General features: G+C 42.5%; 3 protein-coding genes across 4 annotated transcripts; all 3 read right to left on the bottom strand.

The window, feature by feature from the left end:
* Positions 1-13,132: 13,132 nt before the first annotated feature.
* Positions 13,133-14,754, bottom strand: LOC139383338 (uncharacterized). The gene has a single exon (XM_071127842.1). The coding sequence runs from the start codon at positions 14,732-14,734 to the stop codon at positions 13,133-13,135; it is 1,602 nt and encodes a 533-aa protein (XP_070983943.1). The 5' UTR covers positions 14,735-14,754.
* Positions 14,755-43,147: 28,393 nt separating this feature from the next.
* On the bottom strand, positions 43,148-70,437 carry LOC139383571 (1-phosphatidylinositol 4,5-bisphosphate phosphodiesterase beta-2-like). The gene is made up of 34 exons (XM_071128153.1): positions 69,856-70,437; positions 68,866-68,969; positions 65,384-65,495; positions 65,008-65,085; positions 63,856-63,924; positions 62,901-63,041; positions 62,288-62,367; positions 62,150-62,203; positions 61,816-61,891; positions 61,562-61,662; positions 61,198-61,364; positions 60,844-60,990; positions 60,398-60,555; positions 59,571-59,653; positions 59,298-59,382; positions 56,760-56,954; positions 56,502-56,600; positions 56,320-56,416; positions 56,024-56,108; positions 55,800-55,924; positions 55,318-55,469; positions 54,654-54,818; positions 54,453-54,552; positions 54,065-54,169; positions 53,797-53,858; positions 53,514-53,601; positions 52,900-53,388; positions 51,404-51,587; positions 50,296-50,437; positions 48,686-48,750; positions 46,801-46,860; positions 45,360-45,417; positions 44,365-44,448; positions 43,148-43,318 (listed from the first exon to the last, which is right to left on the bottom strand). Exons 1-34 carry the CDS (start codon positions 70,435-70,437, stop codon positions 43,148-43,150), a joined length of 4,563 nt encoding a protein of 1,520 aa, XP_070984254.1.
* Positions 70,438-83,987: 13,550 nt separating this feature from the next.
* On the bottom strand, positions 83,988-109,060 carry LOC139384096 (coiled-coil domain-containing protein 9B-like). 2 transcript variants are annotated; one of them, XM_071128741.1, is made up of 15 exons: positions 108,763-109,060; positions 104,317-104,421; positions 103,901-104,005; positions 103,049-103,204; positions 102,671-102,841; positions 98,903-98,974; positions 94,320-94,504; positions 91,151-91,200; positions 90,987-91,037; positions 90,763-90,859; positions 90,059-90,092; positions 88,868-89,381; positions 88,685-88,767; positions 88,265-88,285; positions 83,988-84,802 (listed from the first exon to the last, which is right to left on the bottom strand). In XM_071128741.1, the coding sequence occupies exons 1-15, from the start codon at positions 108,772-108,774 to the stop codon at positions 84,752-84,754; spliced, it is 1,707 nt and encodes a 568-aa protein (XP_070984842.1). In that variant the 5' UTR covers positions 108,775-109,060; the 3' UTR covers positions 83,988-84,751. The 2 variants fall into 2 exon arrangements, with proteins under 2 accessions (XP_070984842.1, XP_070984843.1); XM_071128742.1 differs by lacking the exon at positions 83,988-84,802 and having other exon boundaries at positions 88,091-88,285; positions 108,763-109,017.
* Between the last annotated feature and the right edge of the window lie 4,463 nt (positions 109,061-113,523).

Genomic DNA, 113,523 nt, shown 5'->3' with positions numbered 1-113,523 from the left:
CTAATAAAACTGACTATCCTACCGATCCTCAACTTCGGCAATGTCATCTACAAAATAGCTTCCAATACTCTAGTCAGCAAACTGGATGCAGTTTATCACAGTGCCATCCGTTTTGTTACTAAAGCACCTTATACCACCCACCACTGCGACCTGTATGCTTTAGTCGGCTGGTCCTCGCTACATATTCGTCGCCAGACCCACTGGCTCCAGGTCATCTACAAGTCCATGCTAGGTAAAGCTCCGCCTTATCTCAGTTCACTGGTCACGATGGCAACACCCACCCGTAGCACGCGCTCCAGCAGTTGTATCTCACTGATCATCCCGAAAGCCAACACCTCATTTGGCCGCCTTGCCTTCCAGTAACCTCTGCTGCCTGTGACTGGAACGAATTGCAAAAATCGCTGAAGTTGGAGACTTTTATCTTCCTCACCAACTTTAAACATCTGCTATCTGAGCAGCTAACCGATCGCTGCAGCTGTACATAGTCTATCGGTAAATAGCCCACCCAATTTACCTACCTCATCCCCATAGTGTTTTTATTTATTTACTTTTCTGCTCTTTTGCACACCGGTATCTCTACCTGCACATGACCATTTGATCATTTCACTCCAGTGTTAATCTGCTAAATTGTAATTATCTGCCTACCTCCTCATGTCTTTTGCACACAATGTGTATATATAGACTCTTTTTTTATTTTACTACTGTGTTATTGACTTGTTTATTGTTTACTCCATGTGTAACTCTGTGTTGTTGTCTGTTCACACTGCTATGTTTTATCTTGGCCAGGTCGCAGTTGTAAATGAGAACTTCTCAACTAGCCTACCTGGTTAAATAAAGGTGAAATAAAAATATATAAAAAATAAATAAAAAAATGTGTACATGACATAAACAAACTTGAACTTTTTTTCTCCACCTTACTGTCACTGACTGCTGATAGCTACTTTGAGGAAAATGCACTTACTATGACTGATATGTGGTTGTCCCAGCTAGCGATTTTAAGATGAATGCGCTAACTGTAAGTCACTCTGGATAAGAGCGTTTACTAAATTACTAAAATGTCAATGTAAAATGCCAGGGGGAGGGCAGCCAGAAAGAAAGGGGAAAAGATGGCCAGCTTTGTGGTTAAATTGTAGGTGAATATATGTATATATTTTTAAATACATAGGCCCTTAACTTGGAACTATCCATCCCGGATCTGGGAGAATTGTCATCAACTACAATAATTAGCATAGCGCAACGGTAAAAAAAAATTACTAGAAAATATTAATATTCATGAAATCACAAGTGAAATATAGTGAAACACAGCTTAGCCTTTTGTTAATCACCCTGTCGTCTCAGATTTTGAAATTATGCTTTACAGCCAAAGCAAGACAAGCATTTGTGTAAGTTTATCGATAGCCTAGCATAGCATTATGTCCAGCTAGCAGCAGGAAGCTTGGTCACGAAAATCAGAAAAGCAATCAAATTAACTGTTTACCTTTTTCACTGACGAGACTCCCAGTTAGACAGCAAATGTTCCTTTTGTTCCATAAAGATTATTTTTATACCCCAAATACCTCCTTTTGTTGGTCACCTTATGTTGAGAAATCCGGTCACGACAACGCCTAAACAAAATTCAAAATTATGTCCATAATATCGACAGAAACATGGCAAACATTTTTAATAATCAATCCTCAAAGTGTTTTTCAAATATCTATTCGATAATATATCAACCGGGACAATTGGCTTTTCAGTAGGAGCGAGAGGAAAAATGACTACCTCTGTCTTTTATGCAAGAATCACTCTGAGAGCCCTCTGCCCGTCCACTTACGCAATGTAGTCGTTTACGCTCATTCTTCAAAATAAAGGCCTGAAACTACGTCTAAAGGCTGTAGACACATTAGGGAAGCCACAGAAAAAGGAATCTGGTTGATATCCCTTTCAATGGGCAATAGGGATGCATAGAAAGACAGGGGTTTCAAAATAAGAGTCACTTCCTGATTGGATTTTTCTCAGGATTTCACCTGCAAGTCAGTTCTGTTATACTCAGACAATTTTTTTACAGTTTTGGAAACTTTAGAGTGTTTTCCATCCTAAGCTGTCATATGCATATTCTAGCATATGGTCCTGAGAAATAGGCGGTTTACTTTGGGAACGTTATTTTTCCAAAAATAGTTTCAAGAGGTTCAATTGTGTCCTCAAATGTTGTCATCTAAAAATCTCACATTAGCTGGTAGAACTGATGAGGTCGTATATCTTATTCGTTTCTACAGTTTTTTTCTTTTTTGATTATGTATTTTGTATAAGGTCAAACGGTTTGGTGGGGATATAGCTATAATTAAAACATGGAGAAAAATCTGTCGTGACTGTCATTGCGCAATGCCTTACATCACATGCTCACATGCACTAGACTAGATCAAGTGCCATCTAGATTGACCTAAAATTGTTCTTCAGCTGGCCCCATAGAAGAACCCTTTGAAGAAATATTTTTGGTTCCAGATAGAGCCCTTTTGGTTCCAAGTAGAACCCTTTCCACAGAGGGTTCTACCTGGAACCAAAGGGTTATCCTATGGGAGAGCGTAGATCCAACATGACATGATAAAATTGACATAGCCCGATGAGTGAATAAAATTGCCGCCAGTAAGAATTTAATTGAACTGTGAAGCCTACACCACGTCTATCCTGTACAAATGATAATAACATGTTATTATATTGATTTGTGCAAGTGTTAGAGGGTTATGTTGCCACGTTATTGTTAAGCCTATGGATTTTTGGTTTTAGTTTTGTCTTGCCTTCACCTACTCAACATGGCATCTTATTGGCTGGTTTGCGTGGCTTACTTACGAGGGAGGATGTTTCAGTTAGCACTGTACGTCAAAAGTGATTTTTATACTCCCAAGAGATGGTTTGAACGTACAATTTTGTAAATATTATTAGAACATCATACACAAGATGCAGTTTTTTTGTGCATAGTTGTTGTCGAGAATTCCAGCTAAAGCTAGCTAGCAACTTGCTGTGTCTGTTTCATGACATTCATATTGTAATGAAACAAGCAGGGAGCATGCCTCGAACCCTTGACCTTCTAGCCCGAAGTCCAACGCGCTATCGACTGTGCCCCAAAAGCATGCTCAAGCGACATCCGCGCGTACAAACCCAGGGTCCTTGCAGTATATTTTGTACAGTGCGTGAGTGCAGAGTTGATAGTGAGCCGTGCATTGCATGACGGGCAATTGTGTGCTGTTTCTATCAAGTACATTGTTAATATTATATTTTATATAGTAATTATTGTATTATTTTGGTAGCTACGTTGCCCAGTGAACAAGCACCAAACCAGCATGCGTGAGTATTGCATGGCGTGAAATTCTGTGTTGTTTCTATCAGAATAAATCTCCATGACTGGTGCTAAAAGCTGTAGTTCATAACGATGATTGATTGTACACAACGCAAGAAGAGTACTGTTACACAGGCACGATAGCCACTACAATGAAGGACATATTATAATGACTATGCATATGCATTGCGTGCAGAACTTGATGAAGTGACAATGAGTGACGATGAATATCGTCAGTTAAATAGGTCCATCATGAATTATATGTGTGAGACACTACCAGCAGCATATATGCGCCCTTGTCCCTGCAGAGGATAGCTATATTTGGAAATAACTCTTGCACTTCCTGCGGAAGAAAGAATATGACCAAAGGCAACATGCCATAATCAAATATTAATTGTAATGTTAATTTTGTCTGCCTTCACAGCAGAGGGCACACTGATAATGGCATTTACTTCAGGCATTGAAAAACAGGCATTGAAAAACAGGCATTGAATTTTATTTTTATTTTTTATAAATAAATACAGTAGGGGGAGAGGTAGTTGTTTGGGCTAAATTATAGATGGGCTATGTACAGGTGCAGTAATCTGTGAGCTGCTCTGACAGATGGTGCTTAAAGCTAGTGAGGGAGATGAGTGTTTCCAATTTCAGAGATTTTTGTAGTTCGTTCCAGACATTGCAGCAGAGAACTGGAAGGAGAGGCGGCCAAAGGAAGAATTGGTTTTGGGGGTGACCAGAGAGACATACCTGCTGGAGCGTGTGCCACAGGTGGATGCTGCTATGGTTACCAGCGAGCTGAGATAAGGAGGGACTTTACCTAGCAGTGTCTTGTAGATGACCTGGAGCCAGTGGGTTTGGCAACGAGTATGAAGCAAGGGCCAGCCAATGAGAGCATACAGGTCGCAGTGGTGGGTAGTATATGGGGCTTTGGTGACATCGCCGAAGTCGAGGATCGGTAGGATGGTCAGTTTTACAAGGGTATGTTTGGCAGCATGAGTGAAGGATGCTTTGTTGCGAAATAGGAAGCCAATTCCAGATTTAACTTTGGATTGGAGATGTTTGATGTGAGTCTGGAAGGAGAGTTTACAGTCTAACCAGACACCTAGGTATTTGTAGTTGTCCACATATTCTAAGCCAGAGTAGTGATGTTGGACGGGCGGGCAGGTGCAGGCAGCGATCGGTTGAAGAGCATAAATTTAGTTTTACTTGTATTTAAGAGCAATTGGAGGCCACGGAAGGAGAGTTGTATGGCATTGAAGCTTGTCTGGGGGGTTGTTAACACAGTGTCCAAAGAATGACCAGAAGTATACTGAATGGCGTCGTCTGCGTAGAGACTCACCAGCAGCAAGAGCGACATCATTGATGTATACAGAGAAGAGAGTCGGTCCAAGAATTGAACCCTGTGGCACCCCCATAGAGACTGCCAGAGGTCCAGACAACAGGCCCTCCGATTTGACACACTGAACTCTATCAGAGAAGTAGTTGGTGAACCAGGAAAGGTAGTCATTTGAGAAACCAAGGCTATCGAGTCTGCCGATGTGGTGATTGACAGAGTCGAAAGCCTTGGCCAGGTCAATTAATACGGCTGCACAGTATTGTTTCTTATCGATGGCGGTTAAGATATCTTTTAGGACCTTGAGCGTGGCTGAGGTGCACCCATGACCAGCTCTGAAACCAGATTGCATAGCGGAGAATGTATGGTGGGATTCGAAATGGTCGGTAATCTGTTTGTTGACTTGGCTTTCGAAGACCTTAGAAAGGCAGGGTAGGATAGATATAGGTCTGTAGCAGTTTGGGTCAAGAATGTCCCCCCTTTTGAAGAGGGGGAGGACCGCAGCTGCTTTCCAATCTTTGGTAATCTCAGACGACACGAAAGAGAGGTTGAACAGGCTAGTAATAGGGGTTGCAGCAATTTTGGCAGATAAGATTTAGAAAGAAAGGGTCCAGATTGTGTAGCCCGGCTGATTTGTAGAGGTCCAGATTTTGCAGCTCTTTCAGAATATCAGTTTACTGGATTTGGGAGAAGGAGAAATGGGGAAGGCTTGAGCGAGTTGCTGTGGGGGGTGCAGTGCTGTTGACCGGGGTAGGGGTAGCCAGGAGGAAAGCATGGCCATCCGTAGAAAAAGGATTATTGAAATTCTCAATTATAGTGGATTTATCGGTGGTGACAGTGTTTCCTATCCTCAGTGCAGTGGGCAGCTGGGAGGAGGTGTTCTTATTCTCCATGCACTTTACAGTGTCCCAGAACTTTTTTGAGTTTGTGTTGCAGGAAGCAAATTTCTGCTTGAAAAAGCTAGCCTTGGCTTTTCTAACTGCCTGTGTATATTGGTTTCTAGCGTCCCTGAAAAGTTGCATATCACGGGGGCTGTTCGATGCTAATGTAGAACGCCATAGGATGTTTTTGTGTTGGTTAAGGGCAGTCAGTTCTGAAGAGAACCAAGGGCTATATCTGTTCCTGGTTCTAAATTTCTTAAATGGGGCATGCTTATTTAAGATGGTGAGGAAGGCATTTTTTTTAAATAACCAGGCATCCTCTACTGACGGGATGAGATCAATATCCTTCCAGGATACCCCGGCCAGGTCGATTAGAAAGGCCTGCTCGCTGAAGTGTTTCAGGGAGCGTTTAACAGTGATGAGTGGAGGTCGTTTGACCGCTGACCCATTACGGATGCAGGCAATGAGGCAGTGATCACTGAGATCTTGGTTGGAAACAGCAGAGGTGTATTTAGAGGGCAAGTTGGTTAGGATGATATCTATGAGGGTGCCCGTGTTTAAGGCTTTGGGGTGGTACCTGGTAGGTTCATTCATAATTTGTGTGAGATTGAGGGCATCAAGCTTAGATTGTAGGATGGCTGGGGTGCTAAGCATGTTCCAGTTTAGGTCACCTAGCAGCACGAGCTCTGAAGATAGATGGGGGGCAATCAGTTCACATATGGTGTCCAGAGCACAGCTGGGGGCAGAGGGTGGTCTATAGCAGGCGGCAACATTGAGAGACTTGTTTTTAGAGAGGTGGATTTTTAAAAGTAGAAGTTCAAATTGTTTGGGTACAGACCTGGATAGTAGGATAGAACTCTGCAGGCTATATTTGCAGTAGATTGTAACACTGCCCCCTTTGGCCGTTCTATCTTGTCTGAAAATGTTGTAGTTAGGGATGGAGATTTCAGAATTTTTGGTGGTCTTCCTATGCCAGAATTCAGACACGACTAGAACATCCGGGTTGGCAGAGTGTGCTAAAGCAGTGAATAAAACAAACTTAGGGAGGAAGCTTTTAATGTTAACATGCATGAAACCAAGGCTATTACGGTTACAGAAGTCATCAAAAGAGAGCGTCTGGGGAATAGGAGTGGAGCTAAGCACTGCAGGGCCTGGATTCACCTCTACATCACCAGAGGAACAGAGGAGGAGTAGGATAAGGGTATGGCTAAAAGCTATGAGACTTGGCCGTCTAGAACGTCCGAAACAGAGAGTAAAACGAGGTTTCTGGGGGCGATAAAATAGCTTCAAGGTATAATGTACAGACAAAGGTATGGTAGGATGTGAATACAGTGGAGGTAAACCTAGTTATTGAGTGATGATGAGAGAGATATTGTCTCTAGAAACATCATTGAAACCAGGTGATGTCATCCCATGTGTGGGTGGTGGAACTGAAAGGTTGGATAAGGTATAATGAGCAGGGCTAGAGGCTCAACAGTGAAATAAGCCAATAAACACTAACCAGAACAGCAATGGACAAGGCATATTGACATTAAGGAGAGGCATGCTTAGTCAAGTGATCATAAGGGTCCAGTGAGCAGTGAGGTTGATTGGGCTAACGGCGATTCATACAGCTATCCGGGCCATCCGTAGCAAGCTAGCATAGGATGGAGGTCTGTTTTTAGCCCCCTCGTGCGTTTCCGTCTGTAGATTAGTGGGGTTCAGTGTGGTAGAGGGGATCAATCCAATTGGCAAAATAGATAGATAGATAAATAGATAGTTATAGTGACCCAAGAAAAATTGTCCGATAGACCTATTCAGATATCAGCCGATAAGACAGCTAACGATTAGCAGGCCGCAGATGGGCGTTCAGGTAACGTCGCGACAGAGGGGCCAGTTGGATAACTCCTTCGGGCAGATAACGTTGGTAGTCCAGTCGTGAAGGCCCGGTGGGTCTCCGCATCGGCAGTTGAACCGGGTCCGGATAGGTGATTGCAGCCCAGGAGTGGCTGATTGAACTCTTCAACTGGCTAGCTCCGGAATAATTTATGTTTGCTCCGGGATCGACGTAATCCAATAGTCACACGGATAGCAGATAGCTAGCTGCGAGATCCAGGTGTAAATGTCCAGAGCTTGCGGTTGAAATCCGGGGATATGGAGAGAAAAATAGGTCCGGTATATTCTGGTCTGAGTCGCGTTGTACAAAACTGGCGATAGCTTTTCGAGCTAAAGGATAGCTGATGATCACAAACCGTGGTTAGCTGAATACTAACGTTAGCCAGTAAACTGGCTAGCTTCTGGTTAGCTTCTGGTTAGCTTGTGGCTAGCTTCTGGTTAGCTTCTGGCTAGCTTCTATTGTGGATTTCAGATTTGAGGTAAATAATACTTTTTTAAATTGGTGAGGCAGGTTGGAGGAGAGTGTTTTGAAGTTGAGTTTTTGGAAAAGAAAATATATAAAAGATATGCGAAGAAAGATAAATATATATATACACGGGACACGACAAGATGAGGACAAAGGACGTCTGACTGCTATGCCATCTTGGTATATAAGTGTACGGGAAGCACATGTATTCATCAGTTTTAATAAAGTTCTGAGTAATAATCTATTGTGATTATTTCACCAGCTAAACATTACATTCATGATTGTGAATGAGAATCCCGGATGGAAATAAATGTCATATGGTTGAGTGTTCCCCATGAATAGCCTCGAGAGACAATACGTTTTTTTTAAAGAGCATTTACGATAAATCCGACCAGATCTGATGTCTGAAATATATGATATTATATATCAATGTGGAATGATGGCTAACCACAAATCATAGAAATGTAATTTATCAACCTCTGTTCTCCTGGGAATAACATGGAGCAAAACATTGCGGCAGATGCTAAATGCTACTACAAACTCTGCGATGTAAAGGACACGCTGTAGCCTGAGTTCAGAGGTTTTAAGACAGCTGGATAGCCGACAGCACCGGGTCTTGGTCACCGCAACAGCGAGAGGGGCCAGGTGGTGGCGGTGAAGGTGGCCGCGGCGCGGCAAAGGGAGTGGAGGAAGGACCAGCCTGGTTGGGCAAACCCATAGGCTAGCGTCTTGAAAAATGGGCCTGTAAAAACAGCCAGCTCATCTCATTTCCAAGACTCCAACTTTATTTTGGTTTTCCTATTGGAATAAGGTCACGCAAATCATCATAAGTTTATTAGCCAATCAGCAGCATTTTATCCCGGGACTTAGCGTAATACCCGACCTGACAGTTTGTTAGAATTTGTCTGTGCTGCTAGCCTATTTTCGGTTGTAGATTGCTCATGCTTATTATGTTTTATAATGTGTAGATATTTCTACATTAGTCTATTATTCTTTGTGCATCTAGCATGTGTTTGGGTCCACATAGCCTGTTTAGTTGTTGACATGCAAATAGGCATATTTTTTGCAATACTGTGCTATAGCCTAAGTTCTCTTTTCTTTACAGAACCACAATTAGTATCAGAGAGAGTGGTGTTGTATGTGTGTGAGAATCTTCATCAAACCCTTGAACAGGAACTACTGCTTCCTCGTGTTCTGAACGGACACCCCGTGGTGGTTACTAACGGCCTAAAATCCAGCACCTAATTTTTTTATCCCCTTTTATTGGTCCTTAGAATTCATAAACAACCCATATTTTTCAGGGCCCACTTACATAATTGCTGTTCATTCTCAAACTTATTCTCGGGGAAATCCTAGTCAGGAGGAATCGCCTGGGAGTGGGTGTAGATCGGTAGCTGGAAATCCAGGCTGTATCACATCTGTCTGTGATTGGGAGTCCCATAGGGTGGCGCACAATTGGCCCAGCGTTGTCGGGGTTTAGTCAGAGTAGGCCGTCACTGTATATAAGAATTTGTTCTTAACTGACTTGCCTACACATTAAAAATAAAAGTGTTAATTTAACTCCTATAGATTTGAATTCAACACTGTTTCAGATAACATTTGGTCCCGGTCTACATAGTGTTACATTTACCCTAAATTGACCAAAATGGTGTTAAAATTTCACTGAATTGAGTTGAATTTACACTGCAATGACTGCATAATTTTACACTCCGATTTAATTCCGACTCTAGTGCTCATTGACTCCTCATAGTGTAGAAATTACCCATCCTGGGTTAAAATAAGTAAAAACTGTTATTTTTGCACCTCTTTTCTTTAATGTGTAGTTAAATAAGGGTTAAATCAACAATAACAAAAAATCAACAACAAAAAAAGGGTAAGTATCCTTTCCCCAGGGGAGCTTTTGGCATCTGACATAATTTAAACAACACGAAAAGCAGAGACCTTCATTCAACAACAGTTGCTGAAAAACAGCGAGAGAACATCTGTAAATTGAAGTATAAATACATCCCAAGATTTACACCCATTGGTTTAGAGAGATGAAGGTGATAATTGAGCCCATAGGTTTAACAGCAAGCATGAGGAATGTGCATTATTGTGCGATGCTTATAACCTATAAGGTAAATAGATGAATGGAGTTCCGCACGTGGCTAATAGGAAAGAAGAGAAGAAGCTATGAGGACACTATGCTGATGAGGAGGATACATTTGTATTCATTCCCACTATGCCCATATAATAGGAAACAAAGTGAATGAAGTTATTATTATTATTATTATTTGTTTAACCTTTATTTAACTAGGCAAGTCAGTTAAGAACAAATTCTTATTTTCAATGACGGCCTAGTTCAGGGGCAGAACGACAGATTTGTACTTTGTCAGCTTATGCTTACTTGATTAAGTTAAATGAGCATTCAGACCATACTTCCTGATTGAACTTCAGTAAACTACATTTGTGTGTCATGTTTTAAGCATCACGTGACCCTATTGTCAGTATTCGGCTACATTATTTTCTTTATTTCCTTTATCATTTCATCATAATGTGCCTAGGAAGCCTGTTCGGTTACAGCATAACGTGCCTAGGAAGCCTGTTCGGTTACAGCATAATGTGCCTAGGAAGCCTGTTCGGTTACAGCATAATGTGCCTAGGAAGCCTGCTTGGTTAATATGATATACACTGAGTTTACAAAACATTAGGAACTGCTCTTTAACATGACATAGATTGACCATGTGAATCCAGGTGAAAGCTATAATCCCTTATTGACGTTACCTGCTAAATCCGTCAAGCAGTGTAGATGAAAGGGAGGAGACAATGAGACAATTGAGACATGGGTCTCAGAGGGTGAACGGGTAAGACATAAGATTTAAGTGCTTTTGAACGGGGTATGGTAGTAGGTGCCAGGCACACTGGTTTGAGTGTGTCAAGAACTGCAACGCTGCTGGGTTTTTCACGCTCTAGAGTTTCCTGTGTGTATTATGAATGGTCCCAAAGGACCCAATGGACATCCAGCCAACTTGACAGCTGTGGGAGCATTGGAGTCGACATGAGCCAGCATCCCTGTTGTAATGTTTTTGACACCTTGGTGTCCATGCCATGACGGACTGAGGCTTTTCTGAGGGCAAAAGAGGGTGCAACTCATTAGGAAGGCGTTCTGATGTTTTGTACACTCAGTGTACAATAAACCAACCTCATTAGAACTGATTTGCTACATGTTATGATTATGTTCTTGAAATGTTAAATTCAACACTGAAAAATGAACGTATTTACTGTAAAAAGTAATTAGTTCTGCTAACTACATCTTTCTGTTGAATCCCACTGCTTAGAACCATTTGAGACACCCACCTCAAAGAATGCCGTGTTTAATACTTAAAGTAATAACATCACCACCCATTGCATGGCCAGTTATCTTTTAAAGTTTGAAATAGGAATTATGTATTGTGAACTATAAAGATTGAAGTTACTTGAACATGAATATTTTTTCAGTGAACATAAACATTTAGTGTCCCTTCTACTTAATTATTTTTACCTTCATTACTCATTTTTGTCAAGTGTAAGTAGTTTTCAACGGCCATGTCTAAATGTTTAACTTTGTTTAACGTATTTCACGATTTGTCATTTGAATCCACCTTAGCAGATACTCTTTAGCACAGTGCTCATTCCAGTAAGCTATAAGCATTACAGGATGCTGCATTAGCCTCTGTCATTAAGAGTGGTGCTAATGACTTTGTTGTTGGTGGGAATGGCTTGTCTCATTATTGATCAATTACACCTCATAGCACAGCAAACTGCTTAATACTATTGTAGAAATATACTTTTCTTTCTTCGAACATGCATACAAAATTGTGTAAAAGTATCATGAAGTCTAAACATTTTGAATTACCCGCAATACTCTAAAAACAGAGCCACGTGGCACTACTAAGTATTCATAACTAGAAAAAAACATAACAATTTGATATCATCACAACACAGATAAATCAAGTGTTTTTTACTCAGATATCAATGTAAAGATGTAAAACAATACAATCAAGCAAGAACAACCTATTTCTCAAATTTGTTGGTACCCTTACAGCTCATTGAAATAATGCTTCATTCCTCCTGAAAAGTGCTGAAATTATTAGCTATTTTATCATGTATAGCTCATGATTTGGAGAGAAGCTTGATGTTACATACCTCTACAACCATATGGGACATTGACTGAAGTTCACCTTGTCAGTAAACAATTTGCATGGCCAAATGAAGGCAGACCTGGCCTGATCAGAATGTTTAAAACATGCTACTATGAGAGACCTGCCGCCAGTATCACCATGACAAATTTGTAGATGAGGGGATGGCTGTTTGTTTTTATTGTGCTCAAGGAATCATGTTCCTTTTAATATTTATTATATTTTGCTTTTTCCCGAAAAGTGTTGTGAATGGTTTGCAACTTGAAATTGCAAATAAGTTTTAACTTTACATGATCAACTTGAAATGTAGCAGATGAACAAATCATGTAAGTACAGAACTTACTTGTAATATTATATGACTTAATTGCAGAGCCACTGTACTTATATGGTATGAATTTAACTTAATTAAGTGTGTGTGTTTATGCCTGGATGCATAAAGTGTTTGCCTCAACCATCCCTTCCACTTGCGACCGACTTTTTAAACTAAAGGATGTGTGTGTTGCTACAGAAAATGTGTGCACCAGCTGAGAACACATTGCACATTGTCTTTGCATTCTTACCAGTGATACAATATATTTAATGTATTAGTATTTCTAGGTAAAAAAAAAAAAAACAATTATACATTATAATCTTTTTGTAAAAATCAATAAATAATGCATACTGACTCTTGATCTTTATAAACTAGCCACTATTTTGTTCCTATTCAGATGTTTAACATCCCCTTTCACACTGGTCCATCTCTCTCTTTCTTTCTCTCGTCCCCCCTCTCTCACACATACATTGTATCAAATGCAGAAATTAGAATACTGTTACATTTGAAAACATTTTAATAAATATATTACAATTCATATAGCATGGCCTGTGCGCGATTCATTCTAAAAAATGATACATGATAAATAGAATATATTTAATTAGTAGTGTAATATAATATTGTGTCAAATAAAAGTGAATCTACAGACAAAGCAATGGTCTGTACTCGTTACACTCAAGAAACACAAGCTTAGCTTAGCTATATGATCATTTTTCATTTCCAATCTAAGAATAAAGGAATGTAAATATGCTTTCTTAAATCAACTGCCACTAATTCTCCAAATTGAACAGTTGATTTCCATTTTACTGGAAGGAGACACCGCAGGAACTGCTCTCAAATTCACACTTCACCCCGCTAATGCTGTCCACGCTTGGCTGACTGTTAACTCTCTGGTGAGTGTGAGAAAAAGGGAAAGTCTCAGACCGGGACATCCTCCCTCTGCCCTGTGAGGAATCGGAGGAAGAGTTAATTACCAGTCTCATGAACTCAGGAGCGGTGAATCGCCGAAGTAATCTGGTTCCCAACCCGGTGAACCCCGGTGGACGGACAGGAATCTTCTCCGGCTCCATCTCTTCTCTGTAAAAGAGGAGTTTGTTGAGTCGTCCGTTCGGAGGGAGGCCGCCGCACTTCTGACTCCCTCTCCTGCTTGATTGAGCGATGTCATTATTTTCATCTTTTGGCGCCCTGGTGGAATCCTCAGGCGCTCTCGGAGATTGACTTTTGCCGTTTAAAAGTGCTTTTTGCGCAGTGACAGTTTTGTCAGCATCGTTTGTCATCTCACAGTTGCTCTCTTGACATTCAGTCTTGACTATCAGGGATCTTTCGTCCTGCAGTGAGGCTCTCTTTAATTTCCTGGCTGATAGGCTCATGTCACGCACATCCCCATGATAGGACTGCTTTCTGCTGCTCAGCAGGTCCAGGTTAAATGACTTTGCTTTGCCCCAGACTGAAATAGTATCTGGCTCCTCCTGTTTCATTCGTCCGTTTCTGCTGACATCTTTCTGGCATGGCTCTGGGCAATGGCTCATTGTTTTAACTCCCCTTATGTGCCTTAGCTTACAGTTCTGTGACTGTATCTGTTTGGCTGGGAATATGTCATCCTGTTCTTCTTCTGACTGGCCCCTCTCTAGGCAATTGCCTTTTCTCTCAAGGGACTTATTCTGGCATTTGATGCGCGCCCACAGCTCGTGGCTGTCCCCGACCCTCAGCTGTCTCTGGAACACCTTAGGTAGCTGGGCTTCATCCGTGCTGTGGAACGGTTTAGAGAACCTCTCCAGAACCTGCCTGGGGAGCTTGTTTGGTTGCCTCTGCTCGGTCCCTGCCTCTTTCCCGATCCCGACCTCCCCTAGTTGGTCATCTAACACCACCCCCCTCCTCCCAGAGTTTAGGGCCTGGACACACTGGTCGTGCCCAAAGAAGTTGGCCACCTGGATGGCAGAGTGGCCAGCGTGGTTGGTACGGTCCAGCCTCATGCCCATTCTTTTGAAAGACCTGACCAGGAACTCCAGCACGTGGCTGTGGCCGGTGTAGGCTGCGTACATCAGTGCGCTGTTCCCCCAGGTGTCAGACACATCAGGGTTTGCGTTGAACTGCACCAGAAGTTTGACCACGTCCAGTTGGCCCAGCTCACAGGCCAGGCTCAAGGACGTGCGCCCGTAATCGTCCTGGCAGTTCACGTCAGCCTCTTTCTCCAGCAGTAGACGGGTAAACTTGGCCCTGGCCATGGGGTCCTGCAGGCAAACGGCGAACATCAGAGGGGTGCGGCCGTTCTCTGTCTTGGAGTTGATGATGCGGTTGTCCAGCGCGTCCAGGACAAAGCGTGCTAGGTGCACTTTGCCACCATGCATGGCATCCAGGAAGGTCTTTGTGCCAGAGCCCTGGCGCAGATCCTTAGGTCTCATCATACTTAACAGTAAATTCTGGAGGTGAGCCTCAGACTGTGTTCTGAGATAGGAAGAGAGAGTGAATCCCGACCCTGTTTGTGTTGACAGTGTGTGTATTTACCTCAGAGTGAGCCTCAGTGAGGAGCTGCTGGCATTTTATACCTCTCTCTCGACACGCCCTCCCCACGTTGCCAGGGAAACAGCCATCTGAGGACCATTGTGCTGCTGCAACCTCCATTCAGAATAACCTGCCTCCGCCAGAAGAAAATATATGCTATTTCAACTGAATAATTACTCAAGGAGAAAAACATGACCAGTGTTTTTCATGTGTGCCAGGTAAAAGTGGCTGCAAAAGAGGTGCTTAAATCAGTCTCTTGTTTTTTCCCAGGCTACCATTCTTTCACACGGCAACTCTCATTAACTTTACCAGACTCTCTCACATGGATGAAAATAGAGCGCTTGGAGTCTCCATTCATGTCCTTTGTTGCTAAAGGTCAGCCAATGCTGCATGTTATGAAAGTTATAGTGTATCATATAATGACTCATACATATCCATCTTCTCTTCCCAAAGGTTTCAGATGAGAATAGAGTATAGTCCGGTTAGAAGCACTGATTTATTAATAGACAGAACATTTGCTTTTTAAGACGGAATGGGTGTTTCCATTCCGCCCTACCACTAAAACACTTCCCTACCACCTAAATACCGCCTTACCACTAAAACACGTCCCTACCACTAAAACACCGCCCTACCACCTAAATACCGCCTTACCACTAAAACATGTCCCTACCACTAAAACACCGCCCTACCACCTAAATACCGCCTTACCACTAAAACACGTCCCTACCACTAAAACACCGCCCTACCACCTAAATACCGCCTTACCACTAAAACACGTCCCTACCACTAAAACACCGCCTACCAATAAAACACCGCCCTACCACCTAAATACCGCCTTACCACTAAAACACGTCCCTACCACTAAAACACCGCCTACCACTAAAACACCACTAAAACACCGCCCTACCACTAAAACACGTCCCTACCACTAAAACACCGCCTACCACTAAAACACCACTAAAACACCGCCCTACCACTAAAACACCGCCCTACCACTAAAACACCGTACTACCACTTAAACATGCCCTACCACTAAAACACCGCCCTACCACAAAACACCGCCCTACCACTAAAACACCGCCCTACCACTAAAACACCGCCCTACCACAAAACACCGCCCTACCACTAAAACACCGCCCTACCACTAAAACACTGCCCTACCACTAAAACACCGCCCTACCACAAAACACGCCCTACCACTAAAACACCGCCCTACCACTAAAACACCGCCTACCACAAAACACCGCCCTACCACTAAAACACCGCCCTACCACTAAAACACTGCCCTACCACTTGAACACTGCCCTACCACTAAAACACGCCCTACCACTAAAACGCCGCCCTACCACTAAAACACTGCCCTACCACTAAAACACCGCCCTACCACTAAAACACCGCCCTACCACTTGAACACTGCCCTACCACTAAAACACGCCCTAGCACTAAAACACCGCCCTACCACTAAAGCACCGCCCTACCACTAAAACACCGCCCTACCACTAAAACACGCCCTACCACTAAAACACCGCCCTACCACAAAACACCGCCCTACCACTAAAACACGCACTACCACTTGAACACTGCCTTACCACTAAAACACGCCCTACCACTAAAACACCGCCCTACCACTAAAACACCGCCCTACCACTTGAACACTGCTTAATACAGTGCCAATAAATGGAGGTATTGTTTACATAGTGTAGCGACTCCCCTCTACTCCCAGTTCCAGGAAACCTGGCCCTCGCTGCCTTTGATCACTTTGATCTCTGTAATCAGTGACAAGAACTCTGTTTGTAGGACATCTATTATTTTTCCACTTAACCTGCTCCATGCTGTAATACTAATAATAACCATGTCCTGTCCACGTGTCAGGAGAGAGGTTTCTGAACATAGCAACCTTTTCATGCCCTCTTTGTCCTTTTGAAGTGTTTTGCAACCAACTGTTTTGTACATCACTGTTATTTTTTATTTTTCATATGATGGGTGATTATGCAATGTCGGGCACTTTGGCCGTGCAAACCTTCAGAAATTAAAACTTATTCAAACACCATTTTACCTGTATTGTACTTGTCTTTGATTTGTCTAGAAACGGTATCTGATAATGGCTGCGATCGTACTATTCAGGAATTTATATAATATTGTCATTTTTCCCAGACAGACATAGACAAATGTAATTTCCATCACGTCATTAAACATCCATTTTAGTTAAATGAAATATCATACAATTGATTTATAACGGATTTTTTATACATTTGTACATGAACTTGTGTTGAATATTATTTTAAGTGATGATTTTTAAGGTTTTACTAATATTAATAATTCCACACGACGCCTGAATGTATAAACTTGCCTTGGTGACTGCTGAAAACTTTTTTTTATCATAAAAAAATAAGATGTTTCCACCCAACATTTTTGTGAGATGATAACAACCATATGATTTCCATATCTAAAATAAATACATGTATGTCAATTATACATAATATACTCATTTACCTCAAAAATATGGGTTGTGATGGAAATGACAAGGTGTGGTGAAAATGACAAGGTGTGGTGGAAATGACAATGTGTGGTGGAAATTACAAGGTGTGGTGGAAATTACAAGGTGTGGTAGAAATTACAAGGTGTGGTGGAAATGACAAGGTGTGGTGGAAATGACAAGGTGTGGTGGAAATGACAAGGTGTGGTGGAAATGACAAGGTGTGGTGGAAATGACAAGGTGTGGTGGAAATGACAAGGTGTGGTGGAAATGACATCTATGTAAAAAAAAGAAAAAACGTATAAAAACAATATTTTATTGCAAACATTTTGAACAACAACCATTGTTAAACATTTGATTAATAGAAGACAATGTAAGATTACAAAACACTGGAACAACATGAGAACCATGTGTTACAGATGCTACAAGTAGAAATTTTAGCACATATATAGAGGGAAGAGTTAATTGAGAGCTACACAAGTTTTATTTAATGGATGATTTTATGCCCTGCTTTGTATGTACTGTATAGTGAGTTTCCAAGTGTATCTAAGGCTTAGAAAGAGAGCTAAGTTCCTCCCAGACCAAGGCATCCAGCGCCATGTGCCTTTTAGTCACTGGATGGGGCTCAGGGACAAGTCCAAGCACATGCTGTGGTCTCTCATTGGCCCAAAAAATGGTTGGGGCCAACGCACTCATGGTTTTCACAAAAGCACCACTCTCTGCGTGAACGTCTTGCACGATACCAGGGTAAACGTCGTGATCATACTCCACACCACTTTCCGATCAATGCTTCACTTAGATCTTCAATGTGCTGGACGGTGCTTTGAGATGAGTTGAATTTTCCATCTTGGTCCACCTTTTCTTTTACTGTCAAATGTACAGAGAACATCTCCATGTTTCCCTCTTTGTTTTTAATCTCTCTCTCTCTCTTCAGCTTTGTTTTTCCACTCAAACCACCATGTCTGCTCACCAGCATCAAAGTCAGATGTTTTAGGCTCTTTGGCTTGGCAAAGGGAGCACTCTGTGTACATGCACTCTTTCTTCAGGTTCTCACAGCACAAATACTCAATATCTTTCTCAATGTTGCTGCAGCTGATCACTTTGTGATACTGTAGTTTGTCCGCCATGAACTGGAGGTTGGCGTGGCTTTTGCAGAGACATGTGTTCCTATCCTGGACTGCTGGCTTGACAACCCAAAAAGGACGTCTTTTGCAGAATTCACAGTAGGAAATTTAAACTTCTGATAAAGGTTCTGAATTGTGCCATTCAAGAAGCGCTTTTGATTTTTCTTCTTGTTCCTCGTTAGTGTGTCCTTTTTCCCTGTTGTTGCTCTGCTGTTGTCATCACGTTCTTAGAATCTAGTGATTTTCTCTTCTGTGGCAGTGCTAATTCTGTTACACTGATTTTTCCTGGAGTATTGAAGACTTGATGGCCTGTTTTCATTTGCCCTCGTTGCTTTTGCTGAAAATCCAAATTCTCTGTTTGAGGCTTTGGCCAGGCCATACTTTCTCAGGATGTTGCCTCTGAGCATTTTTTAAGCCACTTGTTTGTCCTTGGCACTGCCCATTGTTTTATACTTTTGTTTTAACTCTGCAATGATGGCATTTTGAAACAATAAAATCCTTGTCAAGTTCTTCCGAGTTCCCTTCATTTGCGGTTTTGTCTTTGTCTTTGGGGAATCTTGTCTCTTCATTTTGTTCATCAGTCGATTGTACCTTTTTTTTGTATTTCTCAGCTTTCCGTAAAGCATTATCAAGTTTGACATTTGTCATACTAAGATCTCTGTATGCTGTATGCTTTTGAGCGACCTCTTCCAACCTTTTTCCTTCCAGCAAGTATTCGACTTCTCATTCCTGTTGCAGACGATGAGGAAGAAGGGGTATCAGGGTCTGCATCAGGGGCAGGTATGTTAGGGGCAGGTATGTTGGCCTAATGTTCTGGCTGCAAGTCATCTGGTGACTAAGGTGTTGTGTTGCCTGATAGGTAGGTTTCCATTTCAACTGTTCTTTTTAAAGTCTGTCTTCAATTCCATTGGTTACATTTCCATTGCCTTCTCTTGTTTCTTTGTTCTCGCTTTGTAAGCTCAGAGATAAGATTTCACTTCTCCCCTCTCTTTTTTCTTCCAGTATCTCACCCCGTCTTTTTGCAGATGTTCCTGGTATCATATAGGAAACTTTTTGATTTTGTTTCTATATGTCTCTGACCTCTGTGCTGTTTTATGTGGCATAACTTGTGCACACCTTGTAGCATTTTCTAGATTAAATTAATTTAAAAGCTGACTAAATAAGCATAAAGTTGTTTTTTTTAAGTAAAGATAAAAAACAAATAAGATCATGGATTTGTGTAATTTCCACCACTTTCTGTAATTTCCCCCACACTTAAGTTTGTAATGGAAATGACTGTGATGGAAATGACATTTCTACAGTTTCTGGAGAAAATTGACAGACTGCTTAGCATGCTTTGATTAGTTTTACAGCTAGCATATCATTTACACTAAATACATAAAATATAAAAAAATATATATAAAGTTCTTCCACAAATTAAAGAAAGTATAGCCTGTTTGGAAATGACTGACAATTAAAATATTCTCTAAACGAGCAATATTTACCTCAATATTTCTTCAACATCTGGACATCACATCTGGAACAATTGTCCACATGCTTCAGTGTCACAATATGTTTCCATGGTAACTAAATTAACATTCTCATGAAAAAACATTATTAATGAGGAATTTGTCCTCAGTGGTGGAAATGACAACCACTCCCAAAGGACAGGTATATTTTGTGTAAAAAACAATATAAAGGGCATACTCACAATAAATATTGATATAGATTTGATTTAATTGCCTCTTTCTGTAGTACATAACATTATATAATGTGTAATTATTAATGTTTTCTCATAGAAGAACATAGTAAAAGCTTAAAAGTCTGGGTTAGGGTCAAGGGCAAAATATTGAAATTGAGATATAAAATGCATCTGAAAAGTAGCTAAAATACTAAGAGTAGTGTTTAAAAAAGTATGGGGTGATTCCAGTGTGAACTTAACATACAAGTATTTGTTTTATTTTTTATAAAATCCCCAAAATTGACCCGAGGACATGGAAGTGCCCGTAGTTGCAGAATCACCATTTGATTCATTTGATGATATTGTTCCAAAAACATTATTCATGTTCCCCTCAGAAATACCTTTTAAGTTGATTGTTTCAGGTTCAACAGAATTGACCTGTGGGAGCGCAGGAGCCAGGCTCCTGGAAGAGGAGATTTGGAGGAGAGGATGGGGATGGACACTGATTTAGCCAACCACCAGCAGTATAATATGTACCTAACACATTAACATAACTTCTCTTGAATTATAGAAAGCAGCCATCTCCTCCATGCCTTCTGATCATTTTAATTAGGTTTTAATTGCTCAAATAAAAAACAGCAGGAGCAACCCCATACCCAGATAGTGCAGGTGAGAGAAGCAGCACTTCCTTACTGTCAACATGTCTCTTCATCAAAACCCACAGCACGTCTCTGATGAGCCAGCTCCATTATCTCACCATTACATGTACGATTCCCATTCAGATAGATTTGATCAGAGGCAATGTAACACAAATAGGACTGAAACTCATGCAGTGACTGATGTAATTTTCTGACAGTAAGAGCTGGTTATATACAGTATTATATCACTGTAGAACAGGTATGTAATAATCTAGTCTTAGCAACAACTTCAATAAATGTTTTAATAATGCCATGCCATTTAATAATGCCATGAGATAGTCATTCTACATTCAACCTTCTTGATTTCAAGGATACATTTCCCCCATGTCAACACTCAATAACCGATCCCAAGTTGTGTGGGTAAAATCACTATTTATTCCATTCAGATAATAGAATGAAAGGGATTGTTTAAATATGAAGAGTCTGAATGAGCAGGACCCATGAGGCTGACTAATTGAACAGATTAATGCGGAGAAAGCAGAGATGCCACGATAAATACTCTATCTCCCCTTCCCCACTCACTCTCACCCAGCTGCAGCCCCCTAGAATAGCTTATCAGATAATAAGGCTCACTTAAAGCCGTTGCGTTAACAGTCATAATGACTGAATTAGCCTCTAGGGAGAGGACACTTCTCGGATACTGAATCAACAAGTCTCTCAAGGTACAGCAGATAAATGTTTTAGCTACTTGTGGATGGCAAAGAATCTTAACACAATTCCAATTATTAAAAAACATAATTAGAAATCATGAACAGGAATTAGTCTGCGACCTGATTTTGCGAGATCCATTAATTTTACCTGTAAATGCCTCCTAACTGTTGTCAAAAAGCACACAGCTCATTTTATCTTGTTTCATCTTGTCTGTCCTAATTGGAGCACACCTGAGGATGCCTGCCTGGGTCTGGGATTACCCAGAACACACTGAGGAAAACAGGATGCATCTCCTTCACTATCATTAATCTGCTTCTCCCTCGACGACTTCCCAACAAAACAAAAAAACAATAACGAAGGGCCCTCCATATTAATTGGCCAAGCTTTTATATTTAGATATAGTACTGTATTACCTCCCTGGGATGCTAATGTTGCACCATTATTTAACACATGTTATCAATGTGTCAGTCAACAACATCAGATTATACACTATTTTATACATCAGTGTGGACAGGACAGAACACCAGTCCATACACTTTATGTGCACAGATCCCTGTGTTGCCCTGTTTTTCCACTGTTACCTAGGGTGTGTTCGTAAATTCACTCTGGAGTGCCAGAGTGAGCTCTGGGCGTTTGTAAATTCAGACCATTGTCAGTTCTTAAATTCAAAGCATTTTTGTCTCTCGGAGAGACTGGACGATCTGGCCGAGGAGTAGGGTTAATCGAGCATTCTGACCTCACAGCGGCCGTGAAGCACCCAAGCTATCTGGCTAACGCTTGCTAGCTACTGAGAGATGGTTAGGCTGTTTTCATGTTTTCCAGAGTGTTGGTGACTGTAACTGTGCTGCTGGCAACAATTTAATTACGCTTCTTTGCATACGTTTACTGACACCAGCCATATTCAAGGGGTTTTGAGCGTTTGTAAATTCATCAGTTATTCTGCGCTCTGGCACACAAACAGAGTGCTCTGAAATCAGAGTAGATAGCCAGAGGGATTTTATGAACGCACCCATAATCAGCTGAATGCTACCTCTCTGGTTGGGGGGTGGAAGATAACTGACTGGGGCTCACTAGATTGATCTCTCAGTATGCAGCAGAGAGGTGTCTGCTCGAGTGTCTTGCTTTCCTCGTCTTCTTCTTATTGCACTAATACCCTTTGATTTGGTACAAGGACACGACAGCTTGGTTTCAGGGGAAGTCTTCACACACAGGAAGGAAGCAGCTGGCCTCCTGTCATAGGGCCGCTCAATGTGCCTCTCTCTAAGGAGGCTCAGTGGAGGTCAGTGCTACCGTTGGCGGCACACAATAGAGACAATGTCCTTTTCAACTGCACAGCCTTTCTTTGCTGAAATGTTTTTAACATTTTAAAGGGGCAATCAGCAGTTGCTACATCAATTTTTTGACTCATAAATGAATGATATGTACCCATTGATTCTTGAAGAATATAACTTGAAAATGCCTCATGAGTTAGGTTAACTGTCGTATCCCATCAGAACCCAAAATACAGTGCCTTGCGAAAGTATTCGGCCCCCTTGAACTTTGCGACCTTTTGCCATATTTCAGGCTTCAAACATAAAGATATAAAACTGTATTTTTTTGTGAAGAATCAACAACAAGTGGGACACAATCATGAAGTGGAACGACATTTATTGGATATTTCAAACTTTTTTAACAAATCAAAAACTGAAAAATTGGGCGTGCAAAATTATTCAGCCCCTTTACTTTCAGTGCAGCAAACTCTCTCCAGAAGTTCAGTGAGGATCTCTGAATGATCCAATGTTGACCTAAATGACTAATGATGATAAATACAATCCACCTGTGTGTAATCAAGTCTCCGTATAAATGCACCTGCACTGTGATAGTCTCAGAGGTCCGTTAAAAGCGCAGAGAGCATCATGAAGAACAAGGAACACACCAGGCAGGTACGAGATACTGTTGTGAAGAAGTTTAAAGCCGGATTTGGATACAAAAAAAAATCCCAAGCTTTAAACATCCCAAGGAGCACTGTGCAAGCGATAATATTGAAATGGAAGGAGTATCAGACCACTGCAAATCTACCAAGATCTGGCCATCCCTCTAAACTTTCAGCTCATACAAGGAGAAGACTGATCAGAGATGCAGCCAAGAGGCCCATGATCACTCTGGATGAACTGCAGAGATCTACAGCTGAGGTGGGAGACTCTGTCCATAGGACAACAATCAGTCGTATATTGCACAAATCTGGCCTTTATGGAAGAGTGGCAAGAAGAAAGCCATTTCTTAAAGATATCCATAAAAAGTGTTGTTTAAAGTTTGCCACCAGCCACCTGGGAGACACACCAAACATGTGGAAGAAGGTGCTCTGGTCAGATGAAACCAAAATTGAACTTTTTGGCAACAATGCAAGACGTTATGTTTGGCGTAAAAGCAACACAGCTCATCACCTTGAACACACCATCCCCACTGTCAAACATGGTGGTGGCAGCATCATGGTTTGGGCCTGCTTTTCTTCAGCAGGGACAGGGAAGATGGTTAAAATTGATGGGAAGATGGATGGAGCCAAATACAGGACCATTCTGGAAGAAAACCTGATGGAGTCTGCAAAAGACCTGAGACTGGGACGAAGATTTGTCTTCCAACAAGACAATGATCCAAAACATAAAGCAAAATCTTCAATGGAATGGTTAAAAAATAAACATATCCAGGTGTTAGAATGGCCAAGTCAAAGTCCAGACCTGAATCCAATCGAGAATCTGTGGAAAGAACTGAAAACTGCTGTTCACAAATGCTCTCCATCCAACCTCACTGAGCTCGAGCTGTTTTGCAAGGAGGAATGGGAAAAAATGTCAGTCTCTCGATGTGCAAAACTGATAGAGACATACCCCAAGCGACTTACAGCTGTAATCGCAGCAAAAGGTGGCGCTACAAAGTATTAACTTAAGGGGGCTGAATAATTTTGCACGCCCAATTTTTCAGTTTTTGCTTTGTTAAAAAAGTTTGAAATATCCAATAAATGTCGTTCCACTTCATGATTGTGTCCCACTTGTTGTTGATTCTTCACAAAAAAATACAGTTTTATATCTTTATGTTTGAAGCCTGAAATGTGGCAAAAGGTCGCAAAGTTCAAGGGGGCCGAATACTTTTGCAAGGCACTGTATAAACTTGTTTTACTCAAATGTAATGTAAATAAACACTTTATAGCCTCAAAACATGGTTAGAACTATAATTTTGATATCATGGATGGTCAGTCCTTACATCCATACCTCTGTCTATGAATTTGAGAGGGATTACATGTCTCCAGCCCCATCCCTCAGCTTTTTACCAAAACAGTGGCTGGGTTTTCACTTTGCTTTTGTTTAAACTGCTAAATTTAATCTCTAGCATTCAGCGTTCACTTCACAAGAATAAAAGATAGAGACATTCAAAGTGCGTTGATGTTGTTGTTGAGGGTTGTATTTCAGTGAAGAAATCAAGGTTGACTGAGAGCACTACAGTATTACTGTGAGAGGAGTCTGGCAGCATGCTGGCACCGGTCAATCATAGGGGCCTCAGCAGGTTATTGACCATGAAGTTGAGCCCTTCAGAGTCACCCCTCCCTCTGCTCTCCTATCTATTATCGCCTCCCTACCATGGTCAGATGGTAATTACAAGGCTGTGTCATCACCCTTTGGATTTAAGGAAGCTAATATCAGCTCGCCCTCTGAGGCGCTTTGAACCACCAGGAATTAGATATACAAATGCAATTTGTGCTCTGACTTTTTCCTGCATTCAGCGAGCGAAGGATAATAAAATGATTAAAAGTACCATTCTAGACAGTATTATGGTTTTGCTTGGATCCCACTCAATGGTGTCTGGCTTGATCAACATGTCTGGACATTCTTTTCCCTTTGTTCATGTGGCTCTAATCAAGCGTGATTTTATTAACGTCCCTAACCATTATTTAAATGACTGATGTCAAAGCAAATGATTGCCATAAAGGTGGGATTCTCAATGGAACATATTTTGTGGAGGATCGATTTGACACACCAACATTGTTCTAACAAGTCAGATCGATACAGTCTGCATTTATGTAGGACAAAAACACCTGAATTTGTTACGATAATAACATCATTAACAACAGAGACACCAGGCTCTGTGCACCAGGAGCCACCTGTGCCACATCATTGATCTATCATGTCTGGCTCTGATTGAAATTCACTGCCTGTCTTTGGATGCGCTCTGAGAAGGAGACAGAGGCCCGCGGAGCCTCCTCTCCATCTCTCCCCCTTACAGGCCCTATTTGTGGCCTTCTATCCTCGCTTGCCTGTGACAGCTCAATAAATTGGACAATTGGATAACAAATGTATTTCTGTGATGTCCACATCGTTGGGATACGGGCCATGCTCGGCCGCACCTGGAGTAATGGCCTGCCAGGCAATCCCATTCACACAGGAAGCTGCTGCGAAAGCGGCCCACAGTCTCTGGCTGGGACAGAAAAAGAAGAGAAAGCATTACCCACCATCTGGGACATTAAAACACCACCACGTGTAGCTTGCATGTCACTGTGACTAATACCAGTAGACACAGTAACATCCCCAGATATTGTGTGCTGTGTATATATCCCTGTCGGTTGAGGAGGTAGATGTTAAGCATGCTAAAAGGTTGAAAGCAAATCACAGAGGATATCACTCAAGGTGGTTCATTTTTGATAAATCAATTGACATAAAAATGGATGGAATGTTACTTTGAATTGTCAAATGTAATAGCAACAATTCTCAATTAAAATTCATAACAATTATTTGTTTTTTAAATATTAAATATTGAGTTTCTAAATGCTTTTAATTATTTCAGATTGGAGGAAAGTGTCCAAGTTAGTAAATGACTGGAATTCAGGATGGTTCAACACATCTCCCTCCCAGCCTGTCAGATGGAAGCAGTGTCATTGTATTGGCTGAAAAGGAATAACACATTTCTAAAAGTAAGGTTCTTCAGGTCTTTTCAATAACATGACTGAATAGAAATGTCAAGGGGCACAACAAGCATTGTATAGTATGCTGGCAAAGTCATTTCTTCAAGGCAAATTATTTAAGTGCAGTGCAATCAAACTCTGTTGATGATGGAAAGGTTGCTCAGTCCGCAACATCACAAAGCTTTGTTAATGTCTGGAATACAGCTCTTTGAGCACTCTCTCTAGACTATTTAGTATTTTATTAGGATTTCCATTAGCTGTTGCCAAGGCAGCAGCTACTCTTCCTAGGGTTATCCTGGGGTCCAAACAAGAAGGATGCAGAGTAGAGGAACATACTTTCTTTTCAGATTAGCTCGTGCCCTTAGGCCCAAGGTTATCCATTTCCGCATCACAGGACAAACTAATTGAAAAACTTAGCATTTGACACTGTGCCTTTGAAAGAATCACATTGTATTTTTATAGGTAATATTCACTCTTCGCACATGACCGGCCTCTCAAATGTTTTACTTTCTGTCTTCAAACTAAATCCTTCACCTGCCTGATGTTCAGATCTTTTTTTAGTCTCAAGTTGAATGCAGAGGAACAGGAAGAGTGTAATGTGTTGTGCTGTTTTATTACCGCAGGATGACACTGCAATGTTTTCAGGACAATTAAGACCTCTTAGATGTAAATTCACGTTTTGGGGACCTGCGTGGTTCTGGTATCGGTTCCGGCCGACATTTTCGCTTATAAATCGATCTATGGACACCATAAGTCGTAATTCCTTGCACTGAGCTGTAGCCTTGATTCTCACGGACACAGGACTATTGAACATTTTTATAGCTAAACCAAGATAGACCACAGCCCGTCGTTTCAAATGGGAACAACAGTGATAGTGGGCAGAACTAGCAAGGAGCTGGGCAGAGCCAAGCACAAGCTTGCTATATCCTATTGGTTCATTTTAGCATATATTTGCATATTTCCGGTAGGGAACGTGTACTCTGTGAAGTGCACATGTGCAATGACTCAATTCGCCTTTGCACTCCTTCTAAACCAGGTGTGCTCAAGCTTCTTTGACGTGAGATCTACTTTGCCAGCCTGATGAGATCTACCAGTCTCTAAATCTAAACCAACCAACAAAATATAAGAAACGCAACACACCACTGAGTATGGACTTGCTGCTATGATACCTATTTGATACCCAAATATAATGTGGACCAATAACATGTTTTCCACAAATAAGTGCAACTAATTTAATTTCCTACCTTAGTGTGACCTTTGGCATGGGGTGGAGGCAAGTAGTTTTTCATAGTCAGGGCTGGAGCAGCTTGTTGCAAGTCTCATGCAGGCAACAAGGTGGTCATCAGTCATAGCAGATCTGTGCTTGGACTTTATTATCCTCATGTGAGAAAATGCAGACTCGGAGAGGTGGGTTGATCCACAAAGGGCTGATAAGTTGAGAGCACATCTTCTTATGTTGGGATATTTCTCCTCTAGCAGTAGCTCCCAGAACTCTTCCTTCATCTCAGTGGCTGCCCTGGATTTCAGCTGAATGTCAATTTGAAGGGTGAGAATTTCAGTTTCTGCTATAGTTGCGTTCAACTGAAAAAGGGATCCCATTTTGGAGGCAATGACTTCCATATTGTATATTATATATATTATGTTGTGCTTACCTGTCTAGTAACACTGTAATTACTCTTGTAACAACATAATCATTTAATGATTGCTTTGTTCTGGCATAGCAATGGAGTTCAGCATGTTGTTCAGCATATTATTAGATGAAAAACTGAAATTCTCGGGTGTCACGCCCTGGTCGAAGTATTTTGTGTTTATCTTCATTTATTTGGTCAGGCCAGGGTGTGGCATGGGTTTTTGTATGTGGTGTGTTGGTATTGGGATTGTAGCTTAGTGGGGTGTTCTAGTTAAGTCTATGGCTGTCTGAAGTGGTTCTCAATCAGAGGCAGGTGTTTATCGTTGTCTCTGATTGGGAACCATATTTAGGCAGCCATATTCTTTGAGTGTTTCGTGGGTGATTGTCCTTAGTGTCCTGATGTTCCTTGTTCTGTGTTTATGTGCACCAGTATTAGGCTGTTTTGGTTTTTGTTACGTTTATTGTTTTGTAGTGTTTGTATTTAGATTCGTGTTGCTTCAGTTTAATTAACATGGATCGCAATCTACACGCCGCATTTTGGTCCGACTCTCCTTCAACCGAAGAAAACCGTTACATCGGGTACAACAGGATTTGAACCAACATTTCTCTGCTTTTTGGACAGCTTGGAATCATACCGTTCTTTTAAAATAGACATATTTTATTGAATCACTGAAGATTTCTAGTTGTTACAAAGACTCAAAGCTTGCTTGACAAATGGCTCTGACATTTCTTACCCTCTCTTTTTAATCATCAACAGAATATTACTTTATGAGTATACTATTACTAAGCTACTATATGAAAACTGGAGGTTTTTTATGTTCATTGTATGGATGTTTTTGAGTTCCACTTCCACACCAGTCCATTCCACGTCAGTCCATTTCCATTTGATCTCACCTGAGATCTGCACCTGCCAATCTTATACTAATTGGTTTCAAACCAGGGGTTGGAAACGGTTCAGGGAACAGAACTGAAAACCAGAAAATAACAAAAATGTTCAAGGAACAGCATCAGCGCCTATGCAAAGCCCTCACTCTGTCACTCAGAAACTTATTCCAGTGGCTTCCTACCAGCTGAAAATCTTTGCCAGTGTGTGTGGGTACAAGCATTACAAGGATGATGCAGAAATCAGGGAGAGAGATTTTGATTTACAGAAGAATGGATTACCTCTTTCAATGTTAGTTAAGGATACTATAGTTATTATGTTTCACATTGGATGTATTAACTACGAAAAGGTAATTATTTTAAAGCTGGTGCCGCTCTGCACACACAAGCTTCTCAAGCTTACTCTCAGAAGTTCAAAGACATTCAAAGCTCCTTCATAGAAGCAGCTCCTCCGTTGGTATAATTCTGTGGGCCTAATTCAGATACTGTAGCTAACTCATGTCATAACAAGATACCCAGCGCTTCAAGCCAAGCCTCCACCTGCTCTCACTCTCTCCCGCAAAATTTCAGTCGCATCTCACGCCCTACACTTGTCTGTCCAATGCATGTAAACAACTATTGCTTGCCTGTTCCATATAGAAAGCTCCTCAATCCACAATGATTGGTGAAGTGATTTATTGTTGAGCTAAATGTAAAAAAAAAAATCTTTCAAAGGTTTAAAAGGAACCGAAAGGAAAAATATAAAGCAGTATTGTAGTACTCCAGACCGGGACCACATATTGAGGGTCTTGGTCTTGTCTTGGTGCCAGATACAGTGCCTTGCGAAAGTATTTGGCCCCCTTGAACTTTGCGACCTTTTGCCACATTTCAGGCTTCAAACATAAAGATATAAAACTGTATTTTTTGAAGTGGAACGACATTTATTGGATATTTCAAACTTTTCTAACAAATCAAAAACTGAAAAATTGGGCGTGCAAAATTATTCAGCCCCCTTAAGTTAATACTTTGTAGCGCCACCTTTTGCTGCGATTACAGCTGTAAGTCGCTTGGGGTATGTCTCTATCAGTTTTGCACATCAAGAGACTGACATTTTTTCCCATTCCTCCTTGCAAAACAGCTCGAGCTCAGTGAGGTTGGATGGAGAGCATTTGTGAACAGCAGTTTTCAGTTCTTTCCACAGATTCTCGATTGGATTCAGGTCTGGACTTTGACTTGGCCATTCTAACACCTGGATATGTTTATTTTTGAACCATTCCATTGTAGATTTTGCTTTATGTTTTGGATCATTGTCTTGTTGGAAGACACATCTTCGTCCCAGTCTCAGGTCTTTTGCAGACTCCATCAGGTTTTCTTCCAGAATGGTCCTGTATTTGGCTCCATCCATCGTCCCATCAATTTTAACCATCTTCCCTGTCCTTGCTGAAGAAAAGCAGGCCCAAACTATGATGCTGCCACCACCATGTTTGACAGTGGGGATGGTGTGTTCAGGGTGATGAGCTGTGTTGCTTTTACGCCAAACATAACGTCTTGCATTGTTGCCAAAAAGTTACATTTTGGTTTCATCTGACCAGAGCACCTTCTTCCACATGTTTGGTGTGTCTCCCAGGTGGCTTGTGGCAAACTTTAAACGACACTTTTTATGGATATCTTTAAGAAATGGCTTTCTTCTTGCCACTCTTCCATAAAGGCCAGATTTGTGCAATATACGACTGATTGTTGTCCTATGGACAGAGTCTCCCACCTCAGCTGGAGATCTCTGCAGTTCATCCAGAGTGATCATGGGCCCCTTGGCTGCATCTCTGATCAGTCTTCTCCTTGTATGAGCTGAAAGTTTAGAGGGACGGCCAGGTCTTGGTAGATTTGCAGTGGTCTGATACTCCTTCCATTTCAATATTATCGCTTGCACAGTGCTCCTTGGGATGTTTAAAGCTTGGGAAATCTTTTTGTATCCAAATCCGGCTTTAAACTTCTTCACAACAGTATCTCGGACCTGCCTGATGTGTTCCTTGTTCTTCATGATGCTCTCTGCACTTTTAACGGACCTCTGAGACTATCACAGTGCAGGTGCATTTATACGGAGACTTGATTACACACAGGTGGATTGTATTTATCATCATTAGTCATTTAGGTCAACATTGGATCATTCAGAGATCCTCACTGAACTTCTGGAGAGAGTTTGCTGCACTGAAAGTAAAGGGGCTGAATAATTTTGCACGCCCAATTTTTCAGTTTTTGAATTGTTAAAAAAGTTTGAAATATCCAATAAATGTCGTTCCACTTCATGATTGTGTCCCACTTGTTGTTGATTCTTCACAAAAAAATACAGTTTTATATCTTTATGTTTGAAGCCTGAAATGTGGCAAAAGGTCTCAAAGTTCAAGGGGGCCGAATACTTTCGCAAGGCACTGTACATTTTTACTCCTAATTTCTTTGTCCCAATTTCCTTGACTCGCTGGTAGGGAAGAGTAGGGGAAATGTTGGAAAGTTGCACGCTCGCTATTAGTAAAGGTGAAACGGGGAAATTGTAACAGTCTTCATATCTATCTATATCTATCTATTTATATCTATCTATCTATATCTATCTATAGACATGTTTGCACAGTGGCGAACCTATTGGACCTAGGCCTCCAGCGTGTGACAGGCTCATGATGCTGAAAGGACAGCAACCACAATACCAGCGCGCTCATGTAGGAGAGTGCAGTTTTTGTAAAACACAAAGGGCCAGTGGTGTAGTGGAGGATATACGCAGGCAAGCCTTATACCCACTTTTATTTTCAGTGGGCATTGCCTATAATCCCATATGTTGCGTATCAAAGTAGTATGGTGGAGGTATACGATTTATTAATGATGTAGTACAATAGAGAAATCATGCACAAAGTATCCTACACAATCGCAAAGCACATAAAATATATTAACATGTGTGCAGCACACATACCTGTAGCCTAGTTTCAGCGGAATATAATCTGCAGACAGCAAGAGCGCTGTCATGTCTTTGGCTATGCCGGATTAAGTGATATGACATGCTATTCTATAAAATCATTTCTCTGTAATTAATATCACCTGATTGAGCTAATCATGTAAATGTAATTAATTAGAGAGTCGGGCACCACGAAAAAAAACCGTTTACACAGCTGTTATCTTCCGAATAAACTCTTAAAGACCTAGTAATATTTTACATCAATAGCAGTCAATATTAATCCTCATCCTAATTCAGTCTCATCTGAAAATTGTAAAGTCTTGGTTATCTGCACGAACCCTGACTAACAATGTGAATCAGCAATACAAAATTGGGTTTAATTATTTATTTACTAAATACCTAACTAATCACACAGAATTACACATACACATAATTAAATCATAACTTGATTACAAATTACGTCATAATGGAAAACGTCCCTAGCGGGCGGAACAGATATGACAGCTTGTTACACAAAGGAAAAGGGCTGGATTTGAGTGAAAGAGCGGGAAGACTGAGGGACACAGGGAGAAGCTGTGCTATCGTAAATACAGTATCTGATGCATTCTAAATTACCGCTCATTTGGAAAAGGAAAATGCAAAAAAAAGTTGAGCTTCGGTAGGTTGGTGGTAGATGGAAGGCCGTGTTGCCAAAACGAGTCCTTCGAAGAATGTCTCTGGTTGTCAATTGCATACGTTGTAGTAACGTCGTTGGGTGATAGACGGGATAGTCTGTCTGCTCCTTCCTAACCCTCATTGCATCTGCTGTTGCTAACTCAATGGCTAGGAGGTATCACACCTGTAGGGAATAAGAGTTCAAAGTTCATACCATTCGCAACCAAAGCTCACGCTGATGTTGGCTTCGTTCTGTATTTGTTATCTGAACCATTCTGACATAGGACTGTCGTCCTACATCCTCGGAACAGGAGGTTCTATTGTCATCAAGGGATTATATAGGAAGGGAGAGGAGGGCGTGTTTGAAAGGTTTTATAGCCCATGTCCCTTCACAGGGGCGGGCCACTGATTGAGCAGAGCCCTGTCTTATGAAAACCCAAATCTCACATTTTAGAAGCTAAAATTACATTTCATCCCATCACGAATAATTTCATATTCAACCATTTAAATTGAACAACAATTCCATGTGAATCCGATAACTCTGATGTGTAGACTTTCCACTGTAGAGTTTATGTCATCTTATCATTGATGAGAATGTCTCACATGACAACCGAACTGACAACACATTCATTAAGTACCACCGCATATGTTCCATTGGTCGGATTAGCAGAATATAGTTAATTTCCCCCCACTTTCTGACATTCCCAGAATCTCTATGTTAACCAAAGGTTTTGCAAATGTAACCTCAGTAGGGTAGAGAGAGGAAAAAGGGGGGAAGAGGTATTTATGACTGTCATAAACCTATCCCCCAGGCCAACGTCATGACAGCGCTCAGCTCTCAACTGGTTGTCACAAGAAGCAGCTCAGACGGATGACGTAGGTAGCCGGTAAGTAGGAAAGACGTTTCAATAGATGATATCTACCAGTAAATACTAACTAAGGCAACAATTAGTATGCAAGCCAGGAATTGAAAAAGTGTGGTCCTTAGTCTTGGTTAGTTGGCTATTTGCAATGTCCAATTCAGTCATCATGCGCTGTTTGCATAAACATTTCTAAAGGCTTTCCCCAAAAAACCTTCTGATTAAATGTTGACTGCAATGTAGGCCTACCTGACAGAATGATATAATGCTGATTTGTATCAATGGGGAGGGAATTTGTTTTGCTAAAATTAATTAAAGGGCAACTACTGCCCCCCCCCCCCCCCCCCCCCCCCCAAAAAAAAATGGCTACTGATGTGGTTTAGCATTGTTGTCATTTTTTTTAAATAAAAAATATTTAAAATCTAAAAAATCTCTAGGAAAACATAGTGTTTTTCACACAGGACGCCTATATTCACACAAGAACCACTTCTCCAGGCCCGGCTACACCACTGCATAGGGCTGATGGAAAGACAGTAGTCCATTCACATAATAAGCCAGTAGGTCCCAATCACAAGAATACAAAAACACAACCATTACGCTAAGCATTTCCCAAACAAAATGTACAACTATTACTTCCCATTTCAAAAAAACATTTCACGTTTAGCACAGCTGATCTAAAGTTTAAATGCAACAATGTTTCACACAGAAGTTATTTTCAAAGAGATGGCTAACAACAGCATGCGAGCTGCAAAAAAACCACAGTTCCACTCACCAGATGATGATAATTTTAAACGTAACTTCTTGTTGAAAGTTAGTCTTCAAAGGGGAGAAGCTAACAAATTAGCAACAACATCCTCTTCAATAACACCTGCTGCTACAGCCGCTGCAAACCAGTCTACATCAAAAGCTAGCTAGCTAGACCGTGGGAAAACTACTGCTCGCTATTGCACAGTGACCTGTTGGCCTTCGAGCTGTTGGTCAATGTGAATTGTTGGTTCCACTGTCACTCCAAAATGTTGCCCTAATGCAGTTGAATGGCAGATGCCTTCTGTCAAGCTTCTGATGACCTAGCCAATGGCTGGCTTAGCTAGGTAGATTTATCTTCCCAGAGACCACCAAAGAAAAATCCTGATTGGATCTTTTTTTCACTTGTGTTAACTTTTTCCTTTCTAACAAAAACTGAAGAGATTAAATCAGAACATCATTGAAAATATTAATATCATTATTGTTATTTATATTATTTTAGAATTCCTTAGCCCTTCTCTGAAGGTGTAGAAGGCCCTCATTGTTCACCACTGTGTTTGGGTTAATAATAATGTGTGGCTCTATTTTCCCCCAGCATGCATTTTTTCACTATTCTGAATGTCTAAAAAATCCATATGTTGTTCTGAAATATAAACACAGAAATACTGGACATTTTGAACTGTAATTATGGTGATGATTTGACAAAATTACAATCATGGTATTGAATTGGACTCTCATTTTTCTGGTCTCGGTCTTGACTCGGTCTCGGACCTGTCGTCCCCTCCCGGTCTAGGTCTTGACTCTGCCTTTGTGTAACTGTTGTTGTTTTGCCATGCTCTTGCTCTCTCTAAACTCATGCAGCGATAGCTATTCAGCTCACTGTGAGTCATGGACCCATTTAAGAAGAATCTTGGAGCCATTATGGTGGTATTACTAGGCAACAGTGTTTTTTCAGATGGTGCAGCGAGGCAGAGGTAGGGCAGAATGAATCACCAGGGCAGGTCTGAAGGGAAATATTACAGGGGAAGGAGTTGCCTGGCAAACAAGAGGGAGGGCATTAGGGTTCAAGCCAGAGGTGGGACCAAGTCACTCATTTTTTAGTCACAAGTAAAGTTTGTATTTTCCACTTTAAAATTGGAGACTTGATTTGCCTTAACGAAAAAAGAATCAAGCCCAACAAAAAATGTCAGTTAATTATAATCCATATAATAATTCACATTTCCTGTTGCTGCATGATTATTTTCCTGCTGTAGCAAATTGGCTCAAATTAAGATCCTACCTCTGTACAACCAAGTACAGTCCCAAGTCACGTGACTCATGTCCACACCTCTGATTGAGCCTGGGTAAGGAGGGAATAGAGTAGGAGGAGGAGGAGGAGGAGGAGGAGGAGGAGGAGGAGAGAGATTGAGGGAAACTGGCTTTGTCAAACCACACGTGTTAGTGGAAGGTTTGGGGGGAAAATGAATGAGTCAGTTCGCCCCTCACAGTCCGCCAACATAGACCCTCTTATGGACCCTTAGCATTAATTTGTTATAACTAGAGGAGATGGACCTGTTGAATCCACATTTTCAATACACCTTGGGTTGTAAATTTGATTGGACTCTTGAAAACCTGTGGTATCCTTGGGCTATGAATGTCTACCCTTTTGTGTAGGATGGTTTAGGATGCTCATATCCCTCTCCAGCCCACACATAGTGTTGTTCATGACCCACCCCTTATCAGCCCACACAGGCTAGCTGAGTATCTTAGGGAACAGGAGAGAGGAGACTTCCACCTTCTGTCTTGTCCTTTACTTTTTCCATCTCTCTTTTGATCTTTCTTTTGAGCTCTCTCTCTCATTCAGACTCATTTCCTATCTTCTTTATTTATTCCTCATACTACCCATCTATTCTTTATCATTTCAGTCAACTGAAATGACCATGTCATAGCTGACTCTTTTTTTCATTCTTCTTTTCCCTGCCTACTTTTCCTCTCGTCACTCTCTTTTCTCATTCTCTCCTGGTCAATTTCACACTCTCTCATCACGTACAGAGCAATATAATCTAATCATAATCACAAGCACCACAGATGATTTGATTCTGATTGAATCTCAAAAGGGAGGTGCATTTCCAGCAAAGGACTGTATTTGTCCCGTAGTTGTTGATCACCAAAGGGATTGATTGTTACGCCTGTGTTTTTTCTAATCTAAGCGGAGTGCTGTGTTCCCTGGACAGTGAGCTGTCCACAGTGATGACCGGAGAGCATGCTCCCTGCATGGGGCCTTCCCTCTCTAGCTGGTGGGTGAGAAGCTGCTGGCCCTTATGTAACTTTATGATAGTAGTGACTCAAGACTGAGTGGTATCACATGTTCAGCAGTGTGTGAGGGGACAGTAATCTCAGGCACAAGCTGTCCTGAGCAAATGGCCTGTGGACACTGACATCCTCATTTTTAAAATGTCAAAACATTAGAAGATGGGAGCAATAAACTGGAGAATGGAACTTCCAACCTACTGAACCTGAAGTTCATGTAACTTTTATTTAACTAGGCAAGTCAGTTAAGAACAAATTCTTATTTATAATGACGGCCTACCCCGTCCAAACCCTAACGACGCTGGGCCAATTGTGCACTGCCCTATGGGACTCACAATCACAGCCAGTTGTGATACACCCTGGAATCGAACCAGGGTCTGTAGTGATGTCTCTAGCACTGAGATGCAGTGCCTTAGACTGCTTTGCCACTCTGGAGACCCAGTAAGCACATTAGCTACAGTCCCTTGGAAGTGCTCATAGGTGCAGATTCCGACTTAAGAAATGTATGTCTTTCCTAGCACTTCTCATTAGAGGTGCGTAATGGGCTTTGCAGGCGTGGTTCCCTTGCGCACGCTGAATACATTTAATTCAACTGCTGAAAACCCTCCCACTTGCTGGCCAACAGATTTTCTTGTGGAGTTTTCATTCAATAGGGTTTTCAGTACATTTATCTTAAGCCATCTCTTTAAATATGATATACCTTTCATTTAAATTTTGAGAACAGAATACATCGAGAACAGGTTCAGAATATAGGGATCAATGATGTACATATTCGTCTCCGTTTCAGCACCAACTGGAAGATAAAGAAATATTCTGATTTTGTAGATTATTTAGGCACATTTTTGGATTTGGAACGTATGCATGAATCATAAAATAAAACAGGTTTGGAGAGCCTTTACGCAAAAAAAATATATTTCCTTTGAGTGAGAGGTTATTTCCCTGGCACCACACTCCCAGGGCCCTCACCTTCTCTTTGTAGGCTATCTCGTCATTGTTGGTAATCAGGTCTACTATTGTTGTGTCGTCTGCAAACTTGATGATTGAGTTGGAGGCGTACATGGCCACCAGTCATGGGTGAACAGGAAGTACAGGAGGAGGCTGAGCACGCACCCTGGTGGGGCCCCTGTGTTGAGGATCAGCGAACTGGAGGTGTTGTTTCCTACCTTCACCACTGGGGATGGCCCGTCAGGAAGTCCAGGACCCAATTGCAAAGGGTGGGGTTGAGACTCAAGGCCTCAAGCTTATTGATGAGCTTGGAGGGTACTATGGTGTTGAATGCCGAGCTATAGTCAATGAACAACATTCTTACATAGGTATTCCTCTTGTCCAGATGGGATAGGGCAGTGAGTAGTGCAATGGCAATTGCATCTTCTGTGGATGTATCGGGGCGGTAAGCAAATTGAAGGGGGTCTAGGGTGTCAGGTAAGGTGGAGGTGATATGATCCTTAACTAGCCTCTCAAAGCACTTCATGATGACAGAAGTGAGTGCCACGGGGCGATAGTCATTTAGTGCAGTTAGCTTCGCTTTCTTGGGAACAGGAACAATGGTGGCCATCGTGAAGCAAGTGGGGGCAGCAGACTGGGATAGGGAGAGATTGAATATTTCTGTAAACACTCCAGCCAGCTGGTCTGCGCATCTTCTGAGGACGCGGCAAGGGATGCTGTCTGGGCCGGCAGCCTTGCAAGGGTTAACACGCAGTCCTTGGTAGTGGGCCGCACTGTGTTTTTCTCAAAGCAGGCAAAGAAGATGTTTAGCTTGTCCAGAAGCAAGACGATGTCTCGTGCCTGAGCTGTTGAATTGCGAATCAACTTTGTCTCTTTACTGATATTTTGCCTGTTTGATTGACTACACTAATTTTATTCAGTATATTCCCAGTCACCTTGCTATAGTTAAATGCAGTGGTTCGCGCTTTCAGTTTTTCGCTAATGCTGCCCATGGTTTCTGGTTAGCGTAGGTTTTAATAGTCACAGTGGGTACAACATCTCTTATACACTTCCTGATAAACTCAGTCACCATATCCGTGTGTTCGTCGATGTTATTCTCAGAGGCTACCCAGAACATATCCCAGTCCGCGTGATCAAAACAATCTTGAAGCGTGGGATTCTGATTGGTCAGAACAGTGTTGAATAGTCCTTAGCACGGGTACTTCCTGTTTGAGTTTCTGCCTATTTGAAGGGAGGAGCAAAATGGAGTCATGATCAGATTTGCCAAAGGGAGGGTGGGGGAGGAGCTGAGTAGCAGTGGTCTAATATTTTCTCAGAGCGAGTGCTACAGTCAATGTGTTGGTAGAACTTCAGTAGCGTTTTTCTCAAATTTGATTTGTTAAAATCCCCAGTTACAACAAATGCAGCCTCAGGATATGTGGTTCCCAGTTGCATAAAGTCCAGTGAAGTTCTTTGAGGGCCGTCGTGGTAATGGATTGAGGGGGAATATACAGAGCTTTGACTATAACCGAAGATAATTCTCTTGGGAGGTAATACGGTCGGCATTTGATTGTGAGGTATTCTAGGTCGGTTGAACAAAAGGACTTGAGTTTCGGTATGTTATCACAATCACACCATGAGTGGTGAATCATGAAACATACCCTGCCGCCTTTCTTCTTCCCAGGGAATTCTTTACTCCTGTCGGCACGATGTACTGAGAACCCAGCTGGCTGTATGGACAAAGACAGTATATCCCGAGAGAGCCATGTTTCAGTGAAACAGAGTATGTTACAATCCCTGATGTCTCTCTGGAAGGAGATTCTCGCCTTGAGCTTGTCCACTTCATTATCCAGAGACGGAACGTTAGCGAGTAATATACTCGGAAGCAGTGGATGGTGTGCGTGCCTCCTGAGTCGGACTAGATATCCACTCCAAATACCTCTTCTCTACCGGTGGTGTTTTGGATCAGCCTCTGGAATTAGTTCAATTGTCCTGGGGGGTATGAACAAAGGATCCAATTCGTGAAAGCTGTATTCCCGGTTGTAATGTTGGTGAGTTACCGTCGCTCGAATGTCCAAAAGTTATTTCCGGCTGTATGTAATAACACAAAATATTTCTTGGGCTAATAATGTCAGAAATAACACACAAAAAGAAAACACTGCAAAGTTGCTTAAGGTAGGAGCTAGAAGCAAAGCTTCCTTGTCTGTCTAAGTCAACTTGCTTGTTTAAGCTATGGTTTACATAGCATTACTTTCTGTAATTATACATTAATACATTACTTTCTGTAATTATGTAGAACAGCATTAGGCCACAGACTCTATGTGAAGGTCTGATAAACGAGTCCCCATGCATTTTTAAAAACCTTTTAGTCATTACGCAGATTCTCTTATCCAGAGTGACTTACAGTTAGTGCATTCATCTTAAGGTAGCTTTTTTTTATGTAACATTGTCTTAAAGCTCTCTCCCTCATCTAACTACCACTGTGGATGAATGTCTCAATTCCTCAGCTCCTGACAACGTATTCCCAAATGTCTCGTGTGACACTCGCACTTTCCACATGCTTCTGTCATCGCCTCGCTTTTGTGGGAATGAATCAGCGATTTAGGGCTTTGAAATCATAACAGACAGATACAAAGAGCATTGCAATTGTGTGTAATTATGAATGAGTAAGACCATTGTCTGCCAGATTGATGGCCATCATGGGCAGACAGAGATACAGCAAAAGATCTTGTATTTAAAGTAGAGAGAGAGACGGAGGCACTCTGGTAATAGGAACCAGACTTCACATGTGTCATTGCCTTCACTCACGTGCCCACCACCATCAAACAGCATTGGATCTGCTTCAAAACAAAAGAGCCAGTGAGCTCAAATAGCCTAGTGCCTTTGCATGCTTTACTAAATTGCTTCTCCCTTGTCTTCACTGTGTCTATCATTCAGATGCACTCAGTTCACTAGGTGGACATGCTGCTGATGATTCACCCTGTATATGCTTGTCATTAGGGTACAAATATATTCCAGTATACAAACAAGCACACTCACATAGATCTACAAGCTCACATACACTCACACGCGGGGACACACACAAACGCGGACACACACACACACACACAAACGCGGACACACACACACACACACACACACACACACACACAATGAAACAAACAAGCAGTGTGACTGAAAGTTTATTATCAGAAGGTATATATATAACCATAAACTCTGAAAACAACTGTCTTATAACAATAAACATACAGTAAATACAGTGCCTTTGGAAAGTATTCAGACCCCTTGACTTTTTACACATTTTTGGTACATTACAGCCTTATTCTAACATGGATTAAATGGGAAAAAATCCTCAGCAATCTTCACACAATACCCCATAATGAAAAGGTGAAGTATATTAAACCTTAAAAACAGAAATACCTTATTTACATAAGTATTCAGACCCTTTGCTATGAGACTTGAAACTGAGCTCAGGTGCATCCTGTTTCCATTGATCATCTTTGAGATGTTTCTACAACTTGATTGGAGTCCACCTGTGGTAAATTCAATTTATTGGACATGCAAATCACACACCTGTCTATATAAGGTCCCACCGTTGACAGTGCATGTCAGAGCAAAAACCAAGCCATTAGGTCAAAGGAATTGTCCGTAGTGCGCCGAGACAGGATTGTGTCGAGGCACAGATCAGGAGAAGGGTACCAAAATATTTCTGCAGCATTGAAAGTCCCCAAGAACACAATGGCCTCCGTCATTCTTAAATGGAAGAAGTTTGGAACCACCAAGACTCTTCCTAGAGCTGGCCACCCGGCCAAACTAAGCAATCGGGGGAGAAGTGCCTTGGTCAGGGAGGTGACCAAGAAACCGATGGTCACCCTGACAGAGCTCCAGAGTTCCTCTGTGGAGATGGGAGAACCTTCCAGAAGGACAACCATCTCTGCAGCACTCCACCAATGAGGCCTTTATGGTAGAGTGGCCAGATGGAAGCCACTCCTAAATAAAAGGCCATGACAGCCCGCTTGGAGTTTGCCAAAAGACACCTACAGACTCTCAGACCATGAGAAACAAGATTGTCTGGTCTGATGAAACTAAGGTTGAACTCTTTGGCATGACTGCTAAGTGTCAAGTCTGGAGGAAACCTCGCACCATCCCTACGGTGAAGCATGGTGCTGGCAGAATCATGCTGTAGAGATGTTTTTCAGCGGCAGGGACTGGGAGACTAGTCAAGATCGTTGCAAAGATTAACAGAAAAAAGTACAGAGAGATCCTTGATGAAAACCTGCTCCAGAGTTCTCAGGACATCAGACTGGGGCGAAGGTTCACCTACCAACAGGACAACGACCTACTGTAATCACACAGCCAAGACAACGCAGGAGTGGCTTCGGGACAAGTCTCTGAATGTCCTTGAGAGGCCCAGCCAGAGCCAGGACTTAAACCTGATCGAACATTTCTGGAGAGACCTGAAAATAGCTGCGCAGCGACGCTCTCCATCCAACCTGACAGAACTTGAGAGGATCTGCAGAGAAGAATGTGAGAAACTCCCCAAAAACAGGTGTGCCAAGCTCGTAGCGTCATACCCAAGAAGACTCAAGGCTGTAACCGCTGCCAAAGGTGCTTCATCAAAGTACTGAGTAAAGGGTCTGAATACTTATGTAAATGTAATATTTTTAATAAATGAGCAAAAATGTATAAAAAACTGTTTTTGCTTTGTCAATATGTGTAGATTGGTGAGGGGCAAAAACTATTTAAACAATTTTAGAAAAGGGCTGTAACCTAACAAAATGTGGAAAGAGTCAAGGGGTCTGAATACTTCCCGAAGGCACTGTAATCCATAATGCAGATAAAGTTCCTTTAGTGACATAATTAAGTACGAAATTGTAATTTAATAACCACATAAATAGATAACATCACTGCTACTAACCACACAGACGCTGGTAAAGATAGATAGTCTCCCATAGTGAGAGTAAGTCTAAGTTCATCAGAATATAACTGACACAAAGCCAGCATCATGGCCTACTCCTCTGTTCTGATAACAGTTTAAACTTCTACCTTTCCTTTATTTAAAGTTTCTCAGCAAATTACAATCACAAAATGGATTTTGTGCTCCCATGTACACAAAGCCAATCTCTGAAATGTGTGGGGGAGTATCAAATTAATAAAGCCCAGTCCAATTGAACTGTGACAGATTGACTTATCCACTCAATTCAAGTAGACTGAGAGAAAGTCACTTCTCTCCACATTATACCTAATTCATCAATCTAATTGTCTCTTTCCTGTAGTCAAATGACGAAATCCCCCTCTAGTGACCTCATGGGTGGAATGTTATTCATATTTTTCATAATTTCATAATTAATAAACATGAACATAATTTCAACGCAGAAAAAAACAGTTTCTATGTCAAACGGTTTTGTTATATTTCAGTCTTCTGTGATGTATATAAAGTGTAATATTCGGATGCAAACTCAAAATGTAATACATCTCTGACATGGTACAGGTGTCTTCTTTTTTTAAAGCCCATAACCATGTGTGTGAGGTGGTGTATACTTTAGTTTCAAAGTAGATTTGTTGAAGAGAACCAAGAAACACTGTGACTCTAATTTAGCCCACTGCAGTAAAAGGTTAAGCCAGAAAGAGAACCACTTGAGGCTGTGACCATATGACTTAAGCAAGAGGTAGAGGCATGTGTTCTTAATATCCCAAATGTGTACTGATCTCTATATTGACTCATTGATAAATCATGATAAATCATTATCATTACAACGCATTGATAACTTTCCAATTTGTATCCCATACTGTAGTATCAACACCACTAACATGTCACACCTGATGTTCTCAGATATCGACCACATATACAGAGGAAACGAGAAAGGTCCAGGAGCATGTCTACCCCAGGAAGACATTTCCATAGAAGCCCACCCCATCCGGCTGCTTCTCCCCAGCCTGGTCTATCTGCTCAGGGAAGTGGGCCCCCACACACACGTTCACAGCCTCCCGCAGATCAACAGGAAGTGACCTAATCTTCTTCTCATACTCCGCCAGGGCCTCCTGATTGAGCTGCAGATAGGTGGAGGTGAGAGGTCAGAGAGAGAAGGAGAGAGGAAGAGGTGAGAGTTGAAAATGCCTCTATTTGCACTGTATAATTATCCTTTATAGATGTTATCCACAGGGCAAGGTGGATTCATCCATGTCTTTCATTTTGGACACATGGTCAACTGGAAAATCTACTGTGTAATCTATACGTTCATCAAACATCAATATCGGAACTATACTGTATCTGACACAAGTTAGATTTAATCAAATGTGTGATTAGTCTACCAGTAGGCTTATAGGACCTGTTCTGTGCATGCTGAAGACAGTATACATCATGCATCATTACATGTGTTACGTCATTTACATATTGGATGTTGATTGGCCTGGATGGACATTCTCTTAAAATAACATTTATGACAACCGCCACTTTATACCCATGTATGCATACGGATACGTGTGGACAGGTGTGTATGTGCATGTACATGTGCATTTGCATGTGACTGTGCCAGACCTGGGTTCAAATACATGTGTATTTGATTATTTGTTATTTAAATACTTACTTTCTGTGTATTTTTGTATTTTCTATTTATGTGTCCCAAGTCAATTACTTATATTGGAAGTATTTTTTCAAACAATTTCCTATAAATAGCCTACTATTTGAAAATGTTTTCAAATACTTGGTTATTATATTATTTCAAATACTCCTAGGACCTAGTTTCCAATGCATGGGACCATTTGTTTGTATTTGAAAATACTCTGTGTAATTGAGTATTTTCAAAAATATGTCAATGCTTTCAAAGTGTATTTCCAAATACATTCCAATATTCAACTGCTTGTATTTTCAACCCCAAAAATATCAATACTTACTTCAAAATATATGTGAAAGTAATTTAAGTCATTGAAATAGTATGTGAACTCAGGTCAGGTGTGTGTGTGTGTGTGTGTGTGTGTGTGTGTGTGTGTGTGTGTGTGTGTGTGTGTGTGTGTGTGTGTGTGTGTGTGTGTGTGTGTGTGTGTGTGTGTGTGTGTGTGTGTGTGTGTGTGTGTGTGTGTTTATTTGTTTACAGTACCTGATTGGCCATGCCTTTGATCTCATCCAGTGTGGCCGTTTGTCTCTTCACGAGAGCATCCTGCTGAGGACTGCTGTCTGTGGACTAGAAGAGTACAGTACCAACATGTCAATGAGAGCAGAGGCTTTGTATGGCTGTGTGTGTGTGCGCCGAGAAAGCGTAAATGCTTGAAGGACAGGAAGAGTATGAGAGAGAGACACAGAGAGAGAGATGAGGAGAGAGAGACAGTGTGAGGTATCTTGTACAGTAAACCCAGGAGGGTCCAACCTGAGAGGAGATCAATACTGTTGGGTCACAACAGATTGGACCAATTCCATCAAGTGCTCTTTACGCTGTGAAACATTAGCTACAAGCTGGGTTGACCAAAGACGTTATCACATCATAACCCCTCTCAGAGACTCATGAAAGAGACAAAAAATATGCTTTTAAACCCTCCTTCGTTGAGGTGTTCAGATCAACCTGGTTGAACTGGTGTGAAAGGAGCAGAGTAGAAGTGATGTGCTTGTGAACAGTTGGGATGACTCCTGATGAGCCAACATGGTAAACAGCTGAGAAGAGCAACACCACCTCTCTCTCAGTGAGTCATCTCTCCACTCTACATGTGCTCCGTCCTCTCTCTGAGGTGAGTGAGTGCTCTGCTCCTCACTCAACTCAATGCGTGTGTGTGTTCTTTTTTTGTGTGAGAGAGCAAGAGAGCACATGCACGTGGGAGTGTGTGTAAACAGAGAGGGTGGTCATGTTAATGAATCCGACACTTTTGTGTACGGTACACTTCTGTAAAAGCTCTTTAGCTCAGTGTAACCATAGTTACTCTCCCAGTCTACCACAGTAGATGGACAAATGAGAATGAAAACCATGTGAATTTCTCTATATGGATGTGGAAAGTACTGCATCAATTACAGAGACACATGTACATCCAGGTGTTGCCATTAAAGCATAGACCTGAGACATCTATAATAGCCGGTTCTATTTTATTTCAAAAGGAATATACTTGCCACTGTATCAGTCTTTGCAGACTCCTCAGCCAGGTCCACGCTCATTGCCCTTTTCAGCCTAAGTATAGAGAAATATATATATTATGTTACCATTAAACTATGTAGTCTAGGTCTATGACAAAGTTGTTCCAACTCAGAACACAGCAGCACTCTGCCACGTGGAAGCAATTTAGCTTTCCGACCAACATTTAAAGCTCTGTATACTCTACATATTTCAAATACTCCTAGGACCTAGGTTCCAATGCATGGGCCATTTGTTTGAGATATCAGCTGATGTACGAAGGGCTATATAAATACATTTGATTTGATTTGATATGAAAAGGTTTGGCATGGGCCCTCAAATCCACAAATAGTTATACAGCTGCACCCTTGAGAGCATCTTGACTGGCTGCATCACTGCTTGGTATGGCAACGGCACCTTCCTCAATCGCATGACGCTACAGAGAATGGTGCGGACTGCCCAGCACATCACTGGGTCTGAGCTCCCTGCAATTCAGGACCTCTATACCAGGCGGTGTGAAAGGAAGGCACGGAAAATCATTAAAGTTTCCAGCCACCAAATCCATTGACTGCTCTCTCTGCTTCCACATGGCAAGCGGTACCGTTGTATCAAGTCTGACACCAACAGGCTCCTGGTCAGCTTCTATCTCAAATCCAAAACACTGCTAAGTAGCTTACAGAATCGCTACACGGATTATCTGAGTTGACCCTTGTATTTTATTTACATTTTTGCACAGTCTCTAAAGGACTCTACACACTCACTCACAATGACACTCCAACACACACATATCATGCAGACATCTATACTGACTCTATACCACAGGGGGCTGCTGAGGACAGGAAGTCTCATAATAATGTCTGGAACAGAGTAAATGGAATGGCATCAAACACCAGGAAACCATGGAAACCATGTGTTTGATGTATTTGATAACATTCCACTGATTCCGCTCCAGCCACTACCACAAGCCCGTCCTCCCCAATTAAGGTGCTACCAACCCCCTGTGCTCTACACACATGCACACACTCACATACAATCATAATTGACCCTGCTGCTACTCTGTTTATCATATATCCTGATGCCTAGTCACCTTACCCCTATACATATCTTACCCTAGCACCACCTATCCCTGCACATTGTAAATATGGTACTGGAACTGACCCTGTAAATAGCTTCTTACTTTCTTGTGTTCTTCTTATTTCTTAATTATTGTGCGTTTTTGTTTTACCTATTGTTATTGTTATGTTATGGATTACTGCATTGTTGGGTTTTGAGTTAGCAAGAAAGGCATTTCACTGTGATTGTGCACGTGACATTAATACTTGAACCTTGAACCTTGAGCCCTGTACTGTTTGTACTGTACCAGTACATCGAACAATGACACAATCAATGAGTAAAATGAGTGCCCTTTAATGTGATTCCATTAGCACACATTCAGCTCACCTTGCCTTGTCTGAACCTGAGCGCTTTGACATCCCTTTCTTCTTTGCCTCCTTCGATTCACTTGGGGAGGAAACAGAGAGCGCACATCACTGGGTGTGATTTTAAGGCCATTCAAGTGAAAGCCTCACTCAGCCCATTACATGAAAACTCCCACTCAATAAAGCGTCTTATGCAGCCGGGCTGTGTGACCATGTTCCAGTTCATATTTTCTAAGTAAAAAAGGGTCAATAAAGTAGTCCAGTGTCTGTTTGATGAGTTAAAACAGAGGCTTTCTTATCCCTCATACTGATGTTTGATCACCTGGTGGCTAATGGCAGGCATTAGATAACCATCTGCCAGCTGGGGAAACTGGATAACACTCACACACACTCTCTTTTCTCTCTCACACACACACACACACACACACACACACACACACACACACACACACACACACACACACACACACACACACACACACACACACACACACACACACACCACACACACACACAGTCTCTCTGTCTCCCATACACACATACTGTACACAAAAACCCACACACTTTAGACCAGCATAAACCGCCTGAGGTCCCTGAATAACCTGGTCCCCGAGGTCCCTGAATAGCCTGGTCCCTGAGATCCCCAAATAACCTGGTCCCCGAAGTCCCTGAATAGCCTGGTCCCTGAGATCCCCAAATAACCTGGTCCCTGAGGTCCCTGAATAACCTGGTCCCTGAGGTCCCTGAATAACCTGGTCCCTGAGGTCCCTGAATAACCTGGTCCTCAAGGTCCCTGAATAACCTGGTCCCTGAGGTCCCTGAATAACCTGGTCCCCAAGGTTCCTGAATAACCTGGTCCCTGAGGTCCCTGAATAACCTGGTCCCTGAGGTCCCTGAATAACCTGGTCCCTGAGGTCCCTGAATAACCTGGTCACTGAGGTCCCTGAATAACCTGGTCCCTGAGGTCCCTGAATAACCTGGTCCCCAAGGTTCCTGAATAACCTGGTCCCTGAGGTCCCTGAATAACCTGGTCCCTGAGGTCCCTGAATAACCTGGTCCCTGAGGTCCCTGAATAACCTGGTCCCTGAGGTCCCTGAATAACCTGGTCCCTGAGGTCCCTGAATAACCTGGTCCCTGAATAACCTGGTCCCTGAGGTCACTGAATAACCTGGTCACTGAGGTCCCTGAATAACCTGGTCCCTGAGGTCCCTGAATAACCTGGTCCCTGAATAACCTGGTCCCTGAGGTCCCTGAATAACCTGGTCCCTGAGGTCCCTGAATAACCTGGTCCCTGAGGTCCCTGAATAACCTGGTCCCTGAGGTCCCTGAATAACCTGACACCAACATCAAGTGTCTTAATAGGGCATTGGGCCACCATGAGCCTCCAGGACAGCTTCAATTTGTCTTGGCATAGATTCTACAAGTGTCTGGAACTCTATTGGAGGGATGTGACACCATTCTTCCACAAGAAATTCCATAATTTGGTGTTTTGTTGATGGGGGTGGAAAACGCTGTCTCAGACACCGCTCCAGAATCTCCCATAAATGTTCAATTGGGTTGAGATCTGGTGACTGAGAAACACACACACACCCTTTAAACCCCCTATGCTCCTTGAGACACCTCTTTCATGGTCACTGAGATGACTTCTAGCCATGGAGGCCAAAATATTGGGGAACTGGGCATTGTTATACATGACCCGAAGCATGATGGGATGTTCATTGCTTAATTAACTCAGGAACCACACCTGTGTGGAAGCACCTGCTTTCAATATATGTTGTATTCCTAATTTACTCAAGTGTTTCCTTTATTTTGCCAGTTAGCTGTATAAGTTCCTTATATTTGCTATATATCTAGAGATCCTGAATTTAGGAAAGCAGAAGGCTACTGTGATGTGTCTGTTGGCCCACCTCGCCAGAGTGTTGAGTTCACTGATGTGTCTCTCTGTGGCCATCTCCAACAGTTTGGCTAATCGCTGTCACACAGGAAACAGGATGCGTCAGTAACAATGTAGCAGCTCTACCAACAGCAAAACAGACCTAGTTGAAGTTACCCCTGAAATGTATTAGAGATCTGATAAACAGCATGCAGTATATGCTGTTAAACTTCAGACATAAATAAACTACTGTAACACAACTTTTGCCATGCATTTCCATGCACTCTGAATGAATGTGATTCTGACTGTGACTCCAGCTGAATGTGATTCTGACTGTGACTCTGGCTGAATGTGATTATGACTGTGACTTTGGCTGAATGTGATTCTGACTGTGACTCCGGCTGAATGTGATTCTGACTGTGACTCCGGCTGAATGTGATTCTGACTGTGACTCCGGCTGAATGTGATTCTGACTGTGACTCCGGCTGAATGTGATTCTGACTGTGACTCCGGCTGAATGGGATTCTGACTGTGACTCCGGCTGAATGTGATTCTGACTGTGACTCCGGCTGAATGTGATTCTGACTGTGACTCCGGCTGAATGTGATTCTGACTGTGACTCCGGCTGAATGTGATTCTGACTGTGACTCCGGCTGAATGTGATTCTGACTGTGACTCCGGCTGAATGTGATTCTGACTGTGACTCCGGCTGAATGTGATTCTGACTGTGACTCTGGCTGAATGTGATTCTGACTGTGACTCCGGCTGAATTTGATTCTGACTGTGACTCTGGCTGAATGTGATTCTGACTGTGACTCTGGCTGAATGTGATTCTGACTGTGACTCCGGCTGAATGTGATTCTGACTGTGACTCGGGCTGAATGTGATTCTGACTGTGACTCTGGCTGAATGTGATTCTGACTGTGACTCCGGCTGAATGTGATTCTGACTGTGACTCTGGCTGAATGTGATTCTGACTGTGACTCTGGCTGAATGTGATTCTGACTGTGACTTTGGCTGAATTTGATTCTGACTGTGACTCTGGCTGAATGTGATTCTGACTGTGACTTTGGCTGAATGTGATTCTGACTGTGACTCTGGCTGAATGTGATTCTGACTGTGACTCTGGCTGAATGTGATTCTGACTGTGACTCTGGCTGAATGTGATTCTGACTGTGACTTTGGCTGAATGTGATTCTGACTGTGACTCTGGCTGAGACCTGAGTACGAGATGCTACTGTCACACACTCGATTGGCCTTCCGGGCCAGGGGAGTCTATTCCCCTGGCCCGGAGTGGTGAGGTCACAACCTGATTGACCTCTATCTGATGCAGATCCAGAGCTTATGCTAAGAGCACCCAAGAGCACCTGGCTGTGATGGATAATCAATACTGTGCTTACATGCCTGGCTCCCAGCCATCAGCTGAAGGCCGGAAGTGAGATTCACTCTGAAGTTAGTTAGGTGCATGGTGGTGGGGATTAAACATAATCTTACCTCAACTACTTATCCAGTACATAGATTAAATGTAAAAAGAAAGACATCCTTGAATAAGAGTATACAGTATGTTTATGCAAATAACTATCAATAATATCCTTAATATCAAACCGACTCTGGCAGGTAGAGTTGGTCTGTACTTTACTGTACCTCAGTGGCATGCTGCTCCTTCCTCTTCTTCAGCTGATCACACTGCTCCACCCACAGAGCTTTGAGCTCCACCTGCAGCCTCTCCTTCTGCTCCATCACCCTCTCCACCCTGGGGCCGGGCTCTGCCGTTTCACCCCCTACCCTGGGGGACACAGTCAAAACGTCAGGGACCAGGCACTGGACATGAAATGACACTAGACGCTACAATTGAGTCTGTCTGCTGACCCCTGTAATACCCAGGGGTCTACCAGGGGCTCTACCAAGGAGCTCTACCAGGGGGCTCTGCACATCACTGCCTCACATGGAGGTCTGTTACTTCATCCCAGCAGTATGGCTAATCGCTGTTTTTTATTATCATGCTTTGTCATGTAGTATTTTATTGTGTTTTGTACTGATGTTTGTGTTTGTATTGTGCAAGGATCATTCGAAAAAGAGACTTGGTCTCAATATGACACCATGTTAAAATAATAAATCAAGTACGATTGTAGGGCCAGGTTTTTTTTTCTCCTGATAATGTGACCTGACCAGGGCCCCAAGTTTAACTGGTCAGGATACGAGGACAGGAAACACTGCTGTCCCTAGTATCAATAATGCGGTTGGCACTTTGACAGTGCATAATCATGGCTTTTCCAAGAAAGGTTACTGGGTAAGTCTCCCGAGTGGCACAGCGGTCTAAGGCACTGCATCTCAATGTAAGAGGTGTCACTACAGTCCCTGGTTCAAATCCAGGCTGTATCACAACCGGCCCAGGGTCGTCCGGATTTGGCCGGGGTAGGCCGTCATTGTAAATAACAATTTGTTCTTAACTGACCTGCCTAGTTAAATAAAACATGTTTTTATGTCTTTGCAAGTTAAAAACATATCTTCATAGAGGATATCATTATCCCTCCATTAATTGCTCTACCAAAAAACATTAAATAAAGAATATTCAAAATCTCCCTGAAACGAATTATTATTGGTCTAAATACAATTATTGTTAATTAAACTGGCCAACAGAAAAGCAACTTGATTACATTTGGTGTGTCTGCCACCACCACCTAGTGGATCAGAGGGGAATAAGATGAACACAAGGCTAAAAGAAAATATAAAAAAGACTGTATTCCATTACTCTTTTTTCTTCATGGAGTTCTTCTTCTTGAGGGCTTTGAAGGTGTCGCTGTATTTCTGGATCAACTCCTCCCCTTTCTTCTGGAACTTCTTCTCCAGCTCCTTCATGTCTTTCTCCTGTCTCTTGGTGACCTTCAGGAAACTCTTGTGCTGTAGTAGCTCCTCACATGGAACTGTGGATGGCTCTAAAAGGGGAGAAGAGGAAAGGGGACAATATGGTTGGAGGTTGTCAGATTTTACACGGCTCCTATTTTTTCGGATATACAGTACCAGTCAAAAGTTTGGACTCACCTACTCATGGTTTTTCTTTATTGTTACAATTTTCTACATTGTAGAATAATGCTGAAGACATCAAAACTATGAAATAACACATATGGAAGTATCATGTAGTAACCAAAAAATATATTTTACATTTGAGATTCTTCAAAGTAGCCACGCTTTGACTTGATGACAGGCTTGCACACTTTTGGCATTCTCTCAACCAGCTTCATGAGGTAGTCACCTGGAATGCATTTCAATTAACAGGCGTGCGTTGTTAAAAGTTAATTTGTGGAATTTCTTTCCTTCTTAATGCGTTTGAGCCAATCAGTTGTGTTGTAACAAGGTAGGGGTGGTATACAGAATATAACCCTATTTGGCAAAAGACAAAGTCCATATTATGGCAAGAACAGCTTAAACAAGCAAAGAGAAATGACAGTCCATCATTACTTTAAGACATGAAGGTCAGTCAATGCGGAACATTTCAAGTGCAATCGCAAAAACCATCAAGCGCTATGGTGAAACTGGATCTCATGAGGACCGCCACAGGAAAGGAAGACTCAGAGTTATCTCTGCTTTTATTTTTATTTAACCTTTAACTAGGCATGTCAGTTAAGAACAAATTCTTATTTTTTCTTATGCAGAGGATGAGTTCATTAGTTACGAGCCTCAGAAATTGGAGCCCAAATAAATGTTTCACAGAGTTCAAGTAACAGACACATCTCAACATCAACTGTTCAGAGGAGACCGCGAGAATCAAGTCTTCATGGTCGAATTGCTGCAAAGAAACCACTACTGAAGGACAACAATAAGAAGAAGAGACTTGCTTGGGCCAAGAAACACAAGCAATGGACATTAGACAGAATGAAGGAAAAGCAGCCAACAAGTGCTCAGCATATGTGGGAACTCCTTCAAGACTATTGGAAAAGCATTCAAGGTGAAGCTGTTTGAGAGAATGCCAAGAGTGTGCAAAGCTGTCATTAAGGCAAAGGGTGGCTAGTTTCAGGAATCTAAAATCTAAAATATATTTTGATTTGTTTAACACTATTTTGCTTACTACATGATTCCATATGTGTTCATTCATAGTTTTGATGTCTTAACTATTATTCTACAAGGTAGAAAATAGTCAAAATAAAGAAAAACCCTTGAATGTGTAGGTGTGTCCAAACTTTTGACTGGTACTGTATGCATTTATTTTTTTTAAGTATATTCTGGACATAGAAGAGTCACTGGTGTTACCTTCATTGTCATCTGGAGGAGTGGAGTCCTCAGGTGCAGGATCGGATGAGCTGGGCTCAGATGGAGGGACAGGAGCTATAGCAGGGTCGGCAACAGAAGTGGACTCAACATCTGGATCAGGGGTAGGGACGACATTGGAGTTAACATCTAGAGTGGAATCAACGTTACTGTTGGGGTCTGTACAGGTAGTAGAGTCAACCTTAGGGTCAGGGGTCAACTCTGTGGCTAGGGCAGCCTCTGGGTCCACATCAGGGGTGTTAGGGAGGGCCTCAGGCTCTGTAACGTGCTCTACACTCTGGATGGGGCCAACAACAGATGGCTGAATGATTGGAACAGGTTCAGCCTCCACACTGATGGTGTTTGCGGGAGACGGTGAGTCCATGTTGGGTTCAGGCTCTGGAGGGGCCTCTTCAGGAGTAGGCGGAGTATCCTGGATACCAGTGGTAGTATCAGCTTCCTCCACTGGAGAGGGAGCTTTAGTCTCAGGCTCTAGTGAAACAGCATTGGCAAAGAGCTCAGTGAACTACAAAACAACATTACTTTTCACATACTTTGCACTCAAACTCTAGTGAATAGATAACTTGGCCCTACCAACAGGAAACAGCCTCCTTTACCTCTTTTTGTATATGTAGCCTTCTCTCCAACAGTCGGTATTAAGTTAACAAGGGGCATCTCGTATGGGGATATGTAGTCTGCTGATGACTGCGGGAACAGAACACAAGAGCATCAATCCCATAAGAAAGACTTTATAAAACCACAAATCCCTTTTCAGTTCTTAAGCCATTTTCAGTAAGCATCTCACTATGGACATATTTTGTTGTAAAAGGACGAGGACCTTGCGAGTGAAACATGTAATTTTCATGTGGATCAATGAGTTCTGTCTTGGAATTGTTTTACCTCTGTCGTCTTTGTTGTCTTCTCAGAATTTTTAGTTGGGTTGAATAAGGCATCTGTGAAATCTGGGACAGAACAAGACAATACTGAACAAATTACACCACGTTATAGTCCTGTTTCATAATCAGTCACTCAGTGCAAAATAATAATTTACTCTTAAAACACCATCTATAGGCTTAAATCTTACCTGCCCAAATTAGGCATAAGCATGCAAATTAAAATGATTTTGTGCGTTTTCTGGAAATAGGAACTGAAAGTAACTGTACTGTACCTGCAAAAGCAGCAGGGATGTAGTCCTTGACCTCGATGTACACAAAGAGAGCTGGCAGAGTGAGCGGCATGTTGCTCTCACTGCGCAGACAGATGTGCTGGAAGCCTGCAGAGCACAAACCCCATGAATCAATCAGACAAACGCAGAAGCCTTCTGGTGCAAGGTCTACTTCAATCAGCCTCATGCTCTGGAATTCTGGGTAGAAGTTAAATTTTTAACCCAGGTAGAAATGGGTAACTATTTACATGAAATTGCTCTTATATCTGTGTAGTAAATCTGTAATCACTTAACACTGTAACAACACCATGTTCATACTGTGTTTTCACTAGAGTAATGACAGTGTTACTACACATAGGAGAAAGGTTATGTAACATGTTATCAAACAGACCTGACTGAAGGGCCTCGATGGGGATGATCCTGTGGCCCAGAAACTTCCCTCCCTCCTCGTGAACCACGACCCTGAGAGAGGCCATGTCAGGCAGCAGGATCTGTCCACACAACAACAAGCTTGACCCTTCTGACATGCATTCGACAAGGCAAATTTGTTTGCTTATAAAAAATAATAACTGAACGAATTGAATGAATATACCTTCTCAAAAACAAAGGGTTCTTCATTCCAAACTGGGTTAATGGCGTTCGGTGTGGTTGACCACCTGGTCCGGTACTTCTTCTTGGGGTCTCCTGGCAACCCAATGATCTCCACCTCTACGCCTGTCTTCACACTCTTGTCTGACAGGAACTGGCCTGAGTATATCTGAAGGGAATTATGATAATGGATATACAGTGTACTGTACACTATAACCTTTAGAAACACATGTAGGCCAAGAGTAAATAAGGAAGAAAATACAGCTGACAGCAGGCCTGTACACATATCACAAAACAGACAGGCATATTGAGCCAAGACACAGAGAGAGAGAGAGACACAGAGACACAGAGAGAGAGAGAGAGAGAGAGAGAGAGGGAGAGAGAGAGAGAGAGAGAGAGACTAAGGACATCAAAACAAGTGGGAGGAAATTAGCCCCGAGCTGCAAACAACCAGCTGAAGCAGTTCTCCCAAAGTTAATCCATGAATAATGATCCAGAATGCAGTTTGATAATGACCATAACAGTCGTATAATTACATTATAACTCACACATTTTAGTCCTATCATTTTAAAATTAACTGTCTAAATGCCTGCAACCAAAACCTAAAGCAAGAATAGTGAATAGTGCTGAGGTCTGCTGCTCTCTCTGTGAGATTGGCGTAAACGTGCCTTGATGGTCAGTGTGTTGGCCACAATGGTGTCGATCCTTTCACAATAGGGGTCAAACTTCTTGTCACTACGGCGGAGGAGGTCATGCTTGAGGAGGTAGCCTGTCCTCCCGTTGAATTCAAATAGAGACATGTTGTGCTGCATTGGGAAATCTGGGGGAAAAAACAACATTTTCAGAACATTTCACAATTTCAAAACATGTTAATTCATTACTGCATTATAACACAAATGTGAGATAGATCTGTCTTTTTATGGCATGTGCAGTAGACCATTGTCCAACTCAAAACAGTACAACACTGACCTCCAGTGGTGGATATAAGAAACGCTACTCAATCTCCGACTCAAGATTACAATTTCAGGAAACAAACTCTGCAAGTGTGCCTTATCATGACTAACAACAATAATGGGAACAATCAGAAGTTGTCACACCAGTTTTTCAGCCATAAACTAATACCAATCCCAGACAGCTGGTATAGCTTAACCCATTGTTTGGTAGTTGAGCGCCACCATCTGGCATCCAGCGTTCCAGAAGGGCTGAGGGCTGTAGTTGGAAGAGTCCATTCTGGTTCCTTTAGGGTAAATCCTACTCATCTGCCTCTTGTTGTATCTGGGTTGTCATACTAAGGAAATTTGCATTCACAAATGTGACAGAAAATTATTTGAGAGTAATTCAATCAGAGCTAAATAAACAGTTGTCAAAGGATACTCCACAAACTCCACTGCAGTCTTGGAGATCATACTTTCCCCTTTGGTCTCTACAAAAGATGAGATGAGGTAGCTCTTGTTTTTCTCTGTCCACAGGAGAATGAGAGTGATCAAGCAGAATATTAGTTTCCATCAGCAACAACAACTAGATAAACAGTAATATGACATTTACTTTGTGTAAAGTTTTATATCATATAACGTTATTATTTTAAAACTGCTCCTTCTTATTTTTGTAGAGGGACAAGTTACCCTCATCTAACCCCTGCCCCAAATTAGCATCAACAAATCACAACTTACTTCGGGAGTTATCAAAGGAGATGAATTTGGTGGGTTGGATGTAGTTGACAATGGCAGACATCTCCTCATACGCTGTCACTTCCTGTCCCGCTGTACCCTATAGGAGGATAGACAGGAAGTTAGCTCCTGTCTGAAACATCTACTGACATAGAAAGAGGCTTAGAAACACCATCTTGCCATACCTCGTCCGAGTTCTTCATCTTCTCCTCATCCTGGTCTTCATCCTCCTGCTGTTCTTCATGGTCATCAGTCATGGTCACCTCCTCCCCGGTCAGGGTCACCTCCTCCCCGGTCATGGTCATCTCCCCTTCTGGACATAAGACACATACAGCCTCAATATTTACTACAACAATGTGGCTGCAACATTATCTGGAGGATTAATACAGTACAATCACCATACAATGTCATTTGGTTTGTGCCCTGTATTACACACCAGTCACACACTGGTCCTCAGGGTTAGTAGGGCCTGTCTGGTTGGGCTCCTGGCCAGCGCTAGCTGTGACTATGGGCTGCTCTGACTCTTCTGTCTTCTTGGGGCAGGCCTGGCTGGGCTTCCCATGGCTGCCCTTCTTGTTCTTGATCAGGATCTTCCCCATGAGCTCTGCTGGGCTGGGGATCTGCAGACCTGGCTTCATCTGCTCATGGGAGAAAACACACTTCAGGGAAGGAGGCCAGGCACACACGCACACACACTCAGGTGGCAACACACATACAGTGTACTTGTGCTCTGTTCAAGCAAGGTCAATATTGGTTAGCTTAACACATAAATCAGTTTAGAAGGCTACAGAGGCTGATAAGAGTAAACTGTAGTAGTAATGTGTAACAGGAAGAGGTGGTGAGGGTGAAGGTTCGGTCTTTAAATTTATGTACGTTTAAACTGAGGATATAGACCGTATATATACAGTACCAGTTAAAAGTTTGAACAAACCTACTCATTCAAGGGTTTGTTTTGTTTGTACTATTTTCTAATAATAGAATAATAGTGAAAACATCAAAACTATGAAATAATACATATGGAATCAAGTAGTAACCAAAAAAGTATTAAACAAATCAAAATATATTTTATATTTGGGATTCTTCAAAGTAGCCAACCATTGCCTTGATGACAGGTTTGCACACTCTTGGCAATTTCTCAACCAGCTTCAAGAATTTGTCACCTGGAATGCATTTGAAATAACATGTGCCTTGTTAAAAGTTCACTTGTGGAATTTCTTTCCTTCTTAATGCCTTTGAGCCAATCAGTTGTGTTGTGTTGTGACAAGGTAGGGGTGGTATACAGAAGATAGCCCTATTTGGTAAAAGACCAAGTCCATATTATGGCAAGAACAGCTCAAATAAGCAAAGAGAAACAACAGTCCATCATTACTTTAAGACATGAAGGTCAGTCAATCCAGAAAATGTCAAAAACGTTGAACGTTTCTTCAAGTGCAGTCGCAAAAACCATCAAGCGCTATGATGAAACTGGCTCTCATGAGGACCTCCACAGGAAAGGATGACCCAGAATTACCTCTACTGAAGAGGATACGTTCATTAGAGCTACCAGCCTCAGAAATTGAAGCCCAAATAAATGCTTCACAAAGTTCAAGTAACAGACACTTCTCAACATCAACTGTTCAGAGGGGACTGTGAAAATCAGGCCATCATGGTCAAATTGCAAAGAAGCCACTAATAAAGGACACCAATAAGAAGAGACTTTGGTTTAAACCACTTTGTCTTTGTGAGTGTAGGTGAACGGATGATCTCCGCATGTGTGCTTCCCACCGTGAAGCATGAAGGAGGAGGTGTGATGGTGTGGGGGTGCTTTGCTGGTGACACTGTCAATGGTTTATTTAGAATTCAAGGCACACTTAACCAGCATGGCTACCACAGCATTCTGAAGCGATACACCATCCCATCTGGTTTGCCCATAGTGGGGCTATCATTTGTTTTTCAACAGGACAATGACCTAACACACCTCCAGGCTGTGTAAAGGCTAATTGACCAAGAAGGAGAGTGATGGAATGCTGCATCAGATAACCTGGCCTCCACAATCACCCGACCTCAACCCAGTTGAGATGGTTTGAGATGAGTTGGAACGCAGAGTGAAGGAAGAGCAGCCAAAAAGGGCTCAGCATATGTGGGAACTCCAACAAGACTGTTAGAAAAGCATTCCAGGTGAAGCTGGTTGAGAGAATGCCAATAGTGTGCAAAGCTGTCATAAAGGCAAAGGGTGGCCACTTTGAAGAATCTCAATTTTAAAATATTTTTAGATTTGTTTAACACTTTTTTCTTACTACATGATTCCATATGTGTTATCTATGTCTTCACTATTATGGTCACAAGTGTATTTTTTACACCATTTTCTCCTCGCGTTAGGTCTCTTGGCTCTTCTCTGCAAGAGTTCGAGTCATGCATCCTCTGAAACATGGCCTGCCTGGCTGCCTACTTCTTATCACACTGCTCGCTGACCCGGATGTCAGCCGCACCAATGTGTCAGAGGAAACACTGCTTGCTTAACCCGGATGTCAGCAGCACCAACGTGTCAGAGGAAACACTGCTCGCTTAATCTGGATGTCAGCCGCACCAATGTGTCAGAGGAAACACTGCTCGCTTAATCCGGATGTCAGCACCACCAACGTGTCAGAGGAAACACTGCTCGCTTAACCCGGATGTCAGCAGCACCAACGTGTCGGAGGAAACACTGATCGATTGACGACTGGAGTCAGCTTGCAGGCGACCAGTCCTGTCAAAAGTAGTCGCTAGAGCATGATGAGCCAAGGAAAGCCCCACCGGCCAAACTCTCCCTTACTCCGAACAGCGCTGGGCCAATTGTGCGCTGTCCTATAGGGCTCCCGGACCGAACGCCAGGTTATAGTGGCGCCTCCACACACCATGTGAACTTCTTATGTTTAACAGATGAAAATGAATATGGCTTGTCCATGAATGGATATGACTGAGACAAATGGACTTGTTTGTTCCTAATAGACAGTCCCACTCACAGGGTACTTGTCCAGAGGATCCATTAGCAGCATATCTCCAAATATGGTCTTACAGTAGTTAGCCATTTTCTCCTGCTGCTTCACCCTGGAAAAACATAATCCAGCTTCAATGATAATCCATTATTGTCTACATGCAGGTTACAGGATCAATCATATGATATAAATAGTCACATGATATTCAGAACCCAAAGAAATGTTTGTGATGGTAGGGGCACTGAACGCTAAACTTGCATGTTTTTAATTTGAAAAGAGGAGTGAAATGCATTGTCTTACGAGTCCACATGGTTCTCAAAGGAGAGGATGACGGGGTACTGTGACGTCTTGAAGGCGCTTTCCGCGATGGCCTCAATCACATCCTGTCACACAGACAAACAGACAGACAGACCGATCTGGACTCTGGGACATACTAAGTAGACACACAGCATGACTGGCAGTATCAACACAACTCTATCAGACCCAGCTAAACGAGCTGGAGGCAGGCCAAACATCATCAAGGCTGGAGGAAATCCGTGTTTGACAGTAAACTATGCTGAGGCGTTTGGTTTGGTCTGTGTGCCAGTTAGAGTGGAGCTCTGGGTGCCCTTAAATGGCAGTGTTGAGTGAGGGGCCCAGGGGACGTATGGTGTGGTGTGCTAAGGCTGCCGTGCTGCACGCGGGCTCCAGTGCCCAGGCCCATCATGACACTCTGCGCTGTGTCTCTATTGACACCTGCTGGCAGAGCCACAAAGAAAGCTGTCACTGTGAGACGTAAAGCAGGGGCCACTTCCTGGGGCACTGCTACAGTAGGTGCTTGGGTCTGGACTACCGTTGCGTAACAGTAACAGTCAGGGCCCGGCATTAGTGACACTATCTCTGTTGTCTGTGAGTCTTAATGAATCAGGGCTGTGTAAATGGGGACTGCAACAGTGGTCACAATGGGTCAATGGTGTACATTTAGTTAGATGCTTTGTCTTTGGTTGGCACGCATCATATTGGCTAAGGTTAAGGCTAGAATCCCCCAAAAATAGGTTGTATATTCCTTTCAAAATGTATGAATATTTGGTTTTACAGCACTATTGCACTGTCCAGCACTGAGAGATGAGGGCTGACTGACACCTGACCTTGAACAGAATCTCAGTTGTCATGGTGAAGCCGTGGGTGATAATAGGCTCCTCATCCGGTGGTTTTCCCTTCCAGCAATCCAGCTCCAGGCAGCGGCAGCCGGCCAGCAGACACTGGCGGTACATCTCTGGAGACGACACGCCGGAAAACTGACCAGCTGTGGAGGGATTGGGGGTCATTTTACACTTTAGAGACACTCAAAGATGCATTAAAACCACAGTCTATAAGATTTTCGGTCATTTCAATTAAGGAAATAACCAGAAAGGATTGTCAAAGATCATTCAGCCATTGTCTTTCTACTGCTTCTACTACTAGCTCTGGGCTCACAGTTTCTGATAAGAAAAATAGGCATTCCCATTTGCATTGCTCTGAGTAGCCTTTTACAACCTTGTGTACCATAGCTTTGTTGAAATGTGTGATAGTTTAAAGACTGTTCCCATCTCACCCGTCAGGTATGTGTTATGGGAAGACTTGATGAGGTAGTGGGGCAAAGGTTGGCTCATGTCCTGACACTTGGCCAGCTTGTCCAGTATGACCACAGATGTCTCAGGCCCCATCAAGTAGTACAGCAGACCTTCCGGAGAAATCTGACCTGTAGAATAAGATACCTGTGCATTATAACAGTGTTACACATCTCTCTTCTATAAAACACTGGATTTAGAATACAGTAACGATTGGGAATAGAGTGTAGTCAATGATGAAGATTGGCTAATGCAGTAGTAATGTGATGATTTAGGCTTCTATGTTAGTTCTACTGTCCTGACCTTTAGTAATCAAACTGTATATATGTGTCTCTTACCTCTGTTGGAGTTGGAGGAGCAGGGTTCGTACTTCTCAATAAGGGCCTTCACCTGGTCAGGTCTGAAGCGGGGGAATAGCTCTTCATTGAGGCGGGAGTCACGCTGCTTTTCGTTGACGAACTTGGCCAGGCTCTCCTTGGTCATGTAGGGCTTAGCCTTGGCAGAGCTGGAGGGACAATCAGCCGTGACAATCCCATCAACAGCATCTTACATCAGCCAGGGCCCAGACAAACCCTGAGCCAGGGAACTAATGCATGAGCTGGACACTCGACCGACCAACCATTGAGGAGAACATGATGACAATTACACCTGGCATCACCTCGTGCCTGTATTCTCCAATTGGTAAGTATGAATGTTACTTACTAGGATGTGAAGATCTCATAGATCTCAGGCCGGGGACAAAGACTCATCAGGAAGAGCTTGAAAGCAGCTTCAGTGAAGACGTCCGGCTTCATAGTGTCACCCTGAGAGAACACACAACAGCCTGTCACATTATGACACTTTACTGAAAATAATTTATGATACACCTTTAAAAAGGATTACGATAAGTACTTGGACTACATAGGTGCAGACCCCAGAATTGTGACTGTTGAAAAACACCGGGGTTTCTCTCTGACCTTTCCTTTGGGGAGGTGTGCTGAAGCTAGAGCTCCCTCCACCCTCTTCTTATCAGCTGGAAACATCTTGTAAATACTGAGGATGGAAATAAAGACAGCTAATGAGAGGCTTGAATGTAGTTTAAATTGACTGAATCTGTTCAACTGTTGTTGTACACTCGTAGAAAAAAGGTTTCCAAAAGGGTTCTTCAGCTGTCCCCATAGGAGAACACTTTTTGGTTCCAGGTAGAACCCTCCATGTAGAACCCTCCTATGGGGACAGCCAAAGAACCCTTTCAGGTTCTAGATAGTGCAGATGTTAAACCAATTCGACATGACATTGTCTGTGACTCACTTTTTGACAGGGATCTTGCCATCCTTATTGGTCTGAAGGGAGATGCGGACATACCTAGGATGGAGAGGTTTATCAAAAAAAAAATATTATAATTTACTGGCTAACAACATAGAGAGAGACCGGTCCATGTCCACTCACATTTTCTCCATGAAGACTTGTCTGCAAGCGTTGTTCCTCGATGGGTTGTAAGCAATGGACAGGATATCAGCAGCCCAGTTCTACAACATCACACCATAGCTGCATGAAATAGCTGTCTGGATTTACGACATGTCCTGATAATATTGTTTTATTTGTGACCACTAGGGGGCACGGAACTGATCTGTGCTTCAGGAAGAGAGAGTCACGCATGTTGACTGTCTATCAATTGTTATTTTCATTAGAGTTTATTAAAACCGGATATTGTAGTCGTAAACTCAAAAAGAGGGCTAGGACAGAGGCTGCTTTGTGGTGGAAATGAAGGCTTATATATTAGTTGTTGACCTGAGGATAGAGCTGCAGAGCCAGTATGGAATCAGGCAACGAATATCACTTAAACAAATGTTGGTGGTAAGGTGATGCTGATAGGTATGTAAACATTGAGAGTAAATTTGCCTATCTCATTATGTTTAATTTATATATATTTATATATATATATATGTATGACACTATGATTTGAAGTTATTTTACATGCAGTACGGGCAGTATGAGCTCTGGTTATGTCATGTTGCTGTAAAGAAGATGGAACGAAGTAAGGATTATTAATGTGCATTACCTGTGTCACTTTCTCCTTGTAAGCAAAGAAGTTGTGGTAAGTCAAATTCACCATGTCAGGGCCTGTGACAACAGTCAGGGTTTTGACTAGATGGTCGCTGTTTGGAAAATCCAGGTTGAACACATTCCTGACTTTAGGGTGCTGTTGATGAGAACGGACAGACATTTGTAAAAACCTAAATTCCAGTGACCACAAGTAATTGTTCCTTTGTACCTATGTTATCGCAATGTCTGTTTGGAGAGAGGGAAATGAGCCCTGCTGCACCCTAGTGTCTGTTTTCCATACACAGGACGCCTGGGAGCTCAAGCTGGACCAGGCAAATCAGTGCATGCAAACTCCCGACCAGAGCTGAGAAACATGAGAGCAGCAGCTCAGCAGAGGAACTGGGGAGTTACTATGTCCTCAACTACTACAGTACCAACAGATCAATGATGCTACAGCATTTGTTTTGATACAGTATCCATGGCTTATAGAAGAGCAACTGCTCTCCTTGACAGCAACACATAAGACAGACTGCATAGATAGATGGCACACCAGCTATGGGGATGATGTTGTTTATCCCCCAGGGAATAGCTGTGACCTACCCCAGTAGTAGGGAGTAATGGCTGCATACTGAAACTCTCTATGGAGACAGCTCAGTGTGGGAGAAAGCAGTGGGAGAAATTCAAACTGTCAAACTCAATCATATCTCTACAGCTTGATCTGCAGCACAGAAATCACACAGCTGGGCTCTCGCTTTGGCTGCAATCACATCACTAACACTGTGTGTGTCTGGGTGTGTGTGTGCACTGGCATTGTGTTTATTGCTGATTTTGCAATGCAAATTCCCCCTCAATTATACAACACACTTCAGAATGCATGCAGAGGTTTTTACAGACAAACAGATAGAGAATGGTTGTATTGAGTGGATCACGCAGCAGTGAAAGCATTATAGCTCTTACGTAATGGTACTCACTTTAGGAAGTTTTGCATATTTTCCTGATCTGGTATCTCTGATGTTTGCAACATCCAGGAACTCTGTCTCCTAGGAATGGGGAATTATAAAATTAAAACCCACTGAGTGTACAAACCATTGAGGAAACCTTCCAATTATTGAGTTACACCCCCCCCCCCCCCCCCCCCCCCACCTTTTCCCTCAGACTAGCGTCAATATGTCGGGGCATGTTGACCCCAATGCTTCCCACAGTTGTGTCAAATTGGTTGGATGTCCATTAGGTGGTGGACCATTCTTGATACACACAGGAAACTGTTGAACGTTAAAAACCCAGCAGTGTTGCAGTTCTTGACACAAACCGATGCACCTGGCACCTACTATCATACCCCGTTCAAAGGCTCTTAAATCTTTTGTCTCGCCCATTCACCCTTCTGAATGGCACACATACACGTCTCAATTCTCTCAAAGCTTAAAAATCCTCCACTACATCTACACTAAGTGGATTTAACAAGTGACATCAATAAGGATCATAGCTTTCACCTGGATTCGCCTGGTCAGTCTGTCATTAAAAGAGCAGGTGTTCCTAATGTTTTGTACACTCAGTGTGAAGTAGAACCCACTGCATACTGAGAAAACAAATTGTATCTTTCTATGATAAAACAATGATTATTTGTTATTATTTGGGAAAGAAAGAAAGAAAGAAAGAGCAAAAGAGAGAGAGAGAGAGAGAGAGAGAGAGAGAGAGAGAGAGAGAGAGAGAGAGAGAGAAGCCCAATGAGCATTGTTCTGAATTCATCTTTGCAGCGGAGCAGGCTGGTAAAACCCACATCAGCTTCAATCAATACAATCCACAAGGCTGCTGGGACTGTGAGGCGCAATGCAACGCTCTAAACCATTCCTCAGCTAAATGTAATTCACTGTTAACATACAGTACATTGTGGTTACAGCGGTTGAGGCTCTAAGTCATCCCACAGCCTGACGGACCCCATTCTAGAGCTGTGGAGCCTGAGGCAGCCAGAACACATTTCATATGGCCTGGATTTAACACATAAGGACCTAAACTGCTCAACTAAGCAACCAGGCAGATTATATAAGGGGGCAATATTTACTCACTGTAACCCAATTATTTGGCAGTAATTATCTCATTGTGCAATGTCACTTCTGTTACCTTACCTTGCTTTGGTTAGTCCAGTAGAGGTAGTAGCCCTTAGGGTCCATTTTCATGGTGACAGGCACAGTCTTGGTTGACTCCTGATTGAGGAGAAATATATTTTGAGTTATTGCAAACCTTATCACAGAATTTATACTTGGCCCAGCTAGTTTTGTGACAGAGCTATAGCTCAGGGTCTTGAGGACAGACAACTTGTATTATTTATAGAGGCAACCCTGGAAATTGTAATGGATGTTTTACATCAATGGAGTCTTTGTAAATGCAATGTATTTTGTAGAGATCTTTCTGTGATTCTCATTCAAAGTGAACTAATGAACTTGTTTTCAATAGAAGATTTTCTCCAGGAATTTACTGCACTTTCAAGAGTAGCCAACTCACCTCTGACCATTTGGTAAACCTGTCTCCTTTGACCAAGTAGAGTTTGACCTCTGGTGGCTCCAGGGTATACCGTCTCTTGTCCATTGTGTTGGTCCCTCTATTGTCTCCTCTCCTGTTGTGTGTGACTGGTGGAGGTGACCCCTCTACACCATGGAGCTGACCAGTGACTGATCAACCCTACCTGTACTCTCACTGTGCCCTTGGAGAGATGTACTGTAGCTACAGTCAGACACAGGTAGGGATGACAAGGGAGGAGGCACCCCAACAAATATGCATTGCAAATGAGCCCAGCAATAAAAATGACATTATTTGACTTGGTGAAAGGGTTGTCAGAAAATCTAACTTAAATAGTGTGACACTGAATGCACAAAATGTTTGATGATGATATGAATTAGTATTCTGTTTACAAATCTAATTTATTTTGATCATCCCCTTGCCACTGGCAAATAATGACTGAACTTCCATGGACCTGAGCTTTAATTTAGTCTGTTAATGTTTTTCCTCTTCTCCAGACACATATTTTACAACACAATCACAGCATGCTGCTGGACATAACAATCAGTTCCCAAATGTAGACTGCATACTGTACAATATTGAGAGACAATTGCCAGGATGCTTGTTCTATCTGTGATGGATTACTGATCTAATGGTATATTGATTTTAATTTGCTTTTAATAATGTGGTGTAGAGAAATGAAATGTACTGTATCATGTTAGATGGCCAAAGGTGGCAGAGAGGGCACTGATTAATGCTGATTCATTGCTTCTGCTTCTGACTGTTCCCTGTAATTTGTGTAATATGCAAATATCCACTTGAGAGCAATACTTTAGGACAATTGCATAGGGATAGGAGGACCCAAGTTACATAAGGACAGGAGTGTTTGTGGTAGGCCTAATAATAATGTCCTACATTAGATCAAATAGAACATTATATTAGATCAAATAGAACATTATATTAGAACAAATAGAACATTATATTAGAACAAATAGAACATTATATTAGAACAAATAGAACATTATATTAGAACAAATAAAACATCATATTAGATCAAATAGAACATTATATTAGATCAAATATAACATTATATTAGATCAAATATAACATTATATTAGAACAAACAGAACATTATATTAGAACAAATAGAACATTATATTAGAACAAATAGAACATTATATTAGAACAAATAGAACATTATATTAGAACAAATAAAACATCATATTAGATCAAATAGAACATTATATTAGATCAAATAGCACATCATTCACACTTTTGAAGGGGAAACTTGATGTATGGCAATATTTCCAAGGCAGCAATAAAAGCATACAGTATGTACAACATACCGTATCCAGCATTTACACTGTAGAGTTTCTAAGTCGAAAGTACCTGTATGTGATTCATGACCCAAGCCCAGCTCAGTTACCCCCTACCATTGTGTCACAGAGTCATCATAATGCTTTGGCAAATGTACATTATAGCAGGGGCATTGGTAGACGCCATGTAATTAATCTAATGTATGTCCCTCTAACTGCCCTGAATGCCTCTGCTGATCCTACAGCTATTGTATGCAGCAATCATGTGCCTATGAACCAGATTTATGCTGTGAGCACTGAGGAGGTGTGCTCTAGTAGGAAGACCACTGGATGCAACTCACCCTGCACTAGCATAAACAACATGAGAATATCTACTTCTGCTAAGCTTCCCAGTAAAGCAATGAAAACAAACAAGCATACCAGAAAAGTGCTCAAAATAGCCTACGTTAACATATGTAGCTTAACAAAGAAGGTTCATGCAATTAATAACTTGCCAGTAACAAAGGACATTCATATTCTGACTATCTCTGAAACTCACTTAGACAATACCTTTGATGATACAGTGGTAGCAATACAAGGTTATAACATTTACAGAAAATACACGAATGCTAGTGGTGGAGGTGTTGCTGTTTATATTCAGAACCACATTCCTGTCAAGATTAGAGAGGATCTCATGTTAAATACTGTTGATGTAATGTGAGTACAGGTTCATATGCCTCACCTAAACACCCGTTCTTGTGGGAAGCTGCTACAGACCACCAAGTGTTAACAGTCAGTATCTGTATAACATGTGTGAAATGCTTGATAATGTATGTGATATCAACAGAGAGGTATATTTTCTGGGCGATTTAAATATTGACTGGCTTTCATCAAGCTGCCCACTCAAGAAAAAGCTTCAAATTGTAACCAGTGCCTGCAACCTGGTTCAGGTTATCAGTCAACCTACCAGGGTAGTTAAACAGCTCAGGAATGAAATCATCCACATGTATTGATTACATCTTTACTAATGCTGCAGAAATCTGCTCTAAAGCATTATCCAAATCCACAGGATGTAGTGATCATAATATAGTAGCCATATCTAGGAAAGTTCCTAAGGCTGGGCCTAATATAGTGTTTAAGAGATCATAGAATAAGTTTTATAGTGATTCATATGTTGATGATGTAAAGAATATTTGTGGTGTGTAATGAGGCGCAACCAGACACTGCACTTCACACATTTAGGAAATTGCTTATCCCAGTTACTAACAAGCACGCACCCATTAAGAAAATAACTGAAAACTGTTAAATCCCTGTGGATTGATGAGGAATTTAAAACTTGTATGGTTGAGAGGGATGAGGCAAAATGAATGGCAAATAAGTCTGGCTGCACAACCGATTGGCAAACATACTGCAAATTGAGAAATTATGTGACTAAACTGAATAAAAAGAAGAAACAATACTATGAAACAAAGATAAATTACATAAAGAATGATATTTAAAAGCTTTGGAGCACCTTAAATTACATTTTGGGAAAAAAGGCCAACTCTGCGCCATCATTCATTGAATCAGATGGCTCATTCATTACAAAACCGACTGATATTGCTAACTACTTTGATGATTTTTTCATTGGCAAATTAGCAAACTTAAGGCATGACATGCCAGCCACAAACGCTGACACTAAACATCCAAGTATAGCTGACCAAATTTTGAAAGACAAGAATTGTACTTTTGAATTCCATAAAGTGAGTGTGGTAGAGGTGAAAAAAGTATTGTTGTCTATCAACAATGACGAGCCACAGGGATATGACAATTTGGATGGTGTCACCGCCGTCGATAGAAGTGGACCATGGTGCATTGTGGTGAGCTTAAATTTTCTTTTTTATTTAAAATGTCGCCAACAAAACAAGAAACGAAGAAACAACCGTGAAGTTTACAGGGCTATAGTGTCACTAGCAAAGATAACTACCCACACTGAAAGGAGGGAAAACAAAACAGAATGCCCACCCCACATCACACCTAACCAAATAGAGAAATAAACAGGTCTCTAAGGTCAGGGCGTGACAGTAACCCCCCCACCCAAAGGTGCGGACTCTGGCCGCAAAACCTGAACCTATAAGGGAGGGTCCGGGTGAGCAACTATCCGTGGTGGCGGCTCTGGTGTGGGACGTAGACCCCGCTCCTCCACTGGCTCACCCCACTTTGGTGGCGCCTCTGGTGTGGGGACCCTCGCGGTGGGCCCCAGACTGGGCGCCGACGCTGGGGGCCCCGGACTGGGCGCCGTCGCTGGGGGCTCCGGACTGGAGGCCGTCGTTGGAGGCTTCGTGCCATGACTCCTCACTGGAGGCTTCGTGCCATGGATCATCACTGGAGGCTTCGTGCCATGACTCCTCACTGGAGACTTCTTGCCATGGATCATCACTGGAGGCTTCTTGCCATGGATCATCACTGGAAGCTTCGTGCCATGGATCATCACTGGAGGCTTCGTGCCATGACTCCTCACTGGAGACTTCTTGCCATGGATCATCACTGGAGGCTTCTTGCCATGGATCATCACTGGAGGCTTCGTGCCATGGATCATCACTGGAGGCTTCATGCCATGGATCATCACTGGAGGCTTCGTGCCATGGATCATCACTGGAGGCTTCATGCCATGGATCATCACTGGAGGCTTCGTGCCATGGATCATCACTGGAGGCTTCATGCCATGGATGGATCCTCACTGGAGGCTTCTTGCCATAGATCATCACTGGAGACTTCTTGCCATGGATCATCACTGGAGGCTTCTTGCCATGGATCATCACTGGAGGCTTCGTGCCATGGATCATCACTGGAGGCTTCATGCCATGGATCATCACTGGAGGCTTCGTGCCATGGATCATCACTGGAGGCTTCGTGCCATGGATCATCACTGGAGGCTTCATGCCATGGATCATCACTGGAGGCTTCGTGCCATGGATCATCACTGGAGGCTTCATGCCATGGATCATCACTGGAGGCTTCGTGCCATGGATCATCACTGGAGGCTTCATGCCATGGATGGATCCTCACTGGAGGCTTCTTGCCATAGATCATCACTGGAGACTTCTTGCCATGGATCATCACTGGAGGCTTCTTGCCATGGATCATCACTGGAGGCTTCGTGCCATGGATCATCACTGGAGGCTTCATGCCATGGATCATCACTGGAGGCTTCGTGCCATGGATCATCACTGGAGGCTTCGTGCCATGGATCATAACTGGAAGCTTCATGCCATGGATCATCACTGGAGGCTTCGTGCCATGGATCATCACTGGAGGCTTCGTGCCATGGATCATCACAGGAGGCTTCTTGCCATGGATGATCACTGGAGGCTTCATGCCATGGATCATCACTTCAGGACTCACCAGGTTCACCAGGCTGGGAAGACATACAGAAGGCCTGGTTCTGGGAGCGGGCACAGGATACAGTAGGCTGTGGAGGAGCACTGGAGGTCTCGAGCGTAGAGCCTGCACAACCAGTCCTGGCTGGATGGTTACTTTAGCCCGGCACGTGCGGGATGCAGGCACAGGACGCAGTAGGCTGTGCAGATGCACCGGAGACACAGTGCACAGAGCTGGCGCAGGATATCCTGGGCCGTAGAGAAGGTAGCGCACCGGACTATGAATGCGCACTGGAGACACCGTGCACTCCACCGCATAACACGGTGCCTGACCAGTACGACGCTCGCCACGGTAAGCACGGGGAATTGGCTCAGGTCTCCAACCTGACTCAGCTAGACTACCCATGTGCCACCCCCAAAAAAATTATGTGGGGGCTGCCTCTCGTGCCTGCTCCGTTGCCGTGACTCCTGGTAGCGAAATCATTCCTCCCTCGCTACTTCAGCCTGTTTCCATGGCAGGGTCATGTCCCCTGCCATAACCTCCTCCCATGTCCAATATGTCTTCCATTCTCTTCTCCTGGGCCCAGGATCCCTGCTCCTCCTGGCCACGCTGGTTGGTCCTTTGGTGGTGGGTAGTTCTGTCACAGCTGTCGAAGGAAGTGGACCAAGGTGCAGCGTGGTGAGCGTGCATTTTCCTTTTTATTTAGAATGTCGCCAACAAAACAAGAACCGAAGAAACAACCGTGAAGCTTATTGTGCCACTAACAAAGATAACTACCCACACTGAAAGGAGGGAAAAAGGGAAACCTAAGTATGATTCCCAATCAGAGATCACGATAGACAGCTGTCCCTGATTGAGAACCATACCCGGCCAAAACATAGAAATAAAGAAACATAGAAAACAAAACATAGAATGCCCACCCCACATCACACCCTGACATAACCAAATAGAGAAATAAAACCGCTCTCTAAGGTCAGGGCGTGACAGATGGAAAATTACAGAGGATAATAGCAGATGATATCGCCACTCCTATTTGCCATATCTTAAATGTAAGCCTACTAGAAAGTATGTGCCCTCAGGCCTGGAGGGAATCAAAAGTCATTCCACTATCTAGGAATATTAAAGCCAAATCTTTACTGGCTCAAATAGCCGACCAATCAGCCTGTTACCAACCTTTAGTAAAGTTTTGGAAAAAATTGTGTAAACAAATTGACAACAGACTTTCAGCACACTTATAGGGAAGGACATTCAACAAGCACAGCACTTACACAAATGACTAAGGATTGAGAGAGAAATTGATGATAAAAAGATTGTGGAGGCTGTTTTTTTAGAGTTAAGTGCTGCTTTTGACATTATCGATCGATAGTCTGCTGCTGGAAAAATGTGATATGTGTTACGGCTTTACACCTCCTGCTATATTACGGATAAAGAGTTACCTGTCTAACAGAACAGGTGTTCTTTAATGGAAGCCTCTCCAACATAATCCAGGTAGAATCAGGAATTCCCCAGGGCAGCTGTCCCTTACTTGTTTCTATCTTTACTAACGACAAGCCACTGGCTTTGAGTAAAGTTAGTGTGTCTATGCATGCGGATGACTCAACACTATTTTTACCTTTATTTAACTAGGCAAGTAAGATAAGAACAAATTCTTATTTACAGTGTGTTAACTGCCTTGTTCAGGGGCAGAACAACAGATTTTTACCTTGTTAGCTCGGGGATTCGATCTAGCAACCTTTCGGTTACTGGTCCAACGCTCTAACCACTAAGCTACCTGCTGCCCACTAGGTTACAGGCCGCCCCTATACACATCAGCTACTACAGCGACTGAAACAGAGAGCTGCAGTTAGTTTCAGAATGGGTGTCAAGGAATAAGTCAGTTCTAAATATTTAAAAAACTTAAAGCATTGTGATTGGGACAAATCATTCACTAAACCCTAAACCTCAACCAAATGTTGTAATACATAATGTGGAAATTGAGCAACTTGAGGTGACTAAACTGCTTGGAGTAACCCGGATTGTAAACTGGCATGGTCAACACATATTGATACAACATTAGCTAAGATGGGGAGAAGTCTGTCCATAATGAAGCGCTGCTCTACCTTCTTAACAGCACTATCAACAAGGCAGGTCCTACAGCCTATAGTTTTGTTGCACCTGGACTACTGTTCAGTCGTGTGGTCAGGTGCCGCAAAGAAGGGAAAAAAATGTGCAATTTGTGTCACGCCCTGACCTCAGAGCTTTTTATGTCTCTATTTTGGTTTGTTCAGGGTGTGATTTGGGTGGGCATTCTATGTTCTTTATTTCTAGGTTTTGTGTTTCTATGTTTTGGCAGGGTATGGTTCTCAATCAGGTACAGCTGTCTATCGTTGTCTCTGATTGGGAATCATACTTAGGCAACCTGTTTTGCCACCTGAGGTTGTCGGATGTTGGTTTTTGTTAGCTCTGTGTAGCCTTCAGAACGTGATGTTATTTTTGTTGTTTTGTTTAGTGTTAAGTTGAAATAAAGTATGAACAATTACCACGCTGCACCTTGGTCCACTTCTTCCGACGAGCGTTACAATTTGCTCAGAAGAGGGCAGCACGGCTGGCCCGTGGATGCACACAGAGAGTAAACATTAATAATATGCATGTCAAACTCTCCTGGCTCAAAGTTGAGGAGAGATTGACTTCATCACTACTTGTATTTGTGAGAGGTAACGACATGTTGAAAGCACCGAGCTGTCTGTTTAAATGACTAGCACACAGCTCAGACACCCATGCATACCCCACAACACATGCCATCAGAGGTCTCTTAACAGTCCCCAAGTCCAGAACAGAATATGGTAGGCGCACAGTACTACGTAGAGCCATGACTGAACATAACCTGTTGTTGAAAAAACATGTGTTATAGCTTTTCAGAGCTATCAATCTAATAGAACTAATATAACTCAAATGGCTTTCTTTAATGGAAGCTTCTCTAATGTCAAACATGTAAAGTGTGGTGTACCGCAGGGCAGCTCTCTAGGCCCTCTCTTTCTATTTTTACCAATGACCTGCTGCTGGCATTAAACAAAGCATGTGTGTCCATGTATGCTGATAATTCAACCATATACCCATCTGCAACCACAGCTAATGATGTCACTGAAATCCTTAACAAACAGTTGCAGTCTGTTTTGGAATGGGTGGCCAGTAATAAATAGGTTCAGAACATCTCTAAAACTACGAGCATTGTATTTGGTACAAATCATTCCTTAAGTTCTAGACCTAGCTGAATCAGATAATGAATGGTGTGGCTGTTGAACAAATTGAGGAGACTAAATTACTTGGCGTTACCTTAGATTATAAACTGTCATGGCCAAAACATATAGATTCAATGGAAGTAAAGATGGGGAGAGGTCTGTCCGTAATAAAGAGAGGTCTGTCCGTAATAAAGCAAGTTCTGTAGAATCTAGTTTAGTCTAATATTTATTATTGTCCAGTTGTGTGGTCCAGTTCTGCAAGGAAAGACCTAATAAAGATGCAGCTGGCCCAGATCAGAGTGGCACATTTTGGCTAAGAGTTGAGGAGAGACTGACTGCATCACTTATTTTTATAAGAAACATTGTGTTGGAAATTCCAAATTGTTTGCATAGTCAACTTACACACAGCTCTGACACACACACATACCCTACCAGACATGCCACCAGGGGTCTTTTCACAGTCCCCAAGTCCAGAACAAATTCAAGAAAGCGTACAGTATTATATAGAGCCCTTATTGCATGGAACTTCCTTCCATCTCTTATTGCTCAAATAAACAGCAAACCTGGTTTCAAAAAACAGATAAAGCAACACCTCACGGCACAACGCCCCTCCCCTATTTGACCTAGATAGTTTGTGTGTATGCATTGATATGTAGGCTACATGTGCCTTTAATTTTTTTTATGTAGTTCTGTCCTTGAGCTGTTCTTGTCTATTGATGTTCTGTATTATGTCATGTTTCATGTTTTGTGTGGACCCCTGGAAGAGTACCTGCTGCTTTTTGCATGCAACAGCTAATGGGGATCCTAATAAAATACCAAATACCAAATGACTAACTGATGCAAGCAGTAGAATCAGATAAAAACAACTGATACAAATACCTTATGGAACAGCGAGGACTGTGAAGCAACACAAACATAAGCGCAGACGGATACACACATGATAACATACACACTATACACACACGTACACATGGATTTTGTGTTGCAGATATGTGGTAGTGGAGTATGGGCCTGAGGGCATACACTTAGTGTGTTGTGAAATCTGTTATGAATGTATTGTAATGTCTGCCTTAATTTTGCCAGACCACAGAAAGAGCAGCTGCTATTGGGGATCCATAATAAATTCAAAATACAAATGTAATGTAGCCTATCAATGGATGGAACAGGATCAAATGAAAAAACTGTTTTTGATCACTCATATTTCTCACTCTTCATCTAAATCTGGCAGCCAAATAAGTCAGTCAAGCCCCCAGTCACCTGCCCAGCTAGCAATGAGGAATCCGCCCAGAAGCGGCCCTCTTCCGGGGGGCTGGAACTGTTTGAATCGGGACAGAATCGGGTTTCAGACTCGGCCCGGAATCAAAATGAATGACTTCCCAGAATCGGCCTGATGCAAATGTAAATAAATGTATACACATTATACACAAATACATTTTATGCATACAAATTATACGCATCTACCAAAAAATATATGTTTTGTCGGAGGAAACACTCTACACCTGGTGATCGTGTCAGCTCCATTCACAAAGTCTTTAATGCTAATCAATTGCCTTGCACAAAGTACCGAAATACTAAAATACAACTTAAACAGGACTCTTAAAGAATGTAATTGAAATGTTAATTGTATTTTTTGATCACAGAAACAATGAGAAAATATGGAAAAATAAATAAAAATGAAAAGTGAATTATATTAAGCAGCCAGTGTAATCATCTGCCAGAGAGTATCCCCAATCGGCCCGAGACCCAAGTAATACATTTGGGCCAGATAACTGTCACCGGAATCGTCCCGAACTTAATACCTGCATCCTAGCCAAAAGTAATACTGCCTAATACGGCCCAGACTCGGGCCACATGACGTCGGTCAAGTCTGACTCTCAGCCGAGTGCCCCGACTCTCAGCCGGAATCGGCCCAGATCCACTGTGCTAGCTGGGTGAGAACGTGTGTAATGTGTTGCCTGACCACACGCTGGGCACAGATGAACTACAGCCAAGAAGAGCAGTGGTATTGACAGTCAGGGTCGCGACCCATAGTGGGGTTGCGGGGGAACTGTAGTGGGGTAGCCCCCCCCAAAATAGCAATAAAAATTATTATTAAATTACCAGTACAGATTATTGTATGGGACAATGCAGAACGTTTTTGAAACAGATCATTTGACAAATAAAAATGTATTGAGTAAATGTTTATATTGGTTTCTTTTCATTGTGGTTATTTGTTCATGTAAAAATCCACATTTTACGATTTTATGGTTGTGTCATTAGATTTGGGGAATTGTGGGGGCAGCATGAAATTCTTGGAGGGGAAATGGGGTCGCCAGAAGTTCTGGAGGAAAAAATGGGGTCCTCGCTGAAAAAGTTTGAATACCACTGGCTATCCCATATCAACACGCGCACGCAAACGGCACACACGCTCGTGTGCACTCAATGATTTGATGGGCTCCCAGAGGTCTGAGATGAACCTACATTCTTACTCTTAAGACGTTATTTAGAAATTGCATTCTCAGAAGATATGTGAACCTGATTGTTAATCTAAGAACATATACAGTAAGTATATAATCCCAGATGATCCCATGAGCTGCCATGATTCGCAGACGCTAACATATTTGTTTAAACAGCTGACCTTTCAAGCTATTGACTCAATCCGTAAATCAATTATGTTTAAATAAAAGGTTTGTATTTAATTTAATTAATTAATTAATTTGGGATGAGCTGTGCGTTTAGTGACGTTTAATTAGTTAATCCAGCCCGCTGCATAGCTGCTGGCACTTTAAGAACCTTAAATATATGTATTTACTCAACCCCCCCCCCCCCCCCCCCCCCCCCCCCCCCCACACCCTTAAGTATTTTTAGCTGAGCCATTCACTTCGTTTGTTGTAGGCAACCGTACAGACAGTTGTGTAGGCCTACCGTATGGTCTCACTTAATCGTTTTAATAAATTACATCGAATCCTTTACTGCTGATTCCTTAGGAAATATTGTTGGAATAAACATTAGTTGTCTGGTATTCTGCTGGCGGATGCTGAAAATCACAAGAGCCCCTGAGCTGCTTGCCTCATCCGTGATGTCCATGATGAAACGCAATGCTGCACTGGGTTTCTGAGACAAACCGCAGTGCCTTCTAGGATGAAATGAATGAACCCAAAATATATTTAGAAATAAAATAGACAGTCAAAGAGCGCGGACGGTCCACAGTAAGGCTGTGGCTCTACGTCTTCTCTCGACCGGATAGGTTCCTGTGTTCTTTTGTATTGTGGATAACAATAAACCTTCAAGACGGACGGGGTGGTAGAGCATCGAGGGAAAAATCGGGGCAATATGAGAGAGCGGGACTTTATGCCCAACATGGAGAGGGGCAAACCTGCCACCTATACGGGGGACAAAAAGGCTAAGATGGCTGCGAAGACGAACAAAAAGTGGGTGAGACTAGCCACTGTCTTCGCATATGTATTGTCTGTGTCCTTAGCAGCCATCATTCTAGCCATTTACTACAGCTTGATATGGAAGCCAACGAGCGCATCCTCTCCAGCGGGAAAGCCGGTGGTGCCAGAGGAGGTCACAGCCTCCGCTAACATCTCAACAAACAGCTCCACAAGCATCAACGTCTTAGACACTAACTCTACACAGACAGAGCTTTTATCTGTCAATGACACCAGGTTAAGCGCAAAGCCTCAGACCAAGGCATTTAACTGGGAGGGCAGAAGCAAGAGCCCGGCCATCATCTCCGACGGTATTTTATCAGAAAGTGCTCACTCGCAACCGAAACGGCTCTACGAGTCTACTCAAAGACACACAGCCGCACAAACTGCGGATAGACCAAACACTGTGGGGAGAGACAGTCAACCGTCTCAGCTCACTGGGGACAATCGGGGTCCGTTGCGCACTGGAGCACACAACCCCATGCATGAGAGAGGGGAGAAGGATGCGGACCGACCAGCTACTGGCAGTGCGGATCAAGCAGCTGCAGATGCTGCTCCTTAAACCTCAAAGGCTCAGCTGCGCACCTCCGCCACGAGCCAACAGTGATTGCACAAAGGAGACTGGCCAGGCCTTTAAACAGTGATCTAACCAGTGTTTGACAGACTTATGCTGCGGTCGGATACAATTGCCTGCAGACAGGCGTCTTCGTGGAACAGATGTCGAAGAACAGGGGATGCTGCGAAAATTGCACAGGCTTCATGCACGTATTTTATTGATATGTTATATACCAATAATCTGAATGAGTATGACTGACAATTATAGACAAACTGCTTCAAAGGAATATTGTTTTTCCCTAAAACACTATGCGTTTTCTGTTAGGCTACTTTAGGCTATGCATTAATTGATGTAGGCCTACGTCATCTTTCCTTTGGACATCTCCACCAAGGTCATTTATTTATATCCATATTATGGACAAGGACATATGACATACACCTGTATTTAAAGCTAGAATCCTTACTTGAAACAATAACAAAGCGGCATCCCACCTCTGTTTTGGTAAAACGCTAAGGGATGGGCCTGGAGAAATGTAACCATTCTCAAAGTTATAGACAGAGGTATGGGTGCAAGGACTGACCATTCATTATATTTAAAAAAAATCTAGTGTAACCATGTTTTGAGGCTATACAGTGTTTGTTACTATTTACATTGTTTACAAACATTGGGGTAAAACAAGCTTATATGTTGGGTTCTGATGGGGTACGACAGTTGAACTCTAAGCTCCTGAGGCATTTAGAAGTTCAATTCTTCGAGAATCAATGGTTATATATCCTTAATAAGTCAAACAATTTAGCACCTAAGGATTCTAGCTTTATTAACTGGTACAGGAGATATGCCTGTGGTTTGTAGGATATGTAAATTACGCATAAACTATGGGCCTCCAATTTTATTCAATAGCATAGCCATTTATTATTGCCATTGATTGGCCGAGCTATTGAACAACAGGAACGCATTTACAAAGCATTGTGTCCTCTATATTTCCTTTCACGGATACATCTGGATTCCTGGTATATAGGAACCTGTATTATTGAGTTAAGCTCAGGTATATGTGCATATAACCATGTAAATGTATTGTGTATTTGGTCATGTATATAGGGCAGATAGTGTACATCCTTTGGCCTTGATCTAACTTCTAGTCTAATTAGATACTTTTTATTGAGACTGTCACTTAGGTCTAAATCACAAGGAAAATAAACGTCCTATAAAATGTTTCTTTGATTAGATTTTTTTTATTTTTTACATGCAACGCAGATGCAAAGCAACTTAATAATAACCCCTTTAATATGAAACATTCTATTATTTTGAGTGATCTGAAATCATACATGGAAAATAATGTCAAGTGTTGATGTTTTGGAGTTTGATAGAAGCCGTTTTCAAATCGCCTAGTCTAATTATCCTCTGGTAAAATATGATACATTAGATTATCAGGTATATTATATCTCTATCCAGTCTACGGGATTATTGTTGACATAGTTCACTCTTTATCAGCTACCCAGTTGAACAGAGAAGCAGTAATATTCCGGCCAATTATTAGTCCGACAGCTCAAAGGACAGTCAGTTTACTGTCAATGTCTTCATGTGAGCCTGTCATTAAATCTGAGTTTTGCAGCAGGCAAGTGAACAGAGGTATAAAAAAAAAAAAATGGCCCATTGTTTATCAGTCTGCCACATCTTATAGTCAGATCTCTCTCTCTCTCTCCTTCCTGCTTCTGACTCACTTCTGGTGAACTCTGGAGAGGGGAAAACAACAAGCCTGTATGTATGTATCTACTTGAACTGAACACACTGAACGGCATGTGAGGGAGGTGTATCGATTGAGCGCTTGGTAGTTACGGTGCAGAAAGGAAGAAGGAATGCATTACACAATACTGGACGGTACTATTTCCAGCTACCGCTCTTTGAAAAGCTTCTTCTTTTCACTGAGTGGTGGAGAGGTTTTGTTGCTGGTGGCGAGAATCACAGTGAAATGTAAGCCTCAGTTGAGTAGTGCTGCACTGCAACCCTGTCATGACGACACCTATTGTAAAAGAGCAGGCAGTATCAGGGTACTTTGAACAGAATTGTGCACAGAACACACTGGATATCCCTACAGTAGTTTCCCTATAGGCCCTACAATATGTCCGTGACAAGGACGGGGAGGGGCTAGTTAACTTTTGACCTCCCAGTCACCCGGGAGAATGTTTACAGGATGGAGTACTCCGTAGGAGATGGCGGTTGCTGCAACAAAGATCCTATTAAATGACAAATGATTTGGTTGCTGCTCTTTCATCACTGCTCTGTTTTTCCTGACCATGTGACCTGGCCCTAGTCATCACCACACCTCTCAAAAAAAATCACACCTGAGTCAGACAATCTAGCAGAATATAAAAGCTGTCTTGTTGTCCTCTTTTTTAAGGTATGTGTTTAAAAAACAAAGTTTTTCTCAATCTTACAGCTGCAGCACGATTAGATGTTACAGTATGTTGAGCTCAAGCACAGCTACCACTACCGGGGCAATGCAATGCTGAGCAATCAACGTCTTGGGTCCCGGGGTGTTGAGAGTTACCATTGGTCGTTAGGCTACACAGCTTAATGCCAGCTATAGAGGATGAATTACTGTTGATACTGATGACAGTGTTTGTTATCAGAGCAATAGCACAGCCTAACTTTGGATTTCGCAGAACTTCTTCTGTTTATCAGTCTCAGCATGTACTGCAGTGACACCAAGCATTATTTCAATGTGCCAAAATGCCACCCAGGAGAAACCTTTAAAACAAAGGCATTTTAGAACCTCATTGTCTGAACAAGACACTATCACAATACTTGTGAATAATTAAGGAGGGTTTGCAACACAGGAGAGCAATATAAAGCAAGATCATAATAGGCTCTTCAATTAACGTCAGGGAAGAATTATGGGCCCGTGCATTATTACTCAAACTATAGATAGACCCATGGTGTAGCAGTCACTCTAACGTAAGATAGCATATGGTGCAGTGCAAGAGGTTTATACAGTGTCCCAAACCATGCTGGGATTTATTTGACCCTAAGAAAAATAGCTACTGTGTAAATGTAAGCTCAACTGAATTAAGCCCTCTGTTCTCAGGGCCCTTTTACTATGAAGGTGTGCATGATTTCACCATGACAACATGGGGCACAGGTGCAGAGTCATGACATAATGCAATAAGCAGATGGTGACCTAAATGCTGAGTTCTCTCCCTATGCTTTGCAGAACCAGGCTGTCTATTGAACATCTCAAACGACACCTGCCAAGACCCTATGCTGCTTTTTCAAAACAAAATGCATTATAGGGAGCAACGGAAGTGCTGGTCTCCAGCCAGTTTAGCTGCGGTTCCCAATAGGAAAGATTCATCTTGGCTCATCCATATTCTGTTCAGAACAACAGTGGACAGGGAAAAAAATGCTAGTTACTGACACCCACCATTTTGTGTTACATAGAAGGCTACTGGGGGCTGCCTGTGCCTGGACCTTCAGATTGACTGACCTCTTTAACCCGTGGAATCGGTACGACTTCAGTGAGAGCAATATATCTATTTCATACAACACATCACAGTAACAATCCATATAGTGGTCTGCCAGGCTGTCTGCTGGAGCTGTTTTATGACACTAACAGTGGGGACATGACCCCATGGCTCAAATCAATAAGGCAAGCTGTACATTGACAGCCTTGTTTGCGAGGCGTGAGGAAAAGAAGAGCAGAACACGCTCATTTAACTCCAGCTGCTGAGGCGTGGTTGGTTGGTACATCCTGGGCCATATAGAGGCAGAGGGATGACGCACACACTCAGTTGGGGAAGAGACCTGCCAAAGACCACCTGTCCAAATGCAGCCATATATGTAAAATGTCATGGCGCCTCAGAGACACTCTCATGCACTTGAGAGAAAGAGGGTTGCATATCCAGAGCGTAGCATTAGGAGCTTACTTTCCTCACCCCGACACTGAGGGCTGCAAGCGTCTCTGAGCCTGGTTCCGATAAGGAATTGGCTTTGACAGAGCATGTCTGAAGGAGACACCTTGTGAGGCTTCAATACCAGCCCCCGGTGAGAATGCAGGAGTCAGGACTGAAACATGTGAATGTCCTTGGTGACAGGCTTGGTTTCCCGCTCAGAGCCTTTCTGCCTCCAGACGTTACAGTGCTTTAGACTTACAGCTGAGCTGCTGTCACCTCCTTTATGACAGAATACCTTCTGCATTTCAAATATTATCCCACTGTGTATGAATACTGGTGACATAATCCCACAGCCCTCTTCAATTTCCAGAGCTACCTGTACTCCCACTGTTAAAGCATTGAGTTGCATCACACCCCTCAACATCTATTAGTCACCACTGGGAGAACTGGGGAGGGAGATCATTCTAAATGTAATCAAACTGCAGATGAATAGTTACATCTGGTGGTTCAGTGAGATAAACAAAATGTAAGTAATGTAATGAAAGCCTAGAGACTGTTCCCCCATGGCCATGAAATGAGAACCAGATGTGTTTTAAAAAGGGACAGAGGAGAGCCTATTACCTGCAAGAAAACAACAGGCAATGAAACATGAATGTAAGGGCTGATGCAGACTCAACTGAAAAACAATGAGCAACAAAGCACTATGCCGAGGTCACAGGACCCAGGGGTTTAATGGTAGAAGGTGGCCCTAGATAACGCCTGTGGAGAAGGTAATTAAAAGAGTAACACCTTGGAGGATTCTCACCCGAGGAGATGGAGGGAATGGTCTCCAACACAACAGTCCCATGGAGAGCTCATTTGAAATTAATCAAAAATGACTCCCACATGGAGGCAGCTTAACACAGGCAACACCATACTGTCACAGTCTCCCATTCTGAAACACCATACTGTCACAGTCTCCCATTCTGAAACACCATACTGTCACAGTCTCCCATTTTGAAACACCATACTGTCACAGTCTCCCATTCTGAAACACTATACTGTCACAGTCTCCCATTCTGAAACACCATACTGTCACAGTCTCCCATTCTGAAACACCATACTGTCACAGTCTCCCATTCTGAAACACCATACTGTCAGTCTCCCATTCTGAAACACCATACTGTCACAGTCTCCCATTCTGAAACACCATACTGTCAGTCTCCCATTCTGAAACACCATACTGTCACAGTCTCCCATTCTGAAACACCATACTGTCACAGTCTCCCATTTTGAAACACCATACTGTCACAGTCTCCCATTCTGAAACACCATACTGTCAGTCTCCCATTCTGAAACACCATACTGTCACAGTCTCCCATTCTGAAACACCATACTGTCACAGTCTCCCATTCTGAAACACCATTTGTTTTTTACTGTAAGTTCAGTCAAATGTAATCAAATCAAGGGTATGCATGTGCTGCTATCGTGTCATATTACATTATTCAATCTCTTATGGGACACAGAATCATTATTTTTTCTAAAGTTGGCATGCTATCAGTGGTGGTTAAGTATTTTACATAAGCTATTAGATACATATTAGCAGCCAACTTTCCCATGCATGTATGTGAATCATCAGAAACCTCTCTTGGGAAATGTACTGGTGTTGCTTATCAGTGCTCAAAATGAATATAAGAAGTGAATTAGATGTGTATATAAAACATGACATATTGTAGTGTACACTGAGTATACCAAACATTAGGAACACCTTCCTAATGTTGAGTTGCACCCCTCAGAAAGCATTCCACAGAGATGCTGGCCCATGTTGACTCCAATGCTTCCCACAGTTGTGTCAAGATGGCTGGATGTCCTTTGGGTGGTGGACCATTCTTGAGACACACAGGAAACTGTTGAGTGTGAAAAACCCAGCAGCGATGCAGTTCTTGACACAAACCAATGCGCCTGGCACCGACTATCATACCCCCGTTTAAAGGCACTTAAATATGTTCTTGCCCATTTCACCCTCAATGGCACACATACACTATCAATGTCTCAATTGTCCCAAGGCTTAAAAATCATTCTTTAACCTGTCTGCTATCCTTTCATCTACAATGATTGAAGTGGATTTAACAAGTGACATCAATAAGGGATCATAGACTGTCCAGGTGAAAGCTATGTCATGGAAAGAGAAGGTTTTCTTAATGTTTTGTATACTCTGTGTATATTACATAGGAAAAATACGTTTCACATTCACTCCGTTTTCATAGGTCTATAGGTCAGGGTTGGGGGACAAGAGATCATATTTTTGTGCAGTCAGTTGTGCACCTCTGTGTAAAGCATGACAGAAAGAGAAAGACAGAATCTGAAACAGGGGTACTTTTTTTTTTATTGTGCTATATGCTAACTTACAACTGTTTTACAATCATGGAATTTGCACTCAAGTTAATACAAACAAAGAAGAAATTTTGACTGTAAAAAACTCGATGGACACACATTTTTTTGAATTATTCAAACATCCTGTGTGAGTCCATGGAGCACAGGTCTCACAGTGATACACATTAATGTTGAAAGGAGCAGTAATATGGCAGACAATCATTTCTAAAATGTTCAAGTGTCATTAGGCAAGGCTTGGTGATGACGTAAATGTCAAGCAATAAATACACTTACCAAACAAACAAACAAACAAACTGTAACCCTTATCTAAAATCGAACAGGCACTGAACAGGAGAAGTACGTTTTGCACTACAGTCACATGGTTGAAGTCAATTCCACTACTTTGCACAAAAAAAACCTCCCTACGCTCAACTCTCTCCCTTTCTCCCTCTCCCAGGATCAATTTGTTCACTTCTTTTTTCTCCCAACAAAATAACTTCAATTCTGTTAGCTCTCAATTTCACTCTTTATTTTTCACCTCCACAGCTCCTTTTAATAACAATCGAAAGAACCTCACCTTGCTCCTGTAAATTGTCACTTGGTTATGGCAATGTGCTTTTAATACCATGTTCTCCAACATGTGCTGTACACTGAATTGCATAAAGAAGTACTCTAAAATGAAGAATGAAAGTGTTTCATTAATACACTTACTATTTATTACATGGTAAGGCGCTCAGTCATATTTTGTTGTCAGTCTATCAAAGTATGATAAAACAACAACGGCAACTTAATGGCCCTTTCCCTACTTTAAATAAAGCACTCCATCCGCTAATGTCATCAAGTAAGAGTTTACACTCCAGCAAATAGTACTTGACAATCCAATTGAGAGAAATAAATAAAATCAACATTGACCGTTCGTTAATACCACATCACTCAAAACTAAACGTGAAATAGTTCCTACATTTTCTTTGAAGAAAAACAATGCAACAATTAACAACCATCATTGAAGGAGGAACCTTCTAAAATTTTAGTTATATTTGAACTTTTCTGCCAATACGATTTGTATTTGAAAATAGCAGAAAATGTATACTGAACTTTATATTACATAGTAATCCCACACTTAAATAATGCACTTGAATGGACTTTTACTTGATGTAACTGGTTTCACCAAACCAAGCCGTAAACTACTGTATGAATGAATGAGCTATCATATCAACAGATAAGTGCAATGGTTGGAGCTTTCTACTTAATTGATAATAAGAAAAGTATTTGCCCCCTTTTTAATGTTCTCTACTTTTGTATATTTTTGATACGGAATGTTATCAGATCTTCAACCAAAACCTAATATTAGATAAATGGAACCTGAGTGAACAAATAACACAACAATTACATACTAATTTTATTTATTTTATAAACAAAGTTATGCAACACCCAATGCCCCTGTCTGGAAAAGTAATTTCCCCCATATACTCAATAACTGGTTGTGCCACCTTTAGCTGCAATGACTCCAACCAAACGCTTCCTGTAGTTGATCAGTCTCTCACGTCGCTGTGAAGGAATTTGGGCACACCCTTCAATGCAAAACTGCTGTAACTCATTGTGCAAAAAGTTTTACTTTTGAATAATCTGTCCATAGAACATACTTCCAAAAGTCTTGATTATCATCCAGGTGTTTTCAGGTGCTTTTTGGCAAACTTGAGTCAACTTTTTGGATGACATGGGTCCCATTATATCTGGTGAAAACCAAACACTGCATTCCACAGTAAGAACATACCAACGGTCAAGCAAGGTGGTGGTAGTGTGATGGTCTGAGGATGCTTTACTGCCTCAGGACCTGCACGAATTGCCTTAATAGAAGGAACCATGAATTCTGCTCTGTATCAGAAAATTCTACAGGAGAATGTCAGGCCATCCGTCTGTGAGCTGAAACTGAAGCGCAGCTGGGTCATGCAGCAAAACAATGATCCAAAACACACAATCAAGTTGACATGAAAATGGCTAGAAAGCGACACATTTGAAGTTTTGGAATGGCCTAGTTAAAGTCCAGACCTAATCCCAATTTGAGATGTTGTGGCAGGACTTGAAACAAGCAGTTGATGCTTAAAAACCCACAAATGTCACGGAGTTAAAGCAGTGACGTGAGAGACTGATCAACTACAGGAAGCGTTTGGTTGGAGTCATTGCAGCTAAAGGTGGCACAACCAGTTATTGAGTATAAGGGGGAAATTATTTTTTCACACACGAGCATTGGGTGTTGCATAACTTTGTTAATTAAATAAATAAGATAAGTATATACTGCATCTTTTTTGTTATTTGTAAACGCAGGTTCCCTTTAATATTAGGTTTTGGTTGAAGATCTGATAACATTCAGACACAAAAAATATGTGCAGCTCATTGCAACTAAAGGTGGCACAACCAGTTACTGAGTACAAGGGGACAAAAACTTTTTCACAGCACTATAAATACAGCCAGTGTACAGTATAACTATAAGCATATAATGCTAATTATATTTCATCATTCAAATTAGGCCTACTGCTAAGGCAAAGATTGACACAACAACACCAGGTAATTTGATTGACAATCACTTGCGACAGTGAAGTTTAAACGCAGGGCCTGTTCAGGTCATGTAGGTTAGTCATCCATAGGAACTGAACTAATACAAGCATTAGGACTGGTATCTTGAAATAATACTTCAAATGTAAACAAAGACAGTCATTCAACATAAGTTTGCCATTCAAATAGCACACTTACCTAATGTATGACGTGTCAATACTCATACCTCAAAGAATAAAGTGCTTGTAAGTATTTTCAAGCAGACAAAATTCTCAAAATGACTTACTTTGAACATTTATCGTTTCCTTTTCCCACTGTGAGCAACTAGCATCATTTCAAATGAAAGAACATTGTGGATGCTAGTCTCACCTTGACCAACTAGGCACAGGACACCTTCAAAAGAGCTATTGGAAGCAAATGTGCTATTAAAGTGGAACTGACAGCATTTTCTGACTAAAATATGGTTATTTTGCTACTTTCACAGAATGTTTGGAAATTATGTAGAGCAAGTCATTTGTGAAAATTCTATAGCAATATATAGTGGGGAAAGCGGCCCTGCACTTGTACAATAGACACCGCAGTAAATAAAACCTCATAAAAAAACGTGTCAGTCCTGTCCTAAACAGGATTCTACACAGACCGGACTCTACACAGTAGGCCTATATGCAAATAAGCCATTTTCCACATGGGCCTGCCATCTTTCACTTTGAACTGGACTGTGTTTACAGGCAGTAGCAACAGCGTGACTTTAAATCATTAGCCAAAAAAATACACCTGAAAATTGATTTCTGCAAATATGCAAACACCACGGGAGTCCTCTTACATTTGGGAACTTTACAGTCCTATTGATCAAACAACCAAGAACAGGTAGATTATCCCTCCCTAAGATCAACAACTAATGTTAGCCAGAGCTAGATGATTTCAAAGAATAGATAAACCCTCTCAAACTTTTTCAGCTTGTAGTTTGCCCTCAAAATTGCACTGAAACGATGGAGAATAAGTAGCCTGCTAACCTTTCTGCAGCTTGCCTGCCAATGCATGCTTGTCCCAACCTACGTTTTGACAACTGAATGGGAACTGCCTGCCCGCCCATTTGATTGATGCCAAATGCATTTGATTGACAACTAAAGAGATCTGCATGCTAACTGTGTGTAACGGTCGTTCAAGTTCAGCTAGCTAGCCAAGCGATTCACGTCTCTTGCTAACTAACCAAATTCATCTCTAGCTGTTGCCACCGAAAAACGATATGAGGGGAAACTCATCCAATGACATGACATCCTCCCAGCAGCTAGCTCATTTGGCTCAGTGTTTTTAGCTGGCTAAATAAATAGCTACATAAATAGATACGCTAGCCTATTAGCCACGTTATGGCTGACTTGTGATCATTGCCCTTGCTAGTTTGATTGTAGTGATGGGTCGTTAACTTTTTGGTGAACATCGGGAACCAAATTGCAATGAGACGTTCATTTGGCTTCCTGATTAGCATACTGCTACTATACCAAAACTATGCATACATTCAGGGCCACACTATTTTTTGCAGTGCTTAAACCAATAATAATCTAAAAAATTTGGCCAGGTAAAAATATATTTGAATCCGAATTTCCCGATCTGATATAATGGTAGCCTACTTTTTGGGCTTGACATTGGAGATTGATTCTAGGTGGTTCTAAAAATCGTGGTTCAAAGTCCATTTTTAAGCAGTTGGAACAAAGAGCTGTTTCAGAGCCAAATAAACCAGCTCTTTTAAGTGAACGGAGCCAAATTAGCCAACTCACAGAAAATACTCTGAATGTCCATCACTACTGTATTGACATTCCGAGCCTAAACTATATATGTTATTGAAACTGAAACAGTGCATCCCGAATGGAGGCAGCAAACAATGTACCAGGCCAGCTGTGATTTACAAGCTGATAGCAACATTTTTGGACTACCATGAAATGTATTGGTGAATTATATGAATCATGCATTGAACTGCATCCATCTATTCTGAAACAATGACTTACTCTACATCATGAAATGTTTTTGTCAAATAGAACCTATTTTTAAAACCTCTCAAAGTTGGTTTTGTAGCATGAACTGGAAATGTGATATTTTTGACTGATATTATGATTGTCTGTTTCATATCTGCAAAGTTGTTAAAGTGCTGTGATTTCCACTTTAAACTAAAAGGCTTATGGTAAATTCTCTACTTAAGCATGTTTTGGTTTTACATATTGACCAATTCATATAAACGTTGAAAGTCCTTCAAACAATCTTCCCATTTTCTCTTGCCTATAAAACAAAACAATGAAAAAGGGGTTAAACAATGTGAATTTTTAAACAAGTGTAAGTAAGTACATTATTGTTTTTACTCAATGGTAGGCATACAGTACTTATTTTTGCACAAGTGGTTGGTAATGCACCATGCTACAGTGGTGAAGAGCTGGAATCTGAATATGCATTGTCTCTCAGCTATTTTAAATCCACTTGAACACTACAGAAGAGCATAGTGAATACACTCATGCAGCAATCAAATATCCACATTTTGCAGCCCTGATGAATCATACACACTTCTCTCTATCCATCCAGTTTCTTTCTCTCATTCGCTCCATCTCTCAGTCCAGACTACAATGCAGATGAGCCATCCATCCATCCATCCATCACAGTTTCATCCTCTCAGTCTGTACTGACCTTGTCAGTGCTGGTGGTGTGGGTTGGGTGAGTCTCTCCTGACTCCAGCCTCAGAACAGACAGACTAGAGTCAATCAGTTCCTCTGTGAAGGGAACCCATTTTTTAAAAACATTACATCATAGTGATAGCTATTCACTGTACCTATTTGACAGGGAGCATCCATGAACAAAACCATTGCCTACCTGTTTTTCTGTTGCTATTGCTCTTAGCGTGTTCTAAAGGCTGGACAGCATTCTCCTGTGGAGGGGCAGCATCTTCGACATTGCTGTGTGAAGTGGGAAAAACAGGGGTGAGCACACTGTCATGGCCGCTTTCAGCACACTCTGTTTTGGAGGAATCGGAAAGCTCAGAGCCCTCCTGCCCCGGTGTCTGCTCGTAGGCCCCGGGCCCATTGAGCTCCACCGAGAAGCGGACCTTCTTCTCTGCAGCTCGAGGGGACGATTCCTTAGCCTTCTCCTGTCTGGGTGTACCCTCCTCTGAGGTGTCGGCTGGGGCGTGGAGCCAGTCGGCTTGGTCCAGGGCAGGATTGACGGGTCCACTCACCTCCTCAGTCTTCACCACATCCGGGGTCAGGAAAGACTCAATTTTGAGGTAAACATCATTGACCTCTGGAGTTTCTGCAGTGGAGTCGTCTACGTCAGGTCCACCCAAAGCATCAAGCTCTTCTAAGAATTCCTCCAAACTTGTCTCGGAGGCCTAAAGAACCAAAAACAAATTCCATTGGTAATATGAGCCCAAGCACAGCCATCTTTCATCGAAGCACAGAGCTATACAGAACAAAAATATAAAACGCAACATACAACAACAATAACAATTTTACAAAATGGCTTTATTACAGACAGAAATACTCCTCAGCACACGTGGTCTACGGTTGAGGCAGGTTGGACGAACTGCCAAATTCTCTAAAACAACGTCGGAGGCAGCTTATGGTAGAGAAATTAACATTAAATTCTCTGGCAACAGCTCTGGTAGACATCCCTGCAGTCAACATGCCAATTGCATACACCCTCAAAACTTGAGACATCTGTGGCATTGTGTCGTGTGACAAAACTGCACTTTTAAAGTGTCCTTTTATTGTCCCCAGCACAAAGTGCACCTGTGTAATGATCATGTTGTGTTAATCAGCTTCTTGATATGCCACACCTGTAAGGTGGAGCGATTATCTTGGCGAAGGAAAAATGCTCACCAACAGGGATGGAAACAAATTTGTGCACAAAATTTAAGAGAAATCAGATTTTTGTGCATATCGAACATTTCTGTGATTTTTTAAATTTCCGCTCATGAAACTTGGGACCAACACTTTACAGTATTTGTTGCGTTTATATTTTGTTCAGTGTACATTATCAAAGCAAAGCATTCCGTTTAAACCCCACCTGCAAATCATCCCCATCCTCGCTGGCATCCCATCTGAAATGTTAAAAGGTTTATGATTAGAAGCATTCAGAACGAGTGGTCAATGTACTTCAGTATCCTGGTAACAAAGAGTGCTTTTGCGCTTAGAAAAATACACAGAAAAAACACTATTTCTGTTCTGTATGGTATCACAGATAGAGAGAGAAATATAGCGTGTGAGTGACACAAGAAGGAAATGGAGAAGGATGTTAGGTCCTCTTACACACTTGTGTTTAATCATCATCTCTGCACATCCTGAGAAATGCTATAGGCTGGTCTCAGCAGTTCTCTTCACGCGCTGCTCTTTTCCCATTTGCACCAGCAGCAAAGCCTAATAACAGGCAACTGAGGCCAGGGACCACTCTCTGGACAGACCTGACTGCTCTTTCCCATGGCTAGCTCAATCTCAGAGAACTGCACAGCCACCAACACCTGCCTCTCAAGCACTGCTAACAGACTAAAAGCATTCTAGCCTCACAAATGGCTACAGTATAAAACGCTGAAACAGTTGGCTTTTTAAAATAAAAGTGTGAAAAAGTGAATATGATGTTTTTTTATCATTTGACAAATGTGCACTTTTCGAGTAAGTCCCAGTGTGTTTTGCATACAGCCAGGCTACTGTATGTGTGTGGTTTCCTTCTCTCAACATGGGCTGCTACTACATTTTAAATCTGCTGCTACTCACCTCCTGGCCCTGCCAGTCAGCCGATCCTTGCCCTTGGCTTTACTGCTGACCACAGGCACTTTTTTAACCCCCTTGTCTCTGCCCCGTGGTTTCTGAACTGTCGATACAAACAAGAGAAACATCAGAATAGTTCCTCTATCAGTACGTAGCATGAACTTAGAACCGCAACACTGATGTTGAACTGACTCAGCTGCTGGTGCACAGTTCACAGCATTTCAACTCACCCCGTGACTCAGGATTTGATTTGGGGTAACCTCTTCTTGCATTTCTTCCTCCTTGAAATGAAACAAGTTCAACAATTATTGGGTATCACTTGATTATGGTCTGACTATTCCTGTGTTCGAGTTGACAAGAATGTTTCAAATTTATTACAGAGTGAATTTCTCACCTCTATCTGGAGGCCCCTGTACTCTCTCCTCGGGAGATTTATCTGAAAACCTAAATAGAGACATTTCGTTTACAGTGAAAGAACTAAAACCAAATACACAGCCAGGATGTTCCATCAACAGAAGAACTACCAGATAATGAAGCCATGGTTTTGGTGTTAAAAAGTAAACAGGCAAAATCTTTCATGCCAGGGTTCATGAAGGGTCCCATGCATTTGGACATTCTTAAATATCTGTATTGTTCCACTAACCTAACAACTTACAGCCATATTAATTTCCCTGTATCATTATGTTCTGTGATCAGAGATAGAATGACACATTGTACAAAGATGAGTATGGTATCTTGAAGTCATGCTTCTACACTCCTTATTCATTGAGAACATTAAGCTGCTGAATAAAAAAAAAACTTTTCTTGCTCTATTTAGTCTCTGGGGCCTTTTTTAAAACCATGCCAAAAAAGGAAAGGCATCCCAAGCCCAGCTAAATATAGTCTCCTGTTCTCTCCTCTCTTTAAAGTTAGATGCTTCTTTCTTCTAAACAGTACTTTTATTTATCCAGCCACTGGGCCACTCACAGCACATCAGCTGTGTTTGAAACCTAAAAAACAACAGAAAAAGAAGGGGGTGTTCATTTTTCTTTTCCTGGTAGTAAGGATGACACTGTCTGAAAGGATAGTGCCTCAATACATAGCCAAATAGTGGGTTTCAAAATCAAATAATGCAGGTTATACACTATATACAAAAGTATGTGGACATCACTTGAAATTAGTCAATTCGGCTATTTCAGCCACACGTGACAGGTGTATAAAATTGAGCACACCGCTATGCAATCTCCATAGACAAACATTGGCCGTAGAATGGCCTTACTGAAGAGCTCAGTGACTTTCAACGTGGCACTCTCAAAGGATGCCACCTTTCTAACAAGTCAGTTTGTCAAATTTCTGCCCTGCTAGAGGTCAACTGTAAGTGCTGTTATTGTGAAGTGGAAATGTCTAAGAACAACAAAGGCTCAGCGGCAAAGTGATAGGACACACAAGCTCACAGAACGGGACGCCGAGTGCTGAAACTCGTAAAAAACGTCTGTCCTGGGTTGCAACACTCACCACCGAGTTCCAAACTGCCTCTGGAAGCAACGTCAGCACAATAACTTAGTTGGGAGCTTCATGAAATGGGTTTCCATGGTCAAGCAGCAGCACACAAGACTAAGATCACCATGCGCAGTGCCAAGCGTTGGATGGAGTGGTGTAAAGCTCGCCGCCATTGGACTCTGGAGCAGTGGAAACTTGTTCTCTGGAGTGTTGAATCACACTTCACCATCTGGCAGTCCGACAGACAAATCTGGGTTTGGCGGATGCCAGGAGAACGCTACCTGCCCGAATCCATAGTGCCAATTGTAACGTTTGGTGGAGGAGGAATAATGGTTTGGGCTAGGCCCCTTAGTTCCAGTGAAGGGAAATCTTAATGCTACAGCATACAATGACATTCTAGATGATTCTGTGCTTCCAACTTTGTGGCAACAGTTTGGGGAATGCCCTTTCCTGTTTCAGCATGAACATGTCCCCATGCACAAAGCGAGGACCATACAGAAATGGTTTGTAGGGTTCGGTGTGGAAGAACTTGACCAGCCTGCACAGAGCCCTGACCTCAACCCCATCGAACACCTTTGGGATGAATTGGAACTGAGAGTCAGGCCTAATCGCCCAGTACCCGACCTCACTAATGCGCTTGTGGCTCAATGGAAGCAAGTCCGCGCAGCAATGTTCCAACATCTAGTGGAAAGCCTTCCCAGAAGAGTGGAGGCTGTTATAGCAGCAAAGGGTGGACAAACTCCCAAGTAAGCCTAAACTGGCTTAGGTTTACCAAGATGCGTACCAAAGTTGAGTCAGTAAGGTCAACTCTACTTCTCCCTGGTTCCATCACGTTGCCTTTCAGCTTATCACAAAGCACAGGTCAACTTCTTCTAGTGGAAGCGTCCAATGTCTAAAATAGCTAACCAATGGAGATGGAGGTTAGAGTACTAGGGAGAAGGTAGTTTGAGTACTACATGATACATATCTTAAGAGGGCATCGTTCCCCTTTCAAGTTCTAACAGAGCCTTTTTCTAAGAATGGCTCACAAACTAAGGTGATCCAATAAAGATGTTACCTCAGAAAACAAACACATTTTTCCAGGTCTTCCCTCTAATAGCATTATATGCCAGTCTCCAATTTGCTGTGAATTGTTTTACAGTCTTGTGACTTGTTTGGATTAAGCCTTGTGACAGTGTGAAATCAGTATCATGGGATGAGGCACGGGCAGGGCCAGACCACCACATCTGTGGCCACAGGGCACCGACCTCCAGGATTAGTTTTATAGTAATCTCATGCAGTTCAGTATTCTAAAAATATTTCCATGAGGCGGAGAGAAAATGTTGCAGTTTTAAAGCAAATTTCCTGCAATTATAAACATTTTGCCATACCTTATGACATGTTCATATGCTGTCTGGGGGGGCCAAATAAAATATATAATTATTTTTGGTTGGAGGCTGCCTCCAATTGTGTTAATACCGACAAACAATTGACATCTTCCGTCAGCCTAATTCAACATACTGAAAGTACCTTAGAGAGTCACAACAGGAAACAAGCCTATTAGTTCATTACCAGTAATTTGATAAAAGGGCCATAGCCATGAGAATAAGAACATCACAGTATTGCTTTCCCTGTTTTCACCACTGTCTTCTCCACAGACATCATTCTGCGCTTCCTTAGAAAACAGTCAATGGCTATGTATAGAAGCAGACAAAAAGTAGAGAAAAGAGATAGAGACCGGGCTACTTCCTCTATTGAACAGCGAGGTAACAGAGCAGGTAATCTGCGTGATGAGTGAGTGAGTTAATGTGTTAGTTTAGTTACAATGGCAAAAGCATGGTCTCTATTGCATGGTAAGACACGACATGTGTGGTAGTTAGCTGCAAGCTGAAGTTGATATGTGAAAACAAAAAGACCAGAAGACGAGCACATACAGAAGAGTACACTCATTTTTAATTGTAACATGACTTTATAATGAAATGAAAAATGAGCACTTAAACATGCATCAAGCAAATGGAACAGCCAAACCTGCAGAAACTGAAATGATTGACAATGCAAACTAAAGCGAAATGCAAAGCAGCCAGGAATGGGAGCAGTGGGCTTACATATTCTCTGTTTTGTCCATGTCCCATGCCCGCCTCCACTGGCCATTGGCATTTCTGTGGCGGGCCACACGCTCCCGGTCGATCTGCTCACGCTCCTTCTTCCAGCGCAGGTACTCCTGCTGCTCCTCTTTGGACGTGGGAATGGTGAGGTCTGTGTCACCTGCCAGGCCTGGCCCCTCAGACTTCTGCAAGGAGAACACACGTACCAGTCATAGTTCAGTGCCAGTAGTGAAAACTGTGAAAGGCTTACCATAGTCAGATATCAAAGCTGCATTTTGGGTGTGAGAGGTAGCTTTCAACAAACTATGGGAGACAATAGCAATAAAAGGTCAAAATAACAGCCAACAATCAGCTGGCCTTGGGTTGGTGAAGCCTCTGTGCAGTCCAGAAGATCAGAGGAACAACAGGGGTATGGGGTAGAACTGAACAAGTGCTCCTGGTTCTTACATGAAAGAGGACATGTCTGTAGACTGGATAGGCTTTTATCGCATCACTGGGACTAGTCACCTGGGGTCCCAGATAACTACACTGTCTGCAGGCTTTCATCCAAGTTATTATCTTGTTTCACTCATTATCCTTCCCATTGTGATTCATCCTCTCTGCCCAGTGTTGGTAGTGGAATTCTGTAGTGTGATGATAGTGGTAATGTTTCCATGGATGACCAAACCACTGGACTGCTACTAATATGCAGTGGCGTGTATTCATAGTTGCCAAGGGAGGCCAGGCTTCCCCATAAATAAAAACCATATTTCGTCTCTCTGCGTTTCATAATATTCCCTCCATCCGCAGGAGGCTGAATGTATCTCACTGGAGAAAGCATCCGAGCAAGCGAAACAGCCCCCCTCTGTCTCTGAATGTGTAGGCCATCTATCTGATGCTGTCTGCTCAAAGAGTATGACATTGTTGCTGCCCCTAGCATTGAATGCAAGGAAAGCCAGTGAGCATTTGGCCTCCCTTGACAAAAAAATAAAATAATAGCCAATCAGTGTTGAGCTAAACTGAGTGAGCTCAACTGTGAATGGTCCTGGTGCACCAAAAAAAAAAAAAAATAATAATAAAAAGTGTCAAGGGAAGCACATTTGGATTTGGCTTCACTCCAACCACATCGCATTGCATCATTGACAGAAACGGGTTATCTAAAATTGTCCCTTTCCTAAATTAGCCATGGATGGAGATAGGGAGTTAGACTTGTGGTTTTATTTAATTCTTCGTACTGGCCAATGATTATAACGACAATTCTGATCCAACCATTCATTCATACTCCTGGCCTGAGAGGATGGAAGTTCAATATGTAGCTAGATGTAGAAGGCTAATGTTAACTAGCTAATGTTAACTAGCTAATGTTGCCCATGTAAGAAAGTTACGCTGGCGAGCAAGCATTTTAACTAGATAGCCTAAGACAACAAAAAATGAAAGTCTGTACTATATGATAGAGTGATTGACTTTCATCAACATGAAAGAAAGGAGGATGGCATTTCTCTAGGGTGAGGGTGAGTCAACATGTTTTTTCTACTTGCACGAACGCACACAAAACTATGGACATCCACATAATATTTAGCTTAGCTGACTGGACTAAATCGTTTTTGGTATCTTTTAGTTGTCACTGTACTAGACTAAGCATAGATGATTTGATAATGTTGAAATGTTGAAGTTGAAATGGTGCTGGAATAGTGGAGGCAGCTTCTGTTTTCCTTGCGACTTGCGGTAACTCTCCGTGGTTCTAAATCAATAGTTGTTTAATGGTCTGAAAATATTAACTTGCTTGACTGTTTGTTTACATGCAACATGCTTTGTGGACTTCACCGGACTGATGTCTGCCACTGTTTTCTTATTTCCGTCTCAGCCTTAGGCCTATAGATCACGGTGGCGAGGTGTATGAACTAACAGGTTATAGAGCAAACAACGCAATTATCACACCACATAGGTTGGAATACGTAGTTGTTTTTGGCTTGGCTTCCCCAGTGATTTTACCCACACCACTACCACTAATTTGAGCTCCAGAAGTGGAAAGTAATGAATTACATTAAGCTCTGAGAAATGCCCTTCACAACATCCACATGGCCCCAAAGATGCATCTCAAATGTCAATGAACTCTGACTTAAGGGAGGTTAGATGCTTGGCAAAAGAAGGGAGAAGAACAAGGCTGGAAGTTGTCATTGCTAAGAGTGTGTCAGGACAGAAGACGTCATGATGATCAGTGAAGATACAGACACAATAACAGAGCTACCACTGTACAAACCAATGTGTGGTCGGTCTGTGGAGGGTTTTTACGACCGAACCAGGAGACAGACAGACAGACAGGGAGGGAGAGCGAGACAGGGAGAGGTAGTGACAGAGGTATAAGAGGTATAAAGTAGGGGCAGACAGAGGTGATGTTTTCCTCAAAGGTATGGACCAATCAGAGACAGGTAAACATGTGGCTCTCCTGCAGGTGGTATCGGGAACGTGGCATCCGTGATCATCCTCTCCTCTCTGTCTTTTCTCCATCAGTCCTGGAGGACGCAGGGCCCACAGGGGACAGCACGTCTCACATGTTCTAACAGGCCGGCCCCCGCTGGCTCCACCAGCCACACCACTAATTAGCACTTTCAATTTCCTGCCTCTGCAGGCGCTCTCTCCCAGGGTTACAGGGGCCAGGGAGGAGCCCAGGGGAAAACGACCGCCCCTCTCATTGAAGCCACAAAAGGTCAAGGACGACCACAATACTGCAGTCAATGTTTTCAGAAAACAGGATCCCTCATTATTGTGAATGGGAAAATGTCAATCTTCATGTAAATAACATTTAAAAAATCAAAGACAATCATGGTACCAATAATTGCTTCTATTACACCAGATTCATGTCCCTGAACCACTTATTTCAAAATCACGAATAAGTTATGGATAATTCAGTTGCTAATGACAGCCTGCAGTACCACAGTCGGCCTTCAACGAGATACTGAATGAGAGGCGGCAGCACTGAGCTGTCAGAGAGGAAGAAGCGAAGCGAGAGGGTCCGCTCCCATCAAAATCTGTCCATGCGGGAATACAGCGATTCTGCTTATCAGTCTGCTTTATAAGCAGACCATCTGCCTTCCCTCCTTTAGTACAACGACTCATATTGTACACTGTATTAAGTCTACATAAATCTCTCCCATGAGAGGCCATCTTACCAAGCTAAAACCAACTTCCTGAGCTTCAAATGCGCCAATGATTCTTAGGAATGCATGGTGTGATGTCATCGATGGCTTTCTCCATTCATATACAGTCTTTGGAGGAGCGGCACACTGGCCAACAGAAAGGACCTGGGTCATATTCATTAGGGCATCATAGCAAAACATTTTGCAACAGAAAATGAAAAACATACATTTCTTATTGGGACAAGTACAATAAGTTTCATCTGTTTTCCTCCATTTGGTGTCCATTGAACACAACTCTGGGCTGTCTTGTCCTGAACTCTATGACCATACTTACTCTGAAGCGGTGTTGGATACTTCCCAAATATCAGAATAGAGCGTTGCAGAGAACGAGGACGGAATAACGGAATCAACATTAACTTAGTAGGAAATCAACTAAATGCATTGAACATATTAGAAAATTCATTAATTTGCCAAAGTTAATCATAAGACGAACTAAAGGCATCAGCGATTCGTATTTTCCTGCAATTTTCTGAAACGGCACAGGAATGACACTCTCTATGTGTGTGCCTTTATCTGATGATGCTAATGATAACCTTCTTCTGGTAGATGGAAAGGCTTTCCCAAAAACCTTCTCAATTAAATGTTAACTACAAAGTAACCCATGCCTACCTAGCAGAATGATATCATGATTATTTTCATCAATCCAGTGGCCATTTGTTTAGCAAATTCTGCAATCATATGAGGGTTACAGAAACCTCACTAACCAAACAACAGTCTTGCTGGTGCACACGTGCACTAAAGGGTACCTACACCCAAAAATCAAAATTTCTTATATTTTTCCCAGCCCTCAAAGTGTTCTCCTGATCTGGTTTAAGCATTGTTGTGGACTTACAACATCCATTTTTTTTCAACTGGGAAAAACAGAAACCTGGAAAAAATGAATTTAGGGACAAACTGAACTGAATCAGGCCCCACATTTTCTTAGGGCCCTCTCAGAAAAACTTCATATCTAGGCTTTAACAGAACAAAGCCGCTAACAAAGCTTTACTGGGGTGGGTCTCTGATCTGGTTCTTCTTATGCAACACTGGCTTCCAAAAACCAGTCCAGGTGGAAGAGGTTGACTAACTCATTGCATTCTCCACAATCAGGCTGAGAACACAGCAAGGTGGTATAACAGAGTGGACATGAACAGCATCACTTGTCATGTGACTCCTTCCCTCCTGCTCTGGCGGCTCTGTGCCCTCCCTCCTTGCCTAACTCCCTCTCTCTCTGCCTGCCTCCGAGTGTTTATGCCCTATATTTCACTGGAAACACTAACACACAGAAGGCACATGGGGACAGCTTACCAGAGGGAGTGGGGGGGGTGGAGGATACTTGTGTTTTGGAAAAGAGGCAGTCTATCGTCACCTCAGAAGACAGGGAGTGTGGCCCCCCGGGGGCCAATAGGAAGGGGTCTGGTCTCTTACCTGGTAGTAAGGCTCACACTCTGACAGCCAGTGACGCTCCTCTGTCACACCCTTTCCCTGCCCCCCTTCATTCTGAGAGAGAAAGAGAGAGAAAAAGAGAACGAGCTAAAGAAAGTTATCAAATGATAACAAATGATGTATTCCTGTCCTCAGCAGGACAACAATTCATGCAACTTTCAGAGAGCTACACTGCCCCCAAGTGGACATAGAGTATCAAAGTATTTTTAACAGCCAACACCCTATGAATAGTCAGGTCCCTCCTGAGCAGGAACAGCAGTACAGCAACAGCAGTACATATACCTCAAACCTATCTTACCCAATCTTTTTTCTATGACTTTTCATATAATGCTATTTATAGTCTTGACACAGCACCATTTTCTTCCCAGTATCCATTCACTACAACGTTTCTATTGCCAACCTTCCACTACTGACTAAGGCCCTAGACCAGGGATCATCAGCTAAATTCAGCCTCGGGCCAATTTTCTCTTGAGCGGAAAGTCAAGGAGCCGTAACATAATTACAAATCATTTGTAGACTGCAAATTGACCGCAAGAAGCCCAAACAGATATAATAGCTGACTAAAACTTAATATTTTCAAACCTTGCTTACATTTGTACAGTCACATATCTCTATCTTTTATGCATGGGACTACTTTGGAACAGGTTTCCAAGATTACAATCACTTAGAGCTGATTTGCTGGTGTTTTTACAGACTTACGTCTAACAATAAAAAACACCAGCCAGTTGGAGAACCCTGCCCGAGACTGCTGGTTCTACTAGCAAACATCTCCAGAACAGTGAGAGACACTGTGTGATAGAGGTACTGGGAATTCTGGAAAGAGTCAGGGAGACTGTCTGAGGAGTGATTTAGAATACCTTCAGAGTCACACCACTGAGCCTGGGATTTTGTACCCCTGTGAGCACACACACAAAGGATCCCTCGCTCTCGCTCTCTTACAACTCTCACTCTTTCCTCCCCATCTCACACTCGTCATCCCTCTCTCACACTCTTTCATCTCCTCTCTCCTTCACCCTTCCTTGGCATGCTGCCCACTCGGTCCTGTCAGCGGCATAATGAGCCCATTCAGAACAAAAAGCAGCCAAATGTTAATTAGATTAAATCATTCTTTCATGATGGTGGGAATGAGGAAACAATGTGGAGGAGGAAAGCAGACTCTCCGTGGCTTAGGGGAGAAAGAGACTGGAAGCAGCATGTCTGCACGCCAGGTTCTCTTCTCCCCCTTACCCCTTCGTATCCCCAGGGCCTGTAATGATAGTACCGTGAGGCACTACCTATCACCCTCATATTTTCCTACTGATACTCCAGCAGTCATCCTTTCCAGAGACTCCCAGTCTCAGCCCTAGAGCACCCTCCACCAGGAATGCTTCCTGTCTTCCCATCCTCCCCCTTTCTCAGGGACACTCCCATCCCTCCTCCTGTTCTGTCTCTGGGGTACAGCAGCTACCCCACCCTCCACGATGGAGAGACTACCTGGTCTGGACACACACAGAAGACCAGAGGAAGACGGGGCAGGGCACAGTGGACCATAGAGTCAGCTGTGGATCAGTAGGGGCTATGCTGCTGCAGTAAGAGTGTTGGCTGTCTGAGGAGAGCATATGGGGGAGAGGCTCAAGAGGTGAACAACATTATATAAGTCGGGTCCAAGTGGACCAGGGAGAAAGGTCTAATTTTCCACAGCTGAGGTGGCTCAAACACTGGCCATAGTTCAAACGCTAATTCAGTGAGCATGACATGACTAGGAGCGTCTGACCAGATAGATACAGGCCAGAAACACAGCCAGGAAACATCCTGTTCACCCTGTAAATGTGTCACGTTAAATTGCTGGACCTGGCTTGTAACAGGGTAGGGTTCTGGATCATTCTAGAGCCTCTGTCTTTCCTGTCCCACACCACGCTACAACGTTGTGCATCCATCCTCTCCTCCTGCAACACTGATCTCTGTTCACAGAGCCCGTCTGACTGAGTTTCACATTTTAGTGTTGGAGGATCAACTGTCTGTGATGTGTATCAGCGCGTTGATTGGGCCAATGTGCGTGTGTGTTGATGTGAGTGCCAGACCACAGCCGGAGCACTAGCAGCTGTTCCAGAGACTGTGTGCCCAAGGGTCTAAATCAGAAACCGTATGGCAGCAGCCGGCAGTACTGTGTGTGTGTGTGTGAGTGTCCCCACATCTTATATGAAACAACCTGCATCAGGCAGTTAATTAAAACTCTTCCATCTATAAGTATTTATAAACACCCATATCACTGCATCATAACTCTAAAGTAGTAAAGCTAAAGGCAGCACTACAAGGCAGGATGTTAGGGATTTCAAATACAGTGACTCAACAAGGAGCATCGTAATTATCCTTGAAATAAGCAAGCTATGATTAAACAATGGCACCTAAAAGCTAAATAAAAGAAAGAAAAACACTAAAAGACCTTGGAGGAAATACACACACAAACCATTTCTGATCTATTTTCCAAGTTATTCACTGCAGTCATTCCCAACGGCCAGACCAGTGTGAGTGAGCGTAATGAAAGCCCTGGATCAGCTAGATAAATACTTCTCCCTACAGTCTCATTATGGCCATAACAGCCAGGCCACTGTAAAGACAGAGGGACTAACAAGCTGTATGTCTGCTGAGCGCTCTCAGCTCTGTCTGAATACAGCAGCTACATCAGACCAGGACTGCTTGAGGGGCTCTGCTACGGCCCTCCAGATCAGACCTCTGAGAAAAAAAGACGCCATTTACCATCGAATGGGAAATGTACATGTTTTAACACATGTATGTGAACTGAGGGCTCTCAGACGTGACTAGCTACTCCAGCCACCCTGGTCGTTGAGTGTTCTCTCTGCTACCGCACGGCAAGGGGTACCGGAGTGCCAAGTCTAGGTCCAAGAGGCTTCTAAACTGCATCTACCCCCAAGTCATAAGACTCCTGAACATCTAATCAAATGGCTACCCAGACCATTTGCATTGCCCCCCCCCCCCCCCCCCCCCTCCCTCTTTTACAATGCTGCTACTCTCTGTTATTATCTATGTATAGTCACTTTAATAACTCTGCCTACATGTACATATTACCTCAGTTACCTCGACTAACTGGTGCCCCCGTACATTGACTCTGTACCGGTACCCCCTGTATATATTCTCGCTATTGTTATTTTACTGCTGCTCTTTAATTACTTGTTACTTTTATTTTATTTTAATTTATATTTTTACTTAAAACTGCATTGTTGGTTAAGGGCTTGTAAGTAAGCGTTTCACTGTAAGGTCTACCTACACCTGTTGTATTTGGCGCGTGTGACAAATACAATTTGATTTGATTTACTAGCTACACCCCAGCAGGCCTGACTAGCTCCAGGCCAGACCAGTGTGACAGAACAGTTCCCAGTCCCGCCCCCTAATCAATCACCACCCCTGGGGCCCTCCCCCTGTCCAACAGCCTTTGTGCTTCTTCACAGGACGGGAGTTGCCTGCTGACATGTCTGACAACTGTGTAAAACAAGACAGCATTGTATGAGAGAACAGACACAAGAGAGGAGAGGGTGGCTTAATTAACAACAAGGTAAAGAGCAGGGGAGGATGTGGAGGCAATATAAACTAGCTAAAGTCTTGATAGTGTAAAAAGTACATAGTCACTGCTATATTTTCTAATAAAAAGCAGGCTGGTTTCCTCCAGGACTCTGTTTAGAGTGTGCAGCAGCACTACACTTATACTACAATGTCTCAAATTATGATTCGGCCCAGTGTGTATGCACTGCTGACCTGTGGTCCCGTGTCCTTCTTTGCTGTGTTAGTGTGCTGGTGTTTTCCTCTGCCTGCTGATTCCACAAGGTGCTGGTGCAAGCCATCCTCTGTAAGGCTCTTCACATTCAGCAGACCGGGGGGACCTGGACCTGGTCTTCTCTCCAGCCTCTCGCTCACCACCCTCTTACCCTGGGATCAAACAAACAGGGATCATCCTTCACATCAATATGGATCATTTACATGGGGTTAGGAGTTTCTCCTGACCAAATGACTTGATCAGGAAGAACTCCTGGTCCTAAACATCCTTCATATCGTTCAATGGCAATATTTGACCACTGTTGGCCACACAACTGAATAATTCCCCTACCGTCTCTCATAGACACCTGTCATGTTTACCTTTGTGTTGCCAGCCATGGTGACCAGTAGCTGCTTCCTCCTGCCCCGTCCTGAGCCCAACAGGTTCCCCTCCGCCTCCCTCTCCCCAAGCTCCTGGACCCCCTTTGGGGTGGGAGAACCACCCGTGCCTGGTTTGGTCATCACAACACGAGGCTCCTGCTCAATAGCAAAGTGAACATGACAGTGTAAATCACTGAATTGGGATAATACATCTCTCTTGTTGATAAACATACACTGAGTGTATTAAATATTAGGAACACCTTCCTATTATTGAGTTGCACCCCCTTTTGCCTTCAGAACAGCCTTAATTCATCGGACTCTACAAGGTGTCGAAAGCGTTCCACAGGGATTCTGGTCTTTGTTTACTCCAATGCTTCCCACAGTTTTGTCATGTCGGCTGGATGGTCTTGAAGCAGTGGACCAATCTTGATACATGCGGTGTAATTCTTGACACACTCAAACCCGTGCGCCTGGCACCTACTACCATACCCCGTTCAAAGGCACTTAAATCTTTTGTCTTACCCCTTCACCCACTAAATGGCACACATACACAATCCATGTCTCAAAATCCTTATTAAAGCTGTCTCCTCCCCATCATCTACACTGATTGAAGTGGATTTAACAAGTGACATCAATAAGGGATCATACCTTTCACCTGGATTCACCTGGTCAGTGCATGTCATGGGAAGATCAATGTGTTTTGTACACTCAGTGTATATTTATGGATAAGGTGGGTCTTTCATCAAGATGGACAGGTCATTCTATTGGTAAGAATATTCATATTTCAGAACTGTTCTGACAGGTAAAAGCATCTCTGTGTACATCTCTGTAGGGAGATAGGGGGTCACTCACGGTGGTAGACTTGTTGATGGTGATGGTCAAGTCCCCTGCGTTGCCCTTGGGGCTCTGCAGTGCCATTCCTTCCTCTTCTGCTCTCTTTTTGTCCTCCTCTACCTCCTGTATGGAATGAAACAGAACATGAAACCCAGAACAACCAAATGATCCTGATATTAGTCTTCAGCGAACCCTGTAAAAGACCTAAAAGATTTGTTCATTTGTTGAAATGCAGTCTTCACTCCATACAAGGCAGGTTGTTAGAGAGAGACTTACATTATCTAAGGTTTCCAATGCCACTTGCCATTTTGTTAGGGATATAATGATTAAACCATTCCAGAAAGACACCAGGTCTTTGTCAAGCTCAATCCCTCCTAGTTTTAAAAATGGTGTCCTTCTGTTTTCAGAGTAAGAACAGTAGAATACCAACTCACCTGGTACCTCTTCATGAGGGCTTCATTCTTCCTGCGGAGAGCCTCGATCTTTTTATCCAGCTCCACATCCTTCTGCTCCTTCTTCAGCATGACGTCACTGGAGGTCTGGAGAGAGACGCACAACACTCAGCTAATTAGAACTGTAGAATCTTGTGCTACTTGTAAGTGGCTACAGTCCCTACAGTAAACAGTCCATTATCCTGGACATGCTATGCTTGATGGGCATTCAGAATGATGAACTCGCAGCAAAAGCAGGCCAAAAACTTAGACTGCTCTCTCTGCTACCACGTGGAAAGTGGTACCGGAGCGCCAAGTCTAAGTCCAAGAGGCTTCTAAAACAGCTTCTACCCCCAAGCCACCTGAACACCTAATCAAATGGCTACCCAGAATATTTGCGTTGCCTACCTGCCACCCCCCCACCTTTTACACCGCTGCTACTCTCTGTTGTTATCATCTATGTATAGTCACTTTAATAACTCTACCTACATGTATTACCTCAACTAACCAGTGTGCCCCGGTTCATTGTACCAGTATATTGTTATTTTACTGCATTGTTGGTTAGGGGCTCGTAACTAAGCGTTTTACTCTAAGGTCTACCTACACCTGTTGTATTCGGCGCATGTGACTAATACAATTTGATTTGAACAATATGTAGCAAGTACTGATGACTGACGACTTGCCATGATTAACAGAAGGATCACGAGTATGAAATCTTATTTCAGTCGTTCTACACCACTATGCCTGTTGGTCAACACAGTAACAGTAGTACAGACCAAAATGCGTGCGCATGTTAGCACTAGAGCACAGAGCAGCATGCCTCCTCACGTGACAAGAGGCATCTGGCTAAAGCCTCGATGACTTCTTGTGGGACTGTAACAGGGTGTGTTACACTGCTTTTAAAGCCCGAAGGCATTTCATACGTCATACCACTGTGACACTGGAATTTATTGAGCAATAGGCATTACAGCAGGGCTGTCCAACAAGTAGATCGCAAACTAACAGTAGCTCGCAGCCCACCTAGGAGTAGCTCAACAATCAAACTGTCCATAGACATAAAGCACCCAGCTACTATCCAATCAAAGCCATATTGACATTATCCCACCCCTGGTTAGCCACTATTGGCTTAAAAAGTCCAACGTAACACAATATCTGCCAATTAATTTCCAGCAATATTGCCCTTCTGTCTGTTTGGTGCGTACAGTTGTCCATCATCAGTCAGTATGTAGCCAATTAGCGATGTTAATGATACCCGGCATCTTGTGGGTAGACGGTCTTTCCCCAAAAACCTTCTTAATTAAATGTAAAACTGCAAAGTTGGCTTCCCAGACAGAACTATTTCATGATTCATTTGGACATTGTTTTGCAGCAGTAAGCCTTACTGCAGAAACATTGCTAAACCGACACATTCCTCTCTTGCTAGGTTCACAATTAGGGGAATTCGACTCATAAATCAAGATTTGTCCATTGACATGGACTCAGAACATCATTTTTAGTTGTTTCTCTATGAATAATTGTAATATTGAGAGTAAAAAACTTGCAACTCAGGAAAAAGAAAAACGGAGAAAACAGATTTCTGGAAAATAGAAAATATAATTTTATGGGGCCTGTCATGCCCATTGCTGTTTATTAACCATTACCAGAAAACACATCTCTTACAATAGAAAAAGACCCCGTGAAGAGTTACAGGGTAGAGGAGAGGACAAGAATGTGCCTATTTTAAAGCTAAAAAAATAAATTACCTCGCAATATGTTGGAGACCTCTGCATTACAGAAGGCAGCTAGGCCTAACAGCTGGTGTGTTGACAAACACATTTTTTTTATGTATCCAGGGTACACAACCCAGTGATGGGGAATCTAATCTAAAATACAATCTGATTCAACTTTGGTTCTTCCCCTTCTGATCATAAGAATTCTTGTAGCAGTCTCTAATGGCGTTAATTTAAATGGCTGCAGCGTGGGCTAAAGGGCACGTGTATGACAGGCCAGAGGGAGCAGAGTACATGTAAAGTAACGCAGGACTCTTTCTGTTTCACTATACAGACAAGACTATCTGACTGTATATATGATACGATGGAAAGAAAAGTAGCCTACGATCACTACACTCAATGAAAAAACCCATTTGGGAGCCGCAAACAGAAAGCAGACGTGCTTACGGCCGACTGTACAAAACAGCCGATTTGATCTCATCTTATGATTATTTTATCTGTTGAGATCGCAGCATGGTCATTCCACGTGGGTCCTTTTGATGTAACTCCAGTGGTGTCTGTGCTGAACTGACACCTGTGTATGAGAAGTAAAACTTAGACTTTGGAACGCGTTCTCAGAGGAAAATGGATGCCCTGAGCAGAGCTAGTGATGGAGCATTGAATAACACTTGTTTCCTCTCCAGGCGTAGTGAACGCCCACACCACTCAACAGCCCTTCACAGTTCTCAGAGGAAAAATGTCAGATCGCATTGGCTCTGTACTCTGTACTCAGCACTGTGAGATGCAACTCCAAAAGTTCACTAGATCCTTTCATATAAGCCGAGCACTCATGATGTGACTAAACCTTGAGCTCCAACAATACATACACAAAGGCACATGCACACACTCAAACAAGCACCATGTGTGCTGTCAATTAAGGATGCTTACAATTCAACCTGTCAGCATGAAATAAATGCAATTCCACTTTGTCATTCCCCTGTCATCTGTGTAATGAGTTTATCATTAGGAGCACTGTATACAGCAAATAATGCTAATGGTGAGTCTAAAAAAAATAATACAAACAACAAGTGAAGTGGCCATAACAAAACAAAACTAGACCCAGGCCTTAATCAAATCTACTCATACACTTACTTGACATCAGAGGCAGTATGACAACAATCCTAACCCGAAACCATAACAAACATTTACACCTTTCAACCCTGTGCTGTACAATTCCCCCTATAAAAAGGGGCTACTGCATACCTTGCAGACAGCCTGACTGTCAAAGACAGAGAAAGGCAGGAGGTGGCACTCACTGCAAAGCTGCCTGCCTGCCAGTTACCCGCCGTCGCCACAGTGACGACAAAAGAGAATCCTGGCTGCTCAATGTGACATTCCGCTCAGTGCAGAACAATGAGTCACAGCGTAGCCTACACAACACAGCATTTGTACAGGATCCTTCCATGCCGTTCCACTGCCATTGCACTGTCACTGCCCTGGCCGCAAATAATGGCTGCCAGACTCCTAGCGCAGATGGTAGGAGATTTTGGAGGAGGGGCGTTGGTCAGACGTCTTGTTTTTAAAATTGACTGAAGAAAAGAATATCGTATTATTTGAAGCTCCATGTTAAAAATGACCAACATTCACATTCATCATGAACCTAAAAAAATGCAGGTTGAATATGGCACATTCATTTTTTAATGGACATTTTTTTAATGGACATACTGACAATTTTAAAATCAGTTTGCTTCCAGTGCAGCATAGCCAATAGCAATGATTCACAGACAGCCCAATAGGAACATTAGCAAAATAGCTTTAAAAAGGCGCAATATGCAAAAACTAAACTTAAGAACGGAAAGCATAGAAATAGTGCACATAGAACAGATCTACCACTTTAGACTTGCTTTCAATGAGAATGACAGATCTATAAATCAAATTGCGATGTGAATTTGGTCAGGCCGCCCCCAAAAAATGACATACTGCACCTTAACGGGACAAGAGAGCATAAAATCCAATCTAAAGCTTTTGAAAACAGTGAGATAGAAGTTGAGACTCACAGAGAGGCAATGGGAAGTGCCAACTGCTTTAGAGCTTCTAGTTGTCAGGGTATCCAAACACAACAGGCCATGATCACACACCAGGAATAGGACAGCGAGGGAAAAGAACACCACCAGCTCTCACGCAGGCAAGTTGTAGCTCATGAGAATAGCCAGCTAAAGTATCAAAGTGAGCGAGAGAGACACCACAAGTTGAAAACGTGAGGGGGACGTGGATTTACCCTTCAGGGTTTGAGGTACCTCTTTTCTCCCTCTCGGAGTCCCTCTCACTGTGATCGCATGTGAAGGGGGTGGGTCCTTAGCATACGGTAGCTGGCTCAGCCCCACACACGTAAACACACACACAGGCTGTGGGACTGTCAGCTAATGGCACCCATGCCCAGGCAGGGAGGCCTGCGGAACTGAGGCTGGCAGAGCCTTTCGCCTTAATCCCTACCCACCCAGCGACCCCAGCATCTACTGGAGGACCAAGGTGGAGAATAGAGCCAGCACATCTGACTGAAGCCCTGCATTTACTTACAGCTACAACCTCTAGTTGAAGAGAGCAGGGAGGAAGTAGAGACGAGCCTGTAGCAGGAGACAACGAGAGTAAGGAGAGAAAGAACTAGAGATGCGACAACTAGAGCGAGCAAGAGAGAGAGAGAGAGAGAGAGAGAGAGAGAGAGAGAGAGAGAGAGAGAGAGAGAGAGAGAGAATGCACTCACAGGTCTCTCCATGTCAGCATTGAAACCTGGGCTGGGTCCAAACGCGAAGCAGCAGCCGAAGCGGCAGAGTCCGCGATCATGCCTTGATTACAATGAACCAAGTTGGGCGGACAGCCAAGACATCTAACAAATGCACAGAGCGCCCCTGTTAATGGATTTTACAGCGCCTGCCCGCTTGCTCTCGCACTCACCCTCTCTCCATCCTTCCCACTCTCACACACATGCTCTTACGCTTTCCATTTCTCGCTCTCTGGGGCACTTGCTCTCAGTTAAAATTACCCTTTTCCCTCCTCCCCCTGTCCTCTGCTCAAAACACAATGGTTAAATACTGCCCCCCTCCCAATACATGCACTCAACCCTCTCTGAATTTAAAGGGAAACGGGAGATTATTTTAAGTTAGTGTTACCAAACACATGCTGTCTTCCTGAGCATGATACAGCCCCTCAAATACTAATAACAGCAGTCCAGTCAGTGTTATATTTGCAGCCACTGTCAATGTTATTCCAAACATGTCCCAGCCAGTAATGAGATGCATGTATTTGATTGTTAGAACAATTCCCCCTACCATCTCTTTAACAGCTGGTTTGTGTGCGAGTGCCCAGACAGGGTATGGGTTGGGGGTTGGATGGGGGGGGTTGCCTGCAGGATTTCCCACGACTCCTTCTGCAGTCAGACAAATGCCAGACTGCTCAGGAAGCAGCAGGGAAATCAAAATGCTGTGACTTGCAGTCAGTCACATAGTTTTCCCAGAGTGCTTCAGACACACAGATAACTTCTTTGATAGAGTAGGGCAGTTCCACGGTAACGGAATTACACTGAGACTCAGTTTTTTCTATTTAAAATGTATGCCAAACAAAACACATTTATTTAAAAGTTTAACAAACTCTATGCACAATGACTAAGTTTAACAATTTCCACTGAAAAAATTACAAAAACACAATTAAGTGTAAGAACTGTGCAGATGCAAACTTTGGTAAAAGAATTACAGTAAAATCTCCCTCGTTTTTTTTTATGTGACCACGTTTCCCCTCAAAAATATCTGCTTCCGAATTCAAAGATGTCGGCAGAAAGAATGGAGTGTCACATTACATCTTCATCTTGAAAATAATCTATTTTGGTTATTGAACTACAGTAAGTGAAGTGGATTTACACCCGGTAACAGAATTACAGAAATGGAATTACATCATGGCTCCCTGATCTGTAGTACACAGAAATGCATAATTATGGGTATGAATGTCATTCTCCATATGTTTCACAAGTTTGGACGTCACAGTGCACCACAGTGGAGTACAGAGCAGTATAGTGCAGTAAAGTAATAAAGTAGAGTACATTATACTGTACTCTAGTGTGCTCTACTGTACAGTATTGTACTGAACATTTACCTACTTTTTTTTAAACTGTCCTGTACCGTGATATCCAAACTTGTGAAACATACATCTATGATAAATCCAGTCCATCTGTGGACGTTGAAATCAAGGCCAGGGTGGACTGAACAAATTTAAACTACTTGTCAAAGTCCATGGACGTCCGGTGTCAGTTGGTGCACAGTGGCTGAGGATGCTGGTTACAGTAAATGGAAAGAAAGGGGGCTTTCTTGGTAAGAGCTGGGAGAGTTGACATTAGAGAGCGAGAGAGAAGACTGTTTTAACACTCTTGGTTTGACCACCAGATGCCAGAAAGACAAAGAAAACAGCTATTAGCTGAACATAAAAGTATTCCAGTGGAAGGGGAGGACAGTAGCAGGTGACCCAACTGTAATTTGTGAACATTAGGAGTTCCTATTGTAGCCAGTTCAGTAGCAGTATTTCCTTTACAGATTTTGGGGTAATTCCCTAACATAATTATGAGTTAATTAATTGAATTCATCTACCTTTACTGTAAACTCACCTTTAGTTCAAATTGCATTTAGTGTAATCAAACATATGCCTGGAACATGCATGAATTTCAATACATGAGTTCCAAATGTTTCAAGGACATACCTAAACTACAGATAGAACAAGGAGTCCGATGTTTCAACGGATGTATAAATCTGAAGCATCCGGTTTGAAGTTCCACTCCCTACCAAATATGGTGAGGAGAGGAAGCCCAGTGGCCGATAGTGGGAGAGTATGGAGGGAGATGGAACTGGGCTGACATTCTGCATGATTTTCTCATCGAGGAAAACCCCCGACCTCAATACAGTTTTCTGTTCCCCAAACTAAAATCTGTTACGAACAGAATGCACTAGGTTTTGTAGACGTGACCCCTTGCCAAAGCTTTAAAAAAGTGCATTGTTTACAAGTGCGAATTGAGTTATAGATGTATATGGTCTACTGTGTCCGGAAGCAACTTCACCATTACTTTTCTGGATTCAGGCTCACTCAAACATCGTTTTAGGCGTTGTTTTACTAAGTTGCAGCTGATTTCGGGATTCTATACCGATCGATTTGCTCTCCTTTAATATTTGTAATTTGATTCAGTCTCTGAATTGTTTCGTCTAACTTTTCGCCGCAAGCTCCTGATATCGGGGCATAAAAACTACAATTTGTGTCCTGAATTAGCCTGGTGCGCATGTGCGCCCAGCTATATCCTGTCCCGAGCTTGTTTTCCCCGTTTTTTCGTGGCTAAACTATGCTATTTTTTGTCCTCATTGGCAAACTTCATAAATACTTCACCATCAAATTATTTGTTTTGTTAAATAGTCATGACTGGTTCGAGCTATGTGTCGTGTCGTAAACAACGGAGCGAAGGATATCATTGCTACTTAGCGCGGACTCGAATTCAGTTTTGAGATCCACTGTCGTCATTGGCGTAGAGTTAGATGGAATGTTTCTGACGGTTCTTGGAACTGTGTCAACAGGCAGCCTCCCCCACTTGGCTTGATGGGATATGTAATGATTTAGCCTATTATTTAATTTGTTAACCTTTATTTAACTAGGCAAGTCAGTTAAAAACAAATTATTTATAATGACGGCCTACCCCAGCCAAACCCGATTCAGCGAGATATGTACACAGTTTTGTACCCTTAACATTTTTTTAACTGACTTTCGTATTTGTTGATTAAAAATCAAGACTTTATTAGAATAATGAGTAATCCAATAATGCCACGAGAAAATAGCAACTCTACAGAGCTACAATGAATGGCAAAATGTATTTGGTCCACCACTATGATAGAACCCAATAGGATATCGCTAGCTCGTGCTTGGCTCTGCCCACTTTGCTTAATTTGCTTCCATTGAAAACGGCACAGATGAACCATCTTGGGTTATTTATAAATATTTTTGGCTAAAATTAACAAAATACAAATGTTCTCCGGCACTTGCCAGGTACCATCCATGATGAGGGACAGTAGTCTATTCTTATTTGCTATAAACTAACTTTAGGAACATCATCATCGTTCACATGTTCAAAAGACCTTGGATGTCCCTGACCTTGTACAGGCTCACTGAGATCCCATTGTAATTAGGCAGCAGGCGAAGAAGACCAATAACACTCACGGCATAGTCACTGCGGTCTCTACCCTCTACCACGTATCCACTCTCATCGTGCAGGTGCTGGTATTCGATGCCCACCTCCACCTGTCCAACTGTTGAAAGTTGCCTGACTAAAGAGATGGCCACATACATTATAATTGCATTCCATTAACAGTAAGTGATTTGCAATGACACTCGATTTTCATGCATAACCTGCATGCATGATGAATTGACACATGTTTACATGTTAGCCTAAACAAATATCTACGTTGGCAAACTAGCTACTTGGAATGACACAGACAAGTGAGTTTTTAGATTTGGCGCTAAAAAAGAACAAACAAAATCCACTGCTGACCATGAAATCCTCAACGGATAGCAATTTGGCAAGCTAGTTTATTTAAAGAAAAAACGGGATAGATTATATTAGATTGCTAGCTCTACCTGGGATGTAGCAAGCCATGTTGGATGGTGATTTTCCACGGTCGTCGAAGTAGAACACGTTGGTACTTATCAAGCTAACAATCTGCTAACACATATGATAAATAGGAAGCAGCAGTGTGTATTTTTGGAAATGTACAAATTCATAAACTTTTTGACGTGTATGCCTATAAAAATTTAAGTTATCATTATAGCGAAATTGTGCAGCCTCTGTGCAAATTGGAAAAAACATGTGGACGAGACGGCAATGGTGAATAATTACCCCTTTTAACCACTAGGTGGATTACTTGCTTTATCCTTATGGTTGGTGGTTTATTCCACAGCCTCACCTGCCATTCATACATAGGCTTGCATCAACTTTTGTTGGCTCTCATGCGTTAATTTATGCTCTCATGTCATTGTTGGTGAAGGAAAGACCATTAACGTTATATATCTATGATCAACTAGAGATTCAACTAATAGAGAGCCCCCGTAGACCACTACTGTGACACCATAGACATTGTCTGACTTTCGTTATCACTCATATGGGACTATGGGTTAGGCCTGCCTATTCAGTGAAAATCAGTCTGGTAGTGCCATTCTTTGTGTGCACATAGTAAAATAGTATAGAATAGACCCAATAAGTATCGACCATTCCTCTTTGGTTTGCATTAATGATGGGTGTACATCGCTGAAGTCAGGAGGACATTATCAGCCAGGCAATGTCCCCTTTAAATGGGAAGGGCACAATTACTGCCCACAGAAGCAGTGGGGTGATGTGACAGAGATAGAAAGATGTTTAGCTCTGCCCTTTACATTTACAATATTAAGATGAGTGGGCCAAGACACAAAAAGGCAGAGGTAAGTCAGTTCACTTACTTTTGAAATATAA

This window comes from Oncorhynchus clarkii, chromosome 25 (assembly GCF_045791955.1).
Source record: "Oncorhynchus clarkii lewisi isolate Uvic-CL-2024 chromosome 25, UVic_Ocla_1.0, whole genome shotgun sequence".
In the NCBI taxonomy this organism is placed as follows: Eukaryota; Metazoa; Chordata; class Actinopteri; order Salmoniformes; family Salmonidae; genus Oncorhynchus; species Oncorhynchus clarkii.
The sequence above is the reverse complement of the archived record's forward strand: the minus strand, read 5'-3'. Positions and strand labels throughout refer to the sequence as shown.

Excerpts from the sequence above, each read along its gene's own strand:
- LOC139383571 (XM_071128153.1), bottom strand. The coding sequence starts at position 70,437 with ATGGGTAGTCTAGCTGAGTCAGGTTGGAGACCTGAGCCAATTCCCCGT. Across the intron at positions 56,109-56,319 it reads CTCCTTTGATAACTCCCGAA|AGAAAAACAAGAGCTACCTC; the intron begins GTAAGTTGTGAT and ends TCCTGTGGACAG. Across the intron at positions 44,449-45,359 it reads CTGCAAAGACTGATACAGTG|TCCACAGACAGCAGTCCTCA; the intron begins GCAAGTATATTC and ends GTACTCTTCTAG.
- LOC139383338 (XM_071127842.1), bottom strand. The coding sequence starts at position 14,734 with ATGATGAGACCTAAGGATCTGCGCCAGGGCTCTGGCACAAAGACCTTC.
- LOC139384096 (XM_071128741.1), bottom strand. Across the intron at positions 102,842-103,048 it reads CCATGGCTGGCAACACAAAG|GGTAAGAGGGTGGTGAGCGA; the intron begins GTAAACATGACA and ends GTTTGATCCCAG. Across the intron at positions 89,382-90,058 it reads AGGATGGGGATGATTTGCAG|GCCTCCGAGACAAGTTTGGA; the intron begins GTGGGGTTTAAA and ends TTGGTTCTTTAG.